Source organism: Tyto alba, unplaced genomic scaffold (assembly GCF_018691265.1).
Source record: "Tyto alba isolate M040663 unplaced genomic scaffold, T.alba_DEE_v4.0 Super-Scaffold_17, whole genome shotgun sequence".
Taxonomy (NCBI): Eukaryota; Metazoa; Chordata; class Aves; order Strigiformes; family Tytonidae; genus Tyto; species Tyto alba.
In genome coordinates, this window is record NW_024881279.1 from 3332937 (window position 1) to 3476207 (window position 143271).

The 143271-nt window shown below is 46.9% G+C and overlaps 3 protein-coding genes across 4 annotated transcripts; all 3 read right to left on the minus strand.

The window, feature by feature from the left end:
* Nucleotides 1–1233: 1233 nt before the first annotated feature.
* Nucleotides 1234–28517, minus strand: LOC104367188 (solute carrier family 22 member 5). Its single transcript, XM_042789973.1, has 10 exons — nt 27896–28517; nt 18722–18825; nt 15949–16103; nt 14454–14625; nt 13348–13474; nt 8567–8667; nt 5155–5369; nt 3757–3939; nt 3169–3304; nt 1234–2579 (listed from the first exon to the last, which is right to left on the minus strand). The coding sequence occupies exons 1-10, from the start codon at nt 28286–28288 to the stop codon at nt 2492–2494; spliced, it is 1674 nt and encodes a 557-aa protein (XP_042645907.1). The 5' UTR covers nt 28289–28517; the 3' UTR covers nt 1234–2491.
* A 1599-nt stretch (nt 28518–30116) lies between these two features.
* LOC104359488 (solute carrier family 22 member 4) lies at nt 30117–56387 on the minus strand. Of its 2 annotated transcripts, none has more exons than XM_042790277.1 (10): nt 55971–56387; nt 49146–49249; nt 47350–47504; nt 43763–43934; nt 40982–41108; nt 38863–38963; nt 37629–37843; nt 36784–36966; nt 34223–34358; nt 30117–31273 (listed from the first exon to the last, which is right to left on the minus strand). In XM_042790277.1, the coding sequence occupies exons 1-10, from the start codon at nt 56361–56363 to the stop codon at nt 31222–31224; spliced, it is 1638 nt and encodes a 545-aa protein (XP_042646211.1). In that variant the 5' UTR covers nt 56364–56387; the 3' UTR covers nt 30117–31221. The 2 variants fall into 2 exon arrangements, with proteins under 2 accessions (XP_042646211.1, XP_042646210.1); XM_042790276.1 differs by having other exon boundaries at nt 30117–33020.
* A 6731-nt stretch (nt 56388–63118) lies between these two features.
* Nucleotides 63119–116398, minus strand: PDLIM4 (PDZ and LIM domain 4). Its single transcript, XM_042790395.1, has 7 exons — nt 116199–116398; nt 101505–101656; nt 91240–91324; nt 74116–74294; nt 71090–71247; nt 67017–67137; nt 63119–65889 (listed from the first exon to the last, which is right to left on the minus strand). The coding sequence occupies exons 1-7, from the start codon at nt 116289–116291 to the stop codon at nt 65685–65687; spliced, it is 993 nt and encodes a 330-aa protein (XP_042646329.1). The 5' UTR covers nt 116292–116398; the 3' UTR covers nt 63119–65684.
* Between the last annotated feature and the right edge of the window lie 26873 nt (nt 116399–143271).

Sequence of the window (143271 nt, forward strand, 5' to 3'; positions counted from 1 at the left end):
AAACCCCCCAAAATCTTCAGTAAACATTAGAGTATTTAAATATTCAAGAACAAAAGTCTCACTGTCAAGGCACATACCTGGATAAAACAGTGGAAACCAGCTAAATCGGACATGAAATGGACTCTGAACTTTAGGACAGGAATTTCCATACTAGATCATGTATCAGGCAAGCACGTATCTTACATTTCAGGATATTTTCTGAAACAGTTTACAGGAAGAGACTTATGGGACAGAGTTGTTTACATTGGCAAATTCATTACAAGGAAATTGCAGTTAAATGTGTTTTGCCCTAGATTCCTGTGGTTATCAGATAATTCTTCTACAAAACACAGAAAAGAAGCTGCTTCTAAGTGTTCAAGTTCCTAGAAATAAGGTTTACAATGAAAAATATCTGGGCTGAGTTTTAGAACATACTCTTCAAGTTTGCAATGAATATTTCAAAGAAAGCGGTAAGCCTGACAAATTGTATCATGCCTTTTGGGCAAGGGAGACTGGCTGTTACATGCTTTCTCCTGACACCTATTTGCTCATGTCAAGGCTACTATATGATGTGCAGTGAGGCGTGCAAAATCCAGATTCACAATTTTTGCACTAGCTTGAAATCCCACACTGCATTTTAAGTGCGCCTGCCAAGGGCCTGTCAACCTATTAAACAGCAGTGACACTGAACCTACCCAAATGTTCAGGTTTCTCTCCTCGAAGAACTGATGGTAAGAAAAAACTGTGTTTCTTGGTATCACTTTCTGACCCGGTGACATGGGCCAACTTCCTGCTGCATCCAGAAATTAAAATACTAAACAAGTAGGTGAGAAAATGCTGGGAAAGCAGAGCAAACCTAAAAGGTGAGGACACTGGTAGGAGGAGTTTAAACAAAACAAACCGCTATCGTCTACCCAGTGTTCTCTACTTTTTTGTTCCTACGACAGGCTGAAGGGCACGCATCACTCTGACTACAGGAGCTGGTTACCGAGGACAGAATATGGGGTATTGGTTAACGGGAGACTTGAGTACCTGATGCCACCTCTGGATTTAAATACAGTAGGAAAATCCCAAACTTCCACAACCAGCTGCTACAGCAGGGTCAGGCCCCTCACAGCTTTGGCTATGAAGGTTTAGGTTCTGTTTATTAAGTCTCTACAGGACAGAACAAAACACAAACAAGTGCCACAAGAGAGAAATTTTTCAGCACGCACATCTGTCAACTATAATTAGAATAGCACAAAGGAGACTGGGTGTATGTATACACTGTATCTATTTAAAGAAACACAGGTAATGCCAAGCGTGCTTCCACGACCCAAGGAAAAATTTCTAGGCAGACTGTCAACAAGATTTGTGGGAGGTTTTTTTTTTTGTTTTGTTTTGTTTTTTGTTTGTTTTTTTAAAAACAATATGAAAACAATTCACTGCTTACACGAGTTAAATGAAAAAACAGACCTCACAAAAATCATACAGTTGGCACTTGAGAATCTAGAATCAGGGGTCAGAAATATATTCTGAATTTTGTTCTCAGTACGTTCCACCATGAGGTCAATGTAGCGGCATAGATTAACACAATAATTTATCTCTAAATATATTCATTGTGTGCGTGTGTATGTGCACGTGTGTGAAAAGCACAGAACAAAGGAGAATTGCTTCTGTCATCCAGATTGTGCAGAAAACGTTAAAACAACTCAGACATAAAACTTCCACCACACATCAAAAGGGAAGAACCCCAAACTAACACCGTTCCCTCCACACACAGATGAACCTTTTTGCATTACTTAAAATAAATACAACCTGCAAGCAGGCCACATTCAGGGTCAGATGTAAACAACTTGACCATACAGGGACAGTTGAAAACCAGCACTGGAATCAAGTGAATTTGGTGAGCAAAATTTCAGTGCTACAAATACATTGTGCAAGACAACCCTTTCAATCTATGTCGAGTTAAAACATACCAAGTTAGAATTAATTCTCAAAAATCTTTCTTTGCACCTTTTTGAATTTGTAACCAAAATCAGCACATGCAAAGTTGCTTGAGTAAGATCACAGAGGCATGTTCTCATAACCTTTGCTACAATACGTAAGCTTCCTGTCCAGAGACAGAAGTCAAGGAATCAAAACCAATTAGCAGCTCTTTCTGGCAATTTGTACTTCCTGATGTGCATTAACTCTGGAGAAGGTTCACCGAAGAATCCAGGTACCCTGCCAGCCCTTGAACTCATTTTCAAGTATCTTTCAGCTGAACTATACACTTAAAGTTACAAAGGATTGATCGGATACTGTTCCATGGTATTACTGCATTGAAACAACTGGGGCTGAGAAATCTCACTGAAGGCTCTACAGTATTTATGTTCATATAAAAAGAGAATGTATGGAACACAGTGTTTAAATTAATAAATAAGGTTAAAATTACAGGAAACAAAGTGTTGCCACTAGCCCTTTCTAGAACAAATATTAGAAGAAAAGTCCATTTAACTTTCAGTCCACTAGGAAGTATGCAGGAGCTCCATCAAAAAGCCGTGCTTTTAAAAATCTCTGGATTTTCTTCTTCCTCCTTGGAATCCCTTGTGCTACTAGATGCAGGCCTGAATTCTAATCTGGGGGGAGAAAAAAGAAAAGAAAGAAAAAAGAAAACAACTTAAAAAAAATAGATGAGAGAACAGAGAGAAAAAAAAAATCTTTGATATCCTGAGCCCTATTTGACACTACAGCCTCCTAATTTTAATATCCTGTTGACTGCAGTGAGACAGGTCCCTGTCTTACACCAGGTGTATGCTTATGTGCCATCTTCAATCAGAGCCGTGGCAAAAGGCCAAATGCTCTCAATGCTTTTAGGTCAGTTGAACTAAACTGGAAGTGTTCAGCCCTTCACCAGCACTTATATGACTTTCAGAAACTAGAAAGATAGATTATAACCCACCAAGTGACCCTATACCTTTATAAAGCAACACGCTTTTACAAATGCATTCCTCATATGTACTTTTATTGAGTCTTCAGAGTAAGATGATAAATTTGGAGCCAAGAGATGTACATACGAACACACACACTTGGGAAGAAGGACCAGGATTCCAGCCAAGCTCCTGTATTTTCAGCAGGGCACTAACAACACTCCCTCTGACAATACCTAGGCAAGTCCACTCCTCAGAACAGAGAACAGATGTGTTAAGATCAGAAGGTGACACTTACACTTTCACCATCAGCATTTGCTCAATGGTGTCCGGAAGAGGCATACCATAGCTTTCTGGCAGAAATAAAGTCAGAATTCCTGATAGCACAGTCAGGCTCCCCATCAGGATGTAAGGCAGGAATCGATCATAGGCACCTAGCAGAATTGAAAAGGAAAAAAAAAAAGAAAAAACAAAAAAGCTAGCATCAGTTAAGTCTCCAATAACGTTTGTACCTAGGTACAGGGCTTTATCCGTGCAAGATTTATGCCTTCCTCAGTCTGGCATTCAAAGCATATGTTGCTATAAATGTTGTTTTAGGAACTCAAGAGACTGGGAAACACTAGCTATAAGAGCTGTCCCTTTTGAGTCAATAAATTGTGAGTCCTCTGAGCATCTCTTCAACAGGGCGCGGAACCAGTTTCTCTACATTATGCCCATTCCTCAGAGATGTTGAGACCCCATCTTTACCTGAAGTTTCAAAAGACACCTGGACCTGGAAACAGAGAACAGCAGAAAAGCCCAACGACCCAGAGAGACGCTGATTTGGGTAGCACTGCCTTCCAGTCACCAGCATCCCCCTGGCACACGCACAGCCTCGTTAACTTACCGAGGTAAACGAAGTAAGGCGAGAGGATGCTGCCCAGTCTAGAGGCCATGGAGCTTGCTCCAACTCCCATGTTTCTCACTACTGTTGGGTAGAGCTCAGCCGTGTAAACATAAACCATTGAAAAGGCAGATGTGATCCCAAACTTCCCTAACATCACCAGTAGAATAGATAGTGCACGAATATCTGAAATCAAAATGCAGTAAGGACTTCAATCAAGCTCTGACAATTCATGGCATCTCTTAATTCCATTGTGGTTGTATAACTCCTGCCTAATTAGTTCCAGTATCTCATGTATTTTTTTTCTCAGTACATGTCTACAAGCATGGGCAACATTTATTTATTTTTTTGAAAAATTACTAGGATTCAACATTTTCATTTCCTCTTGAGCATGGGGCTTATTGCCAAGCAAAAAGTAAGAACAGAGGAAGAATTGGAGAGGTCCTCTCAGATTTCAGGAGCCAGATCTCTGCTATTGCAAACAATGACATATATCCCTTTTTAACAAAGCAAACAAAGTTAAACATTCAAACCCAGTTATTTTTGGTTTCCTGCTCTGGTTTCTCATTAACATTCCTAACTACAAGTCAATAATTTAATTATAGGAACTTGGGGTGGATTTTAACTGGGACAGTTAGATTTGAAAATCAAACCAGATGTATCAGTGTCCAATTGACTCAAAGGACAGGAGGGGGGAAAAAAAAAAATAGAGAATGCAACACGTATATTACCTGTATAAAATAAGCAAGGCAGTTCTTGAGCATTCTCTTTTGTTTATTCTTTAATCTGTAAACAAGTGCTAAGCAACAACACCCCCTCTCCATCATATTCAACATCTTTATCAGTAACAACTCTATAACCCTATTAATCTAACTGGCCTAAAGACATATATGATTTAATATCCAGTAAATGTTATTTCGCCCTCCTTTCCAGTTGCCAACCATTATTTTAACTATCAACACTAATTCAGTACAAGCATCTTTGCTTATCAAAAATGCTTCCACAATGACTCCCTTGAGTGCGACTGTTTAAACAAGCCATAAAGAGACAGCCACTGACAGCTGTTTGGGAAGGAAGTTCTGCAGCCATCTGGTAATCTCTGCTTACCAAATTCTGGTTGGTCTAGTTCTGGTTTTACACTTAAACGTTACCAGGGCACCTTGTCAGGGATGGACTGGACTAATCCCAACAGATCACAAAGTCAGCGACCCACCTTTAAAAATGTATCTGAATTGACATGTTGTGTGAGCTCCTTGTGCAGCAGCACTGAGAACCGAGGGGCAAAGATAGGAAATGAGTATCTGTAAGTCCCCTCAGGACACTTTTCCTCCATACCTGCCCAGTGCATCGTACTGCACTTCACCTATCATACATATTTGAGATCAACTAACGATTCCATACGTGAAGGCACCAGCTGAATGAAGAGAAGAACACAGCCTCCCAAGAGTAACGCAGCAGCCATTGAATACCGTCGAGGGAGATTTCGAAGCAGTAGCCAGGAAATAATGTAGGCTGGAACTTCGATCACTGCTGAGAGGAAGCAGTTCACATAGACATCTCCATGCAAGTTAGGTGTGTCAAGAGAAAGTCCAAAATAACCAACAGAGATTATCATCCTGAAAGAAGCAGGATAACAGAATCAGAAATTTCTTTTCTTCCTGAGGCTACCAGGAACCTCATTTACGTCTCCATTAAGCACAGAAATCTCTATGCAAGGCAAATTCAGCATCTGCCAGATTCATTCACCTCTGAAGCAGCTGAAGAGCTGACGTCAGAAACAGCAAGGTAACAATTAAACAGTGCTGATACCTTTTATGTTTCAAGATGCTCTTGAATTCAAAGAATAAAATGTATTTCTTTTTGTTTTTAAATGTTAAATATCCTGTTCAACATTAACACAATTAGGTAACTGCAGGGCTGTTGCTAGCGTGGCTGAGGCATAGGCCTACAAGCCCATGGTCGGAGGTGCTGGATGGTTCTGCAGCTACAGAGGTCATACTTCTTTTCTGATGCCACTGCATGACTTTGCAACTGTCCATCCCACCCTCATTCAGATTTTGCAAGAAAGCTCTAGGTATCTGTCACTTAGACATCTCATTTCTCTCTGCCAGTCAACCCCTCTCCATCAGCATGACTTCTCATGTATGCCTCTATTTCAGGTCACCCCTGGGAGGTAAGTGATGACCATTCACAACGCAGTGATACAGCAGTGCCTATTACAAGTAGTTACAGACTTAGCCTGAAAGTCTGGGCTACTGAATTTTATTTTACTGCTGCTGAGGCCTACAGTAGCTTTTCATTATGTTCACCAGGGAGCTCTGGGTGGACAACATGGTTTCTGGGTCATCACCCTCCATGCTTTGTGTATAAAGCCAGAGAGAGGAATATGGCATCCTGGCAGACCCAAACAATCCAGGATTTCCTCTGCCATGCCCCAAGCTGGCTGAGCAGCACCCAAGTCATGTTTGCATGGCTCGATGGTTGGTCACTGCAGGTGGACAGAGCTTGGTGGCCAGGAACACTGCCATTTTAACTGTGCTATTGCCAGATGAGAGCTGGCTTCCACATGATCAAGGGAAACACACAACTGGCCTTGGAGATAAATCCTGCCGTGTCTTGGCAGACACTGGGAGGAGAAGGTTATGCTTCACCAACAAGTAATAAGGAAATAATGGGCACTGGATCAGGATGTGTCTAGGTGCAACAGGGAGGCACTTTTATCTCCTTCAGCATTTATGTTACAATGGAACCTGGAACACAATCACTGCGTAACACGAAGTGGATCAGGCAAAAGATTAGCTCTTCCTCCTCACTTCACATGGGAAGAGTTTTCACGGAACGATTGCTTAAAATAAGTTGCCTAGCAAACCTGAGAAGCTATGGAGCCATACAGCTGAGGGTAACCCCCCACTGCGGTGTGTGCCCTGCCAGCTAAAGCTATTCTTCTCAAAAGTAGTCACACGGTGTCTTCCACGGTGCTGTGCAACACGCCCAGCTCTGTGCTCCTAGGAGTTATTTTTATGTGCAATAAACAGTGCTTGCTGGAACTCACTTTCAGTAAGAGTTTGCCTTAGCTTATCACACTGGCAAACCTTGATACAGTTACACGTTTTCTAGGAAAACGTTAGGGGTATTTACACATCCCAGGGTAACAAAACGACAAACTTCCTCCTCCCCATGCAAACCCAGCAAAGAGATTAGTTTAAAGGCCTGCTACATACTCAAAATTAACAAAACACTTAGCAATATGTAAAGGTGATATACTGCTATCTGCAACCATCCTCTTTTACAGAGCTTCTTTTATGAGATCTTTCAAATCATAATGAAGAATATATCATCGGTATACTATGGGTTGGAAAACATTGCTGTGAGTCAGTACAAGATGCTTTGTATTTTGGGAAATTAATTAAAAGAAGGGTAGAAAACTAACATGCAAGCTAAAATAGTGGAAAAATTGCCCAAATCAACTGAATACTTTTGTGCAAAAGGAGGCAAGATTGTCTAAGTCAGCTGCATGTTTTACTCCTCCTGACTATCATAAAACTTTGTCATATGGTAAAAAGCCCTTCAGCACATGGAAAGGATTACACACTGCCACATCCCTCTCTCTGAGGTGCTTTGTCCTACCAGAATACTGTTCAAATAGGTTTTGCATTTGATTTCTACATCCACACGTGCAAAATTGTCTGTGCCTAGGAACTCACTACTGATCTATTCCATGCAGATTAGAAGTAGAGCATTCTCAATTCTCTAGCTCACTTCCAATTAAAGGTGAGAGTCAGAATTAGACTTGGAAGTAAAACAACAGCATATGGAAACTGTATTGACATTTCTGCAAACTGACATTACTTTTCTTTTTTGAGCTGTTTTCTGCTGAAGTTCCTTTCTCAGCGTGTTTTAGCACTGTGCTTGGTGATGGGCAAGGGAATCTGACTTAAATATTAGCTAAGTCATCCTTTGACCCAAAAAGCTACATGAGCTTGTATGCACTGGCAACTCTGTGGACTGAACTCCAAGGCTTTCCCTCACTAAAACACAGGAACATTGTTCAAAAAAGCAGCAAATAGACTTAGATCCAAAGCACTTGAGGGACATTCTTGGTTAGGACACTGTAGATGCATGCACTAATTAAACCTCATTTTTATAGCCTCTGGCAGATTGTAAGTTATTCTCTCCATCTTCTCTCTTCTGAACAATTACAGCTTCACTGAGATTTCCAGTAGAGGAAAATAACAACTGTTTAATCAAATTGAGCATAAAGTATGGCTTCAGCTAGTGCAAAACCAAGCTGAAGATGGCAGGTAGGCAGAGCAGCTAGCATGAAAGTCTAGGGAAATCTCAGATTAGAACTTCAAAGGCATCTTTATCCCTTTAAGACACAATACAAAAGAGATGGGAAAATTCTCCCCGTAAGTCAGGCATCGCTGTGTTCAGACCACTGGGCAGTAGTTCTCTGACTGTGAGAGAGGGCATGACTCATTTATCTTAAAAGACTTCGTTACAGTCAGATGCAGATTCCCCAAGGCCTAGCATCAGGCAGGATTCCCACACATCACTGCCAGCTGATCTGATTCTTGCTCAGTTCAGGATATGCTTGACTGCTTCAGAAATAAATAACAATCCAGATGTGTTTCTGGACTGTTACTGAAATGAGGAATCTACATAAGCAGAATTTTTTTGCTTCAGCCAGCACGACATCAGTTTTTGAGCTGGTTTTGTCCTTATTTCTTCAGAATACTTTAGTGTTCAAAGAGCAGTTTCTAATTGTTTTGCTGCTTTTGTGCATACATACTCCTGAACCACACTTACTTACCAAAGAATCACTGACATAATTGTGATAGTTAGGATATTTCGGGTTTTCATTAGATCCAAAATGGTGTAGGTCTGTTGCTTCTGGGAATTCAAATCTTGCAGCTGGAAAAAAACAAACCAAAAAACAAACCATGGGAACACTAACTTCCTGCAAGCAGAATTATTGTGAAAATAAGTCTTCCCCAACTCATACATCAGTATTCTGATATGTTGAAGAATTGAAACAGGTGCCCCACTTTTAACCAAACACAAGCCACAAGAGCCAACTACCTGTGAAAGTAGTTGCTCCTCCCTAGTTTAAAGTCGCTTAACATTCAGGCTGAAATTAGTAATCTTTTTCTCTGCCTGAGGTGTCACAAAGCAACTTCTTATTGTTACTTTTATACTTGAATTATAAAGTGACAGCACTCATTCACGATTTACATGTCATTACTGGCAGAGTTTGTGAGCCCAGTTTTGAGCAGTATACCTCGAGGATCATGCAAATCAACTGCACCCAGACAAGGTTGATGAGACATTTGAAAAGCGGGATCTGTAGAAGTAGAGGGTTTCTTTAGCCTAAGGTTATCTTAAAAGACCAAGAATGGTCTTCAAAGACCAGCAACAAGTGGTAAACTGTCCTCTATGTCCACTGCAAAAGCAGCAAGAAATAAGATCAAACTGCAGCAGGACAGATTTAGTAAATGACTCTTCATGTATTTAAACTGAGACAAACTGGCTAATGAGCTGAAGTGTCCCCATCGTTATCTAGCCTATTTTTGAGATCTTCTAAGAATATAAGCAAAAAGACCACAAAACTTCTCCTTTCCTCATGAAACTTTCCAGCTCCTCAAAATAAAACCACTTCCATGTAAACAATGCAAAGATATTCAGCCATGAAGCATGCAAACAAGTTTTGTGCTTGATAAAAATTGTAGAAAAAGAAAGAATTTAAGTTTTTTCAATTTTATTACTTTAATTTAGACCCTTAACAAGGAGTAAGAAAGGAAAGATTTTTTCAAAATATGTAACAGGTGATTTAAGGGGACAAGTTCCATTAACTAAAACTATCAACAGATAAAGCAACACTATATGGCTGAAGAACCCCAGTTTTCTAGATACGTCATATTTTTGTTATCGGAAAAGATGGTATGTTTTCAGGATTTATGACAGGTTACTCATCATTTCAATGGTGTTTTTAGCAGTCTTATGGTAAGAACATTAACCAGACTTTGATCTTACAATCTTCCACAGAGATTCTTTTTTCTGTCAGGACATTTTCTATCTGAATCTGTGATTCTTGTTAACAGTTAGAAATCTAACCAAGAAAGACTCAAGAATCCACCTTAGCAGCTCAAAATTATCAAGTGTAAAAAGGCAATACTAAAATATTTTTGACACTTTTTTGAATTGTAAGCAGCCAAGACACTTCATAGTATTTAAATGAAGACTTCTCTTTCCACAACTAGAAGACTCACTCTTGCCTGACAGACCTCTATTATATGCAAGCACAATAAACTGTATACAAAGATTACTTCCTCCTTTGATTTTTCAAGTCAGAATGACCTGAGAATATCAAATTAAATTTTAATATGTTTAAAGACTGAATACCTTTTGTTGGTGCTGCATGCTCCTTCATGGTATCCGGAAATAGTTATCAATAGAAGTAAACTATGACTGTAGCTTCAAAATAGTGCAATTACTCACTACTTTAAACTTTTCTGAACTCTTTCCGTCTGGTCTAATATACCCTCTTTTACTCTGTATTAGTTTAACTTACAATACTTTTTCCCCCTAAAACATCAGGCTGGTCCAGCAGTAGTTGAATGCACTGTAGGACACAACACACCAATAAAGAGACAAAAGCAACCATTAGTTTAACTTAATTCTTCATCAACCTCTCTTCCATATTCATTTAGTGATGTTTGTTTTGGCAAGCTAGTTGCTGGACGCTGATTTGGGGCCCTTAATTCTTGTTCCTCAACTCAAAATAAACATTATCTCCTCAATGTCCTGTAAACTGTATCTGAGCTAATGGGAACATTAAATTTATGTAACCCCTGCAGTCGAGGGAAAATTCTGAGTGATATTTTTTATCCTCCAGGTCTTCAGAACAATAGCAGTCTGATGCTTGTGCAAGCTTCAGTGCATTTGCTTTCATAAATCTTAATTTCCTATGAAAGGCAAACAGTTCTTTACATTTGGTAGCTTTCACTCTGCCTGAAGCCCAACCTCCCACCACACAAACTGCAGTCAGCTTTACAGCTCACAGCCTTTTCTCATAAATCACATGATCTTTCCTAAGTACTCTCCAGTTTTGCCACTATTTGTTGCCAAGAAACCAGCAAACAGGAAACAAAAAAAAGGAGAAAAAACAAACCAGCCACAAAACAAAATCAGGAACAGTAAAATCCAAAGAATCACAGTTGATGAGAAGAAAAAGGATCCTGCCTTTCAGGAGCTGGACAAGCAGACCACATAATCCTTAACAGGACAGGCTAGAACAAGAAGCTGTGAGAAGGGCAGGGAGGGCAAAATGGTGATATCAAATTAAACTTATCATCCAAACATTTCTATCCTCCTCATATGGGACAATTCAGCCAACCAGGCCCTATCTGTGGTCTCCAGCGTGTTTGCGACTAGTCACCTGCTGGATCCTAACTGGTTTTGAAATCTCTGGAGCCTAAATTTTGCAGGTGCTGCTCTCCAGCTGCACAGGATCAAGGAATACTCCAAGCACAACCTAGGGTTGCTTCTCTATCCAGAACTCAGGTTCCAACTGCACGAGGGCTAAGGGCCAGATGGATTTCTGGGAATCAATCTGCAGCGTGAACATGCTTCCTAAAAGGAGAGGCTGCAAGCCTTTGCTTTACAGTTCAGAAAGCAGACAAAAGAACAGCATAAACAGACCACTGATAAAGAAAACCTTTGCACAGATTTTTTTGGTCAAAGCATCCCTTTTATCATAAAATCACAGAACAGTTTGGGTAGGAAGGGATCTTAAAGACCATCTAGTCCCACCCCCTGCCCCGGGCAGGACCCCCTTCCCCCAGCCCAGGGGGCTCCCAGCCCCATCCAACCTGGCCTTGAACCCTTCCAGGGAGGGGGCAGCCACAGCTGCTCTGGGCACCCTGGGCCAGCCCCTCACCCCCTGCACAGGGAAGAATTTCTGCCTTACATCTAATCTAAATCTACCCTCCTTCACTTTAAAGCCATTATTCCTTGTCCTATCATTACATGCCCTTGTAATAAGTCCCTCCCAACCTTTCCTGTAGCCCCCTTTAAGCACTGTAAGGCTGCTATAAGGTCTCCCCAGAGCCTCTTCTTCTCTAGGCTGAACAACCTTAACTCCCAGCTTGTCTTCACAGGCATGCTTTACTTTAAAAAGAAAAAAGATGGACAGGAGTTCTGCATTTCAACAGCGTCTGTTCATCAAGCTCATTTTCCTTTGCATGTCAGAATGTTAATCTGTTTATGAAAGTTGATGTGCAATGATTTATCTGTAAAGTACCACCATATACTCCAGCCCACTCTGCTGCAGAGGTCAGCACTTCCCCTTGTCCAGCGTTCCCTCTTGCCCTGCCTTCTGCTGCTTCGTTAGGCAGCCCCATTCAGAGATGGCAAACAGAGCAGTATTTCTTTCTAAGAACAGGAGATAGAGGACTCTGGGGACAGTGACCTTAAGCAGACGTTGAAGCCAGAGCTTATTTTCCCTTCTGCTGCAGTGTTGGCAATAGAAGGAAGGCGAGGAAAAAAAAAAAAAAAAAGTGTGTTTTAATGAAAATCCAGGGAAAAAGCTACCCTAAGAAGGTCTGGGTTTTCCTGGCATTCTCACTCTGTTCCATCAAGACCAGGATGTCTGTCCTACTATCTACAAACAAGTCTGGACAAACAGGTTTGTTTATACCTCAGCTAACCTCAACCCAAGTGAAGCTGTTTCAATCTCAAACACAGGACAGTTTAATGGCTAACCATTCTCCTTAGCCTGGTACAGAGGCCTGTAAAGCAAGCAAGTAGACAAGGGATTTTCATAGAGATAAGACAATGACAATTGTCAACCAGGACACAACTGGGCAACTGCTCTGACAGATTCTACAGATCTGCCTAGAGAGATGCTCATTTTGGATTATGTAAAGTTTGTCTGTCTGACTTTTAGAGGTTGTGTTTGAAGGAGGTAGAACTGCTTCTATACCTTAAGGTCACCAAACAGCTCAGACAAAGGGGAGATACCTAGAGGAAACAAGACTATTTTGGAAGAAATAGATGAGGAAGAAAAGATAACTGCTAGCTACTCTACCCTAAAGGGGCTCAAGTTTTGCCTTTCTTAATGTGGAGCAGAAATTGGAGTTGAATGTGGAGTTGAGCTAGAATAACATTATTTCCAGTGCCACTGGCCAGGATTAGTCTTGTGTTAGACTTTTATAGAACTACATTAGACTGAGCAAGCATAAAACCTGTTCAGCGCAAGTATTTAGATCACAAAGCAATAGATACCTAAAATTCATTACCTTCCCCCAAAAACTAGAGTTTAAAAGGAAGAAAGTGGCTGTAAACTGGATCAAAATGACGTTTGCACTAGAATGCATGTTGGTGTTCCCACAGGAATGGGACAGCAAGGGCTTTTCAAATCTGAATGAAGCAGGGAAAGGGTATTCTGCTTTTCAGGAAAAGGATGAACTTTTACCAACTTGATAAGTATGTAATACATTGCAAGCATAACTCAATTTGTATGTCTGGAAATTAATCACTTTACATGGTCATTAATAGGTCCAGCAAACAACTGGACTGCTAAATTAATCTTACCTCACTAGGGTCAAGTATTACATCTGGGGCTGTAACGCCATTAATTTTTGCAGCCTTTCGGATGATGTCTTCTGCCTCTTGAAATCTTCCTTGGGAGATCAGCCACCGTGGAGATTCTGGAATGACCCTGCAGAAAAGGTTCAGAATAACGAGCCTACATTTCCACAAAAAGCAGTGCTGCAGGCACCAATACACATTGTTCCAGGCATGAAGAGCTCAAAACTTGCCCTATCTTGCAGAAACTAGAGCAAGGACAACAGAAGTCAAGTTTACAAGAGCAGACTAGCATATTGAACAAAAACAGATTAAAATGCCTCTGTGGATTTTAGAAGTACTAAAGAAATAAGCAATGACTCGGAAAAAAAGAACAAACAAAACCTGCAAAGTATGGGAAAAGTTTAATTAAAGACATTCTGAAATATGATACATGAGCAGCATGCTGTACATCAAGAGGCATATCCTTGGAGAATAACACATATATAATTAGTAACTAAATACTGTCACATAAAAGCAAGTCAGAAAGCAGAATTTGCCCGAGTCATTCCACTTCAAGAAACTGAATGGAATCACAAACATAAATGCTAGTGTAAGTGAAGAAACACCACCACCATGTGGAGAATTTGAACTTTACATGCCACCAGAAAAAAATATTTCATTAACCATGGAATAAAACACAGAAGTCTCACAGATGTGACAAGCTACAAAACAGTGTCTGCACAGCTATGTCACCCTAGCATTGCGCAGCTTCCCAAAACAACTGGCTTCTCATTCTGCCCTTTGTTCAGGACTACCCAGAAAAGCTCATGGATTTCAGTTGGTGCAGAAGGATGAGTGATACTGACTTTTTTTTTCTTTGCGTGAGCATCACAGTTTTGTAGAAGCCTATAGAAAATGAAGAATAGGCTTTTCAGGCATGAGTCAGATCACCCACAAAGCTACAGACTTGCAGCTAAATGACTGCGAAGAGTAAAGGAGACCATGTCCATTCTTGACCTGCCCATTCCTGAATTTCATTGGTACAGGCTGTCTGGCTTGGAGTCTGGATCTTAAAAATCTGCAGACAGGACCTTCTAAAGACTAAAATCTTTCAACTTAATTATACTCACCACCAGAGCGGGATGCAGAGCAGCCCAGGTAAAGTAAGCGCCAGCAGCAGCGTCCGCCAGTCTCTGATGAAGTAAGCAAACAGTGGCAGCAACATGTAGCCAAATGCATAAAATATGCAAACGCCTAGCGTGCAGAACACCACACGAATTGATTTGCCAAGAATTTCTGTGCCTGTTCAAAACAAGAGTGAAGATTAGTATTTTAACTTAGTAACAACTAACTAAGTTACCAAAAATACCTCTAACAATTGGTTTTGAAATGTACTATACTGGATCATTACAGTATACAGGGTGCTCTGCCAATCAGTTTTAGAGGCATCACAGACCTGCTTCATGCAGTGATCCTGCATCAACACAGGTAATTATACGTATAAAAGGAAGAGAACTGGGCCATACAGTATTTCTGTAGCTTGAAGTAACTCATACTTCCATAATTTTATCTTAGAATCTCACATTTTACTTGAGGAGCTAAAACCACCTGACATACTACAAAACATTCACAGAAGTAAACCTCAGCTTAATCTCTATAGGGTCCTCTCCCGCTTACAGAGAGATACCAGCTTCTCTAAAGGATAATTCAGAGATGCCTAAATTAGGTTCCCAACCTGTATCACCTTCTAAAAGACTATTTCGCTATTAGCCAAAAAAACCTCGCAGTCTTTCAGTGTACCCATGTGGAGTCCATGCTGGGTCACTAACAAAGGCCAGGCTACTGGCAGTGGAGTTAAATGCACGAACAGGGGTCAATGCTTCCCTTTGAAATGCTCTGGGACCTGCAAATCAAGAGACACAGAAAAAAATATAATCTTCTTCGTTTCCACCGAAATCAAAGATTACAGAAGTTGCAGCAGGATGTCTGCAGTGAGGTTAGCTAAACACTGCTTTCACAGCTGCACTGGCCTTCTTTGGCCCAAAGGGAAATTCTTGCCAACATTTGGTACTTTGGACAGTAAGGTCACTGTAAATAGCTCCAATAATTTTTTTTTGAAATTTCAGATTCAGAATTTAATTCACATTCCCATGATCAAATATAGTTTTAGTTAAATTGAAACTATACAAAGCAAGAATCATTATGCCGTTGAAATTTTTACTATGGGCTGTTTAAAGGAGACTTTATAAATGCTTACTCTAACTATTTTTTTTTCTTTTGCAAGTTTTTAAATCAAATAGGCATTGAGACCCCAAAATGGACAACAGATATCTCTGAAAAGTCATGTCTTACATATCTTATCTCTCCAACCAGGAGATGGACTTTGTTTTGAATAATCGATTTCTGAGTTTTTGCCTTCTTAGGATGGTAAGTCACAGAATTAATTCAGATTGCACCTTTATCATCTGGAAACTTCCAAGGAGAGGATGAATTATCAATGTGTGGTGAGGACACACTCTTACGGTGTTGCTTGGCAAAACAAATCAACCCTAAGCCAGTACTGAAAAGCAGCAGGAAAAGCACAAGATGAAAGGACACATACTATGCCCAGCAGGACTTTCATACCAAGAACAAATGCTGCCACATAGTTAGATATCTGTCCCATGCCGACCAGCATAAAGAACACTGAAAACATCTCCCAGCTGGTAGAGAAGATCTGTATGAAGCTGAAGCCCGTCTGCATTGCCAGAGTTGCAAACAGCACATTCTTCCTGCCAAACCTTCCACAGACAGATTAAAAAAAAAAAGAAAAAAAAAAAGATTATTATAGAACAGCATGAATGAAATCTTCAGGAACATAAACGTAAGATTACTCCTATGCATGCTTAGGGAGATATAAAACATCTGCAAAAAGCGGAGGTTCAAGAAACATGACACTGGGACAACTATTCTAAATACAGTCAAAAAAATTCACTGGCCAAGGGCTGCTCGTTAAGTTGCCTTAAAGTGTGTGCTGGAACAGTATTCCTTCCTTACTGATGAGCAGGGAGACAGATCATCAGGAGCAAATTATTTAAAATGCAAGAGTATTAGATGCTCCTTTTCCTCCAAGAGGCACATAATTCATGACATGGATCAGCATGTTAAAAAAAAATAGAAAAAGGAAAGCTTCTGAGAGCGAGCTCAGGTTAAAAACTGCTATTACCGGTAAGCGATCCCATCCTTCAATCTTCATTCCACTTGGTAAAAAAATGAACCAATGTAAGGGACTCCAGCAGTTCTACTGATGATTTAAAAAAACAAAACAAAACAAAACAACACCAACAAAAAAAATCAAAACAGAATGGGAAATTAAACTAAATCCAACCCATCAAGCTGCTGTAAGAGTCAGTGCTGACGTCCTGGCCTGGGCAGCCCCACACCACAAGCAGACTTTGCAGCCTGTGACAGCATCAGCTGAGTGCAGGTCCACATAACCCCACTCTGAAATTAGACTTGCCCAGGAGGTCTACAGCTGGTACCACAAGCCTCAGGGGGGGTCACAGAGCACAAACTGTTACTTGAACCCGCAAAATATTTTGTCCATCCCCATGCTGCGCCTGGCCGGCTCGCTGCAGGACTTTCTGTAGCAGACAGGTGGATGGCAGCAGCAGAACGCCATACGGATCAGTCTCCTCGCAGGGCTGCTCGATGCATTCTCTTGACCATGAGTGAGCTGCTGTCCAGTGGCCACGAGAGTAAGGGATGAGCTGCACTGATGGCCTCCCAGGCTGTACCCAGTGAGGATCTGTGTCACCACCACGTGAAGGAGCTGCAGGAGGAGACTCCCGTGATTGTGAAGGTGGGAAGCTCATGGCTTCTGGCACCAGAACAGCTCCTGCTTCACCTGCTGGTTAAGCACCATGGAAGACACCTGGCACCTTTGTAGCAGAGGAGGGGCTGGGAGCTCTTTTGAACAGAGCACCCAAGCTCTGCAGTGGTGGGAGACTCCCCAAGGCAAAAAGGGGAAAACACCCCTCATACAGGAGAGCAGCTGGAAGGCATGGAGCTGTGCCAGGGGATGGATGATGAGCCAGCTGAGAGCTTATGGGTTAGGATTAGCAGGCAGACCAATGCCAGCACCCCTGTGCGTGTCCACTGTAAATCATCTGATCAGAGAGAAGTAAACGAAGCCTTCTTCAGACAACCCCAGGAAGCCTCGCTTCCGAAGGGCCTGGTCATCGTGGGGGACTTCAACCACTCCAATACCTGCTGGAATGACAAGACCCAGGAGGTTTCTGGAGCGCATCTTCCTTCTGCAGATGAAGGAGCTGACCAAGGGACTCACTGCTGGACCTCATGCATGCAAAGAAGGGAGAACTGTTTGGGCATGTAAAGGTCGGCAGCAGCCACGGCTGCTGTGGCTGCACGGTGGTGAAGCGCAGGATTGCGAGGGGAGGAAAGAGGCAGAAGGCAGAATCACTGGGAGAGCAAACACCAGCCTGATCAGGGATCTGCTTGGAAAAATCCCATTGTATATAGCTCTGGAGAGAAGTCCAGAAGAGCTGGTTGATTTTCATGGATCACTGACTCCAAGCTCAAGATTGGTCCAGCCTGATGAACAGGAAACTACGCAAAGGCCCTGAATGATGCTACAAGATTTGTGGCATACGGATTATGTTTCAAAGAAACAGAAACTCTACAAGTAAGCCAGCAAATTAGAGGCCTACATATTGTTCTCTGGGAATCAGGAAGACAGCACACAATGCACTGCACAGCAAATCCCAGGAAGAAAATCAAGATAACTGAGCTTTAAAAAAAACCCCAAACAACAGTCAACATCACAAAAAATAATGGTGGTTTCCACTATAAGAAAAAAAAAATTTAAAAATGTACTGATAAACAAGAAAGCCTTGCTTCTCTTGAGTACAGCTGAACAGCATTCATGTTTTGCAGCTTCTACAAATGCAGATCATTGGACTTACATGCTGCATTTGATGATGAGGAAGAGAAACTATGGATGTTTATAAAAAGAGTATTTTAAACTTAACCTCAAAAAAAGGAAAACAAGCCTCTGGGATCTCTCTGAACATAGTCCAAAGTAATTAGAAGAGAACGTAATTGATCTGATTTTTTCAGATAAAGCTTATCTCCTACACCTGTTTTCTGGCATAAAACCAGTCTGCTCCAGAAGCGATTTTGCTGAAAAAAACAAACAGAAAAGGATAACATCCACTAACAACCTTTGTAACATTCTGTTCTAGTTCAGGATGTTTACTCTATACTCTCTGTGTACATTCAGATTAGATGGTCACAGACCAAAGACATGTTAGTAGTTGCAGAAAGGAAACTTCACATACAAAAACTGCTTAAAACAGCATCAAACAAAGAGCCAGTAGCTCTGGTGTATATACTTTACTTGTCTGACAGCTGTCCTGATATGAAAGATCCAAGCAGGACGCCCACAAAGAACAGGGAGGTGCTCAGGGGTCCCTTCCAGTCATCGTCACATACGAGATCCCACTGCAGGGAAAGAGAACATGAAAGTCTTCTAATAAACAGGATTTCCCCTCCCTCCTAAACATCTTGGCTGAGCCTCAGGTGAAAATGCACCCTTTGGTCAGAAAACCTCTACAAGGGCAATGAGTAACTAACTACTGCACAAATGCAGCTCCACAAAAACAACAGGAAGGGATGATGGGCAGCATGGGGCAAAGGCCACCCGCCCGTAGTCATCTCGGGAGCAATCCAGCTGAGGCCCCACCACCACCTTCAGGTGTGACCCATGTGGCTTTGACACTGGTGACAGCTGTGGTATTTCCCCTGCACATAGATGAGGGACAGGAACTAATAATTTCATAATGCACTGCATCCAGCTCCCTTCCAAAGGCTCTGCAGCCCCTTAAACTGCTGCAGTTCTGCTGGTTTGGGAAGGAATGAGAATAAACCCCAAACTTGATTTCTTTGCACATCCATTAAAAAAAATCGTATTTGTAATTTAAGAGAAATTGAACTACAGAAACAAGACTACTGGAACAAAAAGCCTCTTCCTTTATTACATTTTAATATGGTTTTGAGAGAGACTGGAGACTGTTCATTCCTCACTGGGAACCAAACTAAAGTCAATTATAATCTTTGGAATACAAATTGAAATATACGCCAAACAAACCAGGATTTCCAAAATGAAAACAAAAGAGAGGAAGAAAACAAGATATTAAACAAAGATTGCAATAGTTTCCAATCTCCTACCCACATCAGTCTGATGTTTTTGAAATAGCGCTTATGTTATTTTTGTATCTATACCAGCAGCTATTATTGCAAGAGTCGTAGTTTTATTTTGGTTATCTGGGGGGAAAAAAAAAAAAAAGTGGGTAAATATTAGAAGAAAGGACAAAACCCAGCAGGGATGCCTCGTGCCCTACCTCACTGCTGTGCTGTGACTGGAGGAGCTCCCAGAGCTCTTGCCATCCTCCCCACAGCCCGCTGGCAGAGGGCAGGAGGTGCTGCAGCCCCACAGGGGAGGAATTTGGAGGCAACCAGTGCTTCTGATGTGAGGCCAAGCCCTCCAGAGTTTAGTTATTCCAACAGCTCCCACAGGGCCCCTTCTGATGTTTTAGGGATGGGAACTTTTAGTTTTTAATCTGCATTAAAAAGGTTGAAATGAAAATGTTCACCCTGACCCCAGTAATTAATCCCCCTTGCTCCCCAATTACAAATAATTAAGTATAGTGTGTTTTCCTTTTTTGTTAAATTTGTACTGGAACACTGGGTCAGATCTGCCTCTGCAGCTGCTGCGTGTCCCAGCTCTGCCATCTACCCCATCCATGGTCCCACACCAGCTTTTTGCTTTGTCTGCTAGCTCAGCCTCCTCTGCATTAAGCCTCTGACTCCAGGAATCTCACATCCCTCAGTCTATTAACAGTTCACACTACAACTACACCTTAATGTATATTTTAAGGCTGGGGATCACTAGAGACCATGCACTGAATGAACAACACTGGCAATTGCCTTCCACTCCTAGATCCCCATGGCAAAATTCAGGTGAGCCAGCACTTGTTCTGAGGAACAGGCATCCAGTTTTGAACTAGAACTGGAAGTTCTTCTAGACATGAATGATGCTCACTCATACAGGCTGCACTCTCAGTCTTTGTGTAACTAACTGCCAACCTGTAGACTATCTGATGAATTCACCTCACCATTATTATTTTTTTAAGATCATGGGAGCAAACAAAATGGACCTTTTCACAGTTTGTAATTGCATTCAAGTAATTTCTTAACCTCTCCTTTGATAAATCCGATTGTGATTTTGTGTCTGAAGAACCCCTCCTTATACCAGATTTCATAGTCTTCAACATTATTCCCCAAACCTTCCCAGCCTCACACCACCTGAAGCAGACACCAGCACTCAGTGCAATGCTCCAACAAATCCTACCAACACCAACAATTACGCACTGTTACAGAAATTCCTTTCAGAATCGTGGCTAGCGTGCTAATGAATTTATAACCCTCCTGTAAGGGATTTAACTAACCATAGTTATCAATATCAGTAGGATTAAAAACCTTTTTAACATTTATAATTAAATCTGTATTTATTCAACAAAAGCTGTACTTCATTATAGATTAAAGTAATTTTGTGATGTCCACAGAGGCTAAAGCAAAATGTATCTGGTACCTTGGAAATATGCAGCAAATGAGCGTTATCAAATTCACATAGGCCAAAGGTTTCAGTGGCTTATCATATACCTTCATATAACAGCACTTACCAGGAAAACAAGTGCCGCTCCCAGTGCAGATCTTGCATTAATAAAGACTCAACTACTCACAAAGAATCATCTTTGTATCAGCTACTGGAGTCAGACATCTCCAGTAACAGAGCAAAAATCTAACAAGCCAAACATCTAGCTCGGTGATTTATACTCTGTCACTACTAAATTAGTCATTATTTCCAGCTGATCACCCTGTGCTTACAAGTTAGCTGCCTCCTTTCATCTATCTTACACTCTGCACTTTGGCACAAGGCTGCACAAGACTCGGCTTTCCAGACACTGGCGTGCTTGTGCCCTGTAACAAACATATTTTTCAGACCACTGAGGTAGAGACGTTGCTTGGAAAAGTTCATGGTATTGAAATGTTTTGCACTCTTCTGCCAAAAGCTTCTTGGACCAACAGGTAGAAACATACTGGTTCTTAAAAATGTGGCAATGATTACCAGCTTGTTTTTCTGTTTATTAAAGCAACATTAGGAGCTCTTATGCTGAAGATCACTTGAACTAGGAACCAAAGTGAACTTCAATATCAGATTTCCAGGGGAAAACTACCTTGGTTGTGCAATATCAGTTATTTACAGTCTCCATAGATGCATCATGATCAGAACAAAGGGGTTTTAAGGGCTGTTACCCCTTGCTCTGATAAATGAACGCTGAAGTCTTCAACTTTTGAATGACTCACCAACAAGGTCTACTACATTGCCTGTTAGCCATGGTGGCATCAGTCTTCCAGAACCATTCTGCAACCAGACCCTTCCCTCAGCTTTACCTTGCCCAAGAATAAGGCACCGAAGCATCACTGTTAGAAGACTGGCATCACAAACAGCGAGTGTCCCAGAAGTAGTTATTGATTGAATTCTGCTGCTGGCAGTGCTGGTTGGACACCAAATACCGTGACCCAGTGCTCTAAACTCATGTGCTATTTTCACTTCTTAGTATCCTTTGAGTTAGCTTGCTAGCTGTAACGGCCTTTGCCCCGGTCAATGAGATAAGGTTAACCTCAGCAAGGTATCAGGGCTCCAAACAGGAGAAAAACATTTCAGCTTTGTTTCAAAGAGCAGCTGCTGATGTTGAAGCACTGAGCTCCTAAACACTAGTACCCAACACCCAAGGCACAGCAGAGAGAATTCTCACTCAATTTGATTAGAGCTTCAGAAGATGACATCTTCCTGCTGGAATTTAAACTTGTCTTCCAGACAGCTTGCAGATACTTTGGACTGTAGCTACTTCCTGAATAATTCCTCAGGTTGGGCAGATGTCTTCATCAACAGCCTCACACCTAATAGCAATAATCACTTCTGCATCAGAGGCAAGATATGCACCTCTGTAATGGATTCCTGGCTAACGCCAGCCACTGGTGAGGACTGATGGGAAGAGGGGCTGGGACAAGAGGACAGGATACAGACACAGCTGGAAAATGTGGACAGCTTGAGGCATAAAGTGGGGGGGCATCACAAGGGAGAGGGATTGAAACAGTTGCTTCTCAAGCACAGGTTTGGGGCCAGAGTATCAAACAGTTCTTGGTATTTACGGTCATCACTTAAGCATCTCTTCAGGAGAGCATTTTCCAATTTCTGCTTCATCTCTTCCATGGCAAGTCAGCTACCTGGAACCACATTTTCAAATTCCTTCCTATAAAGCAAGCCCAGTTACAAAACTGAGAATAAAACCCCCTAAGCTCCCAGCCTTTTATCACAATCCAACCTGAATAAGAGGTGTTACTGCAGGCTTAGTTAGAATCACACTAAGCAGCATACACAGAAGCGTGTTAGTCTGGATAGACTGTTATTTCCTGTATTGTCTTACACCTTCCTATACTAAACTGAACATTAATGTAACACCTCTAACCAAAAAGAAAACTACCCTGCAATTTTAACACAAACCACAAATCACAACGAAATTCAGATTCCAAGATGAAATATCGGAATTCTTCAAGCAACAAACTGTGGAGCAACCTTCAAAGCATAAAACAACGGTGTCCAACTACAATTGCGAGGCGAGTTTAGGCAGACAGGATGCCACAAGTCCAGCTGGGTGCTGCCATACCACAAGTAAAAAATACCGCTCCTCTAAGTTCTCTAGGCAATTGAAAACCTTAAAGCGTGAAGAATAGTTTCCTGTGTACAGGCTCTGCATCGACTGCACTTGCAGGATACCACTTGCCTCAAAAGGAGAGCTGGCACTTCATGAATTACTGACAGTAAATCCTGCAATGGCTCTCATCCAGACACCAACACAAATCCCTTGTCCTGCTTCACTTCCACTGCAATTATATTGTCTCGCAGGACATGTCAAAACAGGAAATAAAATTCTAGCTGCTGACAAGATGCCTATCCTATTTAAGCATAAAATTTGCCCAATATTTATAATACATCATGACATGGAAATTGCCAGCCTAATTATAGGGGAGCTCTTCAAAAACATCAAAAGTTCTTGCCATATAGCATCACAGCAAACGAATATATACCACCACCAAATATACACCAATATCAAGTATGTTTGGAAAATTACAGAAGTAGTTGCAAGAAGAACAACAATATAATTTAGGACCTCACTTGAAAAAAATCGTGTTTCTCAGATTAGAGAGAACTGTTCCACTGCGGAGGCACTCACGCTTCCCCAATACCATTACTCTTACCCTAAACAAAGATGAATTATGACAAATACAGAAACTTCTAGAGCCTTACTTGGTTACACCCCTGATATACAAGGAAAAGCCTTACAGGAAAAGGAATTTTTACAGCTACAATATATTGTGTCCTCCCACTCTTACTATTTTTTTTTTAAAAGCTTTCCTCTCTTGCTGAGAATAACATGCATAATTAAAAAGAAAATATTAGCAGATGGAACTATCCCACTCCCATTTTCCAAAATCAACATGTTCACAAGAATTTTTGAAGCTAATCCAATATCCTGTACTCTGTCCTACCACTTACTTCTCTATGCAAGTAGAGGCAGGTTCTTAAAAAAAAATAAAACCTTGCAGTATCACAACTGAGTACTTGCACCCTTTGATTCAGAATCTGGTCTTGTTTATACCCATATAAATAGTCTCTGCATACTTGAGAGCTGAGTGTTATTAAACATCCTTTCCTCTGAAAATACATTTGTATATTCCAAATACTTAGATGTTCTAGAAGTTACATTAAAACTTATTAACTAAATGCAAGCAGAAGTCTGTATCTACAAAATATACATTCTGTTCAATTTCTCCCCTTGTAGTTTTAAATTTTTACAGAGGTAGAACTTGCACAGAACAGGAAGGAAAGTGCCAAATATTTTATAATTCCCATGCAGAAACTTAACCCTCCCCCATATAACACATTTTTGAGATGGCCAGAGAAAAAAGAAACAGGGCACTGACATCAGAAACTGGGAAACACGAGCTGAGTTCTGATCTAAAAGTAAAGACAGCACAACGGGAGCATTACCCTGTCATTAATTGTTCACGGTACCGCTACAAGAACATTGCTTCCATTTTAACGATATCAACTGCAGGCCTATCATCCTTTAATAATACTAACCCTATTTTGTGTTCCAAGGTCAGAAATGTCTGCACTTTTTATTGGCATTCCGGAGAGTCCTGCATTATGTGCTTCTGAAATCACACCTTTAAAACCTTCGACATTTTAGAAGTACTTTTGTGCATCTGTCAGACATTCATATTTACTTATTAAATGAAAACTAGACTTTTTTTTCCTTCTTCCGACAAGAATATTAATACTAAGATTTTGTACCTGCAAATCACCTAAAGGTCTTTCCATAGCCTTATCAGCCCCTGAGGCTGAGAAGTTGTCAACATGAACTTCAGCCAGAAAAGTAAGCAGATATTAACCTACAGCACAAAAGATGTATCTATTTTAAAAGGTGAGAAATAATGGAGGTGACTAACATTAATGAAGAGTTTGGTGAGAGCTGAATCTGGATGACACAGGCTTGATTTACACTTCAGCTACTGGTTCCACTCTTCAAAAAGCCTGCAGAAACTACAATGTCAAGCATGAGCTTGTGTTTTTCTTTTGGTAAAGCAAAACAATACATCCCTCCGCCTTCCAATAAAGAGTGAACATGGAAACCTCCAGTTCGACAGCTGTACCACAGTGCCTGTTTGTGTCATTCCAGATGTCCAGATCACTGCAGTCTCCACTTGTTTCCTGAAGGTCTGGCATAACCCACTGACCTTCAGGGACAGGGCTCTGTCAGCACAGCAGGGCCCCTGAATCCCTGGTGTGCAGGGAACAGGAACCTCCAGGCCCTCTTACCTGTCCAGAGCTTTCTCTCCCTGCACGCCTGCACAGGACGGAGCGCCAGCCCGGCGCTGAGCCTCAGGACACTTGGCAATTCCCACCATGCACATCCTTCCCCTGCAAAAGCTAAACAGGACATGAAGCTTCTGAAGAGCATAGCAGGCATAAAACATGCAGCTCTGGAGTACACCACCTACACTAAACTAATGTCAAATTGATCAACAATGCCACACATTTTTAGAAGTTGAGGATGAATATGCGTATAAAAAATTCCATGTCTATTTACATTTCAGTATGCAAGAATTACTCTCATATCGACTAAAAAGTTTTGACTGCTTTATCATCTAATATCTTCTCATTATATCATATTTCCAGTCCACTCTTAACTCCACTGCTCAGTTTTACTCCCAGCTATTCAGTATAGCCCCATAACAGATATGGCTGGCAGAAGAACTTAGCCTTTTCCCTTAATTACCCCTGGTTTTATTCCTTTTACTACCACATATGAACTTTTATTACTCCTACATTCTTTTTTTATGTGACTTATGGAGGAATAAGAATGACACAGATGGCTTCTTAAGCCAAAGTAAATCTTTTCTTATCCCCCGAGCTACAGCATTTCAAAAAGTAAAAGACAGAAAGGGATTCTGTTACATGGGAGCTGGTTAAATACTGCAGACTGGCTAATAATAACCTTCTGTTGTTAGTCTGTGTGAGAAAAGGAAGTCTCTCTTCAAATGAGAGAGCGCTGAATGTTTTAAGTCTCCCCTGAAAAGCAGAACCATAAACGAGGACTTTCTCCAGAGTCATGAGAGAGTCAGCAAAAAAGCATTCTTAAAAAAAAAATTCCCCCTTCCCCCCCCAGCGCCAGCTACAGAAATCTGGGACAAAGGTCCTCATGATTATTCAACAAGTTAGAGATATGCAACCTAACACAGGATTAGTTAATCATAAAAGCAACAGCACCAAGCCAAGAAATTAAACAAGTTTAACACTGAAAACCTGCAAGTATGTGAAAGGTCATGGCTCTTGCAAAACACCCTCAGAAGCATTAATATTAAAGGGAAAAACCCTACTGGCTCAGTGCATGATGTCTAGCCAGACAAACACTACCTCCCACAGACACAAAACATCTGCCAAACCGTACAGACAACGGGCCAGAGCTGCTGGGGAGTCTCAGCAAAACGCTAGCAGCTCCTGTTTCTTATAGATTATAAAACTCCTGGATGATATTCTGATAGCTCAAGACAATTTACACCACGCCAAAGCTCAGCAAAGAAGCTCCAGAGACAAAGTACTGGTTGAAACCACATTGAAGTCAGGTCAACCATTTACAGTAAGGCGCTCGAAACAAAACCTGCACGTTCACCTGTGAACAGGACTGCCCTGAAGATACCAACTGCCTCACACTGCCCTAAGGACACCTCAGCCTGCCACAACAGCTCATTTCAGCAACAACCAGGGTCTAAGAAATCAGAGCCACTTTCCTCTCAAGGAAGACAGCACTTCTTTAGAAATAGGTGAGGCAGTGCCTTGTGCCAATTGTCAGAATCACTCAAGCCCCCCCCCCCACCCCGGTTGCTGGGCGGTTCAAGGGAAGTTTCCAACAACTCCAGTGTCACCATTTCCATGCCTCCCTGTGCTGGCATGGCTCCTCTCCCACGGTCCCTTCCTCACCCCAGTCCTCCTCATCCTCCTGAGGAATATTTCTGTGCTCAGATCAGCTTACGGCCAGGTCACTGAGTACTCGCATCCATCACTATTCAAACGCCCATCACAAGCCATTTTGTAAACCAAGGAATAAAGACAAGTACAGTTCCAGCTCTGTCAAACTTGTCCTGCGCACAAACAGGCAATGAGACTGTATAAATGGTTTGTAAGCCTTCTGAAAAAAACTTATACATGTTTTGAAACTTAAGTATTTCTTAAAATCCATTTCCTTGGATCTTAAGTCAATCAGTACCTGCAGGTCTGTGCAGCGTTCACCTGAAAGAAGAGGGACAATCAGCACAGCTTCAACTTTCTCTGGTTGCCCTGACCGGAGATTTGACTCAAGAGGTGTATTTGAGCAGACGAGAACCTGGACTGTGCTGTCAGTTGAGTGGGGAGATCAAAAGCAGCGGCCATGACCAAAGCAGAGGCATCGTGGGCAAACAGCAAACTTCAGGGTCCTTTTGGACACAGCATCAAAGCAGGGCTCCTTGACGGCCCGCATCCTGCACACCGCAGGGTGACTCCTACCACCCTTTTTTAAAAGAAGTGAAACAAGCCCTTCTGAGCTCCCGATTTCCAGGACTCACCGACGAAGCACCGAGTGTGCCGAGCCCCTTGTCCCTGCGCCCCAAGCCGCTTGCAGCGGCACCGGCTGAAACCCGTGAAGCGGCTACCGCACGCGGGCTGCGCTCGCCAAGGGAAGGCACTGCACCGGGCCACCGCCTCTGCAAGCGGGAGCCAAAAGAGCTCGCTCAACCCAAGCTCGGCGGGGCGGACGGGGCAGCCGGACGATGCCCAGGCGGCCCACGGCGATGCTGCGCCCCAACACCCGCCCCCTCGTCGTCCCCCCCCACCCCATCCCCGCACCTCGCTGACGATGGTGGAGCGGTAGACGTCGCGGCTGTACTCCCAGCCGTCCAGGCACGGCTCCTCCTCCAGCGACCCCAGCTCCACGTCGGAGCCGGGCCGCAGCCCCAGCGCCGAGAAGTTGGCGAGCGCGGCCAGGCGGTAGCGGCGGCAGCGGCTCGGCACCGCCCGCCCGCCCCGCAGCTCCAGCGGGATGCTGGCGTTCCGCCACTCGCCGCTCAGGTTGGCCCCGCGGGGCACGGCGCACCGGTGCTCGGGGGTGCCGGCCAGGAACACGATGGAGAGGCCGTTGAAGCCGTTGGGGACGATGCTGGCGCTGAGGAGGAAGAAGACGAGCCGCTGGAAGCGGCCCCACTCGCCCAAGAAGGCGGTCACCTCCTCGTAGTCGCGCATGGCGCGGCCGCCGCTACCTGCGGGCCCGTCTGGCTCGGGCAGGAAGCAGCTCCCGCCGCGCTGCCCGCCGAGAACCTCGCCATGGGCCGGGCCTGGCCGGCGGGGGAGCGGCCGGGGGTGGGGTTTGCAGGCGGAGGCCCCTCAGGTGGGGCCGGTCTCGGTCTCGGTCTCGGTCTCCGCTGCCGCCACCGCCCGGGCCGGCCCCGCCGCCTCAGCCCGCAGCGGGCGGTCCCGGCATGCCCTGCGGCCGGCCGCTCGGGAGGCGCGGCGGGGGCTCGGCCCGGCATGGCGGCGTGACCGGGAGGCTGGAGCGGGAACGCGGACAGACAGACACACAGAGACAGAGACACACGGACGCTGACAGACACAGGCACACGGACACTGACAGACACAGACAGAGACACAGACACTCGCAGACACACAGAGACACAGACACACGGACACACACACACACAAAGACACTGACACACAGAGACTTACAGACAGAGACACACACGGACGGAGACACAGACACACAGACACTGACACACACAGAGACACACACACACACAGACACTGACACAGAGACTCACAGACACACTGACAGAGACAGACACACACACACAGACACTGACACAGAGACTCACAGACAGACACACTGACAGAGACAGACACACACACAGACACTGACACAGAGAGACACAGACACAGAGACTCACAGACAGACACACAGACAGAGACAGACACACAGACACTGACACAGAGAGACACAGACACAGAGACTCACAGACAGACACACAGACAGAGACAGACACACACACACAGACACTGACACAGAGAGACACAGACACAGAGACTCACAGACAGACACACTGACAGAGACAGACAGACACACACCCCTACCCTCCCCCCGGGCCTGGCTTGGCGTCTGTGTTCACAGCGATGGCGGGAAGAGGTGGCCCCCTGTGTCCTGCTGCCCGGCAGCTTCAGAAACGGGGTTTGAGATCAAGTGAATCCTCACGCGGGTGCCTGCAGCCCCCCGGGTTTAGCTGCAGCTCCCGCAGTTCTTTGCTAGCGCCTGGGTTTGAGTCGTTACCACCACCCTGGCTGTTACGTGGTTCCTCACCTTGTTTCCCTCACAACTGCCATCGTCCCTTCGCCAGGACTGCGGTTGTGAAAAGGTCTTGCTGACCATGGCACTATTTTCTGAGGGAACGTGTACTGTGTGTTTGACAAATAAAACACTTAATAAATAATATTCCATCCTTAGGTGAAAAATCCCAGCTCGGTACCTAGTGGCACTGTCAGGAAGATTGTAGCTCCCACAGAGCTCAGTTAAGAAGCTGCATGACTGTCACTGCAGAATTTGGCTTTGCTCTCCACGAGGCTAATTCGCATTTCTGACTGGCTTTTTTTGGACTGACATTTTCTCCACCTCTGATAAAAGCTCGGTGTATACCTTTCGCAGCATTTTTGAATGCTTGCGTTTAGCTTTCATTCCATGTTGGAGTCACACAGCTGTGAAGAATCTCAAATGTAGGAAATGAAATAGACAAAAGTTTAACCTCAAAATCATCCTTGAGCCTGTCTGAGGTCTGTCTTTGGGGCTTTGTAGGATTGCAGAGTCAGGATTGAACCATCCGAAAGCCAGAAAAACTGGACCACACCATCATAGCCTTGCTGTGTGTAAAAGCTTATTTGTGAAAGAGCTTAGTATAGGTTTGTTTTTTTTTTTTTTTTTTCCATACATTATCCATGCTGAATACATTTTAAATTACATCTTTAAACTTCTTCCCACAAAGTGTTAAAGTCAGGAGACTCCATTCTTCAATTACAATCCACACAGAAGGCAGGTTATACAATGCCAGTGCACATCTTTATTACAATTAAGACGGAAGGTAACGAGTGACAATTACTACAGTTTCATATATGCTTTTGCAGATCCAGCTGAGGATCAAAGGATACACAGAGAGACCCCAGTGACAGAAGTGACAGATGAGGCACAGCACAACGGCCCTTGCGGCCAGTGGGAACGATCCGGCTGGTGCTTCCCTCCTGTCCCCAGGTGAGAGCCCCCCGGGCATCCCCCAGCTGCGCTGGAGCATGGGGGTCCCACACCGAGCCCTACCGAGTATCTGACACACAGAAAACTCCACCAGAGATCGCGGTGAGAGGCTTCAATAGCTCACTAGCAATACATCGCATTTCCACCAATAGCTACTAAACCAGTGCTCTCTTCTTCAGCTTTACCATTTAAAAAACGGTGACTCGCCAGAAACAGGCACTCCTGCCTTCCTGATTCACTCATTTGATTGCTCTGCAAACTATTGCTCTTTGGGATTCTTTGGCAATACTCATTAGAGCCTGGGAAAGATACTGCCAGAGGACAGAAATTCTCCTTGCAAATGCTTTAGCAGCTAAAGCAATCTTCCCCCATTTCTACTATGCTCAGACATTGTAAGGCCTTATAACAACATCACATACTTTTCAGAAAGGCATTCCACTCTTGTGAAAGATTCTTTTAAATCTGCCATTAAAAATACTAAAATGTAACACTAGCTTGAGATCAATGGTATAAGTAAGAAAAATGAGACTGATTAAAACAAGGTATTAAAAAAAAAAAACCCACAACCCTTTTTCTTATTTATAAAAGGAAAACTAGGTTTTAAGATACTACAGAGCCCAAGAGTACAAAAATATTTACCTTTTAGATATACCCAAGACTACGATCACATAAAATAAGTATCAACTTAATATAAAAATCTTCATAAAAATACAGCCACCTATATTTAACCAAGTCCTCAAACCAGTCCTATGCTGATATAAAGGTTTTGTTGAGAAATTTAGTTACGTCTAAATAGCTATTCCACAGATTAATTTTGTAATAAGTAAAAACAAGATTAAATACTGCTGTTATTAAAGTCCAGCTTGAGAAGGGATGAGAATGACAGGGGTCACAGGATGATGGTTGCCTCATGCCACTTTACATTTATGGCAAAAGCATAACTGCAAAAAATTAATATGAAAGTAAATATTATTTCCGCAACTGAAAGAGCAGCTTGACATAATTGCACAAGTTCCTTGCATTTAAATGTTATAAAGCTTTATATTTGTGCTTGAATTTATAGGGAGAGCCACATTCCTGTGCCAAGTGCCAGCACAAGACAACTTGCCACGAGCTCTCACATTAGAGATGAGACAGTGTGCTTTTGTTGGCCCTTACTGGAGGTGAATCATGGCTAATTGTTATTTATAGACGATTAAAATCAGTCTACCCAGTCTGATAGACTTTATGTGGCCAAGAAGTGCATATACAGCCAATAAATAGAAAAATAAAAGGTATTATATGTTTTTCAAACTATGTAGTGTTCATAAAACAGTAGTAGCACAACTCTAAGCTCTAAATCTGTTTTCCTCCAATCTAGCTTTGCTGATCTTAAAAAAAAAAAAAAAAAAGCACACATAACGTGTAGGATTTAAAAACCAAAACACTGACTTTGTTGGTGGGTTTTGGGGTTTTTTGTTTTTAAAAAACTGTGGTCCCAAATTAGCCCTTTTGTGTTTTTAATAACTGCAAGTGAACATCTCCAGTACAGAACATTAGATTTTTGCAAGCATAAAATCCCCTTTAAATTTGTAAATGGTAGAAAGGTTTTGCAGAGGCTTTTGAAACTGCAATGAGCTTTCTCTGAAAGTACAGAACAATGTGGTATATATTCAAAGGAGAAATGAAATGCTTTGGAAAAAAAAAAACCCAAAAGATTTAAAAAACTGCTTATGCCAATATACCATGAAAAACCTGAAAGCTAGAACTGCACGGCAGGCTCAGACAAGATCACTGGCTTGCTAAAGCCCGTGTTTCTCCTGAACGCGGGCACAGCCCAGCAGATGGTCAGCAAGCTATAGTCCTTTCTGCGTTAAAGGCTTCCCCCTGCCCCCAGAGACACTGAACGCTCATGAAGCCCAGGGATTTCAGTGGGCTCAGGCTTTATGAAAAAGCATCAGCTTTTACAGGGACACGTGGATCCCAGGTCTTGGGAAAAGCAAGTGACATCAAAAGATACTCCAATGTCTTGTTTAAAACCACGTCTTTACCGTGAAGCCTATGTCTGCTTTGCTACAACTAAATTCCGATCCTGCTTAGTCTGTCAACCCGCTTTGGTCGACCTGCTTTGGTCCCAGATTTCAAAGGAAGCCAGGATCTTTCCTTTAGGATTTTCAAAGACAGACACCCAGCTCCCCTTCATCCAGTCAACACATACAGTGAGAAAAAACACCAGGAAACCAATGTTTGCCTTTTTTTTTTTTTTTTTTTTCTTCCTTTAAGCAGCTTTCATTGAGAACCTGACTGAGTGGAGTCTCTGCTGCCTTATTCCTAAGGCTCATGTCTAGCTTGCTCCTCAAATCAATCATGTTCAGCACATGCAGGTCCCCATTTCTCAACAGGGACAGTATCTGCTGACAACCCCAGGTGTCAGGACACTAAATTACAGACTAAGAGTCCTATGGGAGTAGACAGCATCTGTTGAGTAAACTATGTATTTGGGTACAGTAACACAGGGGATAACAGCTATGGTGCAGTAGCATTGACTGTTGGGTTTTGTTTGTTCTGGCAGAAAATGCATTTTGGTAAGATCTTGTTCTTCTTTCAGCCCCTCTGAGAGTGTGCATCCTTCTTCACAAGGGTGTTACCAGAATTTTAGAATTTGCCTTTGAATTCCTAATGCCAGTGGTTTGTTGTCCATTTCTGAAACTGAAAGCAAGTAAAAGACTGAGAAGCTAAAGAACATTTTAGAGGGTGTCATCAGACACTTTCCCCTCCTAATTAGCACTGCTAAATTAACCATGCTACACTACTAGTATAAACGCTAGAAAAAAATGTAATGCTCTGTAAAGTATGCCTTTCTGGATGACAGTAGTAGTGCTGCAAACAACACTTGGAACTTTAATGTAAGTCAGCGAGTGTAATTTAGTTACTTCAGTCTGTTTATGCAAGAAGCCTGTGAAAGAATCTGGTTTGACTCTACTCTTCTAGCTACAGTTCATCAACTGCAACACTGAACAGCCACAGATCAGACATATGAGAAGTCCCTAATTGTGATAAAAAGCAGCATGCCCTTCTCAAGGAACCTGGCCCGAGAATTCTTCTTATTCTGGAAGCATAATGACAGCTCCTTACACTGACCAGGCATTAGATACAGGCAATTCCAGCTTTTTCAAGCTATTATTGCTTACAAGGGCACATTCTGTTCCAGTATAAATTCTCAGTAAGCTGGATGGTAGCTATGCAGCTGCACTTTGGCTAATTCAGTTTCCCTCTTCTGTTCCCAAGAATTTTCCTCCCATTATAGTAATTACCAAACACTGGCCATCTCCACTGCACCAGCGCTGTCATGTACATGCACAGATTTCAGGGGAGATTTTTGTTTAGAGTATCCTTAACAGCAATGGTGGTGGGGCAAGAGCCGTCATTCCTTACAGCTAAAGAAAATAAACCAGGAGAAAAACTATCGTGGCATGTCTCTAGCCTCACAGATAAAAGAGGCTAGAATATTGAAATCCTGAGTTAAATTTGGAACTTACACTGAAAGAGTAGTGTTTTGTAATGTAAATCATCCTACTAAATGAAGAGTTAAGGAGAGTGAATGATATAAAAGGATGGAAAGTGTTGGGAGATATGAAGCAACAGTCTCAAGGTGATGTGAAAGTCAGCTTTGCTTTGTGAGTGCCCGCTTTCAAGCACATCAGCTCTCAGAGTGAGAGATTCTGGAGAAACTGCATAATGTCAATATCTGTCAAATTAACAACCAAAAAAAAAAAATCTACAGGGTACTTTGAAAGCTTTGATGTTTTGCAGTGGATCTGATGAAACATGTTTACTGACTGTGAAAAGGGACTATGTAGAAAGAGGTCCTGAATTCTTGTGAAGCATGGGATGAAAGACAGCCGCCTTACCATTTCACCTTCAGCATTTGCTCAAAGCTCTCGGGCAGGGGATTGCCATAGCTCTCCGGGAGAAACAGGGTAAGGATCCCGATCAGCACAGTCAGGCTTCCCATCAGGATATATGGTAGGAATCTGTCGTAGGCACCTGGCAGAACACAGGACATGACAACAGTACTTAACATCCACAATCAACAAACTGATGTGTAAAATTTATATTCCAGACATTGCTGTAATGCAGAGTTAATTTGGAGTGATTAGCTGATATCTTCATAAATATCAAAGGTGAATCCAAAACTGAGTTACGTCTGTTACCTGCCAGCAAACAAAGGGATTTTTCAGCTTTAAAACTATGATGTGCACTCCAGGATGGCCAACACCTACCATCAGTTTCATGCCACCCCCCATGTCTGTGTAGTGGCTAATAGGTTTTTTGGTACATTTTCAACCGGAATAGCCAACATCTTTGCAAGGTGACAGCCATGCTGGGATCACTGCCGGATTTTTCAGTACTGCACTGTCATAAGAAACCAAATCCTCCATTAAGTAATACAATGTGAGGGAATAAAAGTGCTCATAAGCAACCAAGTACTCATCAGCTGCCTGGGATTGTGCATGCTGCTGGGCTTGTGCAAATGAAGGGAAGAGACTGATGGCAGCTGAGCAGGCCAGCTTCAGAGCAATGGGCCTTCACGGGGGAATCCTTAAATACCTTCCTTATTTTAAGGGGAGAAAGCATCAGGCTTCCTGTGACATACAGGAGGCTCTGACCTTGATCTACTCAGATTCTGATTTTGGACTAGAAGGCAGTGGCCCCTGCCAGCAGCCCAAAGCTAGCGCACAAGTGTTTGGGCAGGATGCGAGACTTTCATGTCACAATAGCACAGCAATGAAAAGGTCTTTCAGTTAAAGGGATTAGCTAGGAGTTAAAGTGTTTAAGGTAGAGAAAGTACCAAACTGGACTTGACAGCTTTATTTTTCATTTGGGATAGAGCAATATGCTTTCTAGTGTATGGAATAAACTAGGATTAAAGTGACGACCCCTGGGTATTTCACGTAGAGCCAAATTTTGTGATTTGATCTCTTCTGCTTTCATGAGCTGGATGAACTGCAAGGTCCTAATTTAGCTGTAACAAATACCAGCAGCTGACGAGTCTCTCCTAAAACCTCCTAAAGTTTAGGAAACTATTCTGATGACTAGAACAAGATTTTTTTAAAGGCTGAGCCGATGGAAACCTGGTTGAAAAAAACTCCACAGCAGGAAAAAACTTTATCCTGTCTACATCTGTATTGCTGTTACCTGTTCTGCAATGGAGACTGAAGACCCTAAGGAGCATCACAGTTCTACTGTCCCTTTTTTACCTTTGCGCTGTACAAGTATGAAATAAAGACAGTGTATTTTCATCACTTTTGGTACAGTCACACTGGAATGTAGAGGTGAGAGAACACAGGTGAGCTACAGACAGTAGTCTCCTCTCCCCTTTCCTGGCATGGTGAATCAGCACTAACCCCTTAGCAGTACACCAGCAATGCTCCACCACAGCCGGCAGGAGGCAAGGTCCCAGCAGGAAGAAAAACTCACTGGGTGCTGGGGAGAGCTGAGTGGGATTCAGTGATGGCAGAAGGAAATCAATCATGTGCGAGCAAAAGAAACAGGAGATTGAGCATCCCAGACCGAGCAGCCAGTATTCACAGATACTTCCAGCCTTAATCCTCTAACCTCTGTGACCCTTTCCTGTTTGCAAGATGAGGATCATTTACTTTAAAAAAATCATGCAGCATGAAGATCATGTATTTTAAAATAATAGTAAAAAAAATTTATCAATTTAATATTTGTGCAGCACTCTGAATCTGATGGTAATGAGTGTAAAAAAAAAAAAAAAAGCCTATGAGGAAATCAATAATTCTACTTACAGACCAAGGCACGAACGATAAGAAAAACCAAAATAAGTGCCAAGGTATCTGGCTTAGTAACTCAAAAAAAAAAAAAAATCACTTCACAAAGGTCACAATTAAACAAAGACTTGTGCTGCTTAATCTATATGTTTTCCATATATTGCTTTAGAGAGCACAGATTCCGGGGATGCTTGGATTCCCACCTGCTTCATCTGCTCCTGACATACCCATCTCAGGATGCGCAAGAGTACAATGCAATGAATTTCCTACTGCTAGATTTCCTTACTTGCTAGATCATTTCTCATCACACTCTCCTGGGACACGACCTGGCGTCCCAGGGGTAACACCCATTGCCAAGATGTGGCCAGTTATCATCCCAACCACTCCACTTGCACACTTTATAAACACCGTCATTGCCTTGGACTAGCTCGGGCCCACGCCGGTGCTCTATGAACAGTCCCTAGCTTTAGTAAAGGAAAAACGTGCCCGATTCTTTTGTGAAACCCAAGGAGCTCCCCTTAACTTCTAGGGTGTACAACAGTGAACGCAAACCCAAGGTGGGAGAAAGGACTTAGGCAACAAATGAAGGGAGTTAAAGCTGAGGCTGTGCTGTAGAAGCTCCGATAACTTCTCTGGGCAGTTGCGTAGCGCAAGACAAGAAATGCAAGATGTCTCACCCAGGTAAACAAAGTAAGGAGCGATGATGCTGCCCAGCCTGGAAGCCGTGGAAGTAGCTCCGACTGCCATGTTTCGCACTAGCGTTGGGTACAGCTCCACATTGTAGACATAAAGCATTGAAAATGCAGCTGTGATGCCAAATTTCCCAAGCATCACCAGGCCAACAGACAGGACGTTAAAATCTGGAGGAGAAAAAATAAAATCAAGGGGAATAAATATAACACCCTGTGCTTATTCATGTATGTCTTTTACATCCCAAAGACCATATCACTGTTTTTTCCTAGCAGCTGTGTTGTTCTGGTTTGATTTTTAATTATATAAGGTATTAGCCTCATTCCTAGATGACTTGGCTCCAGACTTCCCACTGAGCATAATGTAGATGCTCAGGTTATTTTATACATTGCAGATTTTGGTTCCCTCCAAGTAAAACAGCATTCTTGAAATGGAACAAAACTCTGGATTACACAGCAACAAAGCACAAGCTTAAATCCATCCCTTTCTTTGCAAAATCCTGTGGAGATTTACACACAGTGAAATCTGGAAGACTTGTAGGTTTTTTTTAGTCTCTGTGCACAACCAGATAAATCACAGTACACTTTTGGCTCTCATCTTACAAGCTGGTTCCCCTGGACTATAAAAAGCTCAGTAATATGACACAATAAATGAGAGCCATGCATGACTCAGCATATACATTAAAAAAAAAAAAATCACGGCTGATCAGCATAAACTTGACCTCAAATTCTAAATTTGATCATGGTTTCCAGTAATTTTACAGAACTATTAGATAATACCATTAAATATTTCTAACATTTTATACTCTTAAGTCATGTATTGAATCTGATACCTGCAGGAACCAGCTGAATGAAGAGGACAACACCTCCCCCTAAAAAAAAGGTGCCAGATAAGGAGTAGCGCCGAGGGAAGGAGCGGAGGAGAAGCCAGGCAATCACGTAAGCTGGAACTTCAATAACAGCCGAGAGGAAGCAGTTGATGTAGGCATTTCCATGCCAGTTTGGAGTGCTGAGGGACAGGCCAAAGTAACCAACTGATGTGAAAAACCTGAGAAAAGCAATAAAACCAAATGATTCCAGAAACGCCAGTCTCTGAACGCCTCCAGTGTTGCCTCAGCTGTTGTTACAAAAATAGGATGTCGCAAAGCATCGCCACAGGCATCGTGGCTTAAAAAAATCTCAGTGGCAACCCCATCTTTCTAATTCTGTCATCCCTTCCAGTGACCATATCCACAGCGGCTTGAAGAGACCTCTGATTTCTCTGTCCTTCCTGCATACACTATATCAAGTAAAAGGCTTTGTGGAAGTCGTTCACAAAGGCTTTTCACTGCAATGGGCTCATTAATGGCACAATGAAATAACTCTTGAAAGCTTCCCATGCCAACTACGTTCTACTTGTAGCCAACTCCAGTGACAGGATCTCCCACCCTCAGCAGTTCCGTTACATCTTATTTAATCTTCACGAGAGAGCTGGACGTTCGGGTTTCAAATCTCAAGAGTGCCTTACTATGGCATGCCAAGTGTGCTAGCCAGTTCCTTTCTGCTGGGGGAAATATGTACAGAAAAGGGTCCCGGGTTGTCTATATGGTATTATTGGGTCCTCATTCCTCGTGGCTGCCCAGGCAGGGACCAGGATCTCACTGAGATGGGCACAGTACAGAAACAGGACAAAAACGCTGGCCATGGGTCTGCTCCTTGTTACGTTACTGAGTTGCTGCCTTTGCTTCAAGAAGGACATTTCTCTTCAAATAGAGATTACAGAGATGGGAGCTTCTCAAAAAAAAAACAACCAAAACAACCAAACCACAAAAGCAACAGAATATTTAAAATACACAAGCTGTTACATATAGTTGCCTAACTATTTTACATCTGAGTTGAGGCTACTGTCTCCATGCTCTTGTGGATTAATGCAGTGTGGGTGCAAGGACACTGAGGGCCAAGTACCGGCCCAGGACCGTGTGTAGACGGGCTCCGAGGCTGAGACTTATTATCTAAACCTGTGGCATGTGCCCTCAAATCAGAAATTGTTCTATTGCCTGGGTACTTTAGGAATACACATTTCCTTACCACAAAAGTAATGACATAATAGTAATAGTTGCAATGTTTCGGGTTCGAAATAGGTCCAGAAGGATAGCCTTCTGCTGCTGCTGAGGCTTCGAATCCTGCATCTGAAGGAAAAAGGAAAACAAAACCAAAAAAATTCCCACACACCTAAGAGCAAAACAACCTCTGCACACCCACAAGTTTGGGCAGTTATGAAGTTATGACTCTATCAGGGGGTAACTAGTCAGCCCAAGGGCCACTTCTGCACCAGGGAAGGTGGTCCTTAGGTAGAGCTTGTCTCTGCACCCAGCTGTACTTGTGGTAGTTTCCAGTTTTTTGTTAAAAAAAAGGTAGCACTGAGACCACTGCACCATGCTGGCTAATTAAAAAAGGAGCATCAGCTGACAAGAAAGACGCATTAACATTTCCTTAAGGATCTAACATAGTACTTCCAGGAGCAGCCTCATTACCAAAGACATTTTTTTGTGCACTGTCCACTGATCTCTCTTCTGTTCAACCTTCACAAACGATGTGAAATAAATGCAGGAAATCACCCAGTTTTGCCGCCTGTCTGCCGGCACCCTGCCAGGGTGGGCGATGGATGCCATGTGGTGGCCAGGGCGCAGCGTGGGAGCATCCACCACCCCAGCTCGGAGACAGAGGGTCCAGTTTGAGGCTTGCAGCAGGAATCTTCTGGGTGGCATTAGGGTGCCCTTCTGCCTGCATGGAGAGCCCTTGCCAGGACAAAGCCAGCGCTCGAGGCCAGGCTCCCCCATGCCCAAAGAGCGAACCACCCTGGCCCTCCCGATGGGGCTACCCAGGAGATTTCCTTTCCCAGTAAGAGAGGAAGGTTTCCGAAGAATGTCTTTCAGGCAATATATGAAAATTACTTCCAACAGAGGACTTAGCATGCAAACATCACCCTCAGGCTTTTGTGGACAGATGCTTTGGCACACAAGACTCCCACGAAGTGAAGGGCAGTTGAGCTGCTGCTTGGTCTCAAAAATACACAGGAGTGATGAAAAGCAAACTCATGTGCTGGAGCCTGAAAAAGTCACGTCCAGCATGAAAGACATCTGAACTCTGGCTGTGATGTAAGGGAAGTGCTTTTCCATGGTTTCTGTAGGATGAGCTTCCTGTAGCTGGAACATGCACCTCAATTTACAGTAGAACATACACTAAGAAACGATATCTTCAGCAGCTCAGCCAAAATGTGAGTGTGACATTCAAGAGAAGGGTCCTGCCCACAGAAGGTGTAGCATGCAGCAGCTCTCTCCTGCAAAGGAGCACATGGTGCTTTGCTTTCTGCTCTAGCAGGAGGCATGAAACACAGGTGCTAGTACAAGGCAGTAAAGCAAGATCTGCCACATGGACACGCGGTCAGTGCTGACGCAAGGCTGCAAGCGTTGCTGGTTTCTTTGCACAAGAAAAACGTCTGTGCCTCTTCTGCAGGAGCTCTGGTGAGGGCAAAGCCACTAGAGGGGGAGAGCAGCACAAGAACCAGCCGTCCCGCCGCGGCCGTGCTGCTCCGCGGCTTGCTGGGGTGCTAGGTTTCTGCTAGGCTTTCTCCTTTAACCAATAAACATGAAATACAAGAAAAAAAATAGGCCTGAAGAAGAGCTGAATGTTCTTCACTCCCTTCGCTGCCGTCATGGTTTTCAAGTGCCCTCGTAGCACTCGGGTGCTTTGGCTGGTTTGTGCAACCTGAGGAGTCCCTCGGGGCTCCACGCAGCCCCAGCACGTGTGGGTGCTGATTTAGGGTCCCCCGCACAGCCCCCCCGCAAAGGGCTGCCGTTAAACTGCCAATCGCTAAGACCGCACCAAGCTGAAATGGGGACAAACGCGTCTTCCTTGGTTCTTCTCAGGGCCCAAAGGATGAAGCAATCTGGGTCACCCTTGCTCTGAAAACCACAACCAACCACTGCCGAGGAAGAGAATTTTACAGTAAAAAAACAAACAAAAACCCCCTCTGGCTTCTCATTTTGAACTCCCTAACCCAGCACTTACCTCACACCAACAGTCACTGCCAGCCTCTAAATGCTGCTGGTGCAAACCATTTCTCTGCTGGCATTTCCCAACAAGTCAGCTAGCCAAAAGGGGAAACTGCCGGCAAGGTGAAGTACCATGGACGTATGGAACATACCTCTGCAGTGTCGAAAAGCACGGCTGGGGCTGGAACGCCATTTATTTTTGCAGCTTTTCGGATAATAACTTCTGCCTCCTTATATCTTCCCTGTGAAATCAGCCACCGAGGGGATTCAGGAATGATCCTGCAAGAAGTTTCAGAATAAATGACTCAACGTTTTCACAAAAGTAATAAGTTATTAAAAACACATGTATCGTTTTTATGAGTTATGGTCTCATCTCACAGATTGCTTGCAGCAGAAGACAGTCAGCACAGAAGCATGTGGGCAATGTAATTCATGGATCTGTCCCAATGGGATCAGTGGCAGAACTCAAATACATGGGACATGTTTATTCTCATGCTGAAGGAGATTTACACTTGGGCCCTTGTCCGGGGTGGTTATTTTTTAAGGAATAATTGATGTCCACCAGGATAAAAAAGAGAGATGTCACCAAATAGACAGGAAAGATGGGGGTAGCTTAATTAGTGTTGAGCAAAAATATTCTTAGGAAACTGCACACAACGTGGAAATGCTTTAAATACGCACAGGGTATATTTAAAGGCTCTGTGTCATGGGAATCTTATATACAAACCTCACAATTTTACCACAACTCTGAGGCAGGCTCTCCCAGGCAGAGGACAGAGGTAGTGTCCCCTTGTGGAGTTGACATTTTCTACTCAATTCCAGGCATGTGTTGAGTGAATTAACACCAAACACAGGACAGAAAATCTCACCTTTCCTTAACTAAATCCTTTGATCTTAACAGATGCTACCTTGCTCCCTTCAGCCAGCAGCATTTTTTCCTCTCCTTGGAAAAAAGCAGGTGAGACACTCCTTTCCTGATGAACTCCCTAAAGGATTGACCCAAAGCCATGTCGTTTGTGAGCGTCAGATGCTTTATATCAGATTGTTCAACCACTAACGTGACTTTCTGTGAGGTGAGCTGTCTCCACTGATCTTCTTCGTGGGCAAGCTGAGGAACACAAGACTGCAGAGACGATGCTGGGAACCTTCTGGAGAATTGGGAACAGGAATGAATAAAAGAGCAACTATGGCACAGAGAACTGGGATGTGCAAGTCACATTGCCTGTGGAAGCAGTGGGTCCAGATGCCCAAATGCCAGCTAATACCAACCTGTCTCAGCAGACCCTGCCAGTGCACTGTGATCCCCATCTGCCCCCACATTAGCCCTGGCCTGGAAGTGCTATCTGTGGAAATTTTTGGCATGCTTCATGATGTATGTTCTGAAAAAGCATGGCAGTTCCCATCAAATTCATTTGAAAGCAGGACTCTGAAGCCATGCCTTGGGGACAAAATTTGTGTGCCCCATAGTGCCTGTTCTACAGCAGACATCCGAGAGGCTTCCACCCAAAACCAACCTCCCCAAAAGAGCAGCTGCTTGGTGCAGAGGGAAACGCCACTGCGTTGAAAGAGTCTGAAACATTTCAAGTTACATAAGCAAACTGACCCTTAAACAGAATCAGACTACCTTTGAAATCAGATGATAGCAGAAGTGGAGCTGAAAACATTTTAAAGGTTTGGTTTGATTTGAAGACTAAGATTAAAAAAAAAAAAACACCACCACCACAAAAAACCAAAACCATCAGCAGAGACTTCTGACAAGACCGAGAGCTGCAGGAGGCCTTTTAGACTATAGATGAATGGGTCTAAATTGCTTAACTGTTAAAGACATTTATCTCTTACTTATAACTCTTTCAAGATAACAGGAAGAAAGGAGTTCCCCAGATAATACTATTAAGGAAAGGAAGGAACCCTTTTTGTTGTAAATTATCCTTCCTCATTGTAAGAATGTGAGGGATACTTTCCCTTTCCCTTCCTATTTTCTAAACACCTATCTCTTCAGAAAACAACAGATGACCAAGGCAGCAACAGAACAAAGATATCTGCCCTTCTTCAATGCTTCTGTTCAGCTGAGAAGAGCGGGGAGTTTTACTGAATTGTTTTTTCAATCCTCCAGGGCAGAGCAACCATGGGCAACTGATGGAGCACCTACACGTCCAGCAGCACATTAGAGCAGGGGTGGGTGTGCGCGATGGCATGATGAAAGAAAACATGGACTCGACCACCAAGAAGACCGGGTGGGATGGCTGAGAGGAGCAGGGCAAGGAAGAGCCAACCTTTGGCTTAGCCAGACAGAGTTCCTACGGGCCGAAGGAGCTCACAAATCCAAGGCTTGCTCCAGCAGCCAAAGCAAAGCCTGGGAGGACACCCGGCTCCGGGCACACAGTCTGTGGGACAGGCAAACGCCTCTGCTTAACGGCATCTGGTGCAACGAACTGCTTAATGACATCACGTGCAACCAACTGCCAGCTGCTGCGTGCCAAGTGAGCGGGCTCAGCCTTTCACCGAGATTTTAGTACTAACCCGTAGGTGAAGCCGCACTGAAAAATGGCTTAAAGAAAAAAAAGGAAGGAAGCAAAGTTAGAACGAATCACCCAGGGGTATTACAGGGGTAAGCCCAGATGGGGTTCACAGTGTGTGGAGTTAGGAGCCAAGTACAGAATTCCCAAAGTGCTCTGGAAAGCTGGCAAATAAGTGGCTTCAAACACACAGCCAGCACCAACGAGGCTCTGCAGGTAGTTAACTTGACTTAAAACTGGCAAAAAATCCCCCCCAACTCCCGCCTCAAGGCAAAGCTTCCTCACATGCCAAATAGTAAAAAAACAAAACAAAACACCCCAAAGAGAAGAAATGGGACACCCCCCCCGCCCCCAAAGACCCTGCCATTACCCAGCACCCGGGGTGGGAGAAGGGGATCGTGGTGGGGGGGCACTCACCACCACAGCGGGATGCAGAACAGCCCCGGGACAGTGAGCGCCAGCAGCAGCATCCGCCAGTCTCTGATGAAGTAAGCAAACAGTGGCAGCAACATGTAGCCAATTGCAAAAAATATGCAAACTCCTAATGTAGAGAATATAATACGAACTGATTTGCCAAGAATTTCTGTTCCTGTTTAAAACAAGGGAGGTTGGATTAGCATTTTAACTCTTTCTTTTCAATCATGACTAAATACTTTACTGCATTTACAAAAAAAATAAGCTAAACAGTCTTAGACAGCATGGACCCACCCAGTACAGAAAAGCTGCTGGGAGTATCGGTGACCTTCAGATGAAGGAGTGACTTCTGTTTGCTTTGATTACTGCATTGTCAGAGACAGATAAGGGCAGGCACGGGGAATGGGCAACAGACTTTCAGGAGCCTTTCTGACATGCTGGGCTAGGACACAGCCTGCTCCCCCACTTAACCCACTGGGGTTTAAGGTGCACTCTGCTGCTGAGCACTTCTGGGGGAGAGCAGGTCTGCGGACGGCAGACTGACACGGGGTGGAAGGACATGAGCACAGTGAGGTGGGAACAAATGTCATGTTTATTTTTTGGAACAGAAGGCTGAAATGTTAGATCAGCACATCACGGGCTATAGGACACAACCAGGGAAGATGCCGTCTTCTAATAACGCGACTGCTCCAGGAGCCAGGCAGCAGTCAACAGAAGCACCCCACAGTCAATGCATCACGCACAGCCTAGCACCAACCTAACATCTACTAATAACAATTGAGACTGCTGGAGGCCTTCAAGAGCACCTTATTTCTTTTCCAATAAAATACCTATCCACTGCTTAACAAAATCCACAGATGCCCTCAGGTCCACCTCACGTCTTGCTGAGCTCTCAGCCCCGGGTCTGCAAGGTCTCCTCTCCATCAGGAGCACTACAATGGCCGTAACTCCCCCAGTTTGATATGAACTCAATTAAACAGTAAACGACACTGAACAAACAGGAGGGACGTGGGAAGTCTGGAGAGTGTATTTTGGTTATGTAGCATGGTAAGAACACCAACATTTAATAATGCAGAGAAAATGGAAAAAATATCCCAGGCTAAAAAAACCCCTCCTATTTGATTTCTACATGAATTTTCATTCTAGAAACTTGGAGTAACTAATAAAGTCACAGTAAAAAAAAATGAAAATAAGAGCTCCTAGGGATAAATTGAGCATGGGGGGATAAATTATACCATGTTCCTCTCTGATTGCTCTTGTTTAAAGGGGCTCTCTTGGGACAGGTCTGATACTTGAAACATTGGTTTATACCTACTAAATGTCACATTATAATCTGTGGCAATTCAAAGCCAATATGAGATGACACTGTAGAGAACTACAATTCCCTCCTGCCTCTCCTCCTCCCTTATTCTTCTGGCCAAGGAGTAACAGTTCTGGGACGATACCAACACGCCTTCACAAATCTCCATAGCATTTTACAGCCCCAGAACTTGAACACAACAGTTTTGAGTACAGAAAATGACCGAGGCCTAAAGCTAAGGAAAAATGCTGCAGAGAGAAATTTCACAGGATGTGGCTGGGAAAAAAAAATAATATTCTCTACAGAAGTTCTGTTCTCATGAAGGTGGGCAGCAATAGTGCAAAGGGCAGGAAGAGCCCGGGTGGCTGAGGATGCTGGAACAGGGTCTGAGCTACGCACGGGGAGACAACACAGATTTGGATGTTGAAAGCTGGAATGACAAGAGAAACCTGTGCTGAGGTGGCCACTTGGAAAAAACAAAACAAAAAACAAAAGCCACCCCACCTGGGGACGGAGGGTGCCAGGGCTGCAGCACAGGCAGTGTCAACGGAGACTTTATATGTGCCGGCATCACTGCTCCCCTCCCAGGCGCAGGTCACAGCCCTGGCCACCGTCGGGTGAAACAAGGGAAGCATCTCCAGCACATCCCATGATCAGGATGAGCTTGCTTAAGGAGCTACTTTCCTTTTCGTGGGTATATTCTCCTATCCAGCACCTCTGTCACGTGTGGCTTCCTGGAAGCTCCTGGGTTTGCCTTGCCATGGGCAGAGGTTGGGGTAGGCGTCGGGCCACGCGACTACACAGTGTAGGGTGAGAAGGACCATCCTCCACTAGTGCCTCCCTCCTTACCCGTGACAGGCGGCTGATGACTCACTTAAATTAGGAAGCTCATGTCTGAGTAAGTTTAGATGAATCCCGCCCTTCCTAACAGCCCCGAGGCTGTTGGGGAATGGCCAACACGGAGAGCGCCCATGGCACTTGCCTCTCCCCTCCCAGGGAGCGATTTCTGCATCAGCATCCCCACGTTCCCAGAGAGTTACATTCCTGCCTGCTCAGATCCTATACCCCCCCGTTAGAAGGACTCATGCTACACCAACCCCACACACTTCCAAGAAGATTTTGAGCCCAGCCAGTGCCCGTGACCCAGCACCGTCCCTCCCAGTCATCCCACGGCAGGGAAATTCACTCCAGCTCTGTTAGCTCCACGCAAGGGTTAAGTGCCAGGACAGAGGGAGCAGTGGCAATGGCGATGGCAATGGCAAGGGATCTCCCTGCTGACAGCCTGACCTACTTAATCCTCCCTCCGTCACTGGCAGCGGTGACTCACGGCTGCCAAGGGACACGGTGCCGTATCCCCTCCATAGCACTGGTTTCATATATATGTTCTTCTGCTCTATTTTTTCCCCATTAAAGCCTCATGGGGTAGGAAAGAACAACATTAACTATTAGTATATGGTTTTAATTTAGGCTAGCTTACCTTACGATCTACAAATTGTAATTTTGACACCACGGGTTTAAGAGCAGACATTAATACATACGTGCACATTTTCAAGACAGCTCTTGCAAATCCCAGCTCCCCTCCCCAAGGCCTGTGTCAGTCATCCCCGGAATTCCCCCGTGCAGCTGCATTTCCTGAAAGCCCTGCCACTAGCCCAAGACTCTGCGGGGTCTCCTTTCTCGGGGGGTCCCCCTTCCCCAGGGGGGTCCCCCGGCAGCGATAGCAGCATCCCCACAGCCACTGGCTCTTCCTTCCTATGCTCCCCACATAAAACAAAACAAACCTTGGCTTCTAAAATTAGGGACTTTATTGCTAACCTCAGCACTGAGACCGGTGACTTTATGGCTAACAGGGCTCCAACACCCACCCAAACCCTCTGCTCCGGTCTCCCCCACATTTGCTGTGCCTGGAAGGGCTGGTTTGCTCCCAGGTTTGCACCCAGGTACACCCTGATCCCTCTGCAAAGGGGCAGAGAGGCAGGGAGGAACCCAAATGCCTTCTCTATCTCAGACCTGCTTCTGCTGATAACAAACCCCGAATGCTGCCTTGAACTTCTTCTCCAAAGAGGAGGGAAATGAATGTTCATTTAGTGTCTTCCTGCTCTCTTCCTCTAACCCTATAGAAAATATAGGCTTGAAATATCCAAGAGCAAAAAAAAAAAAAAAAAAAAAAAATGGCCTAAATTAGGAATTGTACCAGTGAGGATTTACTGCTAATTAAATGATGCAGGTTCAGAGGGAAAAATAAACAACAGTACATTAAGCATTTAATCTATTGCAGACATATTCATACCCAGTATGAAGGCCACCACGTAGTTAGAGATCTGTCCCATCCCCACTATGAGAAAGAGCACGGTGAACATCTCCCAGCTGGTAGAGAAGATCTGCAGGAAGCTGAAGCCCGTCTGCACTGCCATCGTCGAAAAAAGGATATTCTTCCTGCCAAACCTTTTGGAAAAGATAAAGATTATTACTGAAACAGCATGTATTTATGGAGTGGGGATACGTAAGAGAGCATGAGGGAGCACAGATATACAACCTCAAGCAATGCAGCTTAGCACAACCTCAAGTTTGGTTCACCTTAAAGAATTTTGTTTATTATTTTCGTAAGGACTAAAAAAACCCCTAAATTTTCAAGACCCAGGAAATAAACCAAGAAATAAAATTAAGAGGAAAAATTTCTGGGAGCCATTAGACAGGGACTAAGGAGACTAGACAACAGTGCATAAGTGGGACACAGGAAGATTGCAAGCCACACAGCTGAATGTTAGCAAATGATGGCTTTTAGGATACTGGCATCTCTACATTGCAACACCATTATGCTTTAAATGTGTTGAATAGCTTTATCAACTGGTTTCAGTCTCTCTGAGTTGCCATACATACTGCACCCTTTCTCTCACCCGCTCCTCTGCATTTTCTCAGGGAAAGGTAAGTGCAAGCCTACGTACGGGTTTGCATCGCCGCTGCCTGCAGCAGCCCTCGACTTGGGAAAGGTTTCTGCAGCAGCACATGGGAAATCACTCAGGTACAGGCTCAGAACCTACCCCTTTACTGACAAAACATTTCCAAAATAATCCAACAAACAGTTCATGCTAGAAGGTGACCGGGTCTCGGGGAGGCTGACCGGCCGCGCTGCCGCCGGGGCACGCATGCTCTCTCCAATGCTCCCAGGGCACACAGGGCAGCAGTGGGATGCACTGAGCTATTCTCTCACCTCCCTTTCAAACACTAACACCGACTGACTTCTGCACGGGGCAGGGAGGGGGGGAGTGCAGGAGTCAGGGGATTAAATTCAGATCATGTGGAATTTAATGCTGGAGGCTTTAGGATTAAGATTCCCGTGGAGTTTTGAAACCCCTCTGCCAAACTCCGAGAGGAGTGCTGCTGCTCTTAGGGCTTCCTCGTTAACAGGCAGCACCCAAAGCAGTGCTGGAGACCCCACCGTAATGATATGGGAAAAAAGGTGAAGGGCTGTATAAAGAGGGAAGAACAGACTTGCAGAAGGACAGTGTATTCTGCATTCAACACCTGTAAGGCCAAAACTTCAATACTGCTGAGATAATTATCAAATGCCTGTAATGACTTTTTGGATATTTGACATCTACTTAGTTAGATGTTATGACATGACTGTCGTCCATGTACAGGTTATCTTTTTGATTCCTCTTGGACATGCTTACTTTGTTTCCCGCAAACCATCTCTTCTATGCAGAGCTTCCAGTTGAACGACAAGTTTCTATCCTGCAGCTCCAAGACTGGACTGTCAGTTAATGTGTGACAAAGAACAACATCTTTTAAACCACTAAAAAGGCTGGATAAAGAAACAAATGTAGTTGTGAAGTGAAAACCACCACATCAATCTGCCTGGGCTCCTTGTAGAGATCAGTCCTTACTCTCCTGAAGTGCCCAAGAGGCAGTAATCCTACACTGGGGGTAGATCATGGATGGGATTTTCGCAGAAGCCAGGCCAGTTACCTCATTTTGATCAAAGCTCAGAGAACTGGACATTTAACACCTTTACGCCTCTTCTAAACAAACGCGCCAGCCGTGGCATCGGGTCTGCCCTGTTCTGCTGAGGAGCAGTGGAGTTACCTGTCTGAGAGCTGCCCCGAGATGAAGGAGCCGATGAGGACCCCCACGAAGAAGAGGGAGGTGGTCAGCGGGGCTTTCCAGTCATCCTCGCACACCAGGTTCCACTGCAAGAGAAGGGCCCGCGCTCAGCCGCAGCCGCAGCGCCGCGTCGAGCCTCATCCAGGCACAGGGGTTATTGGCTGGAGGCACACACATTTCCAGGTAATTTAATTTAGTCCCCCCACACCCATCACTTCCACCCATTGCTGGCACCAGGACTGTTTCCACAGTGAAGGTCGCTGCCGGAACGCTCTGCTTAAAGCACCCGCCAAAAAAAATTTTTAAAAAAAAGGGAAAGTAGTTGCGTCCCCAGGCAAGCCCCATCAGGCTGAAACCCTGGCAGCCGTCTGACGGGACCCCTTCACCTCTGAGGTGGGTGAGCAGCCAGTAATGCCAAACTCGATGGGCAGTTGGTGTGTGCAGCCCAGGGGCTGCCCTGGCCCCATTTCCAGCACAATTCCGCACCCCCCCCCCCAAACACCTGTCAGACCCCCCCAACCCCCAGGACCTGGGTCCCCATGGCCCCAGATGCTCCCCACCAGAAAAGCAAAGTGATGGAGAAAGGTGAAGGACTGCCCCATCTCCAGCTAGGGACAGTTTCCAGTTTACCTGACCTCTGCCAGCACAAAACCCGCTGCATTTCTGTAACTTTTGGGGTTGACAAAACATATGCAAGATGATGCACAGAATGAAATCTTTTTTTCTGGCGTGTTTTCAAATTCCCCTCCAGCCCCACAACCCGCGGGGCTGACTCACTGCCCATCTCTCAGCCTGACGAGCAGACCCAGCTGGGGCTGGAGGCTCAGGACAGGAGCCAGCATGGAAACTTCCACCTGAAGCTTCTCGTAACCCCAGACAAGGTTGGAAAAAAAAAACAAAAAACAAAAAACAACATAAGAATGGCATCATGAGTCTCCATCCACCAAAGTTACAGCCGAGTGTGTTTCTGACAGGGGTTGCTTCCATCCCGGTGAAGGCATGCCTGCCAGCAGCGCTTGTGGACACACATCAAGGATGTCAGTCTCAGATTAGATAATTCTACCACAAAGATAAGCTAATTAGAGCACAGATCAAAGTCTAGTATAATTTTAATAATGAGCCATGTATCAGAGAGTGGGGATGTCGCCCGCACCAGTGCTCACCCCGTGCTTGGGGAACGGACGGCTGAGCCCAGGCAAAGGCAGGGGTGGTGGAGTCAAAACCTCCCCTCGGGGCTACTCAGGCTCCTCGGCGCAGCTTCAGGGAACAAAAAGGAGCAATTCTGGCATTGCAAAGTGACCCAGGTGCCACCTGAGAGCGCTGCGAGTCCTGCCAAAACCAAACCAAACAACCGACAGGGCGGCAGAAGAACAAGCAGAAGTAAAGCCCAAAGCAAGGGGTGACGTGCTGTGGTTCGGTGCAGTTTGCCCTGGACTATAATTTAGGAAAGAGATGCAATCAGCACCTATTTTCAGGCTGAATGAAGGTACGCAGCCAGCGGTGGGGAGCCAGGTACCTCTGCCCCAACGCCCAGCTTGCAAAGTATCACCAGCTATGAGGCAAAAAAAGATGAACTGAGGTTCAAAATGCAGCCCATGCCTCTTCCTGAGGAACACGCAGAGCCTTTAACATGGGAATATGGAGATTTGAGGACTGAAATGTGCCTCCAATACTTAAATCTGATTAATGACAAAAAGAAACCTATGGCAGCTGTTTCTGTAAAACATTTTCTTGTCCCTGCCGGGGAGGGAGAGGTAGCAAGGCATGGGCTGCCCTGTGTTTATCTATGCTGTGTTCAATAAGGACGATGTGAGCATGCAGGTCAGAAGGGCTCTGATACATTCAAGGATGTTCGTCGTGAAAAATATATGCAGGGATCTGTTTCATGTGTCAAAGAAAACTGAGATTTCTGTAAAGCAGCTTGGTGGAAATCAAGCCCCGTATTTAAAACGAAGCAAAATTCAGCTGCAGGAAACCCAGCATTAAAACTAAGTGTTTCTTTACATAGTGCAAGCACGGAAGGAGGAAAAGGAAGGAAAGAGGGGCAGCTCCGCGCCAGCCTCACGGGGCCCAACGCTACCGAGATGCTTCGTCCTGTCCTGTCCTGCTGCACCTCCCTGTCCCGGCTCTGGGAGGACTGGTAGCTAACGAGGTGGCAGAATTTGCAGTCCATACAGACTAGTATTAACTATCTGGGTGCTGGGCACCCCACTCTGGGGCTGCTCCAACTCCCAGACCTTCAGACTCCAGTCACTCGGAGTTAAGGGTGGGTGTTTTTAAAATGCCTCCACTGTGCCAAAGGCACTTTGGCTGCAACATCAACCTAGCTAAATAATAACTTGCCTATGAAACTTGAGTTGCTTCCTGTGTTTCCTTGGTGCCAAATGCCTCCTACCCAGCTGTTCATTCTACCTTTTCCCAATGACACAGACAGCAAAAATTCACAATACAGGGTAGAATCTTTAAAATTTGCAGGATCATGGGCACAGGAGCTATATCCCAGCCACAGCTAAACTACCTACAGCTACAGCTTCCAAACTGTCTGTACTGGACTAATTATTCATTAACCAGACAATGAGTAATTCTGTAATATCCCTGGCTAAGCATACTGGAGAGTAAAGTTCATGTAAGCTTCCAAGCAAGTGCTTTGGATGTTAGGAATAGGAGCTGCTCGAGAAGAACACTATTAAATCCCTTCATTACCATCAAATCCTTCCACCCCTTTCCCACAAGCTCCCAGCTAGTGGAAGAGCCAGTGCTGCCAGGCAATGCTGGCAAGAATGCTTTGGAGGGAGCAACTTTCTGAAAAACTGAAACTGCTGGAGAAGGTGCCTTGACTGCCCAAAGCGACCCTGTCACCTGCGTTCTCAACCATAAATCACTAATTAACCATCCTGAGTATCAGGCTGTTCACATCACAGAAGAAAATGCTAGTGGAGCCTTGTGTAAATGGCTGACACTGTAAATCAGGGAAAATCTGATCGTGTTTCCAAGAGTAAATCTGAAGACAAACAGCTCAAGAGATATTAAAAATTATTCACAGATTGCCTGTGCTGAGCCCTGGGCACCAAGTCCAGCAATGAGACCAGCTCCACTCAGTGCATGAGTGACAAGCACAGACACCTCGGTGCCCAAGTGCAGGGTGGGCTGCCAGTGCTGGGTAGGGCTGCTCACCACTGCTGGAAAAGGCCCCGAGGAAACAGAAAAATCCTTCAGATGCCTTCAAACCGCAGCTTTCCATATCCCGCTTCTCACCCCTGCCAGCCCCAAAAGCTCCTGGTTTCTGCCTCCGCCGAGAGGTCAGCGCCAGGGCTGGGGTGGGGGGACACAGGTGAGGGGTGAGGAGCCCCCGCAAAGCCTTTGGAATTTGCTCTGCCCTCCGCGGGGGTCTTGCAGCGGTGCCCCGGGGTACATGCTGTGCCTGGGTGGCGGTGAGCAGCTCGAGGGAATTAACTGGATGCTAACACCCTGCTCTGAAACTGGTGCTGGTGCTCAAACCTCTAATTAATGTCAGCTCTGAGCATCATTATCTGGAATTGAAGCAGAAGTAGGTTAAGTTCGAGGCAAAAAAAAAAACAAAACAAAACAGCAGAACAAAAATACATATGTTAATGTATATATTAATTTCAAGGTACAGATGGTGGAAAGCAGAAGGGGGTAGTGGGAGGGATGTCAGGATCTGCTAGGGCACCTCAAGCCCACTCGTGCAAGCACGGGTGGCACCGACCCTGTGCAGCAGCCACCCGCTGAGGTCGGAAACAGCGATTTTATCGGGGGACAACTTGGGGAGCTGCTCTGGAGGCGGCTGGGCCAAGGGGCCCAGCTGAGCCCCCAAAGCCAAAGAAAACCCTGCAGCCTCCTCATCTTGGCTGCCAGATCATGCCAAACCCCACACTGACCCCATGTTGCTGCTTGCTCATCATCAAATTTACAGGCTCATTCTCATCACCCTGGCCTGACGATTGCCTCCTTCGCCTGTGCTGTGGACACACTCACTTTTCTGCCAGCATCACCATTTTAAGACCAAGCAGATGACCAAGCCTGGGATCCTCTGTCCCCAGGGTTTAGCATGTCCCCACAGACCAAGTAACACCGGTGCTGAGCTGGCATCTCCCAGCCCGTTCTTTTCAAGCATCACTAATAACAGAACTTGACGCAACTGCACAAATCAAACAAAACCTCCAGCGCTTAATCCTGTACCATCAAGTTTTGCTCCTCAATTGAGTTCTTGAATTGAAGATGTTTTTTCACGGAACTTTCCTAATGGCATGTCCTAGCTTGTCTTTCCGAATACAGAGAAAAATGTTGGGTATGAAAATAATCACCTCAAGTTTAACTGAACTGCCTCTTTTCAGGGCTTCATCAGTGCCTGTTTGCCTTGTTTTAAAACCAAATCCTGTATTTTTTCCGAGCATCTATGACAATTCTAAAACAAAACAAGTATCCTTCTTTTCCATCTGGTGTACAGATGGGAACCTGGCACTTGGTTTCCATCTCTGAACGTGGTATTGCCTCTGTGGCGTGCCCCAAGCCCCACTGCTGTGTCCCATCTGAATCCGGCACGGAAGGCTCTCGTTTGGCATCTGCCAATGTGAGTTTTTTGCTGCTCATTAAGAAGGAATAGCATTTCTCCTTCTTTTGCTTCATTTACTGTCTCTCTCAGAGCAACTTCTAACTCCAAACCACAGATTACAAGTTCACAGCTGCCTTGGGATAATAATTCCTCCCTCCGGCAATGAGTGCCGTGGCACTGACCGTGCCGGCGGTGGCTACCAGCCATCTGCCATGCCAGCCACGGGTTATGGCATTGCGTGTGCTGATAGCCTGGCTTTGGGCACGTGAGAGGTGGCTGGTGTCCCCTGTCTGTGTCCTGCCCTCCCCTAGCCCCAGGCTGGTCCCCGCTCCCCTCCCTCCCTTCGTGCTTCAATGTGGCTGAGCTGGTGTGTGCACACCCCCAGCACAGACCCTGACCGTGTCCCCAGGGCAGAGACCCTGACCCCGACCCTACATCCCTGGAGCACAGACCCTGACCCCGACCCCACATCCCTGGAGCACAGACTCTGACCCTGATCCCATGTCCCCAGGACACAGACCCTGACCCTGACCCCATGTCCCTAGGACACAGATCCTGACCCCACATCCCTGGGGCACAGGCCCTGACCCTGACCCCGTGTCCCCAGGACACAGACCCTGACGCCACAGCCCCGGGGCACAGACCCTGACCCTGACCCCACATCCTTGGGGCACAGACCCGCCGCCACACGCCTCTCGGTCAGGACCAATTCTTGGCTGTGCCCCCACTCAATGTTTTCTGGTGGCCAGTGTCACCGCTGAGTCACAGGGACTCTTGCTAGGACCCCACACACCCGCTCCCTGCCATTCCATGCACCCCGAGCGCGAGCCATCGGAGCGGGGTGTCCCTTGGCCACCCAGGGCACTCTGCTTGCCCAAACGGCTGTGGAGCTCGCCAGCAGCCGAACCCAACCACCGGCTGGCGTAAGGATGAGCCCCGTTATTCCTTGAACCCCCTCCCACAACACAAAAGAGCAGCAGCGACCCCACAGCGTTAGGGGAATCGCGTCTTCCTTCTTGACCAGAGCAGAGACACAGGCAGTGCAGCGTGGTGAGAAAACCCGTAAAAGTGCTTACATGACCTGTCACCACTGACGTCCCCACAAGACAGCCGGTACAAATGATGCCATTGTACAGCCTTAAAAACCAAGCTGGTGGCTTGGCCGCAGCCCGGGGGCCAGGCTCCCTGCAGCAAGCTGGCGCGCCACAGGCAGCGACCACGGCACCCGCCTCGCACCAACTCGCCCAACCCGGGGTCACCAATGGCACCGGTGTGGCTGGCAGCGATGGCACAGGGTGCTGTGGCCAGTGAGGACCCACTGCTGCTTCTAGACCCAGCCAGGCTGTTTGTGCGGTTACCAGAAAGCGTCGATGTCCCCATCCAAAGTGACACTGGGAACGAGTGATTCCATCAGATGGAAAGTTTACAGGGACGGTCAGCCTGACGGCAGAAGGAAACGATCAGGCTTCTATTTCCAGCCTTTGCCTGCCCCTCCACAAAAAAGCCCTCTCCAAACAAAACAAGCTGAAGTTTCAATGGAAAATACAGCCGAGATAATCAGGGTGAGCAGCTCCTCCTGAGCCCGTTCACCCCACGAACCCCTCCCTCCCCCAAAACACCAGCCCCTTTCCCACAGCAGCTTGACCCACTGCTCCCTGTTCACCCTTGCCACAAGGCAGAATGTGTGTGTGTTGTCCCCCTCACCAAAAAGAAAATAACAACAAAACAAGAAACCCAGCACAGCCCACGGGGGGAAAACTGGCCCGTGGTGTGGTCCGTGGCCATGCACCTTGGTAACGGTGGTAAAGCAAAAGTTCTCAGGGTCCTTTTGGACACAGCATCAAAGCAGGGCTCCTTGACGGCCCGCATCCTGCACACCGCAGGGTGACTCCTACCACCCTTTTTTAAAAGAAGTGAAACAAGCCCTTCTGAGCTCCCGATTTCCAGGACTCACCGACGAAGCACCGAGTGTGCCGAGCCCCTTGTCCCTGCGCCCCAAGCCGCTTGCAGCGGCACCGGCTGAAACCCGTGAAGCGGCTACCGCACGCGGGCTGCGCTCGCCAAGGGAAGGCACTGCACCGGGCCACCGCCTCTGCAAGCGGGAGCCAAAAGAGCTCGCTCAACCCAAGCTCGGCGGGGCGGACGGGGCAGCCGGACGATGCCCAGGCGGCCCACGGCGATGCTGCGCCCCAACACCCGCCCCCTCGTCGTCCCCCCCCACCCCATCCCCGCACCTCGCTGACGATGGTGGAGCGGTAGACGTCGCGGCTGTACTCCCAGCCGTCCAGGCACGGCTCCTCCTCCAGCGACCCCAGCTCCACGTCGGAGCCGGGCCGCAGCCCCAGCGCCGAGAAGTTGGCGAGCGCGGCCAGGCGGTAGCGGCGGCAGCGGCTCGGCACCGCCCGCCCGCCCCGCAGCTCCAGCGGGATGCTGGCGTTCCGCCACTCGCCGCTCAGGTTGGCCCCGCGGGGCACGGCGCACCGGTGCTCGGGGGTGCCGGCCAGGAACACGGCCGACATGCCGTTGAAGCCGTTGGGGACGATGCTGGCGCTGAGGAGGAAAAAAACCAGCCGCTGGAAACGGCCCCACTCGCCCAAAAAAGCCGTGACCGCATCGTAGTCGCGCATGGCGCGGCGCGGCTCCTCCGCGGCTCTGCGCGCACCGCGGACGCCCCGCGCAGCGGCTCCGCCCCCCCCCCCCCCCCCCCCCCCCCCCCCCTTGCCTGGCCCGGCCCCCCGCGGAGGGGCGGTGCGTCCCGGCGGGTCCCGCGGCCGCGCTCGGCGGGGAGGGACACGCTCGGGGGGGGGTGGGCGGGATACGGCGGCCCCCTCCGCCCCGCAGCATCCCCGGCCCCCGCGTTTGCGGGGCTTTGCAAGGAGGTCTTTCCCTTTTGGTTTGGGCTTTTTTTTTTTTTTTTAATTTTTTTAAATTTTTATTATTTTTTTTTTTTTTTTTGCGGGCAGAGCTGCGCCGGTACTGGCAGCTCGGCATCCGCGCCCGGCCGGCAGCCTGCAGGGCCGGGCTGGCTCGGCAGCTGCTGCCCCGGGAAGAATTCGGGTCCCCGGGGGCGTTGTCTGAGGTGGCTCCGCCGCCCCCCAGCCCTCCCCGGAGCCCCGAATCCAGCCCCTTCTGGAACCCAACCCGAGCTTCCCTCTGTGATGCTGCTGTAAAATGGTCGAGTGCCATTGCACAACGCACTCTGCGAGAGCTGGGCAGAGCCGAGAGGCACGATACTGGTCAATAGATCCAAAACTGGAGTAGTTACCCATCAAGCCAAGAGCTGGGGGGGCTGCCGTGGCCGGGGGGAGCACAGCCGGGGCAGAGTGGGGTCCCCCCCAGCAGCAGCCTCCCGGGAAGGGCAGGCAGAGCTGGGGGCAGCAGTGCTGGGAGCCCCTGCTGCACGCTGGCACAGGGAAAAATACGCACCAGGCACGGCTTTGGAAATCAAACCCTCTCACAGCCTCTGAAAATCTGTCATTGCCTGCCGCCCAGGATTTTCCCCAGTGGTGTTTACGCAGCAGACAAGGTCAGCAGTATCTGCTCTTAAGGAGCCTGTAGCAGCTCTGGCCTTGGGAGAGGAGCTTTTTATATTCCTAACTGTTAACTATTATTGCTTTACACGTGACTCTTGGCTGTGCCGGGAGTCAGATATGTAGATAGTTGGTAAGGCCATTTCAGAAACCTGAGCAAGGCTGTCATCTTCTGAAATAACTCAAGGGGCACTCAGAAGCATGACAGTGTTTAAAATATGCCCCGTGCTTGACTTGCTTGAGCAATGCAGCTCCCTGGAGGTGTACGGCGGGGTGCCCGCTCGGGACGGGATGGTTTGGGTGGGCGGAGCTGAGGATGGATGTCCAGGCGAGGGCAGGCCATGGAGGCATCTCCATAATCTGAGGGTGCTGTGGAAGGTGGAGGCACGGACCGGGCAGCGATCGCTGCGGCAGCGCCTGGGGAGGAGAAGCAGATGGTGGCATTTATCCAGGCTGAGATCCGCTGCTGCTCGGGGCAAGGGATGGAGAACAACATCATGCAGTAAATGGGGAAGGTTTAAATACCTCCTGCTCGGAGAGAGGCTGGAGGTGGCATCTCGATGCCGAACCAGAGCCACCCCACAGCCAAAACTGCCCCCAGTGATAAGAGGAGAGTGGGGACCAGCGCTGAGTGGGGCAGAACAGGGGCCATGGGCCTGCCCTGCCTGCACAGGAACCGCAGTAAAGACAGGCAATGCATGCCTGCTCCCACAAGGAAATAAGGAACTGGGAGTGCATTGTCTTAAGCATTAATGGTAACTCAGTAATTATTCAGTCAACAGTAATAACAGGAATAATTTACAGTGCTCATAAATAAGTGGTTAGGCTGCAAACATAGCCCATCAAAACTAAGCGGTAGGCATTTATGGCATGCTCAGGTTTATCTGGTTTGCAGATGAATCCTTAATGTATTATAAACGTGAAAACACCATGGGGTTTACTCTCATATTGTGAATCTACATACATTAGTGGTTACCGAAATACCTTGTGTTGTAGCCAGCTCTGCCACAGCACCACTAGCATACGATCATTTTAGCCCAGAGCGATGCGACCCTCCTGCCAGCCTCTGCTGGGTGCTCCCCTGATTGCAAACCCCGCTTATGATCCAACATCAGGGATGCTTCAACCCAGGCATGGAGATTATGAAAACCACACGGAATTAGTGGCCAGTAAACGGCTCAGGCAGCTGTGGAGCAAATTCACTGTAGGGGAAGGAACAGTCCTAGTTCTCCCAGGTGACCCCTCCGAAAGCAGTCAGTGCATTTCACTGCAACCTTCTAAAACATGATTTCAGCTATTAGATGAAGAGCAGCGTGTGGGAAACGAGGTCAGAGAGATTCCTGTAAACTGAAATCAAGAGGCTGAGGAGCCGGTGGAGCAAAGGAGGAGAATGTCTGTCACAGGGGGAGAAGGAGCGAATCTCTGAATAGCTGAGAAACCACCCCTTGTGCAAATATTTCTTGTGCAAACAGATTTTTCCACCATGGCCTAAACCAGTCAGACAGGGGCTGGGGGAGGACGCGGCACCACTGGCTGTGGTGATGCTGCAAGCTGCCCGGCGGCCGTGGAGTGGCCCGGCTCCTGCTTGTGTGCGGTCACATCACCCTCACCCTGCGTGGCACTGCCACCCTGCGTGGCCATCACTGTTGCTCCTGGTCTGCTCTGGGTTAGGGTAGGGTGGTTACCGCCTGTGGCGGCTCTGCTTTTTCTCTTCTGCTTGGGCAAGGCCCCTCTCAAGGCAACCTCTGCTTTGGTGGGACTAGTGTGCTCACTTGAAACCGTATTCATTTATGGGACTTAGAGCTTTTAGAGGCAGGTGTGGCCATTGCTTCCCACTTCCTGGCAGTGGTGTGCGAGCTCTTCCCCTCCCAAGCAGAGCTGGGCAGACAAGCGCTCAGCATGATTATTTTTCAGGCAATTGTATTTGTGGTAGGATCCCATAAAAGTGGTGGAGCCAGGGGGCCAGTAGCACGCGTGTCAGGATTAGGATATACCCCCCAAAACGCATCTGCTCAAGTGGAGACAGCTTTCCCAAGACCCTCCACCACTCACCAAGGACTTCAGTAGTTTTACCTGGTGCAGTGTCACTCCAGTCACGAAAGATGCACCACCTTGGCCCTGCAAGCTAGCAGGGCACCAGCACATGCTTCCACTGAAGCTCCGCAGCAGGAGCAGATGCACTGAGATGCAAAGCTCTGCACTGAGGAGCAGCACCATGCCCTGGGGCAGCATCACCCGGTCCTGCTTCCTTGGCCCCTCAGCCTTTGTGTCAGGGCACAGGGATGTGGGTCAGGGCAGGCAGGGTTGCATCAGAGCAAGGGAAGACAAGGGATCTTGTCAAGATAAGGGGCGGGATGTCTGACGGCACACAAATGCCCAGGGGACAGGCTCAAACCCATCGCTGCAGCTTAAAACGGCCTCTCTCAGCCCAGCTTTTGCCAGAGATTTCTCAGAAATGCTGCCCTCCAGGTGTATTGGGCTGTTCTCACCTGGAAACCACCCTGCAACGCTGGGAATTCTCCCAGCCCGGGCCCAGAATGGTGGATGAATGGAATTAAATCCAGCCAATCACAAGGGGTGTTCCCCAGGGCTCAGTATTGGGGCCAGTTCTGTTTAATACCTTTATCAATGCTCTGGATGAGGGTATCAAGTGCACCCTCAGTAAATTTGCAGATGACACCAAGTTAGGTGGGAGTGTTGATCTGCTGGGGGGTAGGAAGGCTCTGCAGAGGGGTCTGGACAGGTTGGAGCAATAGTATGAGCTTCAGCAAGGCTCAGAGCTGGGTCTTACACTTGGGTCACAACAACCCCACGCAGGGTTGAGCAAGAGTGGCTGGAAAGCTGCCCAGTGGAAAAGGCCCTGGGGGTGTTGGTTGACAAGAGGAAACGGCCTCAAGTTGTGCCAGGGGAGGTTTAGATTGGATATTGGGGAAAATTTCTTCACTGAAAGGGTTGTCAAGCATTGGAATGGGCTGCCCAGGGAAGTGGTGGAGCCACCATCCCCGGAGAGATTTAAAAGCCGTGTAGATGTGGCGCTTGGGGACATGGCTTAGTGGTGGCTGAACGGTTGGACTCGATGATCTTAAAGGTCTTTTCCAACCTAAATGATTCTATGATTCTTCTCCCATTCTGCCTGAAACTGCTGGATATTTCGGTTTCCATCACTAGATGGTGCAGGAGGCAGGCGCAGCGGGGCTGGGCTGAGCTGGGCTAGGTTAGGCTGGGCTGGAGCTCGGTCTACCCAGGCAGCCCGGCACCCCATCTGCCCCTATGCACCTCTTGTACCCCCACGCACCCCCTACACACCCTATATAGCCCCCTGCACCTCCATTTACCAGTCTCTACCCTCTGCAGATCACCCACCCCCTTGCACCCCTCCGGATGTTCAGAAACGTCCCGGGATGCGCTGGCTGGGGTGTTGGGAGTCTCCATCCCGAGGACTGTCCCAGGAGGGATGGGAGTGGCTGGTGTGGTCTGGGGACAGGAGCAGGGATCGGGTGGCCTCCTGAGGTCCCCTCCAGCTGACTTTCCCAAGGATGGTGCTCAGTGTCCCTTGGGGGAGCCCCAGCCCCACTGTCCCATCGTGCTGGCAGATGCTCGCTGCTGGCCTCCTCGCACTCCTCAGGTTTGGGAGTGAATTATAAGCACGTTTCTTAAAAAAAAAAAAAAAAAAAAAAAGGTAGTTGTTTTCATTAATAAAGCTAAAAGCCTGAAGAGGGCTTGAGCTGCGTCTTTGCACAGCAAGGCAGCGACCCCGTGCACATTAACTGCCCAAAGCGGCAGCGCTGGCCGTAGCCCAGAACCTCCCCACCAGCTCTCCCTGCATGAAGGAACTGCTTTAGGACTACATAAAAATTCAAAATATTTAAATATCCTGGTGTGAAAAGTGCCTTCCAGGCTGGGGGAGCTCGGTGGGTGTTTCCTGACAGCCTGCGCTTTCCTGGGGAGAAACAGAGAAGTGAAATAACTTGCATATATGTTCCCTTACAGTCAGGAGCAGTTTTGTGTGTTTTATTAGATGTGTGGGGAAGATTTTTTTTCCCTGAAGTAATTAAAATAGCCTCTTTCAGACATGAGAAAGGGAGGAGAGGGAACTTTTCCAAAGAGCCTCTTTCCCTCTACCTCCCCTCCTATGGCACAAGAACTTTTATCCTAATAGAAATGGACCAGCTGAGATTTTTTTAAGGTCCCTGGGGCAGCCATCCAGTAACAAAAGCAAAGTTAAACAACTCCAAACAAAAGCAGCAGAAGAAAGGGGGTGTGGTGGTAGAAATAATGCCCGGCTAAGTAGGAAACTTTAATGATGATACATGGAAAAAGTTAAACAATTAGAACTTGAATCAGTTTGGCCCCGGTCCCACCTCATTTCGTTAATAAACGGTGCCCTTCATCATGTTTGATCTTGCACCGTCTTTTTTTCCAAAGCAGCCAGGAGCCCGGCGGAGGCTCCGGGGTTGGGCAGGTCAGACGGCGGCTGCTGCGGGGGCCGGGGTTGCCACAGGGACAGTGGGGGGGCCTCGGAGGGGCCTCAGGGATGCCCAGGCCCCCTCTGTCCCCCCTCTTTGGTCTCACACCTGGGGGGCCACCCCCCAGAGCTCAGCCGTGCGGCTGAAGCCTCCCAGCACCAGTGCCCAGGGCAGAGCCGGGGTGCACAGTGGCTACAGCACATAAACACATCTGACATATGTATGCGCTTAGGGGTGAATAGAAAAATCACTAACTGGAGAGTCGTAAGCACGTTAATTATTTGAATATGTGCACTAATTAGAGATGGAGTTAAACAGATCCAAACTGGATGGAAATCTTCCATGCCACATGTGAATCCTCAGAGGCTTTGTCTTTTTAAACGTTTTAGGCACATACAAGCAACAATTTCAATATATGAACGCCATCCAAATAAAACCTTTTAGATTAAATATCTGTTGGAGGCACTTAACTCGCATTGCTTTTGACTTTCCCACATACCAGTGAATCAAATACCAATCAACTATTAAAACCAGACCTATGGAGGTCTAGCTTCCATGAGCAAGCATCCCGCTACAGCACAGCTGTGGAAACCCGGCCAAGCTGCCCTCGCCCTCCTGGTCCCCCCTGCACCCAGGGGGGTTTCTGGGGGTCGAGGGTCAGCAATGACGGGGTGGGACAGGACTTTTGGGACTGGTTTTGCCCCCGCCGTGCCGGTGCCGCAGCTCCTGGCTCCCTGTGCTGGTTTATGGAGATGGAGCCTGAGCAAGCGCCACAGCCGGCGCCGTGCAAGGGGATTTTCAGGAGCACGGTTTGCTTATGGCTGGGCTGTGGTTTGCATCTTTACTAGGGAGAAGGGTGTTCACCCTTCTGGATCACCCCAATCATGAGGCAGGTGACATCCCCAACCCTGCAGAGCTGTGGCCCCTGGTCCAGTGAGAGCGTGGGCTGCCACGTGGGAGAAAATACTCTTGGAGCAGCACCGTGGCTGGTGAAACACTGCTAATAAACTTAATTCCATTGGCCTTATGCAGTGGCAGAGGTGGTAAAGCTCTGGACCATCACAGGATGAGCTGGGTCACACCGGTGGAGAGGAGCCGGGCACCCGTGGGCGTTCAGATAATGGGCAGAGACACGATGGGGTGGCCCAGGAAGGTCTCATGAGTTAAAAAACCCCCAACCAACACCATGCCAAAACACAGGTCAAACCTCAACCCAGGTTCTTCATGCACAACCCCATGAGAAGTGTGGCTCTCTGTCTCTTTTTAAAATTTATCCTGTGTCCTTGCCTGGGCGCCGAGGGACCCACGCACGTACGGGCACGGCCACGGGAGAGGCCCAGCTGGGGACCGGGCGAAGGCCGAGCTAAGTACGGCGAGACATCAAACTGACAATACAATTTTATTTTGTATTTCATACAAACGGCGCCCTTCCCCACGTTTTGCAGAGTTAAATAGTGTTACCTGGCGACACGGGATGCTCGCTTGCCGCAGCTCCTACAAACCCCCTAACGTGAACGAGGTGGCCCGAAGCCGGGAATCAACGTGCCCCGCGAGGGGGTTGCAAGGGCGGCTCCAGCTCCAAGCTCCACAGGGGAATCAAATGAGTCGGTTGTTCCTAAGAAAGGGTATCATGAGACAACCGCACGGAAAAATTGATTTGTGGGAACTTTGTTTCAAATTAAAAGAGAAGTCCCATGCCCAGCGGTCCCAGTGCTGTACTGGTGCAGCAGCCGGGTGAGACCAAGGATGCCCCACCAGCAGCCCGCTCAGTTAGGTATTCAAAATGAGGGAAATGAAACAATTTATGAATTTCTCAGGTGTCCCTTGTGCCAGGGCTGCCAGACAGCTGGCATCCCTGCAGGACATAACCGACGGAGTCGACGTGGGGGGACAAGATGGGGGACAGGAGCTGCAGGGAGTGGCGGCTGCGACCGTCTGCTGTGGGAAATCAGAAAACCCCCCCACGCCACTCGTGTTGTGAGTTTTCCATTGCTCAGCTGAGCTGGATTTAGTCCTGGGTTTGGGTGACACCTGAATTTTCAAGCTACTGGCACCAGAGCTTGCCTCAGCAACGCACGAGGTTAATGGAGGAATTCAGAACAAATATATCTGATAATGGCAGACTAACGAGCTCCAAGCAGAGGCCTGCAAACAGGGGCAGCAACGCTTCCCACCTGATTATTGTTAGCCTCCTCCTCATTTACAGTTGTCCCAAGTATTTCCCTTCAGATGGCCCAACCTACCGAGCAAGGTGATGCAAATACAAGAAAAAACGAGGCTCAGCGCCGTGATAAAAACATCCATGTGTTTCTTGTACTTTAAATAATTAAAAATCCTGATGGCAGAAGGAAGGGGAGGAGGATGTTCTGCTGCCAGCAAGAACACGCACGGCCAGCATCCCTGCAGCTCCAAGGTGGGAGCCAGCCAAGATGCACGCTTGGGCACATATGCTCCATGCTGGGAGGCTGCTGGGCACAGGGCAGGAGCAGCTTCAAGCCCTGTAAGGCATGAAGAGGTCTAGATGTAGCCCAGTAACACCCTAAAATCCTTACTCCCTTCTGGGGTGCAGAGCCTGTAGGAAGAAATTGTATGGTCAGCTCTCAACCCTCCTCCAGTCCCAGATTTCTCAGACCCCTGTTATGGAGACTCAGAAGGGGAAGGAGTGCTTTGGCCCCATCTTTTACTTTCCTTTTCCACAGAAGGGAAGTGAACACAGACATTTCTTTTTCTCCCCCCCACCCTCCCTCTCTCAAGTGAGGAAGAAGGAGGCTGCTGCAAAGCAGAAGTAACCTTGTGGTACCAAACACACAGCTCCTACCACCATGTGTAGTGGCATCCAGCAGCTGGGAGACTAAACTCTCTCTCTCCTCCAAACACTAACATGAATAAAACATTTCTCCAACAAAGCAACATCCCAAGATCCTCAAAAACTTGTCCCTGCCAAATAAAGCAGACAATGGACCTGGCTGAAGGCACAGCCTTGGGATACGGGTATAAATCCGAACTCGGGGCTCACCGCTGCTGTGGGTACTTCCCAAGTGCCTGGAGGGATTTCATCACCCCCTCCCTGCTGGGATAGCAGCAGTCTGGGGATCTAGAAATAAAAGACTACAAAAATATAGCAAAAAGCTGGGGAAGAGTCAGAATGGCCAAAGCAAGGACAGCTGGGGGGCAGGAGCACGGGAGGGGGGAATGGCCGAGGTGGGCTCTGTGCTATTTCAGCGTCCTTTAAAGGTGCGCTTGGGCAATTAGGTGACAGAGAACAACTGAATTAGGAGTGAAAGAAGGAAGAAAAAAGCCTCGTCGCACACTCAGTGTGGAGATCTCTCGGGGAACTCAGATCGGTCCGTGTCAGCCTCAAACTGCAGCGCCCTGATCTGGGAAATTTCACAGCAAATACTGTCGAAAGAAACTGTCCTTCCTCAGCACATCTGCTGGGATGGGGCTGAGCCGGGGACCCCGACCCACCAGTGACACATCCCAGACTCGTAAGGGGGTCAGTTTTTAATCACTGGGGCAGCTGGAGGGCAGGAGATGAAGGTTAGGATATAGGAGTCAGCTTCTTTTGTTAAAGTGCCTTATTTGCTTTGAGCTTTTAAAACATCTTCCTTGCTTTTTCAGAAGAGGACAGCAAAAGAAGGAATACTGGTTTTATATGAAACAGATTAGAGAATTAATCAGTATTTACACAGATCTTGGATAAGGCTACGGCACAGACTAATAACCCAACGCAGCAACCCAAAAAGCAGAGTGTCAAAAAGAAGGGAAAAACCTGTTCGTATGCTTTCAACACCATCCCCCGGAGATCCCAAGTGTAAACGGTTTTATCTAGGAAAAGGCATTTTAACTTGGGCTTTGGTAATCGGGGTTGATTACAGCCACATTGCGCAGCCGGCGGGGAGGACGTGGGTGGGCGCGCGGCCGCCCGACCTCTCCAGAGCACAGCCCGGGTTTAGACAAGTTCAACTCTGGCGTTTGGATAAACAGCCACCACGTCATATCCCTCGGGGGGCTTAACCCTCTCCTTCGCGTGCGTCTCGCAGTACAGCTGCTCTTCGATGAAGAAATACCCTCTCTGCTTCAGGTTGAGGCCGCAGTCGTCGCACATGAAGCACTCGGGGTGGTAGAGCTTGTCCCGAGCTTTGACGATTGTGCCCCTGGTGAGAGACGGGGAGAGCTCGGGTGAGGCGGGGAAATAATGAGCATAAACAGATTTTCCTCCTGCCTCGAGTAAAATGGCATAAGGGAAGGAAAGCAGCATGTAGAGGCACGTCAGGGTGTTATTGTGAGTTCCCATGCCAACATCTCAGCCCACCCAAAGCTACTCCACCGTATTTCTGCGGGGAGGGACGCTCCGTTCCCCGGCCGCCCTGCTCCACGGCTCGATGCAAAGTGGAGCCTGGAATCTCTATGCTCGGCCTGGATGTGAACATCGGGAGCCAGCATCCTCCCGGCGCTGCTGGCAGGGCTGGGGCTGCACACGCGGGCACCGTGGCTTTTGGAGCCCAGACCTTCAGCTCACAGCAGCAGCGAGAACACAGTTACAGGCGTTTGCACAGCAGACTCTCAGCCAGCAAATCTGGCTTGAGCAGGACGTAAATTACACCAGACCATAAATTACAACACCATGAAGCAGAATAATGCATACATTCTCTGAAATCAGACCCAACATCCATCCATCGGAGAGTAACTCTTCAACAAACAAAATTAATCCGCAGGCGTCTCCTACTTGACCCTCAAAGTGTCTCTCCCTCTGTAAGGCAGCGAAAGAGTGCCAGCGCTATTCATAGTCCCCAGGCAGTTACTATGATAAGCAGGGCAGAAACCATCTCATGAATCATCCCCATTTTGCTGCAAGATTCCCTTAAAAGGGGCAATCCAAATCGTATTCCTTAATTCCAGGTTTATATATGGTCAGCAAAAACCAGAAAGGGATTCAAGGGATTCTGCTATGAATGTGAGGGATTCTGCTATGCATGCAAGGGGTTCTGCTAAAATGCAAGGGATTCTGCTGTAAATGCAAAGGGTTCTGCTATAAATGCAAGAGATTCTGCTATGAATGAGAGGGATTCTGCTATAAATGCAAGGGGTTCTACTACGCATGCAAGGGGTTCTGCTATAAATGCAAGGCACTCTGCTATGAATGTGAAGGATTCTGCTATGCATGCAAGAGGTTCTGCTATGCATGCAAGGCATTCTGCTCTAAATTCTAACCCGTGTGTCTGGAAGGACCCGGCCCAGCCGCATCCCTGCGGTACCGTCCCCAAAGAGCCGCGACACTCACACGATCCCGTTCCCGCAGCGGGTGCACTCGGGGAGCATCTGCAGCCCGGACATGGCACCGCCGAGCTTTGACACCGGGGACTTGATGCTTCGGGGGTTGCTCAGTTTGTCGAGTTTTTCACCTGCCAAGAATTTTAAGCAGACACAGATTGAAAACTTGTCCTCCTGGGGCATTATTATTATTATTATTATTATTATTATTATTATTATTATTATTATTATTATTATTATTATTATTATTAATTATTATTATTATTATTTTCCCTTTCTTTTTTTCTTAAGGAGTCAGATGAGTCTCTGCCTGTCATAACAGAACCTGTGACTTGCTTGTTAGGAAGTAAAAAGCAAATAGTGAGACCAACTATCCCAAAAGCCACAGATTTGGTTTGCAAATGACTGAAGGACACTGACTGTGCTGACCCTCTGCTCACCCTAGCAAAGCATGGATGGTGACAGAAACCCTCGGCTGTATCAGCAGATGATCCATCCATGTACCGTGGTAGCGCCAACTCAGTACATACACCTCGTCAAAAGGCAAAGCAGCCTTAATCTAGAGATGAGGTGAATTTGGCTGCAATACTACTTAGTGAGTTAAGATAGATAAACAGCAAAAATCTCTGAAAAGCTCCAGAAAGAAGTTCTATCACACCATTTCAGGTGTACTTGGTAGATCCACCATCAATCAAGGAGACAAAGATGAAAGCCTTTTGGAGAATTCAGAAAATGAAAACAAACAATAATAGAATTACATGCATTCTTCTTAGAACACTCATTTAATCGCAAATAACCCAAAATAAAACACTGTGATAGAAAATAAGGTCTTCTGGGGCATCAAGCCTCCTTTCATAAAGGTCCAACAACAGGAAAGGAAGTAATGAAAATTCTGTGCATATGAAGAGTATCATGGCAAAGGTCTCAGTGTTGCAGCCCCCCTCCCTACAGATCATCTACTGTCTGCCCTCGTACTCCGGGCAGTGCAAACCACTGGGACACTTCAAAGCTTCCAGTAAGCACTGCGTGATTTTTCACGGCTCACAGCTTTTGGGTATATATTGATCTGTGGTTCCTCTGTGATGGCCTAAGGTTATAGAAAGGAAAAGCTCATGAAAAAGGACAATGTACTTTCCTCCATCAGCTGACAGAGTTGGGCAAAGCAGCTGAGGATGAAACAAGCCATTCTTCGGCATCCAGACTTCCTACGCTCCCTGAGCTTCCAGGGTATTTCAGCGCAGGGTCAATCTTAAACAGGTGCTGGAAGCCCGTGATGCCCAGGAGGTCTCAGCAGGGGCCCAGGCACTTTCTGACCCAGGTGTCCCTACACACTGCACCCGTTTTGGAAACTTCCACTCGGATCTTTCCCCAAAGTGCCCCCCCACACTGCCGCAGGAACATCTCAGCTGTTGCTAAAGCGAGTCGTTAGTACCTGGAACCGGTGCATCCCGGCTGGTGGTCCCTCGCTGACCCGTGGGGGGGGGGGGGGAGGTTCATGTGGTAGGTTTCGGAGCACATCGCTCGGCAGAGCTTCCTTCCACGGAGAGACACTCCCCACCCCCCCACCCCCCCGGTCCAGCATGGTGCAGGGCTCGGCTGGGGAAGGGGGGGCATGCCCGACCCCAACACCCCGGGGTCACCCTCGGGATGCGTGGGCACCCTCTCGCAGCAGACCCCGTCTCCAGCCGTGGCTCTGATTCAGAGACCAACGCTGCCAAGGCTTCTCGCCAAGCGAGTAAATCTGAGGCTAATTTCCCACCAAACCCCACTTTCCCAAGATAAAATATAATCTTTGGAGATGCTGAGAGCTTTGATACGCCTGAGCCTGCCTGCCCAGGAGCAGACCGGGGCTGCCCCACCCCGGGGGTCCTCCGAGGGCTCGGCTGGCTCCAGCCAAGCTCTCCTGTCGAGTCCTTCCGCTGCCTTGCTGGGAATAAACCGAAACAACTGCTCAAGCTGTTGGTTTCCCCCAGCGTGAGATATGGTGTGCTTGGGCTAGACACGCTCATCTGCCAACATTTAACAGTTAAGCTGTCACTGTGTCTCAGACAGAGAGCTTGGATAAGCTGCTTAAAAGAGAGAGGAGCCGGGAGGGGGGGGTGGGGAGGGAATAAAAAATTTTACAGCAAAATGAACCCTGCAGAGAGGGCTGCTTCCCATCTTCCCAAACGATGGACCATTTCCTTCTATTTACCAGCCCGTGTTCTCATTGTAATTTATGGTCCTCAGCAAGGCAGCGAGATGCTTTAACTCCACAATTTTAGCCATCGTCATCCCCATTTGTGGCTGCAGTGCTCATCCCTCCCATGCCAAGGGCACCTACGGAGGCAACCGCCGCGATTCCTCCAGCCTCCGCCAGATCCTCAGCATGAAGCGTTGCTCCTTAAGGGTGAGGGATGGGGCTGGTGATGCTGGAGAAAATATGGCTTCCAGTAGAAACACCTTCCATATAAAACAGATCCTTGTCTGAGACACCCAGCTCCTCAGGAAAGATCTTGACTTTAAAAGGACAACACACAGCAGGCTCAGGCCAAAGTGTGTCATTTTAGGCTTAAGGAAAAAGGAGCAGCAGTGGAAGCTGTAAAACAACCTAGCAGGAACACTCCTGGGGATTTAAACTGTCCTGAAACATTACAGAGCTTTATGCCAGGAGAGATGCTTTTCACTTAATTTCTCATCCTGCATGAAATAAACACCGATAGCATCGGAACGACCGAGGCACAAGCGCGACCGTGCCCGCAGCCAGTTGCCCGTCCCCTCTGCCCACTGCACAGCACAGCCGTGTAGGGAAAGGGGTTGCCAGTGTTATTAATTAGGATTAGCATGGTCGCTTCTCATTTGCTTCTTCTTAAGGAGGGGACCAGGGGGTGCTCAGGCACCTCAGCGGGAAGCTGCTTGTGCGTGCTCTTGGTGAGGGACCTGAAGGCACATCTGGAACTTGTAATTAGCAGTGGTTTTCCTTCCAGCCTTGAAGGGGCTGTAATATTTACACCCAGTACTTCCAAGGCCGATCCCATCTCATGCTTTGTGGACATACCCACATACCGCTGAGAAACTCTTCTTTTGGTAGAAACTCTTCATGGTCAGACGTCACCTGCGGTCGTGCTGCTTCTTGTGAAGCAAGAAGCAATATCCTTCTAGTTAAAGAATATCCTTCTCCATCATTTTATATACATGGGAACTGAAGTGCAACAGCCTGATTCGCTACCTCTCGCAGCTTCATAATGAGATTTGCAGAAGTTGGTATTTTCCCATAAAAACTAAGTTCCTGGATTCACATGATTGGAGTACGAGGCTCTTGGAAGGAAGCAGGATGAAGAGTCTTGCCCTAATGACTGTAAAGTGAAGCCTGAAAGTTTGAACCTGAAAGCTCCGATGGACTTAAGGTTGAGAGGCAAACAAAAAGAAGCTGAAATGTACAGTTTGGGGATGTTATTATTTAACGCTCAGAGTTGGCTCCTTCCCGCATTAATGACACAGGCAGGAAGTCGTGAGAGACCTGAGAGGTGAGCCAAGAGCTCCTGATCTCTATCCCTGCCTTGCTGAGGGCCATCCCACGTCCTTATGCAAATACCATTTACTTAAACAGGCCCACGGTTCTCCACCGGTGATCTTACACAACCGCTTTAGGCCATTACATTTCATAAACCGGCTCAGGAAAACAGCCGCCATGCAGAAGCTGTTTGCAAATCCAACTTTCACACGACACTCAAATCAGCCACAGACTTTGGTAAGCCCCAAAATGCTGGCCCGAGCATCTGAAACCCTGACTGGAAACCTGCCACCTGGGTGTTCCCCTTCACCAGGGTGCTTGGACCCTCCCGTGCCGAGCCAGGCTGCCTTGGCACCGAGGCGACACGTGGGAAAATGACAGAGGAAAAGTTTGCAAACCCCATCAGCTCTCGCAGATGAGTCCTTTAGAGGCTGCTCCAGGTGCTGGAGCTCAGCAAGGGAAGGAGAAGGAGGCTAAGCCTGCAGCAGCAACTTGGTGGGTGCAGAGGGACCACAGGATGGCTGGAGCCCCGCAGCAGCGCAGGTCGCGGGGACGCGGAGGGGACTCGCTGTGGGTGCCAACCTCCTTACCATTCTCACCAGCCTCCAACATGCCCTGCAAGTATCGGAAGGATCCGGACTGCTTAGGCTCCGAAACGGGCTTTTCATAATCCTGAAGCATCTTGTAGACATCCGACTCCACATCAATCCCATTTCTGTTCCGTGGGAGAGACTTCAAGGCATCGAGGCTGTTTTAAAGAAAAAAAGCAAGAGAGGCTCAAGTCAAACATAAACAGAAATTGTCAGCTCATCGGGGAGGTCCTGAAACCTCCACATTCCCACAGATTCAATTCAGCACCGCTCTGTTCCCATGGGTTTCTCTGCCTGGAGGTAGGTCTGTCCCGGGAACAGCCACAGAACCCGGGTAGTTAAACTTGTTCCATCTTCAGCTCTGATTGAGCAACACAGCCAGGGCTGGCCCAGTAACCAGATGCCTCCAGGAAAGAGGGCAGCTGCTTATAAGCAGCTCTGCCTCACATGGAATTTATTGAAATAACAGGTAAAACAATGCATTTCATTAATTACATAAGGCCATGGGGATCTACCCACCCCTCGTACTGCTGGAAAAAGCGGGTGCTGCTGCCAGGCACAGCAAATCCCCTTACCATCCCAGCGCCTCCCTGAAGTGAATGTTTCTGTAAGGCATTAAAAAATCCATTTGCCAGACACAGCTCAAATGAGAAAATCACCCCACAGGGGACAGATCAGCCCTGTAACTGTCCCCACAACCACAGGCAGACCTTCAGCACCCAGCCCAGGAGCTGCTCCTTGTCTGTGAGCGGCGTGATCCGGGTACCACAGCTAACAAATAATAAATTAAACTGTTATTCCCGTTCGTTCAATATACCAAAACATGAAAGGCGTAGTTAGGAATCAAAATATTTCAGGCACATTGTCCTGCTGAGTAGAGATGAATTCAAGTGCTGCTGTGTTTGCTGAGGCCCCAAAGCACAGCACAGATTTGAGGGAAGGGACTCCTTTTCCTTTTTAAGGAGAAGGTCATCAAGGTCATTGTAAAAACCAATAAAAACAGCAAGAGCCCTGATCCCTATCAGGCAGCTTAACTAACTTTAGCCATCATCTGATTCAATTTCTCCAGGGGCATTATATTCATGCCCGCTTAAAAAAAAAAAAAAAAAAAACCAAAAAAACCCCAAACCAACAACAACAAAAAAGAAATAAAATTCACTTTCAAACAAAGGGAAAAAAAGCCAAACAAAATTCACTTTCAAAGAGAAGCCAAAGCTCCGTTTCCTGAGAGCGACCTGCCTGGCAGTCCCATCCCTGCTGCCGGCTTCTCCCGCTGCTCCGACCTCTTGAGAGAGGGGCAAATGGGAAAGGACCGATCCCTGCAACTCCCAGCCAGCCCAAACCCTCCCCAAGTGCCTGTCTGCCCTGCTACAGCCCTCTTGTACATTAATTCACACGTTTTCAATGAAAAAGGGTAGATTTTGACCAGTCCAGCCCGATCGAGCACAAATTCAAAGGGAATGAACTTCTGACCCAATTCTACTCAAACACCCAGCCTAATCTTCTGGCTTTTGGCTCACGCACAGATAACATCAGATTTTGTTCTCTCTATTTTTTGCGCGGTTCTCTTCTTTCCAACTTTATTAACTTTCTTGGAGCAGCACAGGGAATAAGCTGGCTCGCAGCGCCACTGAAATATGAATTCATGCAGGCACAGAGTTCCTGAGCTGAAAAGAAACTCTCTTTGCTCTTTGTGTTTGATACAGACGTTATTTTCTTACAGAATATTTTGCCAGTCTGGAGGAGCATAAATCAGCAGCAGCGTAAGCTGTGTGAAAGCATCGCAGTCCACAACCTAACCTGTCTCAAAGTGTGAGTTATCCACCCAAACCGCTCTCGGCTACACAAAAGCTTTTTCTTTCCTAGGAGCATTACTTATTTCCCAGCCTCCCAGACAGCTGTGTTAAGCAGATCTTACACTTATAAACATCCCGAGTTTACTGGGGTTAATTTTCTCTGCGACACCTCCAGCTCCCAGGCCAAGTGTTTGCTCCGGGGTCTGTGGAAGTGTGATCCCCACTCCTAGGAGGGCAAACGCCTTCCATCCTGCCTCGAATATATACTTTGAAAAAACAGGGTACTAATGCCTGTGACACTCCCTAACATTAATCCCAGCCTGGGGACTGGATCTGATGCCGCTAATCTACCCAGTCCCAGCGGCAGTAGAAGGATCGTATGTAGATCTGGAAAACCTTCACCTTCACCCGTCTCCAAGATACACAGTTGTACGTTGCTTCAGCATCACAAGCTTAAATTCAGTGTTGCAGTTGCTACACAGATACACGTGGCCATTTTGTTCACAACTTGGCATCTCCAAAACTCCTTTTTTTTTGGTTTTGTTTTATTTATTCATTCATTCATTCATTTATTTATTTATTCATTCATTTATTTATTTATATATTTATTTATTTATTTGGTTTATTTGTTTTGGGGGTTTTGGGGTGTGTGTTTTGTTTCTGTTTTATTTTTCTCTCCCACCTGCACCTGACTATACACGTGGCCATTTTGTTCACAACTTGGCATCTCCAAAACTCCTTTTTTTTTTGTTTAGTTTTATTATTTATTTATTTATTTATTTATTTATTTATTTATTTATTTATTTATTTGGTTTATTTATTTGGTTTATTTATTTGGTTTATTTGTTTTGGGCGTTTTGGGGTGTGTGTTTTGTTTCTGTTTTATTTTTCTCTCCCACCTGCACCTGACTATACACGTGGCCATTTTGTTCACAACTTGGCATCTCCAAAACTCCTTTTTTTTTTGTTTTGTTTTATTTATTCATTCATTCATTCATTTATTTATTTATTTATTTGGTTTATTTGTTTTGGGGGTTTTGGGGTGTGGGTTTTGTTTCTGTTTTATTTTTCTCTCCCACCCGCACCTGACTAGCGGAGCAGGAGCCGAACCCAGCATCTCTGGAGCTCCAGGAACTCCGGGAGCAGCACAGCCTCAACGCCACCCCCCCTGAAACTGAGTTTGCACAATCGGCAGCGGGACCCGGAGCGGGACCCGGGTTCTGATCCTACCCCGGGGCCGGAGCGATGTGGAGCCCGCTCAGCTGCCCCGGCAGAGCCGCCTCGGAGCCGCTGCTGGCGTAGAGCCGGGTCGGGTGGTGATGCTGCACGTTCAGCAGCGGCTTGTTGTCCATGGGGCTGCCACCACCCCCCGGTGGCATCGACCTCCTGCTCTGGGCAGGCCCGTTGTCCTGGAAGAGAAGAAAAAGCAGAAAAACCTGAGATTTATAGTCCTTGGTGGGATACGCATGGAGAGGCTGCATTGGGACGTGCGGTTTGCAGTGATAATATTTTATACGTGCTGTGGAAAACAGAGATAGGCAGCAGGAAAAGGAAAACTCAGGTTTGACCTGCAGTTAAATCTTGCGGAATCTCTGCAGCTTTTCTTGGTCTCCGACCAAATGAACTTGCCTGTTTCTCCACAGTGAGCCACTGCCAAGTATTCTGCATTTATTCTCCTGTAAAAGCATATTTGTTATTTCCGCCAAAGAAAGTCTGCTTCTCATTTCGCGTTGCATCACTCTGAGAGCACTTATCGCTCTCCTGACTTCGGGGCAATCACTCCTGATTTACATTAGCAAAGCAGGATAAAACCCGAGCTCTGCAGCTACCCGTGCAGGTTGGGCAAGACCTGGAGCCAAGGGGCCAATCCTGGTATTTGCTCCTACTTGCAGCTACCCTCATCCACAAAGATCCGTGTTCGTTTTGGGAGGTTTTCTCCCAAAATAAGATCAGTCATTTATGGCAGGAAAAACGCACTGGTCGAGGGTTTAGCTTGTTATTCATATTTTCATTTGCTTTTTAATTCCCAAGGCAAACTACGGAAATTCTTTTGTCATACGACCTCAAGTCAGAAACTCAGATGCCATTAAACCGCAAGTTTTCCATATTATTTTACCTACATAAAACATTACCTATGTGTTTTTCCAAAGCTTTGTTAGCCAGCCCCGTGCATACCCATAAATCCAGCAGTACCTACTGCTAATCTTGCCACAAGCCACCTGAGCCAGGTTTTACCCACTAAAGCTCAGCATGGGGAGCAACCAGCTAATTCCAGGAATTGGGAAAAGCAGTAGAAAGCCGGACACAGCCTGAGGACACGCACCAGCTGCTGCTGTTTCCAGCCATGCGAGTCAGAAATGTGCCTGTACCGATGGAAGAAATAGATGCTGCTATAAAAGGCTGTAATCTGTTTAATCTCTTTCAGGGCAGATCCCCAGCATTGACGCCTCTCACCAGCTTTTCAGTAGACTGAAGCTGATGCAAAACCAAGCAGAAAAAGAAAACACCGTCCTGTGAACAAATAACAAAGTACATATTGTAGGGCTCTAATACAAAGCTTACTTTTGACTAAAATAATCCAATAAATACTAATTGGAAACAAATGTCTATCACTGGTGCATAGCAGAAAATACTGGTGCTCCCAAGCCTTGTAAAAGTGAACAGCTAAGAAAAATAAAAACCAGATCCTGCTAGAAAAAGTCCAATACTTCAGTTCTTCCTAAGGCAAAACTTCCATTGATAAAAACTGGGCTTAATTAAGAACTGCAAAATGGTGTCTTTGAGTTTTTTTCCCTCCTGCCAGCTGAAAAACTACAGACTCCGGCAAGCTCCCAGCACTTCTACCGCCTTGAAAGCCTCGGCAGCCACCCCGAACCCTCTCGGCACTGCTCCTTCCACACTGTGCATGCACACACATGTGGGGAAAACTACTTCCAATGTAATAACTTCAAATTATCTATTAAAAAAGGAATTTCACTGCCAGGAATAATATAATTTTAACAGTTCCCCCAATTTATACTCTTAAAAAAAAAAACAAAAAACAAAAAACAAAAACAAAAAACCAACCAGGCTATGGGTTTCCAATTCCCAGATTTACATTATTATTTCAAGGGAAATAAAGAAAACACTTTCAGCCGTGACACTGAGCAGAAAAGAAGGATCAGAACCATTTTGGGGAAAAAATCAATGGCCCATGCTGGCTGGCAGGCCATTGTGAGCTACAGTTATGCTTTTAAAAAGGCATTATGGTTAATTATCTGTGCGTCGGGGCCCAGATGAACACTTGGTCCAAGGGAAGTGGTGGCTGGAGCCTCTGCTCTCCTCTCCTCTGTCCCCCTGGCTCCTCCACACCAGGAACACCCAGACCCTTCGCCGGGGCTGGCAGCTATTTCTGGAGTGAAAACCTCCTCCATCGAAGGCCCTGGAGACCATCACCCCCACCGACTTGCTTTCATCCAAGGTAGCTTGTAAAGTGTTGCCCATTCATCCCTGCTAAGCTCGGCAATTTGTACCTCGAGAGCAAACGTTGCTATAAAGGTAAAAACTTATTGCTTGGGCGCTCTCCAAAAGGCACGAGCGCCGGGTGATGGGAAGCGGGGGGAGATGTTTCAGAGCCCTCCCTGCACTGCCGAGCTGCTCGGTGTCCCCGGTTGCCACCAGCTCCTCGTCCCTGTGGGATGAAGAGGATGCTCGTGGCGGTGGCAGCTCAGCCCTGTTATAAAGCCACAGCAGCATCCCTAGGGATCAACGGGCTCCTCCGGACAGACACCGGAGCTCTCCCACTACCAAGACCAAGACATGGAGATGAAGCAATGGATGTCCCTCAGCCTTTTCCACCAAGTTCTTCGCAGGCTCTGGAGAGCTGTGCTTCATACTGGGGGCAGCTAACAGCTCTGTGGGAAGCGCACAGAAAGCATTTACCCCTCGGAGAGCACACCGGTCTGCTTTCCTTGTTGCTCCCAGTTTCTCTGCTATGCAATTTCCCTGTTGCACAAAAAGCTGTTCCCGAGACAGAGCTCAGTCTCCTTTTTCTCATCTCAAAGGCTGGGAGACCTCTGCAAGGCTTCCCATTGTGCAAAACACTCATGCATTCGTTCTCAGAAACCTAGAACCAGATGGATTTCTTTCCAGTTTTCAAACTCAAGATCGGAAAAAATTCCCCCCCTTTGGGATCTAATTTGCTTTTCTCTGTTGGCTTTTTCTTCCTGCTTTTTACGGCCTCTTCTGAATTAAGAGGGTTTACAGACCCTTCCGAAGAGCTGGCCTGCGAAGTTTCACCGACGAGAACTCTTCTAGCCTACGACACAAACTCGCAGTCCATTTTCTCACGCTTGATTTCTACGGCCATCGATCATGAAGCGTAACCAACCTCCTGACACGCAGCGCCTGGCGCTCCTGGAGCCCTGGCCTCCCCACTCCTGGCAAACACACTCCACGCAGCCACCCCCCCACCAGATAAATGCAAGGCAGAGCTAGAAAGGAGCTGTTTGAAGTCCCAGTCCCAGGGAGCTGGTGGGTTTTGGGGTGGTTTTGTGTGTGGCTGCAGCACCGAGCCAGCACGATGTGCAGAGAGCACCCTTGGCCAGCCCAACCTTCTCCCATCCCCACCTTGCTGGAGACCCCCAGCCTGCCCCTTCCTACCACGGGAAGGGATGAGCAGAGGAAAATGGATTATCTGGAGCAGAACGAGCCACAGCAAACAACAGAGGTGACCTGCAGCAACCACCTGCCTCAGCCAGCCCGTGCACGGCCTCACCAAAACACCTCCTCCTCCTCAAGATGCATTTATCAGCGTTGCACGAATGCAGCCTGTGCCTTATCAAGCACACTGAGCGGTGGCTTCCCGTACGCAGAGTCTCAAGCACATTCTTGGGTGCCACCATTTATTAAGATAAAAGAGAAATTTAACCGGGTTTGGGATGCCTGGCTCTTGTCCCCACCACACAGCGCAGCATTGAGAGGGTGAAAGGAGCTATTTTCTGAAGCAAACAGCCCATACCACTAATCAGGTGAAATACGAAGGCTGTCTATAAATCTCACAGGGGAAAAAGTTCATGAGATACGCACGAGGAAATCTGGAAAAGAAAGAGGCTGTTCTACCCCAAACAGGACTCATATATTGGGTCTGCACCTTTGCTGAGAACAGGAACAGGTCTTCGATTTCCTTAATGAAAACCTTTTCTTCTGCAACAGCCGTTGGCAAAAGGGAGCGTGTTTGCAGCTGGTGACCGTGCTGGGCTTGGGCTGAGCTGGGCACGCAGAGCCGGCTCTGCGGGGGCCACACAAAGAACTTCTGCTCACGTAGATACAACGAGTGGTAAGGCTGGTGCTTAGAACGAGACTCTACTAACAAGGGACCGATGCCACTTTTATTATAGTAAAAACATACTATCAAACTGAAACTGAAACAAGATCTCTCGAGACGATTAGAAAATAAAGCATAAAGGAAACAACAACCATCCGGATGACACTACAACAGGTAACTTGTCCTGGCATTCATCAGGAAAAAAAAAAAAAAAAGACATTTAAGAGGGAGAAAAGGAGCTCAGCTGAGCTGCTTGGGAGCTGGTGGCCTTGCTTCTGCAAGGGGCAGCCCCAGGGGTGGCATGCTCCGGCACGGCACCCGGCATCCCTTTCAGCAGCCCTTCTAAATGGGAATTCTGTGATGGAAGAAAAACAATGTTCTTAAAACATGGGATTTCCTTTTATATTTAAAGGAAAGATGCTGAATGAAGGATTTAATCCTATGAATTCCTCAAAGAGTCAGAAATATGGAGAACTTTTTTTTTTTTTTTCCTTCCTGCTTCTATAAGCACTTATTCAATTTCTAGCAAGTCCCTCTGGTCCACGCCTGCTTATTAGCAAATCGCTCGTCCCCTCTATCAGCTGAAGATATTTAATTTAGCTGCAGCGTGATGCCCGGACGCAGCCAGCGGAGCAATGATCACCATCAGCAAAGTGATGAAGCTCAAATGCTTTTCACAGGACACATCGTTTCCAATTTCAGGAAACCTAGAGGTGAGCATTAAAAGAAACAAGTCGAAGGTTTCAACAGAAATACAAATATACTCTGTGGCTTCACCAGAGCTAAAGCATACTTGAGGTAACGGATGTGAAGACAGGCTTTGCCTGCTCATTGCAGTTGTGCCCCTGGCTCTGCTGGAGTAGCTCAGTTGAGACACTCTCATCCCTCAGGGTTTTTAGTCAACCTGTAATAGGACAGAAGACTCAAACAATAAATACTTTTATCAAGCTAATCACTGCTGAAATAAGTATTCCCCTAAGTAGGAAAACACATGGCTAACCAGGATTTTTTTAAAGGTTTGAAAATCAGTCTCAGTCCCTGTCTCTCTTGGACAGAGTTTATCATATTTTGAAACTACCTTTTGCAGAGCCAACAAAAAGCATAAATCTCTTCAGATTTTTAAAATACATCAAGGTGAGCACAGTTTCAGCTGTCTAACAGGAATAACTGGGATCCAAAGCTAGGAAGTTTAACCCATGGATTTAAACCTAAACCTGCCTGTTGGCAAGCCGAAGTCCCCCCGTGCTCATCACCTCGGCCGCCCCGTACCAGCCAAGCTCGGCCCCTTCAGGGCTGCGTTTTGCCGAGCTGCAGGAGTTCACTGCCCTTCGCACTCAGAGAACATGCTATACGAGACATGATTTCTTAAGAGTTTTGGCAACTCGCATTTGTATTCTGATACAGTTTGGTAAAATACATCCAACCTTACTTTCCTAAAGTTTGACCATTTTGCTGCCTCAAGTTTTCTTATTCTTACGGAAAAAAAAAAAAAGGATTATTTTTTTTTCTTGGCCATTTTGTAAAATAACCTATTTGTCCTTCCAGATTTTTTCATCTGCAGGTCTTTAGCTGCAGACCACAGGTTTTAGCCACAGCTTTAGAGAATATCAGACTTCATATTCTCATCGAAAGCATTTTAAGTTCATTCATTTCTCAGTGTTTTAAATTAGACCCTTAAAAGGCCAGAAATACAAACAAAATAATTAATCTAAACTTCTGGACTATCAGACAGAGATTAAAACTGAAGAATGATAATTTAAGAGGCCAACGTTGGCTCCTACAACCTCCATGTAGGCACCTACACCCACGGCCTGATTTGGAAGGAAAACGGTAGCTCCAGCATATCTGAGAAACCTTCCTTGGGAGCAGACCCACCAGCTGCAGAGCCAAGCACACCTCTAAAATTACACCTCCGAGCCCCAGATCCACCCTGGAGCCCATTTGTGAAGCGGTGGGAGAAGATCAGCAGGGACAGGACCGGCAGCGGCTCCGGTTCCCACCAGCGCAGGCGTCCAGCCGCTGCGGGGATCCCCAGCAAGACGTTTATTTTCCTAAGCCCAGGGGAGCCAGTCCTGCTCTCCGTTATAAACACATGCTGCACCAGATTTAAACAGAGCTGAAGGTCATTAACAGCTTAGCTCAGCCGAAAGCAGTTTTCAGTTTGATGTACTTCAGATCCACTCTCTTCCTAAAACCAGAACGCGATCAGTCAGCGTCAGCCAGCCGCTTGCTGCCAAAACGTGGAATTAGAGGCACGAGCATTGCTAGTTGTGCGCCAGGAGGTCCAAGCATCCCTTGGCCATGGGGTCACTGGGAAGAGGTACCTCCTGTGACCACGCTTGGTCACTTGTGTCCATCCTGAAGCAGCGGCAGGATGAGCCTGAGTGTTCCAGCTCCCCATCGGTGCTGGATTTCTCGCTCCGAGGTTGGGTAATGGAGCCCAGATGTGCTCTGCAGAGCCCACCAGCATTTCTCCAACTGCCTCTGCAATATATGGCTAAAAGATGTGTCTCTGGCACTGCTCCCTCCCTGCCTGCCATGGAGAAGAGGGCAAGAGCACCTTCCTGCAGATCCGGGACAACATTTGCATGTCACGATTATTGTTATTAGGAGACCATCAGAGCACCTGCCTCCATAGCTTCACCTGAAGGAAAGTCAGCTTAGAGCAAACCCAGCACGGTTCCTGCAGGGCTGAGCAGAAGTTCGAGCCCCAATTCCCACCGTGCCTGCTGTCCAAGGCGCCCAGACAGCCTGGTGATGGGCTCCCCGGCTTCTCCAACAGGCGCCTGGCACTGCTGGCTGCCCAGGGCACAACGGGGTGAACTCAGGAAATGACAGGATACAGGCAAGGATTTTTTTTTTTTTATTTTTTTTTTTTTTTCAAAGCAAAGGTGTAGTTTCAGCCTGTGGCTGCCTTTTCTTCTGACCCAAGGGGTACAGTCAGACTTTGACGACCTGATTCTGACAACTTCTGGCAGAGGGCTTTCTGTGGGCAAAAATTGACTGCCTTCATTGCTGTTAGTCCTCTTTCATGGAAGTGTGACAAGCAATTAGGCCTGAAGATGTACCCCAGCATATCCTGATACCCTCAAGACTGAAATTCAGCCTGTGCACAGAAGACAACTTCAATAGAGTGAACCCTTCCTCTTCCCGCCCCCGGCTTTTCAACAGCAAAAACAGTGTCTGATAAACTGGCTCAGAAGTCCTGGAAATATTATTACCCCACAGAGGAGGTGTACGAGACGGATGGCACTGGGTTCATTTGAATGTAAATAACAGATTTACACCGTGGCCAATGTCTGCAGAAGTGGGATCACAATTCTCCAGCTCACTGCCACAAAAGAATTCCCATGGCAAACCCTTGTGTCAAAGGCTGCCCCCAAAGCTGGGGGAAAAGGGTAAATTTTAAAAGCTACACCTATTTTAACACACATTTCCCCATGAGCGCAGTTCAGATGTCCTGTCGAGATGTTAAGCTTTCCAGACTAAGCAAGCTTCAATCTAACTTTAAAAAGCTCTAGTAAGTACGATCCCACTATTTAGCTCAGCTCAGAAGATTAATAGATAAGAAAAAAGGTTGGGTGTAGTTTGCTGAAGCTGGATGAACAGAGTGTGTGGGTTATTTTATGAAATGGATTTCAAATACTCTGCCAAGTTCCTCTTTCAGTGTATACCACCGTCTGAAGAAAAGCTTTAGCCATCACGTCCTTCTTACTACACTCCTTTCATAGTCATCAGCTAAACACCAAATTAGTTTTTCAGATTTCCCTAAATAAGAGACCAAACCCTTAAAATCAGATGGTCTTTTAGTTAAAAGGCCCCAAACAACGTCCAGGTGAAACATGACTCAAGCTGGAGCCTGGCCGAGCCCCAGCCCGCCCGCGTCCCCAGGACGGTCTGTACCCTGAGAAGGCACGGCTGATAGTGCACAGGAGATGAGATCTCAGGACAGGGGCTCAAAGTGAGCCCCAGGGCCCCGTGACAGGTCTCCAACGTGCTGAAAAACACCCGTGGGTCATGTCCCAGTGGGCAGAGGGGTGCAGCCCCTGTGAGCATTGCTAAGGTTTGCTCAGCTTCATGGTCTTGGACCCAGCAGTCCGGCTCATTTTAAAGTTCTTACTTCTGTATTACATGCTGCAAGTTCTGCTGAAACCTCTTCAAGCTACACCAAAAGCATTATATGAAAGTCTCCATTGCTTTCTATTTAATTGCTCTTATGGCAGGGAGCAGGCTGATGTCAGCCTCACCGCCTCCCGTCAGTGCAAATTTCCAACCACAAAACCCCGTTTCCACAGGTAAAACACACAGACCTTTACGTACAGCAGCCTGGCTTTGTTTTTTCAGGAGTAATTCCATAAACACATGACTCCAGGAGCTGGGGCTTGACCAAAAGCACCCCCCACCCTCGCCCTGGGCACGGCAGAGCCGTCGGGGCCAGTGCCAGGCTGCGGCTCACCTGGCCGAGAGCACCCGAGAGGTAAAAGCTAAACATTTCCTACTAGCTTTAAATGATGTGTCACTTTTGACAGTGTTACAGCAGCCCTGACAAGAGTTATCTGAAACGTAGTTGCACGGATGGGGAAGTTTCTAAACCATTCGTAAATGATGGTTGGGAATTTCTTAACTTCTAGGAGGAAAACATCCACCCCCTTCTGAAGGAGGGCTCTCATGAGAAGCAGTTCTGTGATATAAAAGGAGGTATTATTAAAATAAACTGGTTTTAGGGTAAGGTAGGAAAATATTCCAGCTCTGTATTTGCTCACGCACACGTTCTGCACTGTACATCATACAGCACGAGGACAGCATACATCTAACCCAGGGACAGTCTCGCACAATGAGAGAAAATTAACCTACACAGACCCTCCTGAAGGAGCAAGCACTTTTCCACCTTGGTGCAGTCCCACTGATGGCCATTGGCGAGGGTCTGGTGGCTGCTGGTTCCCAGCAGCTCCAGCAAACAGCTTCACCCCCCCGGGGAGAGGCCACAGCCCTCCTGCGACTTAAAAGAGCTCAAGAGGGACTTGAGCTGCAATGCCACAACTTTATCCCTTAAGCTACCTGGTTCCCCAGGGATCTCTTAAAAATCCACAGCAATGGAAAAAAAGTTACCCAAGACCATCAAGAATGATTAAAATGTGTTTCCATTTATCTCGCCTGCTCCAGTGCAGAGGGCATGTTTTTAATATCAAGGGTGTGAGGGGGTGTTTAACAAGCAGACAGAGGAGGGCTTTGTACAAATGTATTGGTTTTATTAACACTTCCATAAAAAAGCAAGATAGCTGGGAATCACAGGCTCTGCTGAACCGGAGGGCACAGGATATACTGGCCGCATTTTCAAAACACCTTTGGGCAAAGTTCTGCAGACAAAGCCCTTCTGCAGAGCCAGCGTAAATACATTTGGACATGGGAGTAACTGCTGCATTGCAGTAACTCGATAAACTTGTGCGAAGGCTCAGGCTAGGTGTGAGCATCGCCAGCTCTCGTAGTCCTAAAACAAGCTCAGTCAGTTGCACATGTAAACAGAACTAATATTTGTGATAAGTAATTTTAGAAAAAATTAGAGTAGGTGAAGAAGCCTAAGAATAAAAGAACTTCTATGTATCTTATAAGTTTTATTTAACTTTCACCCATACAGGAAAAGCTAATGACCATTAACAGAAAAGAAACGTCACTGAAACCCCAAGGCAATACAATAACCCTGGATAAAAAAAGGTGGAAGAGTTGCAAAATTTCCTCCTCTCTCTGGCAGCAGCAGTGCCCTCCTAGCCACAGCTAAGCTCAACGACAGTCTAAACCCAGGAAGGATTTTCCCTCTGTCCCCAGAGCTCAGGGTCACTTTTCCCGCCGCGGGGAGTGTTGCTCAGGGCAGGCTGATGCTCCTGCCCCCGCTCCACCTCGAGCTGCCCCTGCCATGTGCATTGGACCAACCTCCCCGCTGACAGAAAACATCTGCAACAGAGGGGAAAAATCCCAAAACCATGGCAAGTGCCCTCCCCAGCCTCCTGCCTGCTCCCCCACCTCTCAGGGGAGATGCTGCTGTTCCCATTTCGGTGCCACCTGGCCGAGCCACCATTTAACACTACCATTCAATCACTTTTCTCACTATCTGGTGTTTGGCTTAAAGAACAAACTTAGTGAGCTTAACACTAACAGGCAATGTCCTGACTTCATCCTTTTCAATTTACTGTCTCTCTCCTCTACTCCCAGTTGGGGAAACTGTTGCTTTTTCAGGTGTTAATCGTATCACACTTTCTGACTTCTTTCCATAGCCACTACCAGCAGTTAATTGAAAGAAAAAAAAAAACCCAAACTGCATCACTGGCAACAAGCTAAGCTTCAGACTACAGAAACAATACATGCTTAAAACCAAAAGATGCCTACTTCATCAGCATGACTTATCTGAACATCTCTTCCTGTAAAAGCTGGGATAAAGTACACATGAAAACACAACAAAAACAATAGGATAATATTATCTTTTTCATTTTGGAATGCCCCAACCTTTCACTCATTATTAAAGAAGATAAACTCATCCCAAGTCAAAAACATGTCTCTGGCTTTCCTGCTATCATCAATCAGGCTCTCCAGTGGCCGTGGGCTGTCCCAGCCCTGCTGCAGCCCGGCTGTCCCGGTTCCCTGCATGCCCTGTGCCACTGGCCTGGCTGCACAGAGGCTGGGGGACCCCAGTGAGCAGCCCCCCCCACCCCCAGTATCCCCCCCACATCCCCAGCATCTCCCCTGCACACACAGTATCCCCCCCACACCCCCAGCCTCTCGAGACAGCTCGCTCTGCACACTCTCCTCCCAGCAGGTCACACAAGTGACTGCAAAGAGCAATTCATTCATCTGAAGTGAGCAACAAGGAAAAAAAAGGAATGGGGATAAGTTCTTTTCCCCGATGGCTAAGAGCAGGAACACTGTGAAGTCCACGTGTGCTTCTGCACAAACAGTTGGTATTTCTGAGTACACAAGCGGGCGGTTTCCTTACCTGCGTTAACAGAGTCAGCACTGAAACTGATGTTATCAGGTAAAATCACACGGGATGTATCTGTGTTAGTGCTTTAGCCAACAGCATCTTCTGTTTTGTCCTAAATCACCCCACGCTGTTACTATTTCAGTATAGCTCCTATTTACCTTCAGTGAGAAGAAACTATTCAAGTTACCTGGACAGAAGAAAACACCATTTTGAAGTTTCCATTCCCCTTTTTTCCCAAGATTGTTTTCTTTTCTTCCATATACCAGGATTATTGAAGCTCGCTTAAAGATACTGATTTATACAAGGGGTATATAGAAGACTTCACAGAAAAGGTTACAGCTACAACAGTTTGACACCTTATGGTGATACACAGAGAATGCCTTTGCTTTCAAGTGATTCGATAGGATATCACAGAAAAAAAAAATAAACACAAGTGTGCATCAACTTGTGTGTAACCTCTTCACCCAGTAAATTAGATCAGCAGATTTCGGTGGTTTATAAACCCCTGATATTTGAGGGTGAAACGCTGCCCGAGTATCCACAGTTCAAGGCTGAGGCTGCTTACAGAGGCTGTCAGGATTGAGCATGTTTCTGCTATTAAATCAATCCTCAACCAACACGCTGGGAGTTCCCATGCGACGGGAACACGGTCTCGTGCCAGGGCATTATCTCATCCTTTGTTTTCCCAAAAGCACGAGGCAGACATTTTCCCCTTCCTCCTGCCCCGCGAGCACCGGCCGGTGCCCGTGCGAGGGCCGGGGGCTCCTGGCAAGAGCTTTCCCAGGAGCAGCCACGGCCCATCCCCAGGGGAGGAAGGAAGGTCGGTCACCTTGAGAGAGGAAATTCCACCTCTCCGGCAAGGAGGCTTTAACCCCCGATTCACAGAAACAAGCGTGGCTTTTGCAAAAAAGACGTATATGGAAATTTCCTGCACAACACCAACCCATGGAGAACTCAAAGCAACACTTGGCGCCAATTAATCAAACGAGGAGTCATTCATCCTTAATAAAAAACAGTAACAATAATCTCCTGAGGCCAAAAATAAATATGAGAATATTGAAGATATTTTTAAAGCTGTTAAAGTCAGAGCTAAGGCACAAGTTAGCACCAAACCCCCTGTTCCCAGGTGCCCAGAGCTGGAACACCAGAGGCTCTGATTCACACCCGAAGCTCACCTTTTTTTTTTTTTTTTTTTTTTTTTTTTCACTTAGGAGCAAGTATGATCAGTAGTATAGTAGACTGATTCTATTACAAGGTGGCTATTTCCGAGGTCAGGGCAGGTACAAAAAGCTCACAGGAATGATGGTGCCAAGCCTGTGTGCAAAGGGAAGAAGCAGGTTTTCAGATGGGCACCAGAAAGCAGGGTCACCCCTGCCCTGCCAGCCAGTGCTGCCCCTCGAGCACATTCCAGTCCTGCAACCAAACAGACCTGAGCCCATCCAACAATGGTACTTCTAACGAAGCAAATCTGGGTACTTTTGCACTGTCCATCAGCCTGGCTTACATGTAGCGTTGCTTTTCTTGCACTGCCAGGTTCAGGCTGCTTGAAGAACTACGGCAGATGCAGGTTTGCCCCAGTTCCTCCTCTTCACCCCATCCTGGCTGGTATTTTCACATGGCAGCCTGCATGCCTTGCTCCTGATTTTAGTTGGAGCAAACTAGCGTGAATCTCTACGGACTGAGAATCTGGCGTTGTGCATGAAATAACACATTATAAAAAAAAAAAAAAAACCAAACCAAAACCAACTTAAGTGATGAACAGAACCAGCCTTCTCATCCTTCCTGTGCAACTCCCCTGACACCATGGAAAGACCAGCTTGTCCCCATGGCTCAGAGCTCACCCCCCAGTCGGATGGTTGGGTTTGGAAAGCCGCTGCTCACAGGGCACAGTGCGAGAGAGGACCAAGGCAAAGGGGACCGGGAGCATCGACAGACCGTCCCCATCCCTTCCCCTGAGGAGGACACTGGTGCTGCTCTGCCAGCTGGGTGGCACTGGGATGCCATTCCCGCTGAGGAAGTGCCTCTCCCTCTCCGGACAGCCAGAGGAAACCCAGCCTTTCACTCCACATAACCTATTTTAGCCAAGCGTCCAGGTTTGGGAGGACTCACATCCTATTCCAGCTCTGGCTACACGCTGCCAATTTAATTTCTGCTGCAATTATTCTCACACTCAGACACCTGATCCACTGTCAATTAGCGCTGACGGGGCTCTGCCCCACAGCCTGAAGCCCACATTTCCAGCCCTCGCGGGCCAGCAAGCTGCCAATTCTGGCAGTATGGGAATGGTCAAGAAAACAAACATCCTCTCCTTTTATTAGCACCACATGGCAGTATTTTGACTAGCGAGCTCACGCTACAAGAAGCTGAAGACAGTGGGATTTCCAGAAACTGATGGGCCAGTGCTCCCGCTCTCCCCACCTGCCAGGGAGGGACAGTGGCACCAGGCGAAGAGCCGGCGGTGACGCGAGACCAGAGATCCCAACACATCAGCAGTGATGTCACGTCTGTGTGATGGCAATCCTGATGTCACACGCTGGTGCTGCTGGCTGGAGAGCACCGAGCTGCCCCACGGCATCCCCGTGGGTCCCACCGTCACCCATGGCCAGGTCTGACAGACACAGCCCCTCGTTATTTAGGATGCTAATTTGAATATCACTGAATTTGCATCCTCCTCTATAGACCCTTGCTGTTAAGGGCAGGCTTGTACAGTGTAACCAGCTAATAACCAAAGTCTGCTTTTTTAAAAGTAATATTTCACAAAGGTGACTCACTAGCATCCTGTTCAGAGAAATTTCTGCTAATTGTGAACAAGCAGCTCTCTTCACTTCTAGCTTCTTCAGTTGTGAGGGCAATTATTCCCTGCAGTCACAGCATTAATCAAAGTTTTAATAAGGAGGATTGATTACATTCTTGGTCTCTGAGTAGGGATTTTCCACAAAACTCAACCGACAAACCACCACAGATTTAGAAAGAGAGGAGAGCTCACCAGCTGGTCTGATACCTTCCAAGTTCTCTTGCACGAAAGATAACTCCAAGCCTCACTGTCTTCAAGAGGAAGATTGCACCTGAATAACCTAAAATGTAATTATACGGTACATGCTTTTCTAGAAATCGCACAGATTTAGGCATTCTGCTCATGCTCACATGTTTCAAGGCCTTATCAAGAATTAGTGTAGACACAAGTCAAAAGAGTTTCAAGACATCTTTGCACAGTAGGATGGAAAAGTTGGTAAGAGTAAAACCTGGAATAAGGAGAGACGTGTGCTCCACATTACTGGAAAGGCCACTTGGGGTAAAACTCTCAAAACCCTTTTCAAGGACAACCCCAAACCTATTTTTGTGATTCGAGGGCAGAATTCCAACAAATTATTTTTTTTCCCCGTGTTTCAAAGCAGATCGGTTTTTATTTTTTTTCCAGATTCAAGGAAGTGCACCTAAAGGTGGAACATTTTGTGCCAAGCTATTATTTTACAATGAGTCTTTTATTTCTCACAACCTAGTGAGGGCTTTAGCTCCAGGGGCTGAACGAAGGCAGCACAGGACAGCCCTGGGGCATACAGCATCGCTGCACAGGGGACGCCAGCCACGACCGGGATCTCTGCTCCTGGGGGACAGGACGTGGCTGCAAGGGTGCTGCTGATCACCCTTAGCATGGTGCAAGACAGAGGACATCTGCAAGAACACCGGGGTTAGGACAGCTACTGGCACACGTCCCGAGCAGTCAGCGTGAGCCCCGCTCAAGACACAGGCAGTTTGGGGAGGGAGAAGAGTCGACCAGCACATCGAGCGTGCAACCAACGCAAGAGAAACATCCACCTCCTCAGAGGGACCAGAAAAACCATTAAGCAAGACAATGTGGAGATACAGTCATTGAAAAGGAGTACTTCACAGATTTAGACATTTTCAGTGTAGGTCTGGATTCAGGAAAATCCATCTCTACCCTCTCATTATATTCTATGTAACTGTCTAATTTTTAAAAGGATCCATATGTAACATATATTAATAGTCAGATTCAAATCCAATCTGCATTAAACCTCAGAAATGTTGTATCTGGCAGCAAAACTGCTGCACATTTGGTCCTTATTTAATATTATTCATAGGGTTTTGGGCACATCAAAGTCTATTAAGAAAAAATATCTGTCAAAAAAAGATTGCTGTAATTGATTAATGAAGCAAACATGGCCAGAACTCAAAGCCCAAGCACACAGATCACCCTGCTCTGTCAGTCAGGGCAGGAAAGATGAGCAGACCCACAGGTCGCTCGTGTGCGATACCGGGGCTGGTGCCGCCGTTCTGCAGCCTCTCTCCCCCCTGCCCCAGGGCAGGGATGCAAAATATTTGCAAATTCTACTGATCTGTCACAGGGCTGCAATGGCCAACAGTCACAGGTGTGACTATGTGGGGCTGTTCTTCATGGGGTTTGGAGAACCTCACCCCCTGTCCTTGTCAGTCCGCGATGTCTCTGCTGCCAGTGCCATCTCCCCGCTCCTCAAAGGGAAACGAGGACAACATCACTCCTCATAGTGGCATCCCACCCTCTTCCACCCTTGCAGGTCTTATATTCCTTCTGGACTGAGCTGAAGGAGGGCTGTGGGGGGACCTTGGGAGGGCATGTGAAGAGCCACCTCTAGGAATGAGCAGCAGAGCTAAGCCAGCAGCACCTGCACGTGAGCACTTTGCAAGCGCTGGAGAATAAGCTCTCATGGAGCAGCCCAGGACACAAACCACCTTTGTGGAGAAGGAAACCAAAAAGAAGCAATATTTAAACACTCAGCATCGGCACAAGAGTACTCCCGCACTGCTGTGGCAATCACAGGATTTTTTTTTTTTGTCTCCCTGAACTGAAGTGGTTTTGTTTTCTGAAGCTTGCAGGCAGCTCTGGTGCCTCCATCGCTGCTCTGGGACAGGTTGGCCAACCTGCAGCAGTGAGAAGGCTCAGCAGGCTTCAGTCCTGCCATGCACGACCTTGTGTGCCCTGGGAAAGATTGCAGCATGTCCATCAGCTCAGCACCCATCCGAGCTCCCCCCCTGCCCCATGTCCTCCTCCTGATCTCCTCGTTCCCCAGATACCTCTACAGCACGTGTGATGGGCCAGCACGGCCAAACCCAACAGTTGCATAACTCAGAGGCAGAAAGGGAGGAGCTAGACACCATTCTTCTTCCCTTTGAGTAGCCAAAGGAGAATGAGAGTAGTCTTTGACCTCATTAATGAGCTATTAGTTAAGAGATGGGTATGAAGGATGGAGCTCCAGCTCCAGCCACCTCTGGGTAGCAGGCTGGTGCTGGAGACTGCACTGCCTCTGCCCCAGCTCTCGGAGACCACGGGGTGGGAAAGCAGGGCAGGCTGCAGGCTGTGCTGGCAGGAGGGTCTAGGGAAAAGAGCTGAAGGTAGAAAGAAGAGACGAGCTGCAAAACAGAGAGAAGGAAGAGAAAGGAGTGAGACAATAAAAAAAAAAAAAAAAAAAAAAAAGAGGAGACCATTAATAAAAAAAAAAAAATAATCATCCACCACCATGTGAAGTGAAGTGAATCACTGCCATGGGATTAGCAGGGTGAGGTGGATTTTGGAAGCAGCCACGATGGAGGCATGTCGGCCAAGGCAGATGCAAAGAGCCCCCGGGCGTGCTGTGCTCCGGGAAGGGCGCGCACCGGCGGCAGCACCCTTGGGAAGGCTCCCGACACCTCCAGCAACAATAATGCTGACCACGAGCCTGGGCACTGGCCTCGAGGGGGGTCTGGTGCTGGGTGCTGCCTGCCCCAGCCTCCTTGTGCCACTGGCAAACTGATTCAACAAAGCTTAACTTGGGCGGAGAGCAAATACAGAGCTGGGTTTAAGCCAGATCAGTTCAGGGATCTGGTTCACCACGGGAGCCTGAGCTTCACCAGCGCAAGGAAAGCACAGCAAGACCTGCACGGAAAAGTCTACACAAACATGACATTTTAAAGCCACACATAGAGACTCCTCAAGCTCTGGAAGGACTGCAGGCAGAGCAGGGGGCTTTCCAGATGTGGATCTCCTCTCCTCAGGAAATCACGCTGGAAAACCAGCCTGGGTGCAGAGCTTCTGCTGCCATACCTGTGGTTCTGGCTCTATGTTGATCCGGTACGCTTGAGCCTTGCCATCTTCCAGAACAGGGGGTGACCAGGTCTTCCCTTCAGCTCTGCAATGGGAAATTAAGTAAACTCAACTGAAATTGCTTAAAAAAAAAAAAAAATCAACTAGGAAAAATAACATACTTTAATAAATAAATAAATAATAAAAAAAACCAAACCAAAAATAAAACCCAAACATATATATAGTATATAGGTCTGCCAGGGAATGCATATATATATATAGATATAAAAATATATATATAGTGTTTGTCTAAAATTAACCTCAGAAATAGTACAGTGGTAAACAGAGAAGATGCCAGTTCCAGGCTATTAAAACCACAAAAGCTCAAAACCATTCTTGAACTACAGGCTCCAGCTTATTGTGGAGTTTAAGATACAAACTTATTTCAGTTCAAGAAATGAGTAGACAGGCTTGTGGTGGTTCTTGTTTTGCATACTCCTGGCTTTGCCTCTTTCTTCTGGCTCTGAATCATAAAAGGTATTCTGATTATGTGTGTGTATATATACAAGTTTATGTGTGTGTATATATGTATATATATATAGGCATTCCCTGGCAGGCCTATATACTAGACCACAGCAGGAATTCTATAAATGCCTTTCAGGGAGAAGGCTTATGTGACCTTGCGTGAATCATCTTGACCCTTTCAACAGGTGCCAGACAGAAAAATCCCTAAAAATACAGTTTCCACTCAGAAATGCATCTCAGGCAAGCCAGAGGAGGATGCTGCCACTGTCCACAGATTTTCCATGTGCCTGATTATTTTTTTCCCCACAGAGGCGCCTGGGCACACGGCCGGGATGTGATCTCCAGCGTGGCTGTCCTCTTCCACACTCGGGGCACCCTTCGTCGGACTCTGGCCCCTGCCACACACCACGTTCAGCTTTGGTTTAATTATCTGCAGAGTCCAAGTTTGAAAAATAAGGAGCACAGTTTTAACCCAGGAATTCCTGGGGTGTTTTTTTCTTTTTACCTTTGGTATTTTGCATCTAAACCAGTCAGCATACAAACCTACCTTTCCAAATTCAGCGTCTCATCCAAAACTTGTCAAAAGCAAAGACTCCCACTGGCTTTAACACATCCCCTGAGGATCCATCCCCTGAGGATTTAACTTTTTGTGTTGCAAACCGGTACTCAAGTATTACCGTCACAACTTTTTTCAACAGGGCATAACGTACTCTTTCTCATAGCTAGATTTCTTGTTCTGATAAACTGTCTTTACTGTAATAATTTTAGGCTGGGACAATTCACTTTAAGTTGGTCTTTCCGAATGCTTTTGGTGGGACAAAAGAAACGCTCCTTCCCAGGAACAGCAGCACTCCTAGCAATCCCAACCCGCTTTTTGCCACGATCCAGTGCTGCGTATATTGCTTCCACATTGAGAATTTTATCCGGAGGCCCAGAACAATGAAAATGCCTAATTACATTGGCAGAGATCATCATTATAATTTCCGTGCTTTTTTCCCTACATTGAATCAGCCTGGTGTGTGGGGCTGAGAAGGGGCAGTTGCGACATTCCCCTGTGCTCAGCTCCGGAGCCCACATGCCAAACACAGCTTAGAGGATCCTGAAGGCTTCAATTTGTCACTAAATAACAAGCGAGATTCAGAAAGTGATGCGGACTGCAGAAGACTCATTCCGCGTGATGCTACAGCATTCAGTCACCAGTACCACCAGCACTTTCTGGCGGGAGTTTCCCAGTTCCCCATGCCCCTGATGAGCAAAGATCACACCGTCTGTACCAGAAAGCAGCTAAACTTGTCTTTTCCAAACAGTATCATAGGTGTCTTCACACTTAATGCAAGATGTGGCCAGATTTAGGTTTGCACGCAAAAAGCCCCTTGATAGTGCTTTTAATGATTAAACTCGAGGCTTCACCATCAGTTCTTTAGAGCAACCAAAAGTTCTTGGTATAAGCAAGGTGGCCTGGCACAGCTTCCAGCAGTGGCCCGAACAAAGCCAGACTTACCCCAGGCACAGCTTCCACTTGAACTACTCTGAAATTAAGCTGACAGGGCACAATTTAGGTTCTATTTGGCACTTTTAAAGGAAAAGCAAAGGGGGCTGGGAGAAACACCAGCCTCCCCAGATAGAAATGCAAGTCATAAGTTTGATAAGCATTTATGGTCACACAGGGAGACTTTCTCTTTTCCCTGGGAAAAGCAGAATACCAGGCGATCCCAAATAATAACGAGATGACTCTGTCTGAGAGTACAATGCCATGGGCTGATGCTCTGAGCTCACACCCTCATGCCCACCTCCGCAGCAGGACCAGCAGCGAAGGGGGGTCCCCAGGAGCCCCCCAGGACAGGGGAGCCAGGCAAGCCCTGGAACAGGGGGGCCCTCGGGGCAGCACGGCCACCCCAAACCACCCTGGCATCAGGCTCACACTACCAACAGTCAGAGCTTTGTGTTTAGGCAACAGCAAAAACTAATCACACTTTTCTAACGTAATGGGTGAGAGATCAGACGCCGCACTCAAATGTTCCGAGTTGTTTAATTTACAGCTCAAGGACAGGAAAAGTGTTTTCAGATGTGTTGCAGGGGATTAAAGTCAGCTATGTGGAAATCATTACCCCGCACTAACAACACTCTATTTTAATGGCTGCCAGGACAATCCTAAGAAAAATAACTTGACCTGGGTTAGAACAAGGCCTTCAACCCAGGCCTTTGTGGGAAATGGACCCATTACGAGACATAACTAGAAAAATAAAATTGCAGACACCTTTTATCCCACCATTTGTTTTCTAAAAGATTCAATGTCATTCTCAAAAAGATTACTTGCATATGCTCACATATTTTACGGAAATGTTTTTTCACCTGGTAATGATCTGCAAGTCTTTCTCTCTGCATTTGTAGAGCTGCTTCTAAGTCACAGGAATTCCTGGGTCTTACTGAATTTCTAATTTCTCCACCCCCTTATAAACTAATATTTAGCACTTGGGAAAGTGCCAGACCGGACCCGAGCTGCCGCTGTCTGCTGTTGTGCAGCCGTGCAGGTGGGAGCAGGCAACAGCTACGCAAACCTCTAGAACCACCACATTGCTGTATTTCACCCCAATCTGTAGAATCCCTCCAGGGTGGGGGTTGGCTCCAGGTTCCCACCCATCTCCTGAATGCTGTTCACCTCCCATGATGGCACATCACTAAGGTCACAACTGATTTTTGCCACTGTTGTGGCCATTCTCCTTCTAGGAGCTGAAGTCAGTCTCGAAGCAGCTACGGCTGATGCTCTTAATTCCCCAGGATTGCAAACCTGGCCACAATAACTGTACGGTGTTGGATCCATCCCTGCAACTTGATGTAGGGCTTTTGCCTGCCGTGCAAGGTGTGCAAGGCTTTGCACAGGCACAGGAGCTGAGCTCTGCTGAGCACCCCAACATACCCGGCCCATCCAGGGTACGTGAAGAAGCTGTGGGATTTTTTCCTCCTTCATTCCTCTCAGCTGAAACCATTGCTGGGTATCGAGGCTCTGGAAAGCTGCCGGTTTTCCTCTCTATTAGTCCTTGAGGAGCTCTGGAGGGGAAGCTGTGATTCACTTTTTCAGTTGTACTTTTACTGGAAACTTGAGAACATTGTCATCCTTCCCATCTTCCAGCAGCGTGCCTGCACCACTCACAGCAAACAGACCCCGACAAAAGCTCCACGAGCTGGGGGAGGTGGGAGCAGGGCTCGGAATAACATCAGTTATGTGAGGTTCCAGGGACTTTTGGGGCTACACGTCCAGCAAACTCGTTATTGGGCTTTTTCCCATAGAAACTTCCAGAGAAACTCCATCTCTGTACAGAGAGCAGCAATAAATAGAAAAATCTCCATACTCAGAGTCTCCAAGGAGGCTCAGCAGAGGTGCAAGGGTGCATCGGTCCATGTGGGCTCTCTGCATGCTGCTCATCCCCTGGAAGCAGGGCTCAGCTCCCAGCTGCGACCTCGCTGCCGTTCTGCACGGGGACACTCACTTGGTCTCAAGCAAACGAGAACAAATCTGATCGGCACAGCGAGCACCACGCTGCACGCCATCGCCGCCTGTGAAAGGATTTGGGTTTTCCTAGCCCATGCACACCCGCTTGCTTCCTCCTCAGCCTCTCGTCCTGGGCTCTGCCAGGGTTGCACACAGCAAAACAGCCCCCAGAGCTGGGCAGGGCTTTCCACAGCTGCTATTTTAAAAAGAAGAGTTACCGTCTCTGAAATACCTTCCCTCCACGGGCAAGGGCCCAGCAGGGCCGCTCCTGCAGCGCGCACACCAGACAGAGGGGGAAGAAGCTGCTTCCAGGATTTATTTTAGATAGAAGGAACCAAAGCTGAACCTTTGAGGATTTATGCTTTGACATTACAGTCAAGAAATAAATACAACACAGCAACCCCATAGCCCTTGGCTGCGCCTGGGGCCAGGCAGATGCTGCCAGTCCTCCAGCACGGCCCCATGCACAAACAGCCCCTGAGTTATTATCAAAAGAAAGGGCTGTAATTGGATTGGACTGAGAAGAACAGCATCAAAATTATTATTTTTTTTTTTTTTTTTTTACAAGTCTCACAATACACATGAATTCCTCCCTGTACATCACAGGAATACAAACACATTACTCCCAAGGCAGGGGAACCAGAAAGCACACTTCTTGCCTGACAAGGAATTTCTTAATTTGTGTAACTTAGAGACAACTTCAGAGTGAGCAAAAAAGAAAGAGAACAAGTCTTACCATGTGATCATCCTTATCCACACATTTATGTTATTTAAAACTCTAAAACCCTTGGCCACAAGTCAAATGCATACATTTTGTGGATAAATACCAAGATGTCCATATCACGTTTCTGTGAGTAATAATTCACAGGGCTGCTTACCACCCGGGATCTCCTCCAACCAGCTGCCACATACTTGCCCTTACCCTCCCTTGTAGGTACCAGCAAGGCAGGCAGAGCAGACCCCGTGCTCCCTTGGCTTGGGATTCAACAGCTGGGAAGACGATTCTGGAACAGGACAATTTATCATCAGGGCATCCCAAACCATCCCGCTAAATCTTCATCGGCACCATCACCACCTCGCCCTGCAGCCCGGGTGCCAGGTGCTGCTCCAGCCTTACTAAACCCACCTGAACACCCAGCCTTGCATTTCAGAGCAGTTAACCACGACCTGAACTCCCAACCCCTTGTTACAGGGGTGCCGAGGTAATTCCTCACGCATTACACCAGTACCCACATGAGCACCGGTTACATATATCAACTCTTTTCATGAGCTGATGAGGATTTTCCTCCACCCCGTTTTGGAACAGTAAAGCTACTGTGCTGCTTTGCTTTCCACAGCACCGCTGCCTAGAAACAGCCCTGCACATTTTGGGCAAAACGCAGCCCGGTGAAGCTGGGGACAACACACCCAAAAACTTCAGGGGGGACAGGAGCTAGCCAAGAAAGGCGTTAGAGAATGGGGGTGCAAAGGAGGGAAAACAACTCCAAGAGTGCTTAAAGTCCTTGATAAAGGACAGAGTAGAGATTTTGGAAAAAAATAAACGTATGTTAGTACAGCCTGAGAGAAGGGACAGCCTCAGATACCAACACTGACTCTGGGCTGCAGGGGACACAGGGGGAACGCAGCCCCACCACACTTGAAAAGCTGTCACATCCCCTTCCCAGCAGTTTTCCCGCTGTAGGCTTGGGGCCAGCTCCTCCAGGAAGGATGCAGCACTTCATGCTCCCAGCTGGCAGATGACAAAAGCTTCAGAGAAAGCTTTCGGGCTCGCCTTCTCCCTCCGGTGCAGACGGGCAGGTCTGGACAGTTCTGCCAAGGACTTTCCAGCCGTGTGCGTCAGCAGGAACAGCACCGGCGATGCCACAAGGTCTCCTGTCCAGCGCCCGAGGTCCTTTGGGTGCTCAACCCTCTGCTCTCAAGCGGTGGTTGCAGCAAAGCACAGCTCCAACCCAATTTTACGGCTGCTGTTCATTGCGTCATGACGCGATTTGAAGTAACAAGTCTTCCCTAACGACCAGGGCTGCAGCGTAACCATGTTAACGTTCAAAGAAGCTGGGAGGGCTTTCTTTAAAAGAGATAAGAAAATATCCAGTAATAGGCAGGCAAAACCAGGGCAAGCTGCACTGCTGATCTGCTTATCTCTGGGTCCTAGGCTGCTTGTGCGCACTTGCCCGGCCACTGTCTTCCAGGATAAGAAAGGGTTGACTGCAAGAAATAATATTGATTTTAATGCGCAAGTACTTGTTCACATGAACATACATCACTACAGAGAATCCAGATGCGATTTATCAAGCCAGTGTTGCTGGATCCTGTGTTACTGTTAGAAAACAAAACAGCTTTTCCATCCGAGGTGACCACTGTCTGGAGGCAGAATGCCCGGGCTCTGCCGGCTTCTCAGCATGCTGTGGGTTTTGCTGCTGCTGCCCTCCAGACGCTGCCTCCCTCAGCCTCTGCAAAATTACACCAAAAATCAAATTCAGAGCTGCCCTAAGCCCTGCTTTTCTTTGCAAACCAGCAGCCCGTATCTTCAGAGCTACGTCCTCAGCATTGAACCCCAGCCCTGTGGGATTCACCACCAGTCCTGGGAAACTGGAGTGTCCTATGGAGAGAAAATAAACCTTCCTCCAATTTCTCAGGAGCTGCCATGCAACCGTGCCAGATACACCAGGAAATGATGTGGTTCCTTTCTGCCAACACAGCCATGCCATTTGCACCATGGATCTTTCCTGCTGCCTCAAAAGTGCTTCCCCAGGGGTCCTGGTGCTGCTGACCCCTCCCCAGTTCCCCCTGGAGCTCAGCACAGCCCCCAGCAAGCAAAACCACAGCAAACGTGATTCCCAGCAGCCAGCACAGTCCTCCGGCTGACAGAGCCACAGGGAGGGTGTGATGGTGTTTGGAAATTACACGTTCACCTTTGATCAGAAACTCTGTTCTTCCTCCATCCAGACTGACCAGATGAAGAGATTCTGCCAAGCATCTGGGTATGAGAAAAACCACCAAACCCAGTGGGAAGTTCCTAATGAGTGGCTGTGCTAACAACAGATGCACCGATCTATTTGCAGTCCAGCCACACGGTCACGCCTGACTGTGGCCAAAGTCTGCGTCACAACAGAAATCCCACTTACTTCAGTTGTTCCCTCCCACGTATGGGGGGAGAGATCTCGTCTGCGCTGCATGGGAAAGTTTTACACTCTAATTGTTTATTCTGCCCACAAACAGTCAGTCGTCCTGGCTCCTTACTTGTTTCTCCACCTGTGTATCCAAATGTCTTGATGAAGCAAGTTTGATAAACAGGATGAGATGCCGATTATCCTATCAAATTCATTCAGCCCTCTGCATCTCCAACACCCCTGAAATCCAGACAGGCCACGTCAGTCTTGAGACATCCCGTCAGACCACGCAGTAACTCCTCCTTTCTGTTTTCCCCCGCATGTTTTCTCCCCATTCTCATTTCCCTACTGAACTTTCTAGTCAAAAGGTATTTACTGACCACAGTTTGAAAACAAAACCATTCTCGTTCTCTGTCTTGGTAACTCATTATGTCAAGGGTTCGTGGAGAAAGAGCATGGGATGGAAGAAGCCCAGAGGGCTGGAAGCCCTTCACTCCCCAGCTCCCTGTCCTCCCTCAGCACACAGGCCTGGCTGGAGGGAGCCTCCTTTGGTAAAACAGAATTAACATCAAATTTCATACATCTTCACTAAGAGACATACAAACGAGCTCAAATATATTCAAATATATTTCAGACAAATGCATTTATTTAAAAAAAAAAAAAATCTCCTTGAGTTGATTTGCAAACTGTATTTTGTTGAAGGCAGCGTAAAGAGAGGACATGGCTTGGAGAGCATCCTTTGGCGTGAGGGGGAAGATGCTAATCCACGCCTCCGCACGCGGGGCTTTCCTGGAGCTCAGCCTCACGGTGGAGTCCAGGGCGGTGATCCGCAGCCGTTACAAACGGCAGTTGCTGGCCGGGCACACAAACCAACAAAATCCCCCCGGCCCTGCCCCAGGAGGCCGTTCCCTCCCAGCACCGGGTCACCCCGCTCTCGGGGAGGCAGGTCCCGGAGCAGGGATCCACTCCCAGCGAGGAGGGAGCTCCGGACGCGCTCCCAGCCACGACTAAGGGCTGGATCCAACAGGTCACTGGGGAAAAGGAGAGATCCAGGGGCTGTGTCACCGAGCGCTCGCTTTGGGCCAAACTAAAAACAGACCTAATACACCATTGCTGGAGCTGCCGTCCCTACTGTAGGAAAAAAAAACAAAACAAAACAATCTATTCAGTTTTTCCTGTCGAGGGAAAGGTCACTCCCACGGGCTTCTCTGGGCACAGCCAAGGTGCATTTTGCTCTTGGAGGAGCTGACCCAACGGTGCAATCTCCTCCCCGAGAGGAGCCACCCCACACTGAACAGTTCCTCACCGTCACCAGCTCCTGTCTGTTCCTGTCTTGCAGAAGCCTGAGCGTTTATTTTTGCCTATGAGATATGAGAGCCTTTAAAATCTGCATTTATGAAGACTTTCTGGCCTGACAAAACCATTGCAATCCTCTTACCTACCTTCCTGCCTGGCAAAGCCCAGGCCATCTCCCCCAGGGACCCTGCACCACTGCAATGCTGTGGGCCTTCACCAGCAACAGAATCCATCGCCCCTCTGGGCACACTGCAAGGTCTCCCAGTTAAAAATATCCACCTTGGTAGGTGTAGTTGGGCAAACCCAACCTGAAGCCAGACTGTTCTTCTGTTGCCAGAAGTCTTCCACGCAGCAGTTTCCAGATCGCCATGAGGTTGTTAATGAACATTTCTGCATCTCGAGGATACAGCTGACATGGTGTACACGGACACGGCAGCTACCAGCACCAGCACGGTCACAGCTAGCACCAGCAAAAGTCAAGGACCACTTCCTAACCACAAGGATGGAGCTGGGCACATACCACATGCCACCCACAGAGGAGGAATACCCAAGGGTCTGATCTCAGCCAACAAACAGATGCCAATCGATATCGGTGGCTAAAATGAGGCGTAAAAGTGGGAATTCAGCCCAGGAATTCACACAGCAGAAACCTTCATACATGAGAATTAGATGCTGCCGTGCTGCAGGTGAAAGTTGTTTTCAGCGAAACTTTTTTCTAATTCCTGACAAAGTTGCTTTGCTGCCAAACCACCCCAGCAGCTGGTAGCTCCCCAAAACCTTCCATCACCACACGAGGATTTCCACCTCTTCCACGGAGAGCTCCACCAGCCTGCAGACAGCCAGGAGGGGAACCCTTGTCCTGCACTGGGTACAGCCCCTATTTGGGGTGGACCACCCAGTCGCCCTAAAACTGCTCCAAATGGCAAGCAAAATGACCGTCCTCCTTGGCTATGGGAAATTCTACCTGTGTGGCAGTTTTTCTTGCTTTTCTTTTTTTCTTTCTTTCCTAATGCTGAAGCCACATCATCCCAACATCACAGGCCGAGCTCGGGGGACTCTGCTTCGGCCGGCCGTATCGGACACTGCTGCCTGATGAACCATGAGGAACCAACAAGGCTTTGCTCCATTTACGGCAGCGTTCCTTCCCCACTGCCCAGGCTTCCCGTCAGAAATTACATGTTTTCCAAGAGAAGTATAAACATTAAGTGATAGCTCTTTATAGCAGGAAATGCCTCTTTAATCTGAAGTGGAAAATTGTATACGCTTATTTAAATCTATTACAGATAACATTAGCCATTTGTGAGCCTTATAAGGAGCACTCATTTTGCCTGGGTAATTTGCGATTTGTATTAAGAACCGTTAACTACAGAACTAATTCTAATGGAAAGCAAGAAAACCCCAAGCCTTCGTTTTGTTTTGAAGTATTCTAAAAATGTGAATTTGGCAGGACCTTCAAATGTATATTAATTGAACAGAGGTTTAGGAAAATGATACGTGGATGTTAATGAAGTGGCAGGCTTTGCCCAAAGGAGGTTTCAAACCCAGCGCTACTCTTGAGTTGCTAAAACCTCCACTGGGTTGAAAGATCTGATCCAGCTCACAGCCTGGACAAGCCTCACATGGTACAAATGATAATTGACACACATAAATGAGCTGAACACATTTTTTGTGTCAGTGATTTTTTTTTAATATTTATATTAATATTAATATTGCTTTATGGTTTTTAGAAATGCAGAACAATTACACAGACCATGGGGACGCACCAAGAACTGAGCTTAAGGGCACATCTGCTCCAGGGCCAGCCGCAAGCCTCCTGCAGAAGAGCCAAGCAAAGCCAACACGAGCACGAACAGAAGAGGACCTACCTGTTCACGGAGAGCAGTAGCTGGTCCATGCATGCTTTAATCTTGTTTTGTGCTTCTAGGTGTGTCATGTTCTCTGTGCTCTCTCCATTAATTGCCAGGATAATATCTCCTGGGCAGAGGTTTGCCATGGCTGCCTTACTGCCAGGGTTAATCTAGGCAGGGAAAAAATAAAAGGGTTACTTAAAAGAATTCTTGGTTTATAAAAGAAGTCCAGTTTCTTGGAATAAGCAGCAGATAAAGGGAATAGTTATTTCTAGGGAAGACGTGTTTTGCCTATGCCAACAGCATCTACCAGAAGTTGGATGTCAGAGCCAGGGCTCTCGGGACAGCCTCAGTTCCCCAAGGACCATCCTCTACAGCAAGGCTCTTTTAAAGAAGATATTTCTGTCAACCTCAGTCAGTGTGTGACCAGGTCCTCTCTTCATATTTGTCTCTTGCTTGAAATAATGCAATAGTCTCTTTCCAGAGGGATGCTTTACATTCCCCTTTGGCTTGCAGGACTTAAATCATGCTGTGAGAGTCAATCCCTAAACCCAATCCCATGAAACTCTCCTCTTCAGCTAACTACGTCATTAGAAGATGAGCGCAGTCACCCTAAATGCTTCCTGTGGAGAGGCTACACTTGACTTCAGTTTTTCCTGACCATCATTCAAATGACTTGGCTCTTTCTGAACCTGCATGGAATATCATGCAGCTCGTTAAGCCTCCACAACTCCTTCCTTCTGGTTTGGTAGGAATGCCAGAACCTTATAAAACTCATAACTTCTTTCCTGAGGAACTAATGACAGGTCCAGGTACCATCTGTGGTTGGTCATAAGACCAAACCTGCAGCCCATAAAAGTTTCTTGAGAAATTCCCATTTCATTTACATCAGCCCAAATGTGTTTTTAATTTTTGCAATAATATAAAATGATGCAAGGCATAGGCAGGACAGATAAATGTGTCTGTTTAAACTCTTAATAACTACGTGCTTGCCCTCTAATTTCCTCTTCAGTTATTCAGAGCGCTGCTAATGTTCTGCTAACCAACATGGTTTATCAAAGTGAGAAAGTACAGCGAGTCTGACTTTTGGTTATTCATATTTCACCGCATTTATTGTGTGATGGTGCTTTGCTTCTGTTTAGTCTTGGTTTACATGGTTTCAATCCCCCATCTCAGGCGACAGGTCTCTGCTCCATCACACCCTGCTCAGAAGATCCAGGCAACAGGATCACTGCTCCGTCCTCCCCTGGGCATAGCTTATGGTGGTAACCAGACACTAACAGACCGGGTATGGTTCTTCAGACACTTGGAGACCAAGCAGTGGGCACCGTGGAGCAGGTAGCCACAAGCCCCCCGACCACAGCAGGTCATCATTAAACAGGCAGTCTTTTGGAAAGGGAGGCATGCACGCGCCCCCGCTTTCATCTGCGTTTGTTTTCTCCAGTTCTGTTTTCACAAGGAATTTGAAGAGGATTTAGTCTCACCACCACAGCCCTTTGTGCATCACCCTGGGGCTGCTCGCAGGACGGAGGCTGGTGAAACAGCCAGCAAAAAGCACCCAGCGTGACACGGGCCTGCTGCACCGCTCCCTGCGTGACCACAGCCACTGATAACACCGAAACAGGAACCCCAAAGGTGTTTGAGGGGCTCCAAACCACTTCTAAGTGGATCTGGCAGCCCGGATTAAGGCTTTTGTTGCGTTGTCAGAGTAAATCAGCATTTGCCATTTGCTCTTCAATAGTTTCAGCCAGGCTGTTTTGCTCTAAAAACAAAACTGCCAGGCCAAGTCCTTCCCTGCTCGCAGGCTCAGCTCAGAGCAAGCAGGAGGATTTCTGAACGCAGCACACATCAGCTGTAAAGCTGACACAGGACACTGCAACCCAGGATAGGTTTATTTTTTTCCCTGGCACACATCTGTCCTGTTGTTTTTTTTTTTTTTTTTAAACTTCTATAAGAAGGCATGGCATTCCTAGAGCATTAGGGTCCTCCTACAGCCACAGAAGCTGCTGGACTCACCAGAAAGTCAACCAGAAGCTCAACCAGCACCTCCAAGGAAGCATCTCCATGCACTTGCCTGTTGTTGTCTCCTTCCCTCGGTGTCTGCCTGCAGGCTTTTGGACTAACAGACCTTCAGTTTGACCCAGGACAGCTGTATTTTGTTCTTGCCTATTCAATGCTGTCTAGATGTCCAATGGGTTTTTCTCCTTGCACTGATCTTAACCAGATTGTAGCTTGCTTAGAGAATAAGCTGTTCATAAATGGGGCTCTTAGCTGTTTCCTATTTTTAGATTCTGGTTTATTTCAAGTTATTTTGGCAGTATCTTCTAGCATTTTATGCTAGCCATGGAGATGACCGAGGGCTTGAAATGGAGCTGCACTCCAAGAACTCATTAATTTGAGATACTACATCGGTGTCACAGCAGCTTTGGAATCAGTAAAGTCTGTCAAGTCCAAAGTTTGTGTTTTAGTGAATGTTTAAAATACTTCAAACCAAGTTCTCCCAACTTGCAGCTGTGCAAAGCTGCTGACACCAAACATGCCACAGAAAGCCCTATGAGCCTGGTTACGGGTCAGAGCTGCATGTGAATCCTCATGCAAGCGTCCTACCCACTTTGCTCCATGCAGACAGACTATTGCAAACCCAGGATCTCTGTAGGAACAAGGATGAAATTTTAAGTATAGTAATTTTTGTAGTAGAGTCTATGCTTGGAGCAAAACATCCAAAAAAGATGACCCTCTATTGTCACATGGAAAGGAACAAATACACAAGGGAAGAACAGGAGGGACCGGGGGGGCTTGTTCAGGTACTCATAGAGCTACAAGCTACCAGAACCCACACCCAGCAGCAATCAGCTCAACCCAGAATGTTCTTTAACCAGCCTCCTTCCTTACAAAGGCCAGCTACTGCCCAATGAGCTGCTGAGCATCTACGAGTATAAACAAGCACGTAGAAAACCCAAACGTGTTTTTCTTCAAGTAATAAACCTTGTTTTGCATATTAGTCCATTCTCCAGGGCTATGGCTAAATGATGTAACTACGGCTGGGTGTACTGCCAGGGGGCATAAGGTGTCTCCAGGGCAGGGATGCTACAGCCCAACACTGCACAGAGGTTTTGGGATGGAGCTTTTAGCAGAAGCTCTCACCGATGCCCCCCTCCAGAGGGGACTCAGGTCCGCCGTGAGCAACACGCACACAAATTTGAGAGTAACTGGATACCTTACGAAGTTAAAAACACTGCAAAGAAAACCTGCACAGGGTCACTGGAGTTCTCGAAAGGGGCCTCCAAAGGAACTGAGCTTTGAGAACAGGATAGGCTTAAGAAAACCAGTGATAAGGTTTTTATTTGCTTGTTTTTTGAAGAAGTCAATGTTGAACAGAGACCAAGACAAGATCAGTGGATATGTAACTTGGGGCGGTGTAAGTGGCCTCCCCAGGACCAGGACAGGTTGCATCTCCCCACCACCATGCTGCCTGTCGATGGGTGACACAGGTACCCAAAAGCAGAGTCCCCGGGGCAGTGGGGCCAAACACGAGCTCTGTCCCACTGCGCCCTGCGTGTGCCATGCCTCGTCTTGCCCGCCCTGGGCGCCTGCCAGGATTTGGGCTGTTTGTCTGCTTTTTCCTCCAACCCAGAACTCGAGAAGGGCAATGACACACTAGCAAGGAGCCAGCCCAGTCCCTCACACCCTCCTAACCCCCGGGCCACAGGGCCCCACACGGGTGCTGAGATTTCAGGGCCGGAGCAAAGTGCTGGTGGAGAATTACACGGGTGGACGAGGCAGTCTGAGCCCTTGTGCTGTTGGCAGCTCACGGGGTCCTGCTCCCCACAGAGTTTGCTTGTGCCATGGGGCGACAGCGGCCTCAATACATGTTCAGAGCAGTCTAGTGTATGGCACTGAGAGCCAAACCCACAGCAAGCACCGCAGGCTTAAAAGAAATGTAAATATTTTTATTAAAGTTCCCCTAAAGGTCTGTCTTTTTCAACTAGACGAGAATCCTGCCTCATTTGGAAGCTCTGAGCTCCCAAAGCCACAACTTTATACAGCAATGAAGCAGCACGGATGCGAACTCCCAGCTACCAGTTAACTTACACTGCTGGTTACTGCCCTGCAATTGAAGACAGCTTCCCACCAACATCAACCCAAAGTCAGTTGATGGAGACTTGGGGTGACGTTGCACAAGACAGCCTAGTCAACCCCACAGCTTGCCCACGAGTGGGGAAAGGACCTTCTCTTTGCACCTTCCCGCTCCTGGGTGCCACCCAGCCTCTTCTGTCATGCCAGCCCTGGTGCTCAGCAGGATTTTAAGCGCAGGCTGGGTTGCAATCCAGCAGAGCTGATCAGTTTTCTGAGAGTGAATCAAAGCAACTCAGAGTAATGGGGGTCCAGTGTGCTGGACCCATCATCTGGGACCAGAGGAGGGATGGAGTTAGCTGGTGGCAAGCTCTTCACGAGATGATTAAGCAGATCCCACAGTGCTATATGTGGAATACCCACCACCCATCGCCTAAACCACTGCTGCCTCTTCAGCAGGAAAGAGGTGAGCTCAAAATACAAGCAGGACCAGTCAGTGCTCCGGGGAGGTCACTGGCACTCGTGTTTTCACAGCTCCTTTCATGCCCATAGAAGCACATTCGTGTGTACTCTGCCCGAGGCGACCACGCACGCACAGCACAGCATCTGCTCCGGGAACGCAGCGTAAACGCGTGTTGTTCTTACTGCTCTCCCAAAATTAAATAAAGCCAAGAGAGAACAGTGTTCTGCATTTAACCCCTCCACAAAAACAAGCAGCTGTTTTCTCCTTTCTCTCAAAAAAAAAAAAATTGCAGATGCCAAGGAGTATTTATAAACAGAAAATACTAAAAAAAAAAAAAAAAAAAAAACACAAAACCCATGCACAGCTAACACTATTGTAACAGAAGGAACATGGAAGTTTGCAGAGCGTGTGCCCCCAATAAGTAGTTCCAGGCTCTCAAGAGCCCAGAGAGCAGTGTCTCCCTGCACAGCATGTCTCCTGCAGGGACTCACTCCAGTAGGAAGCCAAAACGTAGTTTTTCCCCCCTTTTCTAAAAAGTATATCATTCTCCTTAACCCCCTCAGGACAAGTCTCATTTATGATGCCTTTGTATGTCCTCCATATAGCACTGTGCTTCAAAAAATACTAGAGGTCAAATATTGGCGCCTGTCTCTGTTCTTTTTATATTATTCCAGTGGGAAAAGGAGAATTTTAGAGGAAGAGACCCCAGTAAACAGCTCTCTCCTCACTGTCCTCTGCCTCCTCCGTCACTATAGGGGTTTGGTCACAGCGCTTGAGCATCACTCCCATGCCAAGGATAAGGTGGGGTAACGTGACCCACAGGCTGCACTCCACCAGTTAGTATCTCTTTTGACAAGTCATCAACCAGTGAACTAGATCTGCATAATTACAAGACAATTTTTTTTTAAGATAAGTTTTTTCCAATTATTTTCCCCACCACCTTTCCCCAAGATTACCACCCACCTCTATCCTCTCCTCCAAGGGGACCGGCCTCAAGCAGCCCCTTCCCCAGCCCAGGGGGCACTGGGATGCTATGGAACAGATTGGAAAACCCCCAAAGCCAGCAGCAGCTATCTTATCTGGCCACTGGAGCCTCGTTAGGATTTACTAAGTGCTAGCATCTGGCATCAGGCCAATAAAATAAAGCACATTAAGGCAACTGTCTTCCTAAGCCAGTTGGTGTTGGGAGCTGTGCAGCCTCACTTAGTAAGCAAGATTATTTGCACGGAGAGGAGTTTACTCTTGAAGCACACGTAGCCTTACACTTTTCCCCCTGGAGATCAAGCATAGCATCAGACCAGAGCAAGTCTCAGAGGGTGAAGTCCCCCCACGCCACGCTGCGTGCATCCCCCTGCCCGTGCAGGGGTAGCCCTGCACAGCTCAGAGGCAGCTGTGCTCAAGCCATCTCTCCAGCTGGGCCAACACCACAAGCTGAAACAATCAACACTTCAGTGTAAGGTTCTTTTGTTATGTGAACCTAACCCTTCCCCCCCTTTTTTATTTTCAGCTCTTTTCCCCAGAAACCTGCCTCTAACATCACCTGTGCCAGGGTGTCCCCAAGGATGAGGGACATGGTTCCTCCTCACTGCCTGCACAGGTCTCAGCACAGCCACCAGAAAGGAGAACTTCGTATTTACTCTCCCAGTAGCTTCAACTCAAATTAACAAAAGGTACCTATTCAGGCCAACCACACCTACACAATAAAGGCAGCTTTCTCTGTCAGATCTCCTTCCCTTTTTAAAAAAAGCATTACTGTAACAAAACACAATGTAACCCATCAATTAATGAAACCATTTTCCCAGAATTTAATGGGTTAAAACGTGCAAGCCCATACAAGCTTACACAGACCACACCAGTCTTCTCTTAATCAATGGTAGTTTGTTACAGGCAAGTCTGAGGAAACTTTCTGTTCTGCAAACGTGATCAAAAGGGCCTGATTAAAGCCTTCGAGAGGCTTTCAAGATAGTGTGACAAAATTTTCAGCTTTTAAACAAAGCAAGCCTGTTCTATTATCAGGAAGCATGCTACAAGGCAGCAAATGATCTTACAGTAGCAATCTCTTTTAAAACAGGAAGAAGCAAGAGTTAAATGACTAACTAATGAAGATAAATTCCCCAAATCCTTTAAGTATTCTTTCCAGGGATTCTCTTCAGCTTTTCAAAGCATGGTGCCTTGAACTGACAAACATTCCTCTCCAATCCATCTGCATTTTTCTAATTGCTTATATTGAGTCCAGTGTATCAAGATATTATTTAAGTATGCTGCACAGCCCAGTAAATGAAGAGCACTGTTTATGCAACATGAATTAATTTAACTACTGAAGAAAACAAGAAGCTTAAGAGCATAAAAGGGAAAGAACCAGAGTACAAGTGTTATAAAAGGGAAGACAATTGAAAATCCTTTTGAATCCAAGTACTGATGGATCCACACCCAAATTTAGAATCAGATTCATAGTGTAGATCCTAATCCAGCTCAAAGGCCGAGGTCTTTGTACAAAGGAAAGGCTGAGAATCAATTAAATCTGATACAAATTTTACAGCAACCAACCACATAACCCGAGTGCAAACCTCAAAATGCTGATTGAGAAAGACACGGCCCGTTCAGACACTCAGCTCTGGCTTCTTTTGCTGAACGCCTGCCTTGCTCAGCCCGAGGGCACTCAGCAGAGCTGCACGTCCACGGTCACCAGGAGCCCTCTCGCCCCTTCCTCCAAGGGGGATTTATAGATATGCTGCTTTCCTACACTGAATGACCCACTCTCAACCACTACGGCTGCCACTACACTTCAATCTGCTTCACGCTTACTCTGCGGTGTCGGGGAGCGAGGCCAGGGCACACCGGCTAACCCCCGGTGCAGCGGTACCCGGAGCATCGCTGCAGTCCCCGAGGCCCCACGCCCCTCTGCAAACTGGATTCAGCAGCATCAGAGGAAGCGTTTATGATCATAATTAGGCCATCTCCTTCAGAGGTGCAGTGCTCAGCCCTCCCGTGAGGCTTCCCCTTCTCAGACACCACCCAGCAGCAGCTGGGCTCCCTAAACCCTCATGCGGAGAAACCCCGGGGCGCTTGGCAGAAGATGTGCTTGGAGCTCTCCCTTTCAAACCACCGCTCAGGAAGGTGGGTTGATATTTTCTTTCCTATCAAAAGGAAAGTGGCCACAGAGGTATCTGCGAACAGGAGAAAATTCTCCAATGCAAAAGGGCTAAGTTCACCCGGTGAGCAAACCTGAAGCTCCGTTCCTGCGAAGCAGGCAGGCGTTAATCTCGCACAGGCTGCGGGGGGCTGTGCCTTCGCAGTGCTGCTGCTTCTCCCAATTTAGTTGTGAACACCAGATATTTTGCAGGGTTTGGTCTTTCGTACCAGAAGCTCCACCTGTGCTAAAGGCCTCTGGGCAGCATTGCTCCTGGATTCAGCTGTTCAAGATAGTTTCTCTTTTAGCTGTGCATTGCTCATATCTGAGAATTAAGAATAATTAATTTAAATAATCTTTAATCTGGTGTATTTTGCTTTCCAAAGCTTGTACTGTAAAACGTCACTTGCACGTAATCTGCTATCAGTCCATACACCATGTAAAACTACTCAAGGTTTAACAGGTGTGAATTTGAATCACTCCGGTTGACAACAAAGATTGAGTGTGACACGCGCTTTGAAGCATCTTTATGATGTTTGGAAAATTCATTGCTGTGCAAGAGTATTTCAGCCAATTTTTTTTTTTTGTTGTTGTTAATAGAGTCTGTTCTCTGTGGTGAGAAAGTGGGGTTTATTTTAGGTCTCCGCTAGCTGTAAAAGCTACTTGAATGCCACACTACGGCTTGACATTTTTGCAATTGCTCCAAGAACCCTGGGTTTCCTTGAAGTTTTTGTGTAAGTCCTGAAGTAGAAACCAAACACAACCTTATCTCCCAGGGCTTGGGGCGAGCGTGGTGTTAACAGCTGTGTACAAATCCACTGCATTAACAAGCTCTGGCTAAATACAACATGGTTTGCTTCGGTACACATCTGGCAGTGCTGCACTGACAACAAATCAAGCAGAGTATCTTCTGTGAACATGTTTGTTTTAAAGATTTTATCAACACTACCAGATCTTGAGAGATCTACTGTTTTCTTTCACACTCTAGCACCTGTGGGCACTGATGACTTAAAAAATAAAAACTTTCTCACCAAGTGTTTGGGTATCCAAGAACCATGAGTCAATGCATTTTAAGAGTTCAGAAATCAAACAACAAATTTAGTTAGAAATACTGTATTTAACAGGACTTGTGCCTTACAGGATTTGTGACATGATTCCTGCAGAAATGAGATATGCATTTGCCTCCCAAGCAACAACAATAAAAAAATATTTCAATTGCAATAGTCTGCACTAATTCCACGCAATTCATAATCGCATATTTTTATTAAAATTAAAGGACTGACCTACCCCCCAAGCAGGACTAGGATTATTGCCATATTTTGCTATACAGCAATAAAAAAGTTTAAGAAAAAAAAATGAATAATTCCACATATTTCCCCTTGAATGCTTCCTACACTAACAGGGCCATTATAGCAAGTCTGCTGTCTCACTTTACTCTCTTTTATCCCTGTATCAAGTAGGATACAGCCATGCACTCTTCCAAAATAACTCTCAATACCTGTCCCAACAGGCTACCTTTCAATCTTCAAGAAATTAGAAAAAAAAATTGACATCACCAGCATTTGAAAGAAAAAAAAAAAAAAAAACAACACACAACAGAAAAGATGACAAACCCCAAACCACAAAACCCCTAACCCCAACTCTAAACCCCCCAGTTACCCTGAGCCCATTCTGCTTTGTTCAACCTGGCAGAGGCCCGAGTGTTTTCAAGGGTGTGCTGAGTTTATTTTGCTAAACTCACCCCAAGGTCAGACTTTGCATGAATGGACCTACGTGAATCATTCTTTCCGCCCGATTTCCCTGCTCTGTATTATCACTGTGCTTGATTAAGATAATTAGCATTAGGCTTTTATTCCAGCATATTCTACCATTACTGTCTCCTGAACCAGCACAAGCATTTATTATTCTCTTTCAGTTATTAAATAAAGCCTCAGTGATAGAATAACTTCAGCAGCAAGTATATTTGTTACATACTTTCCTCAGTTCTTATCTGTAGCTCAGATTAACTGTTAAGTACCATTACAGCTTCAAGTGTAACCACCCAGATCTCTCACTCCAGACCTTACAACAAGCAGTCACTGGAAGAATGATGAAACAAAAAAAAGAATGACAAGAAAAACTATTTCCTTCTACTTAAAAAAAAAAAAAAAAAAAATCATTCTACTTGCTAGCTATTAATGTTTGTTATAACATACTAGTTCATCACTTGGTTCTTCTATCCAGGCAATGAAACCACTGAAAGTCAGCAGAAATCAGCTGGGGTCCTCAGTTTAGGATTCATTGACAGAACGCAACTATTCCAGCCCATTTGGGAGCCCTGAACAGAAAGCACATAATTTCCATTTAATAAACAGATACATACAAGTTACACATAGAACCAGGAAAAAAACCTTATGGGAAGGAAAAAAAAAAAAACCCTGTTCCCTTTGCTGGCACCTCTGGCTCTTGCCTTCGCCAACACCATGGAGTTCGTGCTCTGCCATCCCCAACCCTGAGAACGTAAGAACATAACTCGCAGGCCACCCCAGAAATTACTACTCCGAGCAGGTAATCTGCATTCAAGTGGGATCACAGCAACCCACTCGGGCATTTGCCGGCTGCCTTGATGGAGTCAACAAGACAACTTTTACTGGAATTCCTCCCTCAGCAGAATTCCTTCTCGGGTATTCTAACCTTTAACAGCACACGTATTTGCTCAAATACAAAAGCTACTTAAGTTTAAAAGTCAACCTTAACTCAAACAATACCTGGATAATGGATTGCAGTCCAATTATTTCTCACCCTTCTTGTGTTACAGTTCCAAGACAACACTGAAAAAATGCATTTTTACTGCCCTGCTAGAGACTAGCGGATAAACTGGTGTTGAAGACAGCAGATAAAGGAAAAACTGTATCTAAAACTTTTTCTGAAATACTGAAATCAGTCCACTTGGCAATTATCTGTATGGCCAAGCAATTTATCTATGATTCTAAAAGCAGCAAGTGCATGGATTAACACTGGCAGAGTTGGGTAGATGACGACATTGACTGCTCTAGGAGCTGGACAAGTGAGTTCAAGTGATTAAATACATTCAGCTCCTCTAGTTACGCTAATGACTGATTATCTTTTAATCCCAGGCAAGGGGTAGATCAACTGTGATCCCACACAGCACCGCAGCACTCACTTATGTGGTTATAAGCACAACACTGAGAACAGCTGAGTAAGTTATTCCATTTCTGCTCCTGAACTGTGGTTGCTGGTCAAAGGCAATGTTGTTTCTACCTTGAGTACAGCCATAGTAAACCCCCTCTCCCATGAGAGGCAAACACAGTACCCAGTTGTTAACCTGCTCAACCAAGGAAAAGCAGCTGCCAGCTCCCAGAAACTCAAGTCTTAAAACCAGTTTCTATCAAGTCATTAAGGCCAACTCTAAGCAGATGTTTCGAGTCATTCCCCTACCCCTATAAATATCACTAGGAGGAACAACCATCAATTAGGTGATGTACTACACCTGGCTTTAGCTTGCTGTAACTGTGGGTATAGGAGGAGCCGGGTTTCTCCCCCCGAGCACAGCCTGGGGCTATGATTCCCTTCCCAGCACTGTGCTGACAAGGCACCACCACCTCGACCCCCATGTCTGGCTGCTGCAGCACCCTTGGGGCTGCACGTCTCCAAACCAGCCTGGCAAACTCCAGCCCCGCTCACCCGGGTCCCTCAAACATGCAAGAAAAAAAACAGAGGGGATAAAAAGGTGGCTAGCACACCTCAGTTTTTATATAACCACATGAGAAAGATGGTCTAAGCACACCCTTCTGGGTTTGCGTTTCTCTTTCCTTATCTTTAACAGTCAATACTCCAACTCCAGCCCTGGCCTCTCTAGGGCAGTGCTCAGCATCAGCTGTTCCCAGGCACTTGGACAATCAGATCTTTACCACTTGTCACTTAAGACTGATCAAACCACAGAGGGAAGTGACCTGCTTTCAAGAAAAATAGATCATGCCTCGATTTCACCAGCCTATTTGAAACAGCTGCAAGGGATGGGCTCACCACCATCAGCTGCACCTGCACAAATGCAGTGACCCCACAGGGAGCTAAAGGCTAAAGCAAGTCCTGCTGACTGAGTCAAGTCCCATTCCAAAGCAGGACTGAGTGACTGTTACTTTCCTTGCTGCCAAATCCATATTTTTGGAAGTGTATCCCTTGACAACACTGTCACAAGCCACTTTTGGGGACCACTCAGCTCTGCTTCCTGCCCCATGCCAGGTGCCTCTCACTCAGCTCAGCCCGGTCTGGCAGCCCCTTTCACACCAACTGCTTCAATATTTCACCTCAGCTTCAGGTCCCACTACTGCAACATTAAGGAACTCTGCCTTTGCTTAACCTCAAGCAATGACACTCAGACAGGCTTTGGAGAAGAAGCTGCACCCTTCTAGAATCCCTGAAGCACGCAGCAAAGCATCACTAGCTGTGGCTCCTGGGGCAGCAACACATCTCTGCACTGTTACAGCTAGTGAGAGGTCTGGGGACAAATTGTTTCCTGTAGTAGCTCAGCAAGCAGTAGAGACAAACAATCTATTAATGACCAAATAACTTATTTTCAACCCCTACACAGCCAAATTTGTGTTTTAAAAGTAGGCAGCCAGCCTCTGGCACCCAGAACCGAACACGGGTGGCTTTTGGATGTCTCCATTTCCAAACTGCAATCTGTGAACTCCCAACGTGACCAGGCCAGGTAGGATGCTTGCAGAGCTGCACAGTCCAAGCACCCTGTGGCACGTCAGTCCTCAGCCCCCCTTGGGCACAGCAGTGGGGTGCAGCAAACCCGCACCCCTTGGGCAGCCCGGCCCACATTGGCATCTGGGGAGCCCCAGTGTTTGCTTCCACCTCCCAGCAGAATTTCCCCTTTTCCAAATATGTTTGTAATTTAATGGCGTTTTAATGTAAAACTATTAAAAAAAAAAAAAAAAAGGGGGTGCGTGCAGAAATAAAAAAGGCACTTTGAAGGAAGAAGCAGGAGTCAGCCAAAAGCCTCAACAATTAGGTTACTGCAAGGGGCTCCCTCCCTCCTGCAGCCCCCAGCCTCCTTGCCCAGGTTTCAAGCTAGGAAGGGCTGATTGCCTGGTTAGACAATTAAACTAATTGCCCAACTAGACAGATACAGAATAAAAGTGAATATGGCACCACAACAGCCATGCTCAGTCCCCTGCAAAGAGGCAGGGTCGCACAGACTCAGCACCAACCCAAGCCCTGGCTCCCCAGCGAGCCCCTTCCTGCACCCCCATGGCTGGGAGCTACAGCAGAAGCCAATTCTTCCCCAATTTTAACATTTTCAGGTACTATTTCCAAAGCCAATGGGGTCTCTTCTTGCATTAAGAGACTAGAGGCCAAGCAGAGCACCCTACACCCACCTTTATACCCCAGTGAGTTGTTTATCACCCTCCCGGAGCAGCTGTGAGCACACCAGAGCATCACCCCTCTCTTCAGCAGGAGCAGAATTCAGAAAGGATATCATTTAAAAGTCTGCCACACTCAGCAACATGAAACAACACCCGATGACTGCTATTTGCATTACAGCTCGTTGCAATCCAAAGCAAGAGTGGCCTGATGAGAATTATCCTCACACTATTCCAGGTTTGCTGAATCAAACAAGGAATTTTGGAAGCCACCTGTCTAGGCAAAAGCAGACTTTTTTTTTTCTTGTTTAATATTAAACCAAAATTTTTTAAAAGTAGCAGGAAAACAGGCTCCCTCCGGTAAATTAAGATGCTTATCCTCACAACAGGAACATTTTTACAGGCACCAAGAGGCGATTTTGCGGTTTGGTGTGATACATCCCACATGATGGGGGGAGGAAGAGAATCTCCCTGTGCTCTGGAAGGGAGGCTGAGCCTGAAGAGCGGAGGGTCTCCCCGCTCGGCGCAGACACCCCGGCAGCACAGCCAGTCCCACCGGGTGCTGCTCCCTGGGCCAGGGTTTCCCTCCTCTCCATCCATCTCCTGCTGCTCCGCCTAAAATCCCTGGCTGGAACACTTGGTGAGGGACAGTCCAAAGTAAAAACAGAGACACAAAGCTGCGTACCAGGCGCATTTGAACTCAAATACAAACCAAGCCTCTTCAAAACACGCTCTCTTCCACCATGATTTCTTTAGAACTCAGGGTACACGTTTCCCCTTTTCTGTCACGGCTTTGGCAGAGGAACGGAAAGGCAGCGAACAGCTTGCACGCGTTACGACAATATTTTTAAGTTATAGCTGTTTTCAAAGCCTTTCACTCCTCAGGGTTTGGTCAAGCGCTCCAGCAGCGGCTGCCCCGGAGAGCTCGGCAATGCGACACAGCCCTGACCCACCGTGGGAAGCGGGGAAGCTCCGCGTGTCCAGGCCCTTCCCCGAGGAGCCCGACGGCGATGGAAACACCAGTGTCCGTGGGAACGTGCCCAGCACCTTGCCCATCACACAGCCCACCCCATCCCACCACCTCGCTGTGCTTCTCCCCGCGTGGAGGGTGGTTTGTTTCCACCTATATCTATTCACCGAGGCTATTTCAAGCTAGCCGCGGTGTCTTCGCAAGGACTTTTCCAGAATACAGCTTTGTGAGGTTAAATACAAGTGTGAGTACACTTACACAGTAATTACTACCAGCCCACAGGGACCCCATAACACAGCAGCCTATACAGAGAAACTTCTTGCTGACTTTACTTGTGCCTTCCTAAAGGGGGAGGAAAAAAAAAAAAAAAAAAAAAAAATCCAACCAAAAACCCAACAGCCTGTGAACTCGGTCCAGGGCATGAGTCCAAGCCCTCTGTAGTGCTGAGCACTAAAAGCTTTGAAAGCAGATCTTTATGAATTAACATCCAAAGAAATAAAGCATGGAGAATGCTGTTCGCTCTGTGTTAACACAGGGAGGAGCAGCTGAAACAGAGGAAAACCCCGACTCGCCTGTATTTGGGGGGGATATATTGTCAGAGAGACTTGAAAACACCACAAAAGCTGCTTCCCCCCCGCCGCCCATCACCTGCCGTCGGGCCCCGCTCCCCCCCACGCCCCCCCCCCCAGCCCCCCCGGCTCACCCTGGAGATGGTCAGCGGGGCGCTGAAATCTTTCCCGCCCACCAAACGAAAACCCCACGGCGAGGGGCCACGCAGGACCACCGAGTGGGACATGGCGGCGGTTGGGCGCTCCCTGCCCGCGGGTGGCTGCGGCTCCGGCTCCCACTCGCGAACCCCGGGCGAGCCCCCGCCCGCGGCTCCTAAAGCCCGGGCCGGGCCGGTCCCACCTCCCCGCCACGCCCCGCGGAGGCGGGACCGGCCCGGCCGTCGTGGGGGGAGCTTTAGGCCGGATTTTCCCTTCCAAGTTTTGACCGGTGGGATTTGCAGCGACTGCTCGCAGTAGTAAAGTTAAACGTGTGCGTTTGGTGCCGTGGAAGCCTCCGCTTAGCGCGCCTGCATCCTCGGGAGTGGAAGGAGGAGGATGCAATAGGTCATTAAATGTGTAGTGACGACTGTTTTATTCACTACGAGCAGTATGTTGAAGGAGCAAAGTGAAAACGTCAAGAGAATAATCAGGTTGGGTTTAAAGAAGTTGGGGAATCCTTCATGGCTATCACTGGGGCAAAAGATAAACCAAGAAAATAATCAGGTTGGGTTTAAAGCCATTTGGGAATCTGTCACAGTTACCACTTGGCCAAAAGGTAAACCTCCAAGAGAATAATCAGGCTGGGATTAAGGCAGTTGGGGAATCTGTCACAGTTATCACTGGGCCAAAAGACAAACCTCCAAGAAAATAATCAGGTTGGGTTTAAAGCCATTTGGGAATCTGTCACAGTTACCACTTGGCCAAAAGATAAACCTCCAAGAAAATAATCATGTTGGGTTTAAAGCAGTTGGGGAATCCTTCATGGCTATCACTGGGCCAAAAGATAAACCTCCAAGAAAATAATCAGTTTGGGATTAAGGCAGTTTGGAAATCCTTCATGGTTATCACTTGGCCAAAAAAAAGACCCTCCAATAGAATAATCAGGTTGGGTTTAAAGCTGTTAGGGAATGGCTTGGCCAATGCACCCCAGCATCCCCGTGTCCTTGCTGGGGTCCCTGGGGCAGCCCCAGGCACCACAGACCATCCCAGCTTCCCAGCAGTAGAGCCGAGCTGGTGACCGTGGGAGCACCCAGAGGATGCTCCACGCTGCAGAGGGTGTTCAAGGCGACAGCTTGTAGGCACACAGGGGTAGTTTGGAGGTGGGAAGGCTGCTCAGCACCGCTGCTCAGCATCTCCCCCAAAAGCAAATCTCAAAATGCCTGTAAATCTCCCTCTCTTGCTGGAAAGGTCTCGCTGAAAAAACCCATTTCAAAAAAGGACCTAACAAAGGATTAATTGTTTGAGGAGTCCAGCTTCATCAAGTGCCTTCTTGTTGCCCTGTTTCTGAGTCCGATTTACACTCTATTTGCTGTGAAATCTTTCTGCACGCACCACGGGAAGGTCTGGCTGACTGTCTCACCGCCGTGCCCATGTTATCCAGGAGGCTTTGGTCTGGGACGGGGCGGGGAGCTGCGACTTTTAAACCCCCTCCCAAGCTGTGCTGCAGCCCTGTGATTTAGCAACATGAATGCAGTGAGCGTCCCGTGTTATGAGCCCAAAACACAATAACCTTTGTTCGCTTTGCCCGAGCAGAGGAGCAGTTCGGCTGCAGCTGCTCCCAGCGGAGCTTTCACCCACACTCTTTGCTCCACGCGAGCGTGTGCCTCTGCCGAGAGGCTACAAAAGCTGCCCTTTCCCTGTGCAACTGGTGATGAATCATACCTCCTCATTCCTGCATGATATCACCGAGTCTGGGAGTAGGCTGGCCTGAGGTTTCCTTGCTTGCGTTAGAAAATCCAGCCAGCTGAACACTGAAATTTGTCTTGCAGAGGGCTGGAGGACTAGTTTACGTTCCCCCTCTCCTGCTCTTGCTCTCCGGTGACGAGGAGCACTTCCCCGAGGGACTGAGTTAAGGACGTGCACAAACGCAGAATGTTGGCACTGGCATCTCCTTCCTCTTAGGAGGGAAAAGAAAAAAATCCTTTCTGTAAAAGAAACTAAGTTTGCTGGAAAGTAGCAACAATAAAAACAGAGAAAAGGAAAAGAGTGGGGGGAAAAAAAAAAAAAAAAAGGAGACTGCAGTTCTGTGGAGTCAAACATTTTCCACTGGCACTCATCAGGGCTTCATTGCCGGGGTGGTTTCTAAACTGCACTCAGGCTGTGAGTGGCAGGCTCTGCCGCGCAGCAAACCGTCGGGGTTTTCAAAGTAGTTCGCTGTCATAGGAAATAGATGATCAAAACACAGAAATCCCCACTATTAAAGTATTAATTTCAAAAGCTGATGGGAAAGCTGCTGGCTCCAAGGCGCTTTCTCTTCACAGCCCTTTGAATGCTCAGCCTCAGTTACCCCTCATGTAACTTGAGGCTTGTCAAAAACTTAACCCAAGTAAAATACAATTAGAATTAAGCAAATTGGTATAAACTTGTGGGTGTGCTTATTCCAAATGGGACTGTATTCCAAAATACATTAAACTGAGGTGAAGTAAAGGCAGTTTTACTTTGAATAAAAGTATCTGCAGCTGGACTGCTCCTGCTTGAAAGTGTCCACATGTAGAGCAGCCCTCAGATTTTAGAACTGCATCAGGAATTAATTTGGCACCCCTCTATCAGCGGTAGATGTTTTTTGTCAGGATTTGAGGAATGAGAACATGAGCTAAAGAACTCCACATTTCACAGGTGCCTCATTTTCTTTCAGCTGCTCACACACCTTTCACATGTGCTTTTGCTGAGCAAAGCCAATACAGTTTTGCAACGTGAAAAGGACCCAGTCGTACTCTCACTTCAACCAACCAAAGTAGGCTTATAAATTTGCATTTTTGTCTTTGACAACTTGATAACTTTTAAGTTATATTTTAAGTCATTTCAAGAACCTAGTTGGAGTTCTACTTCTGGATGAAAAATCAGCAGAACCAACAGAAGATGATAGGAACCTTGCTGTGGGAGCAAGCCTTAACACCCAGCTAAAACACAATATCTCCAACATGCTCATTTTTCAGCCAAGTGCTGAAACCCTATACTGAGCTCTAACAAAGACCACACATTACTCAAAAGAGAGGTCAAATGTGTTCATGAATTCAATCTCATCACTCCATTTGCTTTATCTTTTTTCCCCCCAATATTTTCCTCAGTATTTTTCCATCCTGAAGTCTTATCACTTCTTTGTTGCTTTTTTTGAATGTTCCATTCTGGTTCTCCCTTGCTGATGGTGACACTCTCGGTTTCCTTCCTTTGTTATCACAGACTGACTGGCTAAACTACGGATATTCGGCTTTGTGTCTCATTTTGAATGAGCATTCAGGTTTTCCATTTGCCACCCTCCCAACGACTAGCAGAGGTCCTGTGCTTATCTGGGAGGCCTGATAATGACCCCCCAATGCTGTTTTTGAACATCTGCCCACTTGAGAGTGATTTCAAGCATCGTTATGGCTTGACGCTTCTTCTCCAGGTCAGGAGATGTTCTTGCTCCACAAATTGCCACCTTCTAGCCTATGGCTGTTTCTCCTTATCGCGGTTTCAGGAGGCTGAAGCTAGCCATGAGTCCTCTACAGCAGCAGGCTGGGTCTAGTGGAAGTAGAAATGAGATCATCTGGTATTTTCGCATCAGTTTAAGGGTGATAAGTTGACGTATGGGTTGTTATGAACATTTTTTTCAATATTTTCCTTCTTATTAGGATAAATGTTAGAAATTCATAAATTGCTTGATAGACACAATTTGATTATCAGTCGGTGATATATTGCTCTCCTCTTTACACTGCCCCCGGCCCTTTGTGACAGATTTTATTTTTAGACTGTGAAAAAAATACCTGATAAAAATTCTAAGTTCAATAAATAACTACTCTCTGGTGAGAGGGCTGCAAAAGGCTTGCTAAGATAAAACTTTTTGTTTTTTGGAGTTTAAGGTGGAATTCAGCTGCTCTTTAAATGGATGGGTTTCTTTATGTGAGACCCTAAAAATCTCTGCCCATATGACTCTGCTTGCTAGAGCAGGGGCATCTCTATTGGGTGAGTACAACTCAACTTGACAAGATGCTTGGCGTATCATTGTGTACTTTCTGCTTTACTCCTGGTGGGCACAGTTTTGAAGTGGCTTCATGACATTCATGTGGCACTTCTGACTCCCCTAAACCAGCAGCATCTTCTTGTAGAATCATCCAAAAGTTTGTGGAGCCCCCAGCACAACTGCTGCCACCTCTATTACCTGGTAGTTACGCTGGTGACATCTCCATTTCCAGCTGGAATATGTTTCACTGCATGATTAACTATTCAACAGGGATATGTGATCTGTAACTGGGAATGTGCTGGGAACTACAGTTCTCACTCATCCATCACTCATGCCCAGTTTACCTTCTAGAAAGGGCATGTTTGAAAACACTAACCCAGTACGTTAATGGAATGGCATCTGAAGAAGAAGTTAACATTTTTTGGTTGAAGACATAGATTAAAGAAGTATCTGAAGTGTGGGAATGTGATTATTTGGTACTAGTACAAATGATTAAAATACAAGTTTTGCTAAGCGTTCATTTGGCAGGTCCATACTGCACATAGAAAGCTAGTGAGAAGAGTGTTAACTGAACTTCTGTTGCATTCACATGCCTTTGGATGAAGGCAGGTCTGTAATACAGTTATATTACAAAGATGCCTCTCATATTCCTGCATAACACAGAGATGACCTTTATCAACAGTCGGTTCTCAGTGGGGTCCTTGCGATGCCCGTTCCCTCCCCTGGTCCTTCTCCTGCTGCCTTGGGCATCCTCCGAGCCAGACCACGAGCCAGGGCTGGGCACGATGCAGCTACAAGCAGGAGGGGACCCGGAGCAAGGCAGCCAAGTGGCAGCAGCACTGACCAGCCCAAAGACATCCTTCCTTTATACATTAGGAAGTGCAGCTCCTCATATTTCTCCTTGAAGCAGCAAACTCCTACATGATGAAAAGTTCATTTTGAAGTAACATTCGTCAAGTTCAGAAATGCTTCTTGCAGCTTATTTACCCAGAGGTTCCAGGTGGATGACCTCTCTGAAAGAGCTTTTATTGCACTGATGACTAACACAGCAAACGTAAAATTCCAAACTCCAGTTAGTTTTATCACCTGAGAATTTAAATACTTCTATCATTAAGGCAAGGAATATATTTTGTAGCCCCTCTGTTTCAACTCACAGTGGTTACCCAAGCCACAAGATCTTCCTCTTTCATTGTAGCTGCTGTTGGAAATTTTTTAAACTAATGTACAGTAATGTTTCATAGGATGCTCTTTTTAATCCATAAAAGCATTCATATTTTTATTTTAAATTAAGGTATGAATCTAAGATAGTTCATTGGCTGCAGAATGGAACAATCAATAACACCCCTTTAGACCATCTGTGAACAGTTTAATACAGATATCTGACATTTAAAAGTATCTTTAAGCACCAAACTAGATGTTAGCTTGTGGGTTGGTCTTCCCAACAGCCGCACCCCTGTTAAAATTAGGTTTCAGGTTCAGGGGCTCAGGGTTTGTGTTTGAAACTCATTTATTGTGAATGGTCATTTGTAGGTTCTGACGCTGGTTGTTCCTCTTACCATCTGTGATCGGAAACGGTCCCTGAAAGTGATGCTGATCACATGAATCCAAAATTCTTGTGGGAGTAAAAACTCCAAGAAATGTTTCATGGTATTTGTGTGATTTGCCTTCCTGGTAGTCAGTGTTTCTTAGGACTATAACCTCTTTTCCTTTCTTACATTAATCAGTAGTCCTTGGCAGTTTCCTCTTAATTTCCATTTCCATTGCCTAAACGAGTCCTTTCTGGTGCCTTCCTAACCCAAGGGGATTCCCGTACAACAGATTCCTAAGAGTTTCAGTTTATTTCTTTACTTAATAGTTAAAAAAATTCCAAACTATCGAAAACACCAGCGTCCTGTGAAACCAGTTACTTTTGAAACTCATTATTTGGATTAAGTCCAGGCACATCTCAACCCTATGGTAGGTTTAACTGCAGGTTTCCAAAGGATTACTTAATTTATAGGCTTTGCAGGATCTCTCAGATCTGAGTTATTATTTTGGCTTCTGAAAGTTCCTTGGCGGATGCCCAAGTGTTGGGAGCTGTCATTCTGAATTCTGCTTAATTCATTTGTTTGTCTAAATCATTTCAAAAAAGTTTATCTCGTGGATCTAAGCATCCCACAGAGAAAAATCCAGCTGTGATAGAAATCATTAGGATAATGAAAGAAATCTCATTGGTCCAGTAGAGTTTCTTTGTCTGTAATCACCTTCAGGTGGAGCAGACTGCTGCCTCCCAAGGCTTTCCAGCTTTCTAGGATTGTTACAGAGAAAAGTGTGTGCAAGAAGCTCTGCTGTGCACGGTCAGTTCTATCTTTCATTCCCTTAAACACCGTGCAGCAGACACAGACCCACAGTAAGGGCCAAGGTCAATCCTTTGTCTTTGTAAGATGTGTGCGGAGGGTAAAAAGCAGCAGGGCCTGACCCAAAATGCACTTTATTCTTCTTTTCTGGCAAATATTAACAAGGCAATTTTTACATGTTACCCTAATCCTTCCCCATCAGGCCACCAGTCATCTACCAGAACTTGGTGCAGCTGGGATTTTGCAACCCGCTGAGCAGCGAGGGTAAATCCCTGCCTCACAAACGATGCAGACTAAACACAAGATATGAGCTGGCGGATGGATTTCCCAAGGGAGAGCACCGGGAAGTAAAGACACAGCGTGGTCGGCTTGTGTTGGAGCACAGCAGCAGCCTGTTCTTGACGAAGGGCAACTTCAAGGAAGGCTGTGGAGAAGGACAAGGCAGCTTGTCAGGGCTCACGGAGAGCTCATAATATGTTTCACTGTACCTTTTACAAAGAAAACACAGTCATTTATATATATATATATATATATATATATATATATATATATATATTCCCTGCTTCCTATCAATTTTGCTGAAAAATGAATTGGCTCCATGTTCACCCCATTCTCAGTCCCACTTTTCCATCTCGGGCGGCAGAGCACACAGATGAGCAAGTGCCTGTTAGCTCGGGTTTAATCTTACTCCCGGCCTCTATAAACCTCAGACTGAGACCAACATGCCTCCAAGCCCAAGCCAGCTGCCGTACCGGAGGAGATGCTCGCTGCTTTTTCACCTCACCCATGAGGCTGCAAGCCCGGGATGTATCGACCAGATGCAAGGAGCTGGTCTGTTTGTTTTGGGGGTGCACAACCACCTCCCCATGGTGTCAGCTGCTGCCCTGGTGCTGAGGGGAGGGTAGGATTAACCCCGGCTCTTCCTCTACATGAGCTGTAACCTCTTCCACAGCCATGTGACCGATGAGCAGCACTTGAGAAAATATGAAGAAATATTGGAATAATATTTTAAGCAGAAATATTACTGGCATAATATTTTAAGCAGAAGATGAGATTACAAGTGATCTGCTTTTTCTGTAAGTCTAATTGTTCCCATTATGGGATTAAACTGATGGATTTCCCGTCAGAAACAGTGTCTGGAAGAACAAAGTCAAAACCTCTGGTATAATGTGAGTCACTTCACCGAGCAGCTAAACGCTGAGCTTTTGTATTTTTTTCTTGTGAAATCATGATAGATGTCAGCTGTTGGTATATTCTGCAAACAAATTTGATGCATTTTTAGTATCATTATTTAATACAGTAGAAACCAAGTGATTGTCCCCAGTCTTTCTTGGAGATTTCAGCATTTATCACCCCAACTCTTGACTCCGTTGATAGCGATGCTTCCTTTTTTGGGTGTTGTACAGCTCCAGAATGCAGACAACTGGAGAAAATTAAGCTGAATGTTCCCAATTTATGCAGGTCAAGGAAAGTTTGCCTTTTATCGTTCAAAGATAAGTACAGCAAACTAACTGTTTTTGAAAGGCCGAGTTCCACAGATGCCGGTATTAAGCCTCAGTAATCACATCGGTTTCTGTAGGTGGGTTTCACCAAAGCTTCCCCATTCATTTCAGAATGTCCCACAACCTTAAGCTGATAGGGGCAGAGAGACAGACAGTACTCTAAAAAATGAGGGGATAAGCCTTGTGATGTCTTATCCCTGTGCATTTTGCCAGAATTCATTTAGCCCAATCCATTGGCTGCTCTCACCTCGTGCTAAGGTGTTCACACTGTGCCGAGGGTGTCTGATACACCCCAGGGGGGAGAATCTGGGGGACCAGTCCTCGTCCGGTGTAAAAGGCTGCACTCTGCAAGGTGCAATCTGCATTGGTGGCGAGGGCAAAGCCACGCCGATGACATTGCTCAGGGCATGAGAACAGGACGTAAGGCATGCGGTCCAGCTCAGCGCTTAGTGGAGATGCTTTCTCCCTCCACTCAGGCTGTTCTTCATCACTTTCAGGACTTCTTCAAAAGTTATCTACAGAGGCACAAGCATCTTCACACCACGGGTGAAACCCACTAATACACAGTCACAACGCCGCTTCTTCTTGCCGTGGGGGAGCTGAAGGATACATCCCCTGGAATTACATGGAAAATGCAGAGCATATTTGTTGGTGTTTATCCTGGATGTGAGAGATGTGTTTAACAATTTGAACTCTCCCAATTTCCTGAGTTCATCGGATTGCTGGAGGAGGATTTCCAAAAATATTTCGGAAAAATATTTTGCTTGAACTTTGAGGTGAAATGCTATGAGGTGCTCAAGCTAGACAGAAGAATAAGCATTCATCATCCATGAGAATTAAATGAAGAAACTCAGTAACAGTGACACCAAATGAAGAAACTCCCTACTGATGCCATGGGCTTTAGCTTAGCCCTCATTTTTTTGGTTACTGTAAAGAGATAAATGGACTAAGCCTTCCTCTCACTACCAGGGCCTGCGGGTCAGAATTAAGGTGCTTCGTGGTCCAAACCCTGCCATTTCTGGGAGTGAATCTCCTGGGCACCAAGTGAGACCAAAAGCAGGCAAATAACATGCCAATATAATTTTCAAGATTGCCATAACAATTCAAAATAGGTCTTTTTAATTACTATGTCTCTTATTTCTCTCTTAATATTCCCTAAATTTGCATTTGTGCTCCCAGATTTCACAAATGTAACAGCACAAATTCAGAAACCCTGAATACAGGCAGTAACTTTACTGAGTAGGCCAAAAAAAAAAAAAAAAAGTAATTGCCAATATTTGTATTCCAGCACATAAGCAGGAATTCATAAATGCTCGCAGGAATGTAACATATCAACCTCCTTAAACAGCCATATCCTGTTTCTTTTGTTTCCTTCTCCACTTTTGCAGTGACTGTTGCTACAACACCATCCATCACAGCTCCTTTCATCTGTCAGGCCCCCCAGCCGCCCGCCTACAGCTCCCTACCTGCCCCCTCAGGTCTGAGCTGCCTGGATTTCCCCCGTGATTGTCGCTGTAGGGTGTAGATGCCCATCCTTTTCAGCTGGGGCTGTGTGGGCGATGAAGTTATCCCCTCTGGTTCCTCAGCACCTTTCCCATACCTGCTCAGCTGGTTGCATGAATAGGTTTCAGTCAAACAAGATTCATTTTAACAGGTTTCGTCATAGGGAATTCTTACTGGCGACTGAAATGACAGCTAAGATGGGCATGGTCTAGGCTGAGACCAAGAACGTGATGGCTGCAGTCAGAGGACAACGTGCATCAACGTCCCTGTTCAGAGAAGTTCAAGCACATCTTTGTCCATTCCTTTCCTCTGGCACCATTAGGTTCTTACACTTAATTATGTGGCTAACAAGCTGCAGGCTCCTGCCACTGAAGATGCTCCTCTGATCTCATCAGAGCATTGTGCTACATTACCTTCTGGAGCATATTCCTTGAAGAAACTAATTCTGCACGAATAGTAATTTAATTTTCCTTTCCCCCTCATTCCAGTTACTCGGACGTGGAAAAGCTGAGCCTGAAACAAACGTTTAAAGTATTTCGAAGGATTTGTCATTACTCAGAGAAATAGGTCTGACATTTCCTGGAGTGCAAGGAAGTGGAGAGAAGGAAATGTGTTGCTCAGAAACTGCATCAGCCAGGCCAACGTTCTGCCTTCGGCTGCATCTGGGCAACTCATTTAGGTTGAGAGAGCTGCGTTGCATGATTTAGAGTAGAATTTGCCCTCAGAGTTTAAATAAAATAAAGGATATTTAAGAACCTGCAAGGCTGTTAGGTGATACTGAACAAAAAATGTGTCTAACATCATTGAAAACTTTGATCCAATATTCAGTGTCATCAGTAGAAAATCTCCCACCAGTGATGGGAGGGAATGTCGTTTCAACGAGCAGCTTGGCCGTTATCCCGAGTGCTTAGTGGGCATTAGGATAATCAGTGATTCACCTAATAAAGAGTTGGATCTCACTATTTCTTTTTCAACACATGCAGCCCCTTTTGTTCTTCAGCTTTTTTCTGGCTTTCTTAGGAAAGGGTATGACCCGCCTATGGAGTAAAGATGGCCAGTGTTCTCAAAAAATAACAAAACCCACTTAAAATTCAAAAAGCATGGAAAGCAAATGTTACAAGCATTTGAAGTATTAGTCTGCTTCAAGCACAGTATTACATTATGGTAATGTATCTATATCTGAACTTTAATTTATTATTAAGAAAATAACTCCCATCTGCTTCTCTAACTGAGGCACTTAAGGGCCTTTTGCAAACATTATCTCCAAATTTGTCCTTGCAGACAGGATAAAAAATGTTTCTAACAAATGAGTGAGACTGCGGCATCAAATGGTTAAATAACCAGTTCCAAGACAAACAGGCAACTTCTGCTAGAAATTGTTCCCGACCTTCTAATTCACCTTCTTGTGGTTAAAGCAAAAGATGGATGTGTCTGAAAAGACAGGGCAGGACTGAGGGTTCTCTTCTGTCCCATTATTTGTCCCGAGGTCCATCTGGATACACAACCAGTTAGCAGGAGAAGCAAATGGTATTCCACCAAAAGGAAACTATTTCACCTTTTAAAGATACCGTACAAAATCACACTTGCTTGCCAAAGAAGATGGTATTTTTATGGATGTTTAGGCATGCAAGGTGAGGTGTCACAAGATCAAACAAATCCTAGCGGTTCTGGGGGCTCATAAAATGTGAAGGAAGGGTGAATCGTTCAGCCTTTTTTCAATTCCTCTGTGCCTCTCTGAAGATTTAATACGTTTTTTTGGTTGGTGCTCTAAAGCCCCTTATTTTTTTTCTCAGCAACACTAACATGGATCTGTTGTTAGTTCTGCTGAGCATGGCCAGTGTGGCATTGCCCCTGCTCGCCTGCTTTCAGGAAAAACTCGTCAGGCCCAAGCTCCATTGTTTTAGTTTAGTTCACCCCAAGAACCATCCGCTGCTCCTTTCAATATCTTAATTTCAGCACTACTTTTAAAGCAACCAGTGTTGCTGCCAAGGGAGAGAGAATACAAATACTTGGCACGGTTTGATATTTACTTTTCTGTTTTCATGGATGCGGAGTCAATCGTGCCTGTTCGGAATGTCTCAGGAGAAGCATGAATAGTTTAAACATGTGCTCAAGGAAGTTTTGTAGTTTATGGATCCCCAGGTATTTTCCCAAGTCGTGCTTTTGTAGAATTTCTTAAATAGGTGTACTATTGTTCTTCTAAAAGAGACTGAAAAAAATAATTCTGGACAGAAGAAGTATTCTTTAGAGTGCGCTTTGCAAAGGGAGGGGAATTGCAGAGTTAGTGCTAAGGGCACCCAGCCCCTCGCCCACCTTCCCGGGGGCTCCCGCGCATGGTCCCCCCTGCACGGCATGGGGAGCATCCCTCCGGACGGCACGGCCAACCTCTTCATGCCTCTCAGGTACATGTCAAGTGAGTATTTCTCAAATCCTCTTCACCAGAGGTCAATGTAACCTTCTGGGGGAAATAAAAATTCATTGGATTTCTTATGCAGCATTGGCGCAATGGTTTTAAATATACAGCCAGATAAAGAGGTTATTTTGGGGGTTGTGTTTTTCCCTGTTTCACTCGTTTGCAGAAACATGTGTGTATGGGTTCGGGTGGGTTTTGGCAGCAGTTTCACAGATTGCTTTGGCATGTCCCCAGTGGTCGGTGGCCCCAAGGTGGTGAAGCAGCAGAGGGAGGAACGGGCAGCGCTGCGGGACGGGTGCTGGGTGATGCACCCTGCCCGGGAACGGCTGCTCCTGGCCCTGCTCTGCTCGTCCCCAGTGGATGCTCATGGCGAAGGCTTGATTAAAAAAGGATTTTACAGTTGCACAGTTATTTTGTGTTGGCTAACTCAGTCCGGGAGTGTAGTGCAGATGCAGCTGTGGGAGCCCAGGTCATGGCTTTTGCCTGTGCTACAAGCTTTAGGCACAGTCGCCTTTTGGAAACGTGCTTGTTAGCATCTGTTGCCCAGCACGCACTAACGAAACACCTTGAAGGATCACAGGGCACGTGAGGCTGGACTGGACCTCTGGAGGTGATCGGACCCAAGCTCTGGCTCAGGCAGGGCCAGCTCTGAGTTAGATCCCCCTTCCAAGTCAGATGGGTTCTGACAAGCTGAAGGAGAGATGCTCTTGACGGAAAACTTGAGCATCTTGGTGGTTCGTAAGCTGAAGCTGGGATGGAGCAGTCACATAGCTGGGTTCAACAGCAGAGAGGTTTCTCTGCATCTCACAGTCACTGAGCATCAACTGCTGATGACTCATTTGGAAATGATTTGTTGGCAGCGTGTCCCCATCCAGCACACAGCCTCCATCTGACCGTCCCCACAGACCCCCTCGTTGCACACGCTGTTTCTGTGCTGTCGGGTAGGGATGAAATCCAGCTGACAACAATAGATACCAGGAAAAAACAAAACAAAACAAAACAAAAAAAAAAAAACAAACCAAAACCCTAAGAGTTTCTGATCCTGTAAGAGATTCGACACAGGAAATAGTGGAAGCCCCTTTGCTGAACTTGGCAAAAAAAAGTTTGGACAGTGCTGTCAGGAAAATATTCTTCACTGAATGAGTGAGGCAGCTTATGAGGTCTTTTCTCTATTTCTGTGACTATGAAGACAGAATTCATGAGTAAGAGGCTGTTACGGCCGGCAGCCAACTGAATAGTTACAACATGATTAGGGAAGCACACTTTTTCTTTCCTTTTGGACAATCAGATGTTGTATTTTTAGTCCCGGACAGAGCTTTCTCCTTGGTAATGATGTAAGGCTCCTGTTAGCTCATCACATTGGGTCACCCACTGTAAAAAGCTAAAAAGAGACAAAATTGCACACCCCATTAGGTCTGAGCATCAGCTCGAGGCAGGGCAGTGGGGAGAGACTTTCCACTGCTGAATCGCACCCAAGCAACGGAGCAGGCAGGATGCAGAAGCCCCAACAAACCGCAAAGCCTGATTCTGGTTTGAACTGAACTCTTGTTAATTTATCTCCATTTATGGAGTTATTTAATGTTAGACAGAATATTATGCTACTTTATGGCTGCTTCATTCGAGACAAAATATGTGATGACCTAAACAAATACCAAAATCCACAAATTATACCCAGGTGGCAAATTTATTGTTCATGTTTTTAAAAGCCTTTTTTATATAATCCTTCTCGTGGGCGGCTAATCAGCGAGGCTGGATCTCTGGCTGGTGTCAGGCTGCATGGCTGTGTCCAAGTGTATTCATCCCTGCTGCTTTATGCCAGCTAACAGTTTGCCTCATATATTTTCACGTTCTTAGACTGAGAAAACTCTTCGCTTTTGTTGGAGCGCTGCTATTTTCAGAAATTAGAGGGCTTAAAGCTGGAGTGGTGGTTGTAAGCGATAAAGAAATATCTTAATTTTGCAGGGGTGTTGGTTTGTAAGAGGAGCTGGCTGGGGGCACAGCAGTGCCTGGTGGCTTTTTGGTGGCCGAGATCTTCCAGGCTGCAGCGGCTCCGGTCCTGCAGCAGCTCAGCAGAGCCTCCTCTGTGGCCCTTCGCATCACCCCGCTCCCGCATCCCAGCATCTCGCTTCTTTGGACACAGGTTCTCTGTTGCTGGAGGTCTCTGCTTCTCCCGACTCACACCCCTAAGGTTGTGTAACTCTCTTCTCATGAAGGGTTTTTTCTGTCTCCTCTTTTTTTTTTTTTTTTTTTTCCCTCTCACAGGCAGCCACATCACAGTCACTTAAAGCTTTCTATGCAAGAAACTAAAGTAATTTCCTTTGAACATTCATTCGAGGCTTGCTAGTTTATAAAGTAATCTGCTTCTCTTCCATCACCCTTCCCAGGCGCTTCCTCTGCATTCCTGGTCTGCGCGTCTGTAGGAAATGCAGGTGCCTCAACCTTGGGCTGCTGGGACCTGTCGCCATGGGAGAACAAAAGTGCAAAGCTGTGTGCCTTCAATATTCAGCCTGATGATTTCCTAAATCCTCCCAGCATGGAAAGTTTGCAGGTCCTAGTTATAGTTACTAAGCACTCCTAAAAAAAAAAAAAGTTTTCCTATAGATCTATAAAATACATAGGGTCCATTCCTCACATGCTGTGAGTCAGTGTGGCCTTGGGGACCTAACAAATGGCTGCTGTGCCCTGTTGTGCATGGAGACACTTCCATGGTGCTTTGTATAAAACTTGGGTTTTCCTTCTCAGACATGTGGTCCCTCCTCAGCTGACCCACTCACTGAAAGCAACAGGACATTTTAGGTGAATGGATGCAGCCAGACATGAGTTCCAGGCAACGTGTCATGCACAGATGCCCCAAAATAATTTTGGGGCGTAGAAAAGACCTTTCTGGCTCATTGGAGGTGCCTGAGAGCGAAGTTTCTGAGTGAGGCTGGAGCCTAAATGAGATTTACTTTTGCTGAATGCACTAAGGGGCCCCTAAACATTTTGTGTATTGGCTCCGATCCAACCCACGTGAGCCTTCCCGTCAATGTGGCTTTTCGGAGCAGGCCAGAAGAAGGAATGGATTGCTTGTGATGTTTCCCAGGCATTTGCTTTATAGTCACTGAAGACAAAATATATTTGGTTTCTAATGAAACAGGGATGTTTCTAAGCATAATGAAGTTCTTGCCTTTGTTTCGCTTTTCATAGCCCAGCATTATGTGACATATAAAACCACGCCATTTGTTTTCCATTGCCTGTAAGTAAATTCCCCCACAAGACCACCACTGAGCAGATACTATCGAGGAGGCCAGCCCTGCTCTCACAGCCCCATCTCCCAGGCTCAGCCGCGCCCCTGGTCCCAGATCACCTCGCCACAGAGCATTAACCCACTGGGTGATGCTGGGTGCATTCATGCAGCATCTGCCCCGTGCAAACACATTGCACGCTTCCTAGCATAGTGTAGCCCGTACAGGCACAAGACTCTGTCATGAACGTGTCACAGCACTTGTTTATTCCTAATTTTGGGTGTTTTTCAGCCAGATATTCCCCATACTCCGTCCTGAAGTGTGGCTGGACCAGCAAATGCGCGTAACATTTCTGAGTCAGTACAAAACTGTGTGCTTCGTTGAGAGCAGTGTTTTCTTCTCCTCCAGAAGCAAAACACACTTATGTCATAAAATATCATCGTAGTGAATAAAGTCATATGGTGGGTGTGAGCAGGATGCTGTGGTTGTGGCCTTTTAGTGTAAGGAGAAGGTTTTGTGGCAATAGTTGCTGTTTCTATAGCATCGTCCATCTGCGGGTGTGAAGGCGGAGCTGTAGGGAGAGCTTTGGCACTGGGGCAGCTCTGTGGCTCCTGGCTGGTGGCTCCCTCAACCTCCCAGTGTCCCTCTGAGCTGGCCCCAGTCCTGGCCTGTCCTCCTGCATCCGCAGATGGGGGTGAAACCAGCCAGCACAACTGGGCACGGGGCAGGAGCCGGTATGTCCCCCTTGCCGGTGTTGCCAGACCCAATGGATGGAGCCTGGAAATCTCGCTGTGAGACGGCGAGAAGAAAGAGCTTCTTTTTCAGGTTGCAATGCTGAAATGTGCAGAAACGACTCGACCTTCCAGAGACCTTTGGCAACCAAAGCACAGCCCGTGCCTTTCAAATTGCAATCCCGCGAATCCACACCAAGCCATCCCTTCTGCTCCCCTCCAGCCGGCTGTTGGTGCCTCGGTCGCTCGGGCAGCCGGCACTGCTCCCGGAGGAGCCGTGGCCAGCAGCAGCCAGCCCGGGGTTGTCACGCCCGGAGGGGCCCGTGGCTCCCCTCCCCTGGCCCTCGCTGCTCGCCCGGTTGGGTATTTCGAAAGCACGTGGAGAATCAAGCATGCCACGATGGCCGTTTTCCACATGAGCTCTGCTTGCCGGTGCTCACCGGCTGCGCCGGGTCTTCATTTTTGTTGGTGACTGGAAGTCACGTTAGGAGCACCTGCTTCTTGTCACGGGCAATAACTATCACACAGCCCTATATCTCTTCTGCATTTAATGAAGGAATTACTCCCTAAAGGACTTGGTACAAAATTCCTGTGCCAACGTTTTCTTTGCAAACCTTTGGTTCCCACCGAAGTTAGTGGAAAGACATCTTTTAACTTGCTGTGGCTGGGTTGGGGCCCTAAATTGAGTTCACTTCAGGATAACCCCAAGGAAACCTGCTGTTTTCTAAATGTGGAAGAAATCATATATTCCACTTGCTGTGATTGCCAAGGAAAAAAATATAAGGACATTTTTTTAGGCTTTTTGCTTTTATGCTCTAGGATCAGGTGCTCACGAGCGCATATATGCTGATCTACACCATTGGTGTAATGCTGGTATTAATAACAACGTGACCAGAAATTAATTTGATCATGTTAAGAAAATATGTTCCCACAACTCTCAGTGTACCTTGTGGAGTTCTTGAGTTGAACTCAGACGATCTTGATTAATTTGAGTTGGACTACTGAATATACTGTTGTAATTGAATTCATGGCAGCAGTAATGCTCTATAGAATCTGGGCTTCTAATTAATTCAAATAAATGTTTCATTAAAGTGAATGGATCTTCTGCTTAGATGTATCAGCTCTTCCTTATCACAGTGCTTAGTGAAGGAGAATATACTGCTGCTGAAATCCAATTTGCAATTAGTGCCACAGATGATCTCTCACAAATGTGAGATTTTTCAGGATAGTCTCTCTGCAATCAGTTTATAAACCAGCTGATTTACAAATCACCTTATTAGTAATCAGAGGTCAAATCTTTGGATGAGGGACCCCTAATGACATGTCGGCTTCTGCTGTGCTGAGCATCAGCCAATTCCACACGTAAAGAAAACCAACCTCCCTCCAGACTCTCCCATTTCAGAACAACAAAAGGAATCCGTGCAACTTGAATTATTAAAAAGACAGAGGAGGACAGCCCCGAGCTGACTGCTGAGTGCCTGTGTGGCATGGGCTGGCAACCGGTGCCGCCCCAGGTACCGCAGGCTGGGACCCGACAGCGTCTGCTCCGCTCCTGGCTCCGCACAAGCCCCTGGTCCTCTGGCCCTGCCACAAACCAGGGAAATGTCTCCAGATTCTGCTGGAAAATACGTGGAGATCTGAAGAAGGGGAGCAGCATCTTCAACTGGTGCTATTGCTCCAGGCATAAAACCCCTCTGAAATAGCCTCTTTGTTTTGGAGTCTCTCCCCCAGAATAAACCGCAGTGTTCTGGATTATTAGCTCATTTAGAAACTCCACAAAGACACTGTTTCAGGGAAGTTTTAAAATAAATTGTGCTTTATTTTATTTGTGGAATAGGCTCTGAGGTTCATAAGGATTTGCTCTTTATTTATTCCTTGAGCCCAACCTGCGATTTTTTGTCCTTTTTCTATGTGACAGTAGCCAAAACAGTCATTACCAACCACAGACTGCCGCATTTTGTGGGTCAGTATCTGCTTTCACAGCAGAAGGCAAGCTAGAGTTACCATTGGGGTTGTTTATATGGAACCACATTAATTAATTGCTGAAGATACGATTTGGGTTTACATCACTTCATTGTTATTGGGCTGTGCTCATCCTGGCTACACACGGTTTATTTTCAGCTGCTGCCCTCTCCTTCCCTTCCAGCTGTTCGCGCCGCTGTGCCCCGGTGTGAAATACACGGAGGCGTTTTAGCCAGAACCCCCCAAATTCCTGTCACCACCTTCATGGTGGTTGCAGCTGTGAGTCCTGGCTGGGGAGAACAACTCCGGGGGGCTGGGGCCAGCGGTGCTGGCCATGGCTGCCCGAGCCTCGGGGAGCAAAGTGGGGAGCAGCCCCTCTGCTGCCCTTCCCCGTGGCTGGAAAGAGCCATTCCAATTAGTTGTGCCCTTTGCCTTGCCTCCTCCTCCTCCCTCTCCCTCTGGGACACAGGGCTTCCTCCTCATCCTCATCCTCTGCAGGAGCAGGGCAAGGGCTCCCCTCCCTCAACTCTGCACCCTGGTAATTCCCAGCAGCTCTCCTCGGGGCTGCTCCCTGCTATGTTTTCCAAACTTCTCTTTAATAAAGTCAGGAGGATTTCCAGGGGCAGAAATGCACCCAACTCTCCCTCCAGACTCAATACCACACAAAATTAGGAGCACTGGGGCCGTATTTCTGGTCTCTGGGGAAGGACAGCAGATGTGAGCAGGGACTGCAAGCTCTCCTGATAATTTAGCGTAATAATGGTGTTAGCAAGGGCCAAATTGCTAACTTGATTGCGAATGAAAATAATCACCCTGCCAGGGCATTGCCACGAACACTTTAAGACCAATGAAAACAGACTGGATGGGAATGAAATCCATTCACTGTATCAAAATGACCATAACAACTTCTGCATATTTATTGCCAAGTATGTTGGCTTTTGGGTTATTTGACAAAATATGGCCTCAGCTGCTCTCTGCTGCTTGGCACCATGTCAGGAGACCATGGAAAACAGGGAATCCTATTCCACAGGCTTTTAGAAAGGAGGTGAGAAAAAGGAAAAGAACTTTTAACAATAATGTCTTAATTACACAAGCAAGCAATTTGATGGATTTTGTGTGATTTTTATTTCCTGCCCACAAAGAGGGGATTTTTTGGGGGGGAGGGAGGGTGTTCATAAAGCCTCTCTGCTATTTATCCCTTTGACCTCTGCATTACCCCAGCCATGGCTGGGATGACAGATGTACACCCATGCACTCAGAGTGGCAAGGTTAAAAGTGACTCATCCAGTATGAAATCCCCAGGAAAAAAAAAAAAAAAAAAAAAAAAAGTAAAACCCCTTTGGATGGAGAGACGTGTTAAACCAGCAGCTTAATTTTGGCTACTCGCTGCCTCCTCGGTGGAGTCCCTTTTGGGTTAGTACTGTGAGACCATGGATGCTTTGGGGTGGATTTTCTGGACTAGCTCCTCGGAAGCATGGGCTCTTGGGAGCGGGGTTTGTCTGGCTGTGGGTGTTGGCACCCGCCTGTAGGTCACCCAGGAAACAGCTTGTCTCCAGTGGAAGGCAGGAACAGAAAAATCCTGCTGCTCTTATCGAAAAGCAAAGCAATAGGCAGTGTCTTGGCTCCTGCCAAGGGCAGGCAGCCTGTTTATCAGAGCTGGAGAAGACACGGAGCTGAAGGAGGCTGCAAACTCGTTAGAGGGAAACGTCTGAAGTAAGTAAAATCCAGCTCAGTGGGGACACGTACCAAGAACAGAAAGTGCACAGCTGCGAAGTGAGGAACAACCAGCCACTTCTGTTGGGAACAGAGGAGGGGCAAATAAATCCCCAGCTGCACGAGTCCCGCCGGGACGCACGGCCCGTGCCGGAGCGTAAGCAGCAGAGCTTTCCGGGGCTGGAACAAAGGGACCCTCTTGCTGGGGCTGCTGGGGGAGAGGCCCCACCGGCGCGGCTCTACGTCAGACACGCTGGTCCTTTTTAGGGCAAAGATGTGAAGAAAAGGACCTTTTGGCAGCCTTTCATTGACAATTCCACTTTTTGGCACACTGGGGATGATCTTGCAGTTTTTGTGGCTTGTAACTGAGGTTCAAAATCAGACTTTTCCCACTTGTGCTTTTGGTTTGTGAAAAAAATCTGCTTTTACTTCAGGAGCAGAAGTGGCATTTATAGATCTCTGTGTGTAAATCAGAGTTTTACTATAAGCCCTCTGAGGACAGCTTTATCCTGTGGGTCACAGTCCTGTGCTGGGGATGCGACATGTCATAATCCATCTGCAAAGATTCCCATGGTGGAGGGAACAGCCTGAACCACATAAACTACCCCAAGGTAGGTATTTGGAGAACTTTTGATGCTGCTAATGAACCGACTGGAAATGGAGCTGTAACAACAGAGCTGACCACCATCACTCATACCTGATTTACACCCTTTAGCTCCACCGATTGCAGTCTTCTTCCCGCTCTGAGCTGCACTGATTTCTGGCAGTTCTCAGCTGCCTTAGCAGACTGGGGTGATTTTGGGCTGTGGTATCGACACAAGAAGCCGCATAGGCTCTGCCTGTGCATTAGCTTGGTGTCTGGACGCTATCACCATCATGCTGGATTTCCCCAAAGCTGAACCTCCAATTTGTTGCTGTTTGCTCCAACACTCCCAGATTACTTGCCTGCCCACGTGCTTGGATCCCCTCGGCAGTCACAGGGCCCTCTGTCCCCGGGCAGAAGGGAAATTGCATGATTGTATGGAAAATACCAATAAATGTTGTTGAGTTTTGTTGCCGTGGGAACAGGAGCTCAAACCAGAAGTACAGCACATCAGAAGGCGGAAGGCTGCCTGTTGTGGAGGATGCCCAGAGTTCTGTCTTTAAACAATGACATAGCAAAAGAATGAGACACAAAAGGCCAAGAGCTGCTCTGCGGGTTAGTCTTCCATTTCTTTTGACCTTTAACTATAAATTGTCTCCCTTATGACTGTCTCATAATCTCATATTGTATGTGATTTTTCATGCACTTGCATTAATAAATGAGACTATGCGTTCCCCTCTTTCTCTCTTTGTGTGACTTTCTGTCAGTAAAATACTTCATCAAGAACTGAAAGACTCTATTCACCTTCAGCCCACATAAATATCTTATGTTAACACACAAACGCATGAGACCTTCTGCGGTCTGTGCCCAGATGTTAGATGTAATGGCTTTCAGACTTATCACTAGGTTGCTTTTATTTAGGAATGGGTAGGACCCAAAGAGGAGCTAAACACTTCTGTGGTTAGTGAGCACATCTGCAGCTATAAAAACGCCAGGCCATGGGGGGAGTAGGAAGGTCAAACTGCCCCACACGTGTCAGGCAGACAGCAGGACTCTGCCGAGCTCCCCGGGGCTGGTGGAGGTACTTTAAATTGCTGGGGCTTGTTCCCACCGATGCCGGCAGAACGGAGCGCAGTGGCACCCCCAGCTCCAGCCCCGATTTCCTCTGTCCCCAGTGTCCTTTTCCACCAGCATCTACTGGGATCCACCCTGTGCTAACGTAGAGCTGGTCAGATGTGATTAGAACCAAACTATGGGCTTCTGCAGCTTTGCAGTGAGGCCACAGCGAGGAGCCAGCTCCCATCATTTCTTCATCAGGGAATTTTCACCTGCACAAACACAAGACAGGCAAGCGCAAGATGGTGATGCTCCAGCTCGGCTGTGTCAAGGCACAGAAAATACCCCGTGAGGAGTGGGCTCCCTTGGTGGACACTCCAAAATGTTTCTTCAAAGCCAGAGGGAATTCGGTCTTCTGCTGGCTTACGACACCCACATCTGTGATGCATCACCGAAACGCACAGCCAAACGCCGTATCAATAGAGGAGGAGGAATAAAGAGCTTGAGCTAGCACGGAGGAGCGGTTTTCCCAAGGCAGGGTGGGGTGATCACACCACGACTCCCTCGGCTTTGAGCTGGAGGCCTGCGGCGGCGGCCAGCCTTATCGGCCGGGGCCGGGCAGGAGGGAGCGGGGTTATGGATGGGCTGTCAGGCCCTCCCGGTGGGGCCTGCCTCTACGAAGCAGAGTCACAGCTGCTGGCCGCTTTCCACGGGAGTCTTAAAAATGCTTTTAAAAAATCTTGCAGGGAGGGTGTATTAAACATACAGTACTGCGGTGAGGAACAGACCCAGCTGACAGGAGTGTCTTGCTTCAGGACTGGCTAACTTCCTGCTGTGTTTTTAACATATTCATTGCCCTTTGCGCTACGTGCCTGTGTTAGCTTTCAGGACTTGCGTTAGATTTCTTTTTTACTTTCAAGAAGGATTTCAGTCCTGGCTCCTCTGCCTTCTCCCAAGGGGCCGAGGGCAGACATGCTCCAGGCAGCCCTGGGAGCGGGGGGAAGGTCTGACCCAGGGAGGTGATGGGTCCCCCCGGGCTCGGCCGTGCTCCAGGATGCACACACGGGGTTAGTGGGTGATACCATCCCTTGTCCCTCAGCACGATTTCTCTCTGCTTCATTCGCACCCCGCTCCTGCAGCCACCCCAAAACCAGGGCTGGGAGTGCGTGGGGCCGGTCATGCCTCTGTCAGACCCCTGGGTATGCGCAGCCCTGCAGAGAGCTGGGACCAGCGGTGCCTGGCTGCGGGGAGGGGAGCGGGTGCTCATCTCACGCTCGAAAGAGGGGTGGGGATGCAGGGTAAGTCCAGGCAGCAATATCATGAACTTTGGTGTCAATTCACTTTGCCTTCCTTGAGAAAGTGTCTGTGAGAGCACGCAAGGAAATAGTCCTGCAGTGTCTCAGTTGCTTTTTCAGCCAGCAGAAGCCTGTGATGCAACTCCTGGCTGGCCAGTGTGAGGTCAGATGCAGAGCAGCAACACTGGCTTCCCACTCACCTGATTTCCCACCCAGCAAGTGACTGCCAATTCAAGTAAATTAATTTATAAACAGGCTCTTTTGGGCCACATAGTTTCTGTAAGTCCCTGGCTGGGAAAAGCCAGAGGGGAGCTCATTCTTTCCTGCTCATTTGTTTCCTGGCCACCCTGGCAATGTGGTGACAAAGGCTGCATTTAGCAGGAGCCGTGGCAGCGGCTGATGCCATCCAGACGATGCTCTGCTTGTGCCAGTGATTCAGAGAGGCTGTCACAAACCATCTTCCCTTCATAGTCAGCTTGGGCTCCTGCACTGACAGCCTGGCGGGAGCAGATTTCCCTTTCAGCTGAGTCAGATTAATCCAAAACAATTCTGTCAAGATCAGGAGAGTAAAGTGTGGCATTACCCATCCTGGAGTGACCGAGAGCCTATTGATCCCACTAATTCTGTGTTTCACCATCAAGATACTGAGTCAATCACTTGTCTGTATTTGGGTATGTTTAATGATTTTAAGGATAAGGATAGGATCCTTGGATTCTGCAGAATACACGTCAGTTCTTTTACTTTAAAAGAAGCATGGCACACATCCTAAATACAGAAACATCCATCGTTTTCCAGTTGGGTTGTAACAGATCCGTTGGAACCATTAAATCTGCTTTCTGAATTTTGTGCCAGTAACTCTGTTAGTACCCAAACTATGTATGGTAGAAGCTGGTATTATGTTAAAAATTATTTGTGTAATGCATAGTGAAAGATACTGCTCACATGCATAGCCTCAATGTGTTGACAAAATGTGAATTTAAGTTTAGTGTAACAGGTACTTGCATACTATCCAGTTCTGCTTCCTTGGCTATCCGAGACTCTTCCCCTCGGGGTAATAACTGTTTTACCATGGTCATGTGGAACCAGCACAACTGCTAGGAGGGAATGGATTTGTTCTGAGCACCTACAGCAAGGAAAATGTCCGTGATTTCAATGTTCAGTTTCAGCTGTGGAAGTTTTTAGGCTGGAAAATGGTTGAATGGGGCTGTAGGGCTAGACAAGGCACTTGATCTCTCTCTTTCCTGAAAGGCGTCAGCCCAACCTCCTCCATTTGGGCTCGTCCTGCCTGCAGACCTGCTTCTGGGAGTCACACCCCCAGCAGCTTGAGGTTAAAATAATAATTTCAAACTTAATCCCTTCTGATGCAGAGTAAACCTGACGCTGTTTATCCCCCACTCAGCCTTGGGGGGGGGGGCAGGGGGGGCTCGGCTGGAGCATCCTCAGGCCCCTCCATGGGGGTGGGCGCTCACAGGGGTGCTCTGCAGCTCCTTGGGGGTCCCTCATGGCAACGGGGTGAGGAGAAATCTGCTTTGAAATGTAGGGAATTAGTCAGAGGACGTGGCCCGCCGGAGGGGAAAGGGAGGGCGACCGTGCCCGGCTGGAGGTAGGGTGGTTCTCCGGCGCGTGTCGTGTCCTGTACCAGCGTGGATATGTTTTTTGGCAAATCTGGCCACTGTGGAGAGCTAATGGGTCCCCCACAGAATGTGAAGCGGAGCTGTTTGTGGCCCTGGGGGTGAGGTTTAGTGCCAGCTTTCACTGAGGTACGGCTCAGAGAGGCGCAACTAATGAGGAGCTAATAAAGTATTAGGAAACTCATTTAATTCTGCAGCATGAAAAAAAAAAAAATAAAGCAGCGTTTTGCCATCCTGGGAGAGGGTTGTTAGGCTGCCTTTGGCTACAAGCCAGGCGCTGGTGGGGGGAGACTAGCCTTAACACCTTCCTTGACGGGAGGAAATGCAGCTGGAGCCCTTGGAGAGCAGTTTTAAGGATATTCCCCAGGGGTCCCGCGGAGACCCGGGCAGCAGCGCGGGACCACTGCTACGCTGAGCCCGTGTTGGAAACCACAGCATTGCTTTGAGATGGCTCCTGCGAAATAAGAAGGTAATACTGCCACAGTGAGGCATGAAAAGCCACTTTACCCAGCCAGATGGCTCTAAGGGAACTTTCCAAGAGCCCAAGAGCGTCCTTTAATTATTCTCCAGCAAAACGATCCCTCAAAATGATGTGGAAAGGGCAGATCCCGGCACGCAAGGCCATGGCTGCGTTCCCCGGGCTGCCCATCCAGCTGTGTGTGGGCTGGGGGGGAAAACCCCTCTGCAGAGCTGTGCCCCACGCCGCATCCTTGCAGAAGACCTAGCACAAGTCCTAGCTTTGCCCGGGGCTATTCGCTTCATTTTTGGCTCCTCAAAATCATTACAGGGACAGCATGTCGGGCCACAATACCAGGGTCTGATCCATGGCTAATTAAAAATAGCTTCATCTCTTGGAGCTTGAAACTTTCCTAATTAAAGAAGAGTCATTCTCCTGAAATGAGTAGGGTTTTACAATGTATACTAGCTGAAGATGTGTCTGTAGGGCCAAAATTATTTTCCTTGTGGTAAGATCCCACTGTCACACCCATACATGCAATATAAACCAGATTCCGCAGGCTGGAAAGGTGAATGTTTATTTTATGGTATTTTAATGAGTTTCTTGAATTAGAAAAGAGAAAATATAATTCCATTTTCTTCTGAATTTCCATCCAGCTCTCGAGAAAGTAAAAAAGCAAAGGGACCTTTTTAATGTTTACTGCAGATAATGTTACTTAGCCTCTTGGTTATATTAATACACACTTTCCAAACTTATTATTTTTCTGCATTAACCATAGAGCTTTAAATCTTCATTAACTAGAATGCCTCAGCCCAGTAATTAATAGAGCTGAAGTAAAGACATATATAACAGCGCAGAGTAGGAAATAAAAAGAGTTATATCATTGCATTTATATCAGGAGTTATCAAAATGCCTGTGAACCCCTGAATCTGCTCAAATGTTGGAAATTGTTCAATGTGTATTCTCTTTACAGATCTGGAATTACATTTCTTGCAGTTGCAGTTTAAATCCTTTGCCTCTCCACTTCTTTCTTTTTCTTTTTGTTGATGATTTTATAATGTAGGGGAAAAACACACCCCATCCTGATTTAAACTCTTTGGTTTATGCACATGTGCTTAGAAAATGAGGAGCTGAATGGTGCTTCCACCACACGCTCTTTGCTGTAGAACCGGTTATTATGGGAGAAGTCTCTGACTGCTACACTTGCCCTGGATCACGGCAGAAATGAACTGCCTTGTGGGTCCTATCACAGGCAGAGCAAGGAAGAATATTTGCTCTGAAATAATCCTCCCAAGTGCACAGTGTGAATTAATGTATGGAATTGGAGCATGGGTGTATGTAGAAGATGTGCTTTCCCCTTCCAGCAGCTGAAGTGAAAGGAATTCACTGCCTTATTTAATACCTCTATGTGGATGTCCATGCTCAGGCATTCACTGTTTACTTATGCTGAGTATACAGTGCACACACTGTACTTCTTCTGCCTGGGAAGGAATAAAGATCTACTGTTCAAGTCAGCCAAATATTTTTAAAATCAAGTGATGTGCCAGAAAGGATTTCTGGAACTCCAGAAGTTAACAGTTCCACCGCTGCATTTTGCTGTGCAGATCTGGCTGCTCAGAGGAAGGATCAGGACTCATGCTGCCAGGGTTGCCCTGCTTCAACCCTGAAATGGGAATTCAGGAAAGATCCGTTGCAGGAGCAGCTCCTGATCTCACAGAAGGGGAGAGACCTCTGGGAAGAAGCCTGACCCTTGCACCTTCTGGCCTGGAAGGCTGTGCATAAGCCACGAATGACATGAAACACAACTGAAGGGATGTCACGTGTGAGAATGATGAGATGCTGAAGGACTAAATGCATTTGCCGGGGCTGCTCTCTTTAGTACAAAAAAAAAAAGAGACGAGGTGACTCTTTCCTCATTTGTGGAGTCTCTTCTAGATAAATATATCTCAGTTCCATGTGGAAAACCCACACACGTAGAAGGAGCTATGTGTGGAAGGTGATAGCCACCTAAAGCACAGTGACTGCAAATTATCCAAATTATCCTCTCTCAGTAGAGAAATATTTGCTACTGATCTGACTTCAGCCTGGTTCGATATGTGTTTTTTTAAGGTTTGGCTTTTCATCCACTAATTAGTAGCCTAAATAAAATACAGGGTTTTTTGGTTTTTTTTCATGGTTTTGTAATGTCTTGTACCCACATTTCTTAACTATATCTTTCCCTAAACCTAAAAGGAATAATGTGACCAGCTGGCCTTTCCTATTTCTGGATTTGATTTATGCTGGAGTCTGCAAAAGAATGACTCATGGAGCCTGCTTTACATTGGTCGCTCAGTCTTGTACAAGATCTGTGTTAAAATCCAGGGCAGGCAGGGAGGAAGGTCTGCACAGCACAGCGTGGGGTGACCCGAATCCTCCTTCACACTCCCCCTTGGACTTTATTCTACATCAAAATGTGCTTCTCCTCCACAAACCTCTACGCTAAACCTGTTGCAAAGCTAAATCTCTTGCAGGCTGCTTTCTGAGCTTCAGCCAGGGTGGTCCAGTTGCCTTACTTCAAAATCCTTTGCTTCTTTCAGTGGGGAACAGTGAAAATAACTGCTGTGCAGCAAACATAGAGGTCAGACGGGCACCACTCAGTCGCTGGGTGCTTGCCAGCCACCCAG

What these genes read in the sequence shown, in the direction of transcription:
- LOC104367188 (XM_042789973.1), bottom strand. Translation starts at nt 28,288, where the DNA reads ATGCGCGACTACGAGGAGGTGACCGCCTTCTTGGGCGAGTGGGGCCGC. An exon ending in TCAGGACAGCTGTCAGACAA is followed by an intron (nt 16,104 to 18,721) that starts GTAAAGTATATA and finishes TGTCTGTGGAAG; the next exon opens with GTTTGGCAGGAAGAATGTGC. An exon ending in CATTCAGCTGGTGCCTTCAC is followed by an intron (nt 3,940 to 5,154) that starts GTATGGAATCGT and finishes TTTTGATTTCAG; the next exon opens with ATATTCGTGCACTATCTATT.
- LOC104359488 (XM_042790276.1), bottom strand. Translation starts at nt 56,363, where the DNA reads ATGCGCGACTACGATGCGGTCACGGCTTTTTTGGGCGAGTGGGGCCGT. An exon ending in TCGGGGCAGCTCTCAGACAG is followed by an intron (nt 47,505 to 49,145) that starts GTAACTCCACTG and finishes CTTTTCCAAAAG; the next exon opens with GTTTGGCAGGAAGAATATCC. An exon ending in ATTATGTCATTACTTTTGTG is followed by an intron (nt 37,844 to 38,862) that starts GTAAGGAAATGT and finishes TGCTTTTCTCAG; the next exon opens with GTTTTTCACATCAGTTGGTT.
- PDLIM4 (XM_042790395.1), bottom strand. Translation starts at nt 116,291, where the DNA reads ATGTCCCACTCGGTGGTCCTGCGTGGCCCCTCGCCGTGGGGTTTTCGT. An exon ending in ACATAGAGCCAGAACCACAG is followed by an intron (nt 74,295 to 91,239) that starts GTATGGCAGCAG and finishes CTTCTCTTCCAG; the next exon opens with GACAACGGGCCTGCCCAGAG. An exon ending in GTTGGAGGCTGGTGAGAATG is followed by an intron (nt 67,138 to 71,089) that starts GTAAGGAGGTTG and finishes AATTCTTGGCAG; the next exon opens with GTGAAAAACTCGACAAACTG.